This window comes from Gymnoscopelus microlampas (genome assembly GCF_963454915.1).
Source record: "Gymnoscopelus microlampas genome assembly, chromosome: 11".
Classification (NCBI taxonomy): Eukaryota; Metazoa; Chordata; class Actinopteri; order Myctophiformes; family Myctophidae; genus Gymnoscopelus; species Gymnoscopelus microlampas.
Window position 1 is genome coordinate 21,268,254 of NC_139948.1, and position 142,248 is coordinate 21,410,501.

Consider the following 142,248-nt stretch of genomic DNA (forward strand, 5'->3'; position numbering starts at 1 on the left):
CAAATACCCACCCCACGCACGCCCCAAATAACCCACCCCACGCACGCCCCAAATACCCACCCCAAGCACGCCCCAAATACCCACCCCACGCCCCAAATACCCACCCCACGCACGCCCCAAATACCCACCCCACGCACGCCCCAAATACCCACCCCACGCACGCCCCAAATACCCACCCCACGCACGCCCCAAATACCCACCCCACGCCCCAAATACCCACCCCACGCACGCCCCAAATACCCACCCCACGCACGCCCCAAATACCCACCCCACGCACGCCCCAAATACCCACCCCACGCACGCCCCAAATACCCACCCCACGCCCCAAATACCCCACCCCACGCACGCCCCAAATACCCACCCCACGCACGCCCCAAATACCCACCCCACGCACGCCCCAAATACCCACCCCACGCCCCAAATACCCACCCCACGCACGCCCCAAATACCCACCCCACGCACGCCCCAAATACCCACCCCACGCACGCCCCAAATACCCACCCCACGCACGCCCCAAATACCCACCCCACGCACGCCCCAAATACCCACCCCACGCCCCAAATACCCACCCCACGCACGCCCAAATACCCACCCCACGCACGCCCCAAATACCCACCCCACGCACGCCCCAAATACCCACCCCACGCCCCCAAATACCCACCCCACGCACGCCCCAAATACCCACCCCACGCACGCCCCAAATACCCACCCCACGCACGCCCCACATACCCACCCCACGCACGCCCCAAATACCCACCCCACGCACCCCAAATACCCACCCCACGCACGCCCCAAATACCCACCCACGCACGCCCCAAATACCCACCCCACGCACGCCCCAAATACCCACCCCACGCACGCCCCAAATACCCACCCCACGCCCCAAATACCCACCCCACGCACGCCCCAAATACCCACCCCACGCACGCCCCAAATACCCACCCCACGCCCCAAATACCCACCCCACGCACGCCCCAAATACCCACCCCACGCACGCCCCAAATACCCACCCCACGCACGCCCCAAATACCCACCCCACGCACGCCCCAAATACCCACCCCACGCCCCAAATACCCACCCCACGCACGCCCCAAATACCCACCCCACGCACGCCCCAAATACCCACCCCACGCACGCCCCAAATACCCACCCCACGCCCCAAATACCCACCCCACGCACGCCCCAAATACCCACCCCCACGCACGCCCCAAATACCCACCCCACGCACGCCCCAAATACCCACCCCACGCACGCCCCAAATACCCACCCCACGCCCCAAATACCCACCCACGCACGCCCCAAATACCCACCCCACGCACGCCCCAAATACCCACCCCACGCACGCCCCAAATACCCACCCCACGCCCCAAATACCCACCCCACGCACGCCCCAAATACCCACCCCACGCACGCCCCAAATACCCACCCCACGCACGCCCCAAATACCCACCCACGCCCCAAATACCCACCCCACGCCGCCCCAAATACCCACCCCACGCACGCCCCAAATACCCACCCCACGCACGCCCCAAATACCCACCCCACGCACGCCCCAAATACCCACCCCACGCCCCAAATACCCACCCCACGCACGCCCCAAATACCCACCCCACGCACGCCCCAAATACCCACCCCACGCACGCCCCAAATACCCACCCACGCACGCCCCAAATACCCACCCCACGCACGCCCCAAATACCCACCCCACGCACGCCCCAAATACCCACCCCACGCACGCCCCAAATACCCACCCCACGCACGCCCCAAATACCCACCCCACGCACGCCCCAAATACCCACCCCACGCACGCCCCAAATACCCACCCCACGCACGCCCCAAATACCCACCCCACGCACCGCCCCAAATACCCACCCCACGCACGCCCCAAATACCCACCCCACGCACGCCCCAAATACCCACCCCACGCACGCCCCAAATACCCACCCCACGCACGCCCCAAATACCCACCCCACGCACGCCCCAAATACCCACCCCACGCACGCCCCAAATACCCCCCACGCACGCCCCAAATACCCACCCCACGCACGCCCCAAATACCCACCCCACGCCAAATACCCACCCCACGCACGCCCCAAATACCCACCCCACGCACGCCCCAAATACCCACCCCACGCCCCAAATACCCACCCCACGCACGCCCCAAATACCCACCCCACGCACGCCCCAAATACCCACCCCACGCCCCAAATACCCACCCCACGCACGCCCCAAATACCCACCCCACGCACGCCCCAAATACCCACCCCACGCCCCAAATACCCACCCCACGCACGCCCCAAATACCCACCCCACGCACGCCCCAAATACCCACCCCAAGCCCCAAATACCCACCCCACGCACGCCCCAAATACCCACCCCACGCACGCCCCAAATACCCACCCCACGCACGCCCCAAATACCCACCCCACGCACGCCCCAAATACCCACCCCACGCACGCCCCAAATACCCACCCCACGCCCCAAATACCCACCCCACGCACGCCCCAAATACCCACCCCACGCACGCCCCAAATACCCACCCCACGCACGCCCCAAATACCCACCCCACGCACGCCCCAAATACCCACCCCACGCCCCCAAATACCCACCCCACGCACGCCCCAAATACCCACCCCACGCACGCCCCAAATACCCACCCCACGCACGCCCCAAAAACCCACCCACGCACGCCCCAAATACCCACCCCACGCACGCCCCAAATACCCACCCCACGCACGCCCCAAATACCCACCCCACGCACGCCCCAAATACCCACCCCACGCACGCCCCAAATACCCACCCCACGCCCCAAATACCCACCCCACGCACGCCCCAAATACCCACCCCACGCACGCCCCAAATACCCACCCCACGCACGCCCCAAATACCCACCCCACGCACGCCCCAAATACCCACCCCACGCACCCAAATACCCACCCCACGCACGCCCCAAATACCCACCCCACGCACGCCCCAAATACCCACCCCACGCACGCCCCAAATACCCACCCCACGCACGCCCCAAATACCCACCCCACGCACGCCCCAAATACCCACCCCACGCACGCCCCAAATACCCACCCCACGCACGCCCCAAATACCCACCCCACGCACGCCCCAAATACCCACCCCACGCCCCAAATACCCACCCCACGCACGCCCCAAATACCCACCCCACGCACGCCCCAAATACCCACCCCACGCACGCCCCAAATACCCACCCCACGCACGCCCCAAATACCCACCCCACGCGCCCAAATACCCACCCCACGCACGCCCCAAATACCCACCCCACGCACGCCCCAAATACCCACCCCACGCACGCCCCAAATACCCACCCCACGCCCCCAAATACCCACCCCACGCACGCCCCAAATACCCACCCCACGCACGCCCCAAATACCCACCCCACGCACGCCCCAAATACCCACCCCACGCACGCCCCAAATACCCACCCCACGCACGCCCCAAATACCCACCCCACGCACGCCCCAAATACCCACCCCACGCACGCCCCAAATACCCACCCCACGCCCCAAATACCCACCCCACGCACGCCCCAAATACCCACCCCACGCACGCCCCAAATACCCACCCCACGCCCCAAATACCCACCCCACGCACGCCCCAAATACCCACCCCACGCACGCCCCAAATACCCACCCCACGCACGCCCCAAATACCCACCCCACGCACGCCCCAAATACCCACCCCCACGCCCCAAATACCCACCCCACGCACGCCCCAAATACCCACCCCACGCACGCCCCAAATACCCACCCCACGCCCCAAATACCCACCCCACGCACGCCCCAAATACCCACCCCACGCACGCCCCAAATACCCACCCCACGCACGCCCCAAATACCCACCCCACGCCCCAAATACCCACCCCACGCACGCCCCAAATACCCACCCCACGCACGCCCCAAATACCCACCCCACGCACGCCCCAAATACCCACCCCACGCCCCAAATACCCACCCCACGCACGCCCCAAATACCCACCCCACGCACGCCCCAAATACCCACCCCACGCACGCCCCAAATACCCACCCCACGCCCCAAATACCCACCCCACGCACGCCCCAAATACCCACCCCACGCACGCCCCAAATACCCACCCCACGCCCCAAATACCCACCCCACGCACGCCCCAAATACCCACCCCACGCACGCCCCAAATACCCACCCCACGCACGCCCCAAATACCCACCCCACGCCCCAAATACCCACCCCACGCACGCCCCAAATACCCACCCCACGCACGCCCCAAATACCCACCCCACGCACGCCCCAAATACCCACCCCACGCCCCAAATACCCACCCCACGCACGCCCCAAATACCCACCCCACGCACGCCCCAAATACCCACCCCACGCACGCCCCAAATACCCACCCCACGCACGCCCCAAATACCCACCCCACGCACGCCCCAAATACCCACCCCACGCACGCCCCAAATACCCACCCCACGCACGCCCCAAATACCCACCCCACGCACGCCCCAAATACCCACCCCACGCACGCCCCAAATACCCACCCCACGCACGCCCCAAATACCCACCCCACGCACGCCCCAAATACCCACCCCACGCACGCCCCAAATACCCACCCCACGCACGCCCCAAATACCCACCCCACGCACGCCCCAAATACCCACCCCACGCACGCCCCAAATACCCACCCCACGCACGCCCCAAATACCCACCCCACGCCCCAAATACCCACCCCACGCACGCCCCAAATACCCACCCCACGCACGCCCCAAATACCCACCCCACGCCCCAAATACCCACCCCACGCACGCCCCAAATACCCACCCCACGCACGCCCCAAATACCCACCCCACGCACGCCCCAAATACCCACCCCACGCACGCCCCAAATACCCACCCCACGCACGCCCCAAATACCCACCCCACGCACGCCCCAAATACCCACCCCACGCACGCCCCAAATACCCACCCCACGCACGCCCCAAATACCCACCCCACGCACGCCCCAAATACCCACCCCACGCACGCCCCAAATACCCACCCCACGCACGCCCCAAATACCCACCCCACGCACGCCCCAAATACCCACCCCACGCACGCCCCAAATACCCACCCCACGCACGCCCCAAATACCCACCCCACGCACGCCCCAAATACCCACCCCACGCACGCCCCAAATACCCACCCCACGCACGCCCCAAATACCCACCCCACGCACGCCCCAAATACCCACCCCACGCACGCCCCAAATACCCACCCCACGCACGCCCCAAATACCCACCCCACGCCCCAAATACCCACCCCACGCACGCCCCAAATACCCACCCCACGCACGCCCCAAATACCCACCCCACGCACGCCCCAAATACCCACCCCACGCACGCCCCAAATACCCACCCCACGCCCCAAATACCCACCCCACGCACGCCCCAAATACCCACCCCACGCACGCCCCAAATACCCACCCCACGCACGCCCCAAATACCCACCCCACGCCCCAAATACCCACCCCACGCACGCCCCAAATACCCACCCCACGCACGCCCCAAATACCCACCCCACGCACGCCCCAAATACCCACCCCACGCACGCCCCAAATACCCACCCCACGCCCCAAATACCCACCCCACGCACGCCCCAAATACCCACCCCACGCACGCCCCAAATACCCACCCCACGCACGCCCCAAATACCCACCCCACGCCCCAAATACCCACCCCACGCACGCCCCAAATACCCACCCCACGCACGCCCCAAATACCCACCCCACGCACGCCCCAAATACCCACCCCACGCACGCCCCAAATACCCACCCCACGCACGCCCCAAATACCCACCCCACGCACGCCCCAAATACCCACCCCACGCACGCCCCAAATACCCACCCCACGCACGCCCCAAATACCCACCCCACGCACGCCCCAAATACCCACCCCACGCACGCCCCAAATACCCACCCCACGCACGCCCCAAATACCCACCCCACGCACGCCCCAAATACCCACCCCACGCACGCCCCAAATACCCACCCCACGCACGCCCCAAATACCCACCCCACGCACGCCCCAAATACCCACCCCACGCACGCCCCAAATACCCACCCCACGCACGCCCCAAATACCCACCCCACGCCCCAAATACCCACCCCACGCACGCCCCAAATACCCACCCCACGCACGCCCCAAATACCCACCCCACGCACGCCCCAAATACCCACCCCACGCCCCAAATACCCACCCCACGCACGCCCCAAATACCCACCCCACGCACGCCCCAAATACCCACCCCACGCACGCCCCAAATACCCACCCCACGCCCCAAATACCCACCCCACGCACGCCCCAAATACCCACCCCACGCACGCCCCAAATACCCACCCCACGCACGCCCCAAATACCCACCCCACGCCCCAAATACCCACCCCACGCACGCCCCAAATACCCACCCCACGCACGCCCCAAATACCCACCCCACGCACGCCCCAAATACCCACCCCACGCCCCAAATACCCACCCCACGCACGCCCCAAATACCCACCCCACGCACGCCCCAAATACCCACCCCACGCACGCCCCAAATACCCACCCCACGCCCCAAATACCCACCCCACGCACGCCCCAAATACCCACCCCACGCACGCCCCAAATACCCACCCCACGCACGCCCCAAATACCCACCCCACGCACGCCCCAAATACCCACCCCACGCCCCAAATACCCACCCCACGCACGCCCCAAATACCCACCCCCACGCACGCCCCAAATACCCACCCCACGCACGCCCCAAATACCCACCCCACGCCCCAAATACCCACCCCACGCACGCCCCAAATACCCACCCCACGCACGCCCCAAATACCCACCCCACGCACGCCCCAAATACCCACCCCACGCACGCCCCAAATACCCACCCCACGCCCCAAATACCCACCCCACGCACGCCCCAAATACCCACCCCACGCACGCCCCAAATACCCACCCCACGCACGCCCCAAATACCCACCCCACGCACGCCCCAAATACCCACCCCACGCACGCCCCAAATACCCACCCCACGCCCCAAATACCCACCCCACGCACGCCCCAAATACCCACCCCACGCACGCCCCAAATACCCACCCCACGCACGCCCCAAATACCCACCCCACGCACGCCCCAAATACCCACCCCACGCACGCCCCAAATACCCACCCCACGCACGCCCCAAATACCCACCCCACGCACGCCCCAAATACCCACCCCACGCACGCCCCAAATACCCACCCCACGCCCCAAATACCCACCCCACGCACGCCCCAAATACCCACCCCACGCACGCCCCAAATACCCACCCCACGCCCCCAAATACCCACCCCACGCACGCCCCAAATACCCACCCCACGCACGCCCCAAATACCCACCCCACGCACGCCCCAAATACCCACCCCACGCACGCCCCAAATACCCACCCCACGCACGCCCCAAATACCCACCCCACGCCCCAAATACCCACCCCACGCACGCCCCAAATACCCACCCCACGCACACCCCAAATACCCACCCCACGCACGCCCCAAATACCCACCCCACGCACGCCCCAAATACCCACCCCACGCACGCCCCAAATACCCACCCCACGCCCCAAATACCCACCCCACGCACGCCCCAAATACCCACCCCACGCACGCCCCAAATACCCACCCCACGCACGCCCCAAATACCCACCCCACGCACGCCCCAAATACCCACCCCACGCACGCCCCAAATACCCACCCCACGCCCCAAATACCCACCCCACGCACGCCCCAAATACCCACCCCACGCACGCCCCAAATACCCACCCCACGCACGCCCCAAATACCCACCCCACGCACGCCCCAAATACCCACCCCACGCACGCCCCAAATACCCACCCCACGCACGCCCCAAATACCCACCCCACGCACGCCCCAAATACCCACCCCACGCACGCCCCAAATACCCACCCCACGCACGCCCCAAATACCCACCCCACGCCCCAAATACCCACCCCACGCACGCCCCAAATACCCACCCCACGCACGCCCCAAATACCCACCCCACGCACGCCCCAAATACCCACCCCACGCACGCCCCAAATACCCACCCCACGCACGCCCCAAATACCCACCCCACGCACGCCCCAAATACCCACCCCACGCACGCCCCAAATACCCACCCCACGCACGCCCCAAATACCCACCCCACGCACGCCCCAAATACCCACCCCACGCACGCCCCAAATACCCACCCCACGCACGCCCCAAATACCCACCCCACGCACCAAATACCCACCCCACGCCCCAAATACCCACCCCACGCCCCAAATACCCACCCCACGCACGCCCCAAATACCCACCCCACGCACGCCCCAAATACCCACCCCACGCACGCCCCAAATACCCACCCCACGCACGCCCCAAATACCCACCCCACGCACGCCCCAAATACCCACCCCACGCACGCCCCAAATACCCACCCCACGCACGCCCCAAATACCCACCCCACGCACGCCCCAAATACCCACCCCACGCACGCCCCAAATACCCACCCCACGCACGCCACAAATACCCACCCCACGCACGCCACAAATACCCACCCCACGCACGCCCCAAATACCGGGGGGTGGGTATTTGGGGCGTGCATGGGGTGGGTATTTGGGGCGTGCGTGGGGTGGGTATTTGGGGCGTGCGTGGGGTGGGTATTTGGTGCGTGGGGTGGGTATTTGGGGCGTGCGTGGGGTGGGTATTTGGGGCGTGCGTGGGGTGGGTATTTGGAGCGTGCGTGGGGTGGGTATTTGGAGCGTGCGTGGGGTGGGTATTTGGAGCGTGCGTGGGGTGGGTATTTGGAGCGTGCGTGGGGTGGGTATTTGGAGCGTGCGTGGGGTGGGTATTTGGAGCGTGCGTGGGGTGGGTATTTGGAGCGTGCGTGGGGTGGGTATTTGGAGCGTGCGTGGGGTGGGTATTTGGAGCGTGCGTGGGGTGGGTATTTGGAGCGTGCGTGGGGTGGGTATTTGGAGCGTGCGTGGGTTGGGTATTTGGAGCGTGCGTAGGGTGGGTATTTGGAGCGTGCGTGGGGTGGGTATTTGGAGCGTGCGTGGGGTGGGTATTTGGAGCGTGCGTGGGGTGGGTATTTGGAGCGTGCGTGGGGTGGGTATTTGGAGCGTGCGTGGGGTGGGTATTTGGAGCGTGCGTGGGGTGGGTATTTGGAGCGTGCGTGGGGTGGGTATTTGGAGCGTGCGTGGGGTGGGTATTTGGAGCGTGCGTGGGGTGGGTATTTGGAGCGTGCGTGGGGTGGGTATTTGGAGCGTGTGTGGGGTGGGTATTTGGAGCGTGCGTGGGGTGGGTATTTGGAGCGTGCGTGGGGTGGGTATTTGGAGCGTGCGTGGGGTGGGTATTTGGAGCGTGCGTGGGGTGGGTATTTGGAGCGTGCGTGGGGTGGGTATTTGGAGCGTGTGTGGGGTGGGTATTTGGAGCGTGCGTGGGGTGTGTATTTGGAGCGTGCGTGGGGTGGGTATTTGGAGCGTGTCTTTGGAGCGTGCGTGTGGTGTGTCTTTGGAGCGTGCGTGTGGTGTGTATTTGGAGCGTGCGTGTGGTGTGTATTTGGAGCGTGCGTGTGGTGTGTCTTTGGAGCGTGCGTGTGGTGTGTATTTGGAGCGTGCGTGGGGTGGGTATTTGGAGCGTGCGTGTGGTGTGTCTTTGGAGCGTGCGTGTGGTGTGTATTTGGAGCGTGCGTGTGGTGTGTCTTTGGAGCGTGCGTGTGGTGTGTATTTGGAGCGTGCGTGTGGTGTGTCTTTGGAGCGTGCGTGTGGTGTGTCTTTGGAGCGTGCGTGTGGTGTGTCTTTGGAGCGTGCGTGTGGTGTGTATTTGGAGCGTGCGTGTGGTGTGTATTTGGAGCGTGCGTGTGGTGTGTCTTTGGAGCGTGCGTGTGGTGTGTCTTTGGAGCGTGCGTGTGGTGTGTATTTGGAGCGTGCGTGTGGTGTGTCTTTGGAGCGTGCGTGTGGTGTGTATTTGGAGCGTGCGTGTGGTGTGTCTTTGGAGCGTGCGTGTGGTGTGTATTTGGAGCGTGCGTGTGGTGTGTCTTTGGAGCGTGCGTGTGGTGTGTATTTGGAGCGTGCGTGTGGTGTGTCTTTGGAGCGTGCGTGTGGTGTGTCTTTGGAGCGTGCGTGTGGTGTGTATTTGGAGCGTGCGTGTGGTGTGTATTTGGAGCGTGCGTGTGGTGTGTCTTTGGAGCGTGCGTGTGGTGTTTATTTGGAGCTTAGGTGTGGTGTGTCTTTGGAGCGTGCGTGTGGTGTGTCTTTGGAGCGTGCGTGTGGTGTGTATTTGGAGCGTGCGTGTGGTGTGTCTTTGGAGCGTGCGTGTGGTGTGTCTTTGGAGCGTGCGTGTGATGTGTATTTGGAGCGTGCGTGTGGTGTGTCTTTGGAGCGTGCGTGTGGTGTGTATTTGGAGCGTGCGTGTGGTGTGTATTTGGAGCGTGCGTGTGGTGTGTCTTTGGAGCGTGCGTGTGGTGTGTCTTTGGAGCGTGCGTGTGGTGTGTATTTGGAGCGTGCGTGTGGTGTGTCTTTGGAGCGTGCGTGTGGTGTGTCTTTGGAGCGTGCGTGTGGTGTGTATTTGGAGCGTGCGTGTGGTGTGTCTTTGGAGCGTGCGTGTGGTGTGTATTTGGAGCGTGCGTGTGGTGTGTCTTTGGAGCGTGCGTGTGGTATGTCTTTGGAGCGTGCGTGTGGTGTGTATTTGGAGCGTGCGTGTGGTGTGTATTTGGAGCGTGCGTGTGGTGTATCTTTGGAGCGTGCGTGTGGTGTGTATTTGGAGCGTGCGTGTGGTGTGTCTTTGGAGCGTGCGTGTGGTGTGTCTTTGGAGCGTGCGTGTGGTTTTTTTGCAGATCACACACACCTTGCAGATGAGCCTTGGAATGAGCAGCAGCACCAGGATACAGTCGTGGTCTCCTCCATGGCGGAGGAAGGACTCAGGCATGAAGGCGGTGAGGAGGGACACCTGGCGGTTAGCCTGGCCCACCTCCATCTTCCTCAGTTCCATCTCGATGGCCTGGAAGACACACAGTCACGGTTGGGTATAGAAATTAGGAACCATATCCAAACTGCCAGGTACCCATGAAAAACTTAAACTTTTATTAATGTAAAACTTTTAAACTAAATGTCCATTGATGCCATTAACAAGAATTATGATCACGTAAGCCTAGTGCTCAGTTAAACTGGATACAACCTTTTCCAATCCATTTCTTTCCAGTATGGCTTGGCTTGAGTTTTGTGGTAGTGGTACCAAAGTGTCACTTTAGACATTTTATTGTCATTGGATTGATTAAAATCCCCATCAACTCCCAATCAGATTCCTATCATTCTGACATTCGTCTCAGCCGTACCTTGGCATAAGCTTTGGTCTCTGCAAACTTTATCTTGAAATCAAACATCTCTGCAGGAGGATGCAGCAGGACCTGCTCAGCTCTCTGTTGGTCTCCTGGTGCACAGGGAAAAGCACACACAGACAGCAGTGAGCAATGTGCATTTACTGACGACCTACTGATAATCATAGCAGCTCACTTCTCATTCCTGTGTGTGTGTGTGTGTGTGTGTGTGTGTGTGTGTGTGTGTGTGTGTGTGTGTGTGTGTGTGTGTGTGTGTGTGTGTGTGTGTGTGTGTGTGTGTGTGTGTATGAATATACTTGAGGGCCGCGTGTCCCCATAAGTATAGTAGAAATTGACCTTGTGAAGGCCATTTTCCTGGACACCACAAGAGAATTTGTTAACAAAGACTTTTAGAGCCAAGGTTACAATTAGGAAAAGATTCAGGTTGGGGTCAGAATTAGGATTTAGAGTTAGGTTCAGGGTTACAAACGGCAAAAAAACTCATGGGGGAAAAAATGCATTTAAAACGAAAATCCATCCTAAAATGTTGCGGTAAGTAAGCATAGTAGTACAACGTGTATGTGTGTAGTGATCTATGCACCTGCAGGCTGGCAGTGAGCTCTCTGTACTTGTTGATGGTCTGCTGGTAATCGGCCATGGTCTCCTGGGCAGCATCAACTCTCTTGTGGGCCTCGCAGACCTTTCACCCCCGCTCATGTCCAGCTGCTCTCTCAGCTCCATCTCAGTCTCCCTGCCGTTCTCCTGGAGCTCGTCGTTCATGTCATTAATGGCCTCCTGTTGGGAGGACAGAAGAGGGGACCGACCGTCATGTGTGGTAGTATATACATTGTAAGGCGTAGAACAAAGCCAAATGCAGTGGTGGAAGGAGTACTCAAATCTTTTTACTTAAGTAAAATTATCAATACTACAATGTAGGAAAACTGTTACAAGCTAAGGTCTGGTATTCAAAATTTACTTGGGTAAAACTACAAAAGTAGTGGCATCAAAATGTACTTAAGGATAGTAAGGGGTCACGCCCAAAATGACGTTTTCTATCGATTACTCACCGGCAGCGGTTCTGTATGGAGATACAAAGAATCTCCTTTGTGTCTCCATACGGAACCGCTGCCGGTCATCAAATTATTGGCTTAGGAATGCGACGGAAAGTTATTTTCGGGGTAAACTATTCCTTTAAAATACCAAAAGTAAAAGTATTCCTTATGCAGAATGTCCCATTTTAAGTTTTCAAAATGTATACCGGTACAAATCTTTTGAAAATAGCAGATCTACAAGCTCGCAACGTGTCACTTCGTGCCACGCTGCAAGCTTGTACAACAATTTGTGTACAATTCCTTGACATGAAAAGGTTTGAGAACCACTGAGAGGGCGTTTGTAAAATGGGCCTCAGGTCTTAATGGGCTATGAAACACTGATTGCATGCAAGTTGGGGTGAAGAACACAGGTGCACTGACCAGGTCAGTGACCGTCTCTCTCAGCTCCCGGACTTTCTCCTCCAGGTCCAGGTTCCTCTCCGTCAGGGTCTCCACCATCTCCTCTGACCCCAGCGCAGCATCCACCCGTGACACACACACACAATCATTACAAGAGGCACATGGTTTGAAAGTCACGTACAATTATCCATATCCATTTAAATGTCACTTCACCCAATCCCATTCACTAATATCTGCAAATTTGACAGAATGACATTCATATCTGCAAAGGAAACCTGTTTAACCCAAATGGATTGCCTCTTACAATTTTTCATCACTTTGTATTGTGTTTCTTTTGCTGTGCTTTTGTTCTTTTAAACATTCTATTTTTTTGACAATATCAGCATCAGCAAATACAATATTTAACCACTTTCATTCAACGTCCCGTCCCAATTTTGGGCATGTAAGTGAGAGTTTTAGGGCTTAAGTGGTTAAATAAAATTAAGTTCATGTGTATTGCATACTTAGCTGTTTGATTGTTCATTGTATAATTAAAGTGTGTAAAATGTATTGTTAAAGTAGTTTAGATATGGTGAAATAGTAAACTAGAACATGTTAAACGGGAAAGGATCTGTGTCATTTTAGATTTTATCTGCCATTTTTTAACATTTTTGAAAGATCTTGGAAAAACTACTGGTTTAGAAGGCATTTGCAGAATCGGCCTCAGGTCTTAATGATAAAGAGCATTAGCAGTCATCTTTTTAAAGAAAAAGATGAAATCATCTTCATTTTAAGCATGTGGTTCATATCCTATACAGGGGAAGACAGTACCCCCTCTTCAAAATGATAGTGATTCGCTCTAACTGTCCGTACCTGTTCTTTCAACTCATCGATAGTTGCCTCGGCTAGTGTCATGTCCTCTTGGAGTTTCTCCTTCTGGCTCCTCACAGTGTCCAGCTCCACGTTCTTCTTCTCCGTCTGCTTCTGCAGCTTCACGTGCTCCTGCTTCTCTGACGAGGACAGGTCACGCGTCCTGTGAACATAACAGGGGGGTTAACAACTTACAATTAGAGATGTAACCGATACCATTTTTTCCCTTACCGATCCCCATAACTTGCGCATCTCATTTAAACAAATGTAGGACAGTGGTTATCAAAGTGGGGTTCAGGGACCATCTGGGTTCCTTGAGGGGGTTCCAAGAGTATATAATTTGTACACTCTCAGGTAAATAGTACAAGTAAAAGTATAAAACAGTCGTGCAACATCAATTGAAGAAATCAAAATATGAATGAAATATCATGTAATTTATGTGGTATCGGAATGGCATCCTCGCCAATACAGATGCCAGCATTTTAGGCAGTATCGGCAGCTTTTCCGATACAAGTATCGGTACAACTCTGCTTACAATTTGACAGGGAGGCAATGCCATAACCAGACTATGTCTTGTTATTGTAAAAGTACAATGTGCGTGTGTCCGAGGCAGCAGAGGACACCTACATATCATTTAAGTCAAGTGGTTTATTTTTAAACCACTTGCTTTTGTGGATAATGGTTATTATGACTATCATGCTGTTGTCAAGTCATTCCTGATTGGAAACCATTTGGGTCAACAGCTGTTGTTTTTAAACAGATGTACACATTTTGACTGACCTGACCAAGGCCTCCTTCAGCCTGCCGTTCTGCTCCTCCAACTGTTTGACATGGTAGCTGGAGGCCGCGCCGTCTGTACCTGGAGGGACAGCGTGATGAGAGGAACCCGGTAGAGGTGGGAGAGAAAGATACACACAGGGAGATAGGGTTGATAGAGAGAGTGGCGTAGAGAGAGGAGTCAGAGAGAGAGAAAGAATGAGAGAGACAGCAAGGAACCATTGGACAGAGAGACAGGGGTGGATGGGTGAGAAAGAGAGACAGATACAAAACATTAAGAAACACGTGTACATAGATTTTTGAGCAGTGATTATCAACCTTTATCATTTTGAGGACCCCCAGTTTGTTTTGCATGAGGTCGCGGACCCCCATTTCATACGATTCTCATCTCTGGGAGCCCAATCTACATGGCAAGGCATCAGTCTGAGTGTGTAAATGGAACCAAATGGACCACTACGGGTCCATTTGGTTCCCGCTATAGACTCTGAGTTAAAGACCCATTAAGGGTCGATTTGGTTCCTAGCAATCAATCAAGCTGGGGACCCCCTGGAACCCCCCCAAGGACCCCTTCAAGTTCCTCGGTCTGGCCCTACAGGCCACTACATTTGGTGGCCAAGTATAATTAAGGAAATTGGAATGGAATTGCTTGCAGAGGGGCTCACTGAATCTCGCAATAATGTTGACATAAGTGTGATTAGCAAGAGAGGAATGTGTGTGGCAAGTGTAATGTAAAAAGCTCACATTAGATACGGAAGGATCCACACACCAACAAAGTTCTTCCTCAGACACTTTCTCTCTTTTACTTACATTGGGCGTATAGAAACAAAGATCATTTCAAAGTACAAAAATATACCTGTGTGACATTTTAGGTTAGCCAGGACTGTATGGATGAGGCTATAAGGCTCCATGTTGATAAGCAACAGAACTCACCTTCAGGATTTGGGTCTTGGGGTGAACAAATCTCCAACACACCAAGGCCTGGTTTCTTTATAAAAAACTGAAACGCCTCCTCGTCAACTTCAGTGTTCAAGTCATCATAGACTTTTAAGTCTGAGGTACTAGGAATTTCAAATTTCTTGGCAACTGAAGACAAAACAAGATTGCACAAGCTTATTGATAAATCTGTTGTGCAATTGATTTAATTTGTATTAATGTGTCATACAAATGGATTAAAATAGCCACAGAAAATTCAATCATATGAGGAAGATTGACAGCCCTACTGAAGACATTGAAACACTCTATCCTAAATAAAATGGATTGTGCCTTCCTTGTACTGTACACCCAGCATGTTGTTGCATATGACAGTGGTTCTCAATTTTTCATGTCAAGGACCCCCCAAATTGACAATTAGCCCACAGACCCCCATTTGAAAAGATATGCCAGGGACCCCCATAATAAGAAGACTTTTACGGCTCTAGCAGTGATTCTCAACCATTTTAATATCAAGGACACCCATTTAATGGCATGTCTATCTCTGGGACCCCAATTTATATTGTAAAATCAATGTTAAGACAGTGTAAAAATGGAACCAAATGGACCCCAATCATTTGTACACCATCAATGGCATAGGGCATGCTGTGGAACAATGTTTCACTCACCACACTCCAGAAATGATGTAAAAGACAGTGGTCCCTCAAAGCAGATGTATTTCTGCCGGTCAAGATGTTTCACACGTACAGCATGCATGCTTTGATGGAGAAAACATAATAATGTTACTAAGACGATATAGGGTACACAACTCAGTATGAGGAGTGTTACATTAGAAACTATTACAAAAGCACTATCTACAGGCAGGCTATCTAGCAGTGGTGTAAAGTAACAAAGTACATTTACTTAAGTACTGTACTTAAGTACAATTTTGAGGTATTTGTACTTTAGTACAAATACCTCATAGAGTAAAAGTACAACTTTAAATATTGTACTTTTACTCCACTACAATTATTTGAAAACTTTAGTTACTAGCTACTTTTAAGATATAAATTATTACATTATAAAACATACCTTAACCACTTTAGCCTTATTTTATACATAGTCTATTTGAAAATAGCCGATCTACAAGCTCACAACGCGTCGCAGCGCGACGCGTTGTGTCGTTTCTCCACAATTTAGAGACAAATGTGGGCACATAATCATAAATATGATGATCCTAATATACAATTGAGAGTGGCGCGCATGCGCGACCGACACGGTACGACCAACCGTGTACCGTCTACTGTCACTATACGGTCCTTTTCAACCCCAAAACAAGCCCCAAAAGAAGCGCGACCATCCGCTTACAATAAGCGGACATGGCAGTTGCCAGGTTCAGAGAAACAAGCAACCAGGTTAATGAAAACAACCGCAAAGCCACGGCGTCCTCTAACATTAGTCAACCCAGTACAATGCTCGGTGCAGATAAACACTTGTTGAACCAAACAGTGCGTCAAATGAATGTCTATTTACTGCTAGTAAAACAGTCAAATTACAACAGCATCTCCTTCTAGCGTTAAACTCGTGTTACTCTATACCAGTAGTTCTCAAACTTTTTCATGTCAAGGACCCCCAAATAGACGCTTATTACCCCACGGACCCCCATTTGAAAAGATAAGCCAGGGACCCCAATAAGAGAAGGTTTTTACGGCTCTCTAGCAGTGATTCTCAACCATTTTAACTTCAAAGGACCCCCAGTTTGACATCCATTAGGCTATTGACCCCCATTTAATGGCATTTATATCTCTGGGACCCCAATTTATATTGTAAAATCAATGTTAATTTAACTCTGAGAGTGTCCAAATGGAACCAAATGGACCCGTTAGGGTCCATTTGGTTCCATTTGGACACTCTCAGAGTTACAGACCCATAAGGGTCCATTTGGTTCCTATCCATCATTTAGCTGGGGACCCCCTGGAACCCCCTCAAGTACCCCTGGGGGTCCCCGGACCCCACTTTGAGAACCAATGAGTTATATCACCACTTTTAACAGCCTGCTCAGGGACTACAAATGAAAGCTAGCTTCTGGCTAACTCTGGTTCATTACACGGATGTGAAAACCAACATGTTGATTAATGTGCACTGTGTCCCTGGTAAATAAATAAACATGATAGCAATACTGTTGATAATGTAATCATTTAAAACGTCACTGCCATGCAGAAGTTGTAGGCATACTTTTATAGCCGTTAGCACTGGTTAGCCTAGGTTGTTTTTAACCCAGTTTCAGAGGCTGCTTAAAGTTAGTTTTAGCAGATCTACAAGCTCAATTTTAACAGACAAGATATAACAAATGCAATGTTGATTAAAAGCTGCATTCTGCGTTGTATAATGAATTGTTATGGACAGGTCGATTGTGACAAGTTTATGAAAACAAACCAACAGAGTCCTGGGGCCTGAAACAAACGTAACCTGGCGTTTGCACTTAATTCATTTAAGGCCCGTACATGTACATAAACGTTCAAATTTCAAATATAAAGTTCTTACCTCATGGCCACGGATGTGACAATTCTGTTCGAGCCCTCAGAAGTAACCGTATCTTCAGTATTGTTCAATAAAAAGCATTTTAATCCGATCGGTGGCCATTTTCTCAGCATGTCCGCCATGCTTTCAACTGCATTACCCATCGGTTGGTAGGTGTACTGCACTCTGATAGACTGTGCCAGCTATGAGCAAATGGCCACCGATCGGATTAAGATGCGTTTTTATTGAACAATACGGAAGATACGGCTACTTCTGAGGGCCCGTACATAATTATAACATCCGTGGCCATGGGGTAAAAACTGTGTTTGAAATCTGAACGTTCATGTAGTCCAAAAAAGGCGGGAAAAAATAAAAATAAAGTAATAAAGGCGGGAAAATAAGTAATATTACTCACCTCAGACAAAAGACGACGAAATGAAAGTAGATCAGTGATATATGAACCGAAATCAAGTAGAACAGTTTCCATAGTAATCTATCATCGACCGGAGAGACCTAGTATCGAGCGACCTAGCATCCGCAGGAAACTTTGAGAAGTGAGCCGAGCTCTGCGGGAACGGTGGATTTAAGGGGCGGGACAAAACAACAAGGGCTGTGATTGGTCTGACAAGCAGACATGCGTACATGCAAGAGGGCATCCCCGGGAATGCCCTCTCACTAATAGGGTGCGTTCGGAAATTACGCACCGGAGCACACTCGCCTATTAGTTTGTATTGGCCAGTGCGCTCAGTGCTGTATTTTCGAACGCGCCCTTAAGACTGGTGATGCGAGGTTACCCTCTCACGTGTACGCAAGCACAGCCCCCCCCCCCCCCCCCCCCGCCCACACACACACACACACACACACACACACACACACACACACACACACACATACGCTGTTACACGCACGCACATGCGCACGCACCCAAACAACTCTATGACGTGCACACACAAACACGACACAAGCCCCGCCCCCCTTCCCCCCCCCCCCCCCCCCCCCACACACACACACACACACACACACACACACACACACACACACACACACACACACACACACTATTACAAGCACGCACATGCGCACGAACCAAAAATAGATACATTTGTTTTCAATGTAAACGTATTTCACTAATTTTAAAGTTAAAGAGAAGAAGTTAGCGAAATATATAACAGCAATAATAATAATAATAATAATAATAATAATAATAATAAATGCACTACATCGAGTTGATACTTCCAGCCAGTGTTTTTCTTTTGAATAAAATGTTTAAATGAAATAAAACATTTGAAATAAAATCCAACTCGTCTTATTTTTCCATTTATGCATTTTCTTTAATTGAAGAACCGTCATGTACTCTCTGCATCAAACAACCAGTGGTGGAAAAGGTACTCTAAGTAAAATTATCAATACTGCAATATATTCAAAATGTACTTAAGGTAGGCCTACCAAAAGTAGAAAGTACTCATTATGTAGAATGTCCCATTTCACAAGTTTTCAAATCTTTTGAAAATAGCAGATCTACAAGCTCACAATGTGTCGCATTGGTACCCATTGTGAGCTTGTAGATCTGCTATTTTCAAATGGCCGAAATTTATAAGGCTGTAATGTATGTTTTGTGATGAAAATCTACAAAGTAACCAGAAACTAAAGTTTTCAAATAATTGTAGTGGAGTAAAAGTACAATATTTTCCTCGAGATGTAGTGGAGTAGAAGTAAAAGTACTGAGAATTGGAAATACTCCAGTAAAGTAAAAAAAAAAAATTGTAAACAGTAAACAATGTACTGTACATGTTCACTATACAGCAAACAATGTACTGTACATGTTCACTATACAGTAAACAATGTAGCCTACTGTACATGTTTACTATACAGTAAACATGTACATATTTACTACATGTTAACATGTTTCTAAACACATTTTGTCAAGTTTTGTCAGTAGCAGATCTACATCTCGTACATTGTCTACTTTCGCTATTTGTTGTAGGCTATAAGCTGAAAATGTCCCTTTTACAAATCGAACCCTGACAATACATATCATATAAACCTTGTAAAAGGGGGGCTTATGGGTGTGGCTCAGTGGCTCAGGAGTAGAGTGGCAAGTAAAGCGGCCGGATGGGATCTGCAAGGTTCCCAGTTCGATCCCGGGCTCCCCCAGAGTTAGTGTCGAAGTGTAATTAAGCAACACGCTGTACCCCTAATTGCTCCCGATGGGCAGCTTGGTGCCTTGCATGGTTTCCTCCGCCATCGGTCTGTGAATGTAATGCACAATCTATGTAAAGCGCTTTGGATAAAAGCACTATAGATTTACCATTTACCTTGTATGTCCTAAACCATTCTTTTTTGGTTATTATTTTAAAAACATGTTTAAACAGTGAAAATACCAGATGTACAATTTAATCTGCAATTTTCACTCCCTTTGTGTGACACTCTTTTGTGACCAAGTAGGGCACTAATCTGCGGAAAAACATACAAAGTTGAAACACGGAGACAGCAACAATATACAGTAATAAAATACAGGATGACAAAGAAGTTCCCATGAAATCGAGTTTAATAGATTGTTAAAAATAAGACTATGATGCTTCTTCTTTTCTTTTTTTTCTTTTTTAGCACACATTGAGCAGAAGGAACCACAGTTCTTGCTGTGTGACAGCCACAGATAGAGAAACCCGATGGCGCATGAGGCTGTTCTCTGGGTACTACAGATACACTGATGCATATGTACACCCCACAACCTAAATCGGTGGTTCTCAAGCATTTTAATTTCAAGGACCTCCCATAACTCTGGGAGTGTACAAATGGAACTTAATGACAACATTTGATGCCATTTGCACACTCTCAAGAGTGACAGACCTGTAAGGGTCCATTTGGAACACCCTCAAGGAACCCTGAGGGCCCTCTGGACGCCACTTTGAGAACCACTGTCCAAAATCAAATGGCCGTTTAGAAATATGTGTGTTCCTTTCAAATTCCCATACAGTATGTATACACATATTCCACATGTAGGCTCATCTCCACTATCAAATACACACACTAGACAGCTTCTCTCTCTCTCTCTCTCCCGCACGCACGCACACACGCACACACGCTCGCGCGCGCACACACACACACACACACACACACACACACACACACACACAGCACCCCACCCAAAACGGTGGCAATAAACAGATTTAGCCGACAACATAGCAGTGTTCTCTTTAGAAAAGAAAAAACAAACAAACAAAACAAAAAAAACATGCATAGCTTAGGACAATGGATGCGTGTTCATAAACCATGTTTATGCCTGGACAGATCTTATCTCATGGTTTGCCAAATATTTCCAATATAAGTTTCACATCATTCAACCTAAATGAACAATTATGTAAACCCACAGGACTATATATATATATATATATATATACATATCTCTCTCTCTCTCTATATATATATATATATATATATATATATATATATATATATATATATATATATATATATATACAAGTAAGAGGTTCCTATTACTGTATATCTTGTTCATGTATAAAGTTACATTCTGAACCAAGTCGGGCTCAATAATAATAAAGGAAATAAAATAAATACTGGAATGGCTACAACATGATATGAGGTTATTCCTTTTGAAAATGGAGAAGAAATGGGCTCTTCGCCCACTGCCAAATATAAAAACAAATCTACGCACACCAACTATTGGTATGCTGCTGTTATGTTACAGACACCAGCAGAATACAGACTACTTAATAAAAGTTCTCACTGACAAGTAGAAAAACAGCACAATGTGCAAAATGAAACTGAGCCAGTAATAACAATAATGATCATGATAACAATGGGCTTCAGGTCTCCAAACATATTTTGTAACGCAACAAAATATGAAACAAATGAAGGGAGACCTTCTAGTGCTGTCTGGACGTCCATTATAGGTACAACACAAACGTGTTGCGTAATTGAAAACATAACAACACCTTAAAAATATATATATACACATCCTTCAAATTATCATATCATATTTTAAACTTGGAAACGATGACTGATAAAAAAAAGATATTCATGAAATTGTTCAGTATTTTTCCACAATTCTTCTTTCGTCCTTTGGTAAGCAAGGTGACACGTGACTTTAAATAAAAGAATGTGTTACATTGCTCCCTCCACGCAGTTAGCATGTGTCAGTATAGTGTACATTTGCCACGAGTGTTCTTCAAAACTTCAAGCCACCAACATCTTATGTAAAGTGCCGACAAGATCTAGCATAAAGGAAGCCCCCCAAATTTGGTGGCACAGGCATATTTCCGCAAAACGAGAACAAATTGTTAGTTGAGTTTAAAGGTTAAAAATGGCGGAGCAGGCAGACAATTGGCTGGAGATACAGGACTTCCCCATGCAAGCTAACGCTGACATACACAAAACGCTCCACAGGGGCTCCTCTATACACTGGAAACCCTAAAGTGCGTGACTGAACATTGCTTAGACATTACCAACAACACAAAGGGAACGCAAAACCACTTAAAATTAACTGACCAGGATTCCCCAGGGCTCTGTACTTGTCCCCTCCTTTTTCCCCCACACCAAATGTCTTTGCTTAAAAAATAGCCAAGCTCACAAAGTTTCCCAGAGTGAGCTTGAAGATCTTCTATTTTCGCAGGATGTTCACCCCCAGATTGTGTTATGCGGGGCTGAGCATCAAACGATGGTGGAACCACTTCTAAGACATTTGTTCGATTCCTGTATTAGATTCAAATTGTCCAAAACCGTTACTTTCAGGATACAAATTCAAAAATAGCAGATCTACAAGCTCAAAACGCGTTGCATCATCTGCTATTTTTAATACTTTTGGGAGATAAGTGGTTTCTGCCCGACAGTGATGATTATGATCTGGTTTTCTATATAAAATCACACTTAATACTTGCTCATTATTTGAGCCGCCTTGGAGCAGCGAGTGTTTAACTATTGTCTTTATGAATGTCACTCTGTCCACTGTATCCGCCGAAGGGTGCTGCAGCTCAACTATACACCTCTAGGTTGACTTCTTTACCTACCAGGGTTTGTCCGAAACAATTACCGTATGCTTGTAGAAAACCAGAGATACAATTTTTTTAAATGTAACATTTTGAAGCGATTCTTTCAAATTGATCTTTACGGGGAAAAAAAACAACAAAAACTAAAGTTGACACTTAGCCCTAGAGGTGAGGTTAGGATCACAGCAGGTGTACAAATTGTGCAACAAAAAAAAAGGTGACCATGGATGCACATACAAGGAAACACGCACTTCTAATGCACACACAAATGTAGACTCGAGGCGTTCATAAAATATGCTCATTCTCACCTTTCCAGTTATTGTTCATTTTAAGTTATTTGTAATCTGCTCACGATCGTCACTGTTGGGTGGAAACCTTGTATGTTCAAAACCTTTCATTTTTATCATTATTAGTGGACATAGCGAACTTCTTTTTGTGTGACACTAACGCTAATTTACAGAAAAGCATACAAAGTTGAAATATGGAGATACAAGGTTTCTGCCCGACAGCAACGATATGCTTATGACAATGCACACACTTCTCTGAGATTGTATCACTTATATTCATGCTCCTATCCCTTTGTCAACTGCAGCATTGCTTACATCAAAGCCTTTTTAATTGACAATGTAATTACAGTACTTAATCAAGCTATGCCTATCCCTTTATTACACGTTAAAGGAATACTTCACGCCAAAATGCCCATTTTTTCTCCTTCTATCAATTTCTCACCCCGTGGAGCCTTGAATTCATTGAGTGTTCTCTTTGCTTATGGATTCAAGGCTTCGTGGGATGAGTATTTGATAGGCGGAATATTCCTTTAAGCTGGCACTTTTCCTATGTGCACGTGGGACCGAGACGGAGGAGGGGACACATCATTGGACGGATTCATTAACTCACGGTAGAACGCGTGCCAGCACCTAACCAACTCAAATGTTTGTAAAGAATAAAATATACAAAAAAACACTAAAAATAACGTTTTGTCTTTTTTTTTTACAAACAGGGTAGTTACCTTCACAGGTAATTATGAAATTAGGGGGAGGGTCATGCGAGGGGAGAGGGGGGTGGTGTTTGGCGACCCTGGTGGCGGGCGGGGCGGCAGTCTGTGATTGGCTCAGTCCTGACAGGCTGTGACCTGCCAAACGATAAGATGGCTGCGCTCGGCCTTGGTGGGGGCTGCCTGCGGCCTGCCTGTGGGCTCCGACAAGCCGTCCAACTCACTGCCCTCGTCTCCTGGAGGAACGGGGGACAAAGGTGGACGGGTTAAAGCCAGGGGTGTCACACTCGTTTTAGATCAAAGGCCGGACTGGGCAAAACCTAGTGCACGTGCACCCACAGTTTACTGCACGTTGCCTTGGCTTTTTTCAACCTGCCGTCTCAGTCTCTGCTAACCAAAAAGGTAGCAGAGAATATGAGTACCACTAAGGTACTCACATGTTTTACTTCATTAAAAGTATCAATACTGCAATGTAGAAATACTCTGTTACAAGTAAAAGTCCAGAATTCAAACTTGACTTGAGTTAAAGTACAAACGTATTGGTATCAAAATGTATTTAAAGTACCAAAAGCAGAACGTACTCGTTATGCAGAATGTCCCATTGCACAAGTTTTCAAATGTATAAAATGTATGAAAATCTTTTGAAAATAGCAGATCTAAGTTTTCAAATCATTGTAATGGAGTAAAAGTACAATAGTTGCCTCTGAGATGTAGTGGAGTAATAATAAGTAAAAGTATTGAAAATTGGAAATACCGTACTCAAGTAAAGTAAAAAATACCTCAAAATTATACTTAAGTACAGTACTTGAGTAAATGTACTTTACACCACTGCATACAATGCACTGATATTCTCGCACCTTAATGTCTAACGTACATACCTGCTGCTATGTGGACCTACTGAAGTGCCACCGCATTTGTGTTTACTGTACCAGCTGGATTATGCCATGTGTACTGTATATGTATGTAGATATCTTAGATCTTTGCCAATCCTTCACATCAATCACATGTTTTTCTTTACCGTTAGATTTTTAGCAGCAAGGGACTCCTTACCCATTCTGAAGTCAATGTAGCCCTCGCCTCCGCTCATGACCAGGAAGGACTTGGGTTCGGAGGTAGCCGTGTCAGAAGACTCGGACGGCGGGTCATCGGAGCCGGAGTCCGTGCCGCCTGGGGGAGGCATCACCTGACCTGGAGGTGGCAGGAGCTCATGTCAGACCCTGGGAACTATTAATGGTGCTAGTATAGACAACATTCAGTCCACTAGGGCTGCACAATATATCAATAATGTATCATCATCTCAATATCAACATGCGCAATATGCATATCACAAAAGACTTTTACATATCGCAATAGAGATTGTTTAACTTGTTTTCAGGTTTTTATTCATTTGAACACACCAGGTATAAATTATGTTTTTGTTTAGATTAGAAGAAATGGTTTCTTCTGTCGTGAGCCGACAGATGTAAACAAATCAATAATCTTGGACCCAACAAAATTATTAAAATTATTATTTCACAATCATTATTCTTTTTTTTTGTGTGCAGAAAGTGACACTTTTATTCCGCACCTCCTTTTTAGAAGCTCTGTGGATGCATTATTATTTTCTTATGATTCCTCATCTACATTAAAATGTTAACAATATCACCTTGGAACGATTTGTAACTATCTACCGTCGTCTCGTCCTCCTCTCTTACCCGGTACGGCGGCGAAGAACTTGACGGCGTCTCTGTGTCCGTGGAAACAGAGCTGGGCGTGGGCCATGGAGCAGAAGGGGACAAAGCTGCCGGGCGTGCCGCTCTCGGTGCCGTCATCGTTGTACACCCGCACCGCAGCGCCGGGATGTTTGGACACGATGCCTGTCGTCTTGTTGACTGCAATGACACAGGGACACGAGACAGTGGTATTTGTCATGATATCCGCCTTGTGACACTTTTGTTTATGAAGCCTAAAAGCCAAACAGAAATGTTTATTTACATGTTTCAACATTGAATGCAAAAATAACACAATTAAACGGTTAATCTTAATTATTTGTGTGACAATTCATCGTCAAGTAAAATGTCATGATCGTGACAGCCCTGTGTGTGGCCAGCCCCACAAAACCAAGTTATTAGTAGAGATCGCACACACACACACACACACACACACACACACACACACACACACACACACACACACACACACACACACACGTTTGTTTGTGGTCAGTATTTTTACATTGTCTAAAGCAGCAGAGCGTCAGTACAGGGAGATGACATGGTCGTCGTGGTTGAGGAAAAGACACTACTAGCTTGATGAGGGAGAGAACACGCCAGGAATAGATGCGATGGAGAAGTCAAGAAGGCAAATACGCAACGAGGACAAGATGCAGACGTAACGCAAGATGCTTGTTAGAGAGAGAGAGAGAGAGAGAGAGAAAGAGAAAGAGAATGCCTATGGTATCGCTGCAGTCAGACAGAAACCTCTTATCTCCATAGTTCAACTTTCTATGTTACTGTCTATTAGTGATGCGCGGGTTGACCCGTAACCCGCGGGACCCGCGGGTCAACCCGCGGCGCGGGTGGGTCAAGTCAGAATTTCGGAGAAAATGATGCGGGCTGAGGGTGAGCGGGTCACGCGCTCTCACACGCAAAAAAAATAAAAATAATAACATGCTCTTGTTTTGTCTTTATTCCTAATAAGAATAAGAATAATAACAATAAAACAGTTTGAATACAATTGGGGATTATTTTCTAACCATAATTTTACAGAATAAAAAAAAAATCGCGGGTCGCGGGGCGGGTTGAGCCATAGATTTATATATGGGTTCGCGGGGCGGGTTGAGGCGGGTTGCGTTCCGTTGCGGGGCGGGGCGGGTCATGAAAAAACCCGACCCGCGCATCACTACTGTCTATGTAACGCTACTTTCTATAAAAGTAGCGTTGTGAGCTGGTAGATCGGCTATTTTTGCTATTAATTTCTTATTCTTCTTTTCTAAGTCAGTCGTTAAGTCTGTCTGTTCGTTTTATAAACATTGAACCAATGAAAAGTACTGTATTAACACAAGCTTGTGACTAAATAATAAACTACTTTGGGTCCACTGGTACACAGGTTATTGTCCCCAACGGCTTGGGACACAGATACAAGGTTTCCACCGACAGCAACGATATCTAATGGCTCACACATTACTCATTACTCTTTGCTGAGAGAGAGAGAGAGAGAGAGAGAGAGAGAGAGAGAGATGTGTAATGGTACAGTAACTCACCCCTAAGACCTCTCAGTGAGTGTCCATGCTGAGGACCTGTGCCTTTGGTGAGAAGTGGATGGAAGTGGGAGGAAAGGAAGGATATAGGAGGACAGGACGGGAGAAGAGAATGAGGGGATGGAGGAGGAAATGAGGTTGGTGACAATAAATTGCTTCCCTCCCACAATGACAAATAACGTCTTACGGGGGTGACTCCTGCTCGTGTGACTTTTTATTTATTTCTATAAGCTCTTCAGAGTCGTACATAGAAAAAAAAACACGCTCACGGTCACTCAGTTATTTATACGTCCGAAATTAAATTACTGTAAGTTGTGTTCTAAAATGAGATGAGCCTCTTAACGGGTTGTAACGTTAAAACAAATTTTATTTGGGGGAGGGGGTGTTGAGTCATTTTATATCACAAATTGAAACCATTTACTGACAGGACCCTTGTGTTTTGATATATCTGATAATATCAGATACAAAAATATGTAGAATAGAATAAAATAAAATATATAATAAGAGACACTGCACATGATGAAGTAGCAATGTTCTCAATAATCTCCGCTGGTACCAAACAGACTATTCTCAAGTCGAGCCGCTGGTCGGTGTCAGTGGAAACTATAGAGGAGTTGATGGTCTGCTGTGTATGGTGTCATGTAGGTCTGGGCGATATGACTTCAAAACAACTATCAAATATTTAAAACACGATACAGGGTGAAGTGGTTACTCAGACAAATCGATTTAGTCGATTATAGGAAAAGTTTATTCGAATATTTTCGGGTCGATTTGTGGATATATAGGGGCTAACGGCCAAAACAAATGTCGCCCCAAAATTCTCGATTATTCGGTTATAAGTAAGCTATTTTCAGCGAAGATGTTTGACAGAGAGCGAAAACAGAAAAGTCACTAGTATAGAGCCCCCCAACCACACAATGGGGTTGAAGTGGTTCGTCGCCCGGCCCTTGTGTGATGCGAGTGTGTGGAGGGTGCGGTACCTTCGGACAGCGGGATGGAGATGATGACGCCGTTGCCCGTCCCCACCCACAGCCGGCTGCAGGACACCATCAGAGCCGTGATCCTCACAAAGGAGAAGCCCAGCTTCCCCGTGCCTGGAGCAACAAGACGTGTAGAAAAAAGGTCAATGACGTGGATTATGGTCCTTTGTTTTGTGTTTGTTCTTTGTTTATTCGGTTTTATTGGCCCTCATTTATCAACGCGGTGCAGCCCGAATAATGAGCGTACGGCGTAATCACCGCACCTTTCGGCATTCATCAATATATCCTGACGTGGGCTTCATCCTACCGTAGGCTGAAATCTCACGTCTGGTCGAGACCAGTTGTTGACGTTGGCTGCACCCGTTTATTCCATTCTAGACCTGCGGAGCATCATTGTCTGACTGTCTGACAAGCATCTGGACACATAATCCACTCCTAAATGTGTATATCTACACTAATAAATAATCGCTGTGAAAATATATCATTTTATAAAGTAATTTAAACAAACTGCTTTAACAGTCATTCAGATAAGATTGTAGATCTGTCTGTATTGAAAATAGCAGATCTACAAGCTCACAAGCCAGCATTGCATCGCGACGCGTTGTGAGCTTGTAGATCTGCTATTTTCAGCGCAGCAGCGCAGCAGTGCTTCTGCGAGAGAATTTTCAGGAGCCCCGACCATCTTTTCACTGACAGTGAGGTCTACAAACTTACAGTAGCTTGTCCTATGTTATGGAGTTATGTCATAGAGAGTTATGTAGGCTACACAACCTGGCTGGGTTAAGGATATAAACCCGACGCTCCAATATTAACGTGGCGGCACGGAATCACTGCATTCCGCCCGAGTCTCATGTACCGCTACGCTACGGACATGAAAGACAAAGTTGGGCGGGCGCGTGTGTGTGTGTGTGTGTGTGTGTGTGTGTGTGTGTGTGTGAGAGAGAGAGCGAGAGAGCGAGAGAGAGAGGCGTGTACGTGTGCGGCGAGGCCAGCGGGGGAAACTGTTTCTTATTGGCTTTTCATGTCTTTGGTCGTATTCTGGTTCGTCTTCATGTCGTAAAATCGGGGCGTTTTGAGAATATTTAAGGGCGTGTTATTTAAATGACGCTCGGTTTCAGCCGTTACATTTATCAACGCTGGGACCAAGTGTACGCTCGGATCAGCTGTGTAGGATGCGTTGATAAATGTGACTTCGACGTTGGTGTACGGCCGAATATATGGAAAAATATACGCCGGTTTATACGCTGCGTTGATAAATGAGGGCCACTGTGTCTTCTTTCTATTTATTAGTATGGTGGAGGTTTTATATTGTTTCCAGGCTTAACAACTTTAATTAATATTCACAAATGTTTCAAAAATAGTGGAAAAAAGCAGATCTACAAGCTCGCCACTAGATCTGCTATTTTCAAAACGTTTCCGTGACACTAAAAGTTGAAATATCTACATATCTGTATCCCCCCAAATAAAGAGTAAAGAAAGAAAAGCTTTTCAATATTTTTAACTAAAATCTTTGCTTCTGGGGGGTCCCTGGAATTAAATATTTTCAGATGGGGGTCCACGGCCAAATCCACATGATAAAAGTTTGAGAGCCACCACTGTTCAGTGGTCAGTAGGGGGCGTACCCAGCATCTTGCTGACGTAGGGCTCAATGTCCACGTCCTGGAGGTGCTGGTAGGTGTGGGCGTGGAACAGGCGCAGCGTGGAGTCCAGTCGGATGGACACCCAGATACCGTCTCCCACCCAGGCCAGCTGGCGCACCTGGCTCTCCTTGCGGGGGTGGGCGTCAAACGACTTCTGCTCGGGGGGTGACACGGAAAATGTTAAACAAGACATTTACAGGGTGGCTACCAATATAAAGACAATGAGTGCATCTGTGTCTGCCCTCATTGGCTGAGAGGCCAGCCAATGAGGAAAAAGAGTGGCTTTCAACCAGCCTGTAAAAAGTCATAATGGAACAGCGGTTCTCAAGCTTCTCTGGATCAGGGCCCACTTGAAAATCTTGAAACAGTCCGCAGCCCAAACCCATCTGACCACTTGACCACTTAAAACCCCCATATGGTTGAGCTGAGGTCCCTCAGGGGTCTATGCTAGTGTCTTTTCTGTTATCTGTTTTTGGGGGGAAAGCTTTCGCTGAAAATCAAAATCAAATATGATATTTTTGACCAAATTCCTCTATATCAATATTTGGCCAATAATATACAGTAGCACTGGGATAATAATATCAATTAGATGTATTTATAAAAAATAAAACAGCAGATCTACAAGCTCAGATCTGCAAAAATCCCAGATGATATCTAGTCACGTTATCGATATAATATTGCTATTTGCCCAGTCCTAGTGATTAGGCGACGAGGGATTTTACAGCTGAGCTCTGCATTTTAAGAATGAACGGGCCATTTCATACAAATGAAATGGCCATTACCTGCTCTATGTGACCCGCTACGCCACTAGATTGACATAAAAGACACGTTTGAAAAACGAGACGGCACTCAAAGCAAACGTTTCGAAACATACGGACATACGGACACACGGACATACGGACATACGGACACACGGACAAAGTCAAATGTAGGAGTGGTTGGCACCACTCAAAAAAGCTAATTTCAGTGACAGAACATGACAAGCTGTGACATAGAAGTGCCAGCGGTACCTCTATCCTCATGGCCTTGGGCTGGATGACATAGATCTTGTTCCTGTATCCACACCATACTTTGTCATGCACCACGGTCATACAGCGGATGGAGTGGTGAGGCCGCCCCAGGTCCAACAGATGATAGTTGGTCAGGTCCCACTGACCGTCTGCCATGCAAAGAGATAATAACGGTGGTGTAAAGCATATTTAGTTAAAATAATGTGCTAGGTAAATGTTTAGGTATTTGTACTTTACTTGAGTATTTCCAATTTCCAATACTTTTTCTTCTACTCCACTACATCTCAGAGGCAAATATTGTACTTTTACTCCACTGCAATTATTTGAAAACTTTAGTTACTAGTTGCTTTGTAGATTTTGATTATTATTACAAAACATACATTAACCACTTCAGCCCTATATACATTTCGGCCATTTGAAAATAGACGATTTACAAGCTCACAATGCGTCACATTGTGAGCGTGTAGCTTGTTATTTTCAAAAGATTTTTATAATGGGACATTCTGCATAATGAGTAGTAAAAAACATATAAAACACTAAAACAAGAGTTGAGTTGTCTCTGATACATGGAATTTGGATAAACTACTGTACGTCTTATTGACTAGGAACGGACAAAATATTATGAAGATTTTATATAATTATGTTTTAACCACTTTCATCAATTTAACCACCTGACATCCCTATTTTAATCATGTGTGAAAATGTTCAAAATGTTCGAATACTAATGGCGTGGCTTCGAAAGTCTGTCTGTCTGTCTGTCTGTCTGTCTGTCTTGAGTGAACCTCACAAACCACCGGACCGATCAGCATCACATTTCTTGTGCAAAGTCACCAATCATTTTTGTTCACGTGATTATGTTCTATACTTTTAGAAATTTTTGGTCACAGATGACCTTATCGGCCAGACTCTTTCAGAGCCAAGCCGTCTATTAGGAAGTGAATGAGCGGTCAAATTTGGGCTGATACCTTCTCCCAAATGTCATAGACTGGCCACATGGCGTACGAGATCCACACAAAGTCACGCCATTATTGGACCCAGTCTTTGAAAATAACAGATCTTCAAGCTGACATTATGGTCACAAAGAGGCGTGTTGTGAGCTTGTAGATCTACTAGAATCGCTGCACTATTGCTGTACAACAAAATATAAATCAAGCCCCTAAGTGGTAAAAAAAAAGACTTAACAAATTATGAGGTCTTACCAGCGCCTCTGTGGAATATTGCTAGTGTCCCGTCTGCCAGCGCCACCAGAACTCTCCCTTTCACATGTCTGTAAACAAGAGTCACAACATGGTTTTATAAGTGTAAATAAAGGGGAAACGAATGTCCTCCTGCATCATGAACAAAGGAGAATACGTCGGCCACTCACACAATGTTGAGGATGGAGTCCTTCAGCTTGATGGCGTGAAGACACTTCCTCCATCGAGCCACAGACGAGTGGACGTACAGGCTACGAGAGAACAAGGCAAAATGAGCTAAATCAAATTTGTATTCATTTATTTTCGGGCAACTGAACATGACCTTTGGGCAAGTAGAACATGACCTTTGGGCAAGTAGAACATGACCAGCACTTGCCCAGTAGGCAAGTGTCTCTGAAACTTTAATGTAAACTCTTGAGAGCATAAAATGAAACCAAATGGACCCTTATGGGTCCATTTGGTTTCATTTTACGCTCTCAAGAGTTAAATTATTGTTAAAACTGTTAAAATCTGCATTCCTTTATTAAAGAATTGCTATTTTGATCAACGTCTGCCTGTTCCATACAGCATGCACAAAATCCAACGATAACAAAATATTAGAGAGTCTAAATCTCATCAAACGGTGGTTCCGTGGCTCAAATGCCGAATAAATAATGGACCTTGATATGAAAAGGGCTGAAAACCACTGGCTTATTGTATGTGCTCCTCACCATCCGTTCTGAGCTCCCAGCCACATGGTGGGTAGGGCGCTGCTCATCCTCAAGAGCTCCCCCTCAGGCAGGTCTCTCTCTTCAGGCAGAGCCAGCTCACCATCCTGGTCCGATCCTCTGGAACACACAATACAAACACAGCACACTGCTGCTTTACCAGGGCCAGTGGCGTACAGTAACTAAGTACATTTACTCAAGTACCGCACTTAAATACACATTTTTAATTCCGGAGTTTAACTCGCAACTGAGTACTTCTGCATAGCCGTATTGATGCTTTTACCTCAGTAAAAAAGTACTTTTTACACCACTGACCAGGGCTAACCTAAATGTTTCCATGCCAATCACCCCCCGAAGACATAGCTTCAGGGGTTCTCAAACCTTTTTAATTCCAAGCACTCCCATAACTCTGAGAGTGTAGAACTGGAACCAAATGGACCCTGTGGGTTTTTGCTGGTGCATTTTTCCTTTTTCGTTTAAAATATTTTTGAAATGTTTGACGGCACCTTTATTGATACAGCAGCGACTTTGCTCGGTGGCGGTGTGTTTTGGCCATTACAATATTACTATATTACTTTAACTATTGTTTTTTTTCCTCCCCAATTTAATCGTTTGGCCTCCCCTCGCACATTTCTGTGTGTTGTCACTGCTGTCGTATCCTACTGGCTCACCTGCCAGTGAGGAGCCTACACCGGGATGATGTAGAGCCTCCGTCCTACTCCTCCCACCCAACACTCCCTGCTGACAGGAGTACTTGTAGTGAAAAATATCACCTTCCCCGCCCAGCTTCCCTCCCCCGAACAATTGTGTTTGTATAGACGCTCGACAAAGTCGGAATGCACCACGGTGGATACAAACCCCCAGATTCCGTTCCGAGGTGGGCAGGGACTTTACCACTGTGCCACCCGAGCGCCATACCATTACTATAACTTTGAACCCCTTCCCCCCCCCACCCTCACCTCTGGGTGTCTGTAGGCGAGGAGTCGGTGGGAGCGATGCCCAGGGGGTCGGTGAACACGTGCTCTGTGTAAATGCCAGGCTGGCTTTGATTCTGAACCTCCTCCTCCTCTCCCTCCTCGCCCGCGCCGGCGTTGGCCTCCTCCGTTGCCTCGGTGGCCTCCTCCGCGGCGGGGACCCCGTCCTCCTTCGGGCTGGTCTCTCTGGACAGCTCAACTGCAAGGTGGTGTGTGGGTCAGAGAGGGATGGAATTATGACGTTTGTTTCCATTAAAATGATAAACCACATCAAAGTACACACCCTTAACGCATCGCATTCCATTACATAGAACACAGGTTTTAAGACACTTCCCCACAAAAAAAGCTTAATTTTTCATAATTGCACTTGACTGCACCTGTCATGCAGTCTTTGGTTCAAATCCCACTCCTCCTGACCTGTGTCAAATGTCATAATGTCACTGGTTCAAATCCCACTCATGACCTGTGTCACAGGTCATGCCTTTGCTGTGTGATATGAAATGTACCTGAGCTGGGGACAGCACTGAGCTCAGTCGGCTGGTCGGCACCCACTGAGTTAGAGTTGACCGTCTGGGGCTCGGCAGTGGTCCCCTCGGGTGCCATGGCACCGTCGCTGCCTGTGGAGCCCATGCTGGCCACGCTGCCAGCCAGGGACACTCCGTCACCCTGCTGGCCAGCCTCCGGGTCCTGGGGAACCTCGGCGCCTGCTGGATAGTCCGACTCCATCACACCTGAGACAGAAAAGTCGAAACGGTACCGCAGTCAGCTGAACAGCACCACACAATTGCAACAGGATTGGCGTCACGTGGATCCCAACACGAAATGTGTCACTCTACCTCAGGGTTCCCCAATAGGTGGCCCGCGGGCCATTTGCGGGCTTTTGGAGAGGGCTTTTAGAGCACTGCAGAGGTGTGTGTGTGTGTGTGTGTGTGTGTGTGTGTGTGTGTGTGTGTGTGTGTGTGTGTGTGTGTGTGTGTGTGTGTGTGTGTGTGTGTGTGTGTGTGTGTGTGTGCAGCTGATGCTCGTTGACGCTCGTTAATTTCATACTGGAAGACAATTGAGGTTTGACTGGGCTGAAACTTTATCTCAGTAAATGACATGGAACTCCATATTTGGGCATGGCTGACATCATAGTGACAACATGAGCTTTGAGTCAGCTCTGCTTAAAACCAGACTGCACAGTGCGAAGGACGCACATGGAGAGAGACATCGAGGAAGACTTCAAAACAAACAAGAGGAACAATTAGCAGAGACATACACTTGACATTCAGCTGGTAATTGCCCTGTAATCAATCCTGGATCGTAAGGTCACAGATCATTAATTGCATTCTTGGACCATTACAGCCCATGCATAGCAGCAGCTTTGACGATGAACCCACTGTTCCCGACAACGAGCCAGCAGCAGGGACACTCAGAAGAAGAAAGACCTTACAGTAGTCAACAGTCTACCAAGACTTCAACGCAATCGGAAGTAAAGAGACGTCATCTGACTGATACAGGAAAGAAGACTCACATCTGTAAACAGTGTGACAAGAGTTTCAGTCAGTTAGGTCACCTGAAAAGTCACCAGCGTGTCCACACTGGAGAAAAACCTTTCCATTGTAAACAGTGTGACAAGAGTTTTGGTCAGTTATGTAACCTGAAGATACACCAGCGTGTCCACACTGGAGAAAAACCTTTCTATTGTAAACAGTGTGACAAGAGTTTCAGTCACTTAAATCACCTGAAAAGTCACCAGCGTGTCCACACTGGAGAAAAACCTTTCCATTGTAAACAGTGTGACAAGAGTTTTGGTCAGTTATGTAACCTGAAGATACACCAGCGTGTCCACACTGGAGAAAAACCTTTCTATTGTAAACAGTGTGACAAGAGTTTTGCTCATTTAACTAACCTGAAGACACACCAGCGTATTCACACTGGGGAAAAACCTTTCTATTGTAAACAGTGTGACAAGAGTTTTGGTCAGTTAGGTGACCTGAAGACACACCAGCGTATTCACACTGGAGAAAAACCTTTCTATTGTAAAAGGTGTGACAAGAGTTTCAGTGAGTTAGATAGCCTACGGAGACACCAGCGTGTCCACACTGGGGAAAAACCTTTCTATTGTAAACAGTGTGATAAGAGTTTCAGTGTGTTAGGTAGCCTACGGAGACACCAGCGTATTCACACTGGAGCAAAACCTTTCTATTGTAAAAGGTGTGACAAGAGTTTCAGTGAGTTAGATAGCCTACGGAGACACCAGCGTATTCACACTGGAGAAAAACCTTTCTATTGTAAACAGTGTGAAAAGAGTTTCAGTTTGTTAGATGTCCTGAAGAGACACCAGCGTATTCACACTGGAGAAAAACCTTTCTACTGTAAACAGTGTAACAAGAGTTTCAGTCGGTTAGATTGCCTGAAAATACACAAGTGTGTCCACACAGTGGACTTGGGTGTTTGAAGTGCATCATTGCTCCATTAATTTTACGGTTAACCATTAACCGTTAGTATTAACCGGTTACCAATTTCTTAACGATTACCGGTTAACGGTTGGCCATCACTAGCTGCTGAAGATGCATACTTTTCAAGCACACTGTAAGTTACAGGTGAAAAGTATACAGTCTGTAACAACCAAATGAATGGTTGGTTCTCAACTTATTTAGTTTCAACGTTCAAGAGTGCATTATTTCCTTGTGTGACCCTCAACACAGGATTTAAAGGTTTCATGACATGCTGGTTCTATGAAACATTAAGTCTTTATCATGGTCCTTCAAACGTGTATTAAAAGGTTTTAAATCTCCTCCAGTGAGCCATGGCAGGTTTTTTTCTCTCAGTGTTCTGAAGCCTGCAATGAAAAGAAAACCTATTTGCCTGCGGTTGTCGCTGTTGAGGGATTTTGCCTGTCAATCATCGCCTTTAGTCTGCGGGGAGGGGGCGGGATTAATGGACTTTGAAAGTCCACGGGGCCAATCACAGCACTTTTCTGAGCCTAATTATTCCGAAAACCCCAAACCACAGAAAATCCACTGAATGTTCAGTTTTTTTTGGGTGTAACTGAGGTCAGAAAACCCCCCCAAAAAAAAAACGAATCCCAGGGCTAAATTATGAGTACCAGTACCACAACCAATAATAATTACAATCATAATGGTGGTAAGAGCAGCAACAACACTAGTATCTGCACTGTCACTGGAGTAGCGGGAACACCCCCCCCCCCCCCCCCCCCCATGCCCCAATCTGTTTGCAGGTTGTGTGGCCCTCGGCTTGGTACCCTAGACATAATTTGGCCCTTGGGGAAAACTAATTGGGGAACCCTGCTCTACCTGTTGAGCAACTGCCGCCCTTATTCGAAAATAACATATTATTATTGGGCTTAACCATGCATATAAATACATTGTCCTCTAGTAAACTGAATGCATCTAAATCTGATCTGCACACTGGTTAGTCTCATTTCCAACTGCTACAGTATGACGTACACACCAAGCGTTCAATTGTTTAAGGTTTTTGTGGAGCGGACAGGATTTCAATGGAAACATTGCCACAGGCAGGAGTGATTAGAATCTCTGTGGGAGTGGGATGGATCATCTGTGGGAGTGGGTGAAAAGTGGTCTGAATATAATGTCATCAGTGGTGGATAATAAAAAAAAGTCGGGATGGAACAACGCACACACAATCAAAATGTTTCAATGTTTCATGTTTTCACAGCACGTGGCAGGAATAATCACTACCCATACCACACATACCACACGAAAAACATACACACACACACACTTTTAGGATTTAGGAGACATTTGTAGAATACATATTCAAAGATTTGCAAAAATCTTTGAATATATTGTTCACGATAAAAAAAAAATGCAGTTCTGCCATTTTTGAATAGCCAAAGGAATCTAAAGTGTGCGTTCCCGGATTGTGCGTTCCGTCACTCCTCCTCCTGTCCGTCACTCCTCCTCCCAGTGAAAAGGGTAAGAAACTCTCTGATCACTACCTCATGTCTTACTCTCTCTCTCTCTCCTCCCCCCCCCCACAGCCCCTCCCTACCCACATGATTTCCTCACGTCGCAACCTTCGCTCACTATCCTCCTCTGATCTTTCCTCCTCTGTCCTCTCTGCTCTCCCTGCCCCCGAATCCTTTGCTCTACTATCCCCCGATACTGCCACTGATCTTCTTTTCTCTACTCTATCCTCTTCCCTGGACCATCTCTGTCCCCTCACCACCAGGCCTGCACGCCAAACTCCACCTGCACCCTGGTTGTCGGACTCAGTGCGTACTGAGAGACGGAGCCTAAGAGCAGCTGAGCGTAAATGGAGAAATGGCAACCTCCCGGAGGACCTTCTTACCTTCCAATCTCTCCTTTCTACCTTTTCCTCCTCTCTATCAGCTGCTAAAGCTGCTTTCTTCTGCACTAAAATTCAGGCTTCTGCTTCTAACCCTAAAAAACTCTTTGAAACTTTCTCCTCTCTCCTGCAACCACCTCCCCCTCCTCCCTCCTCCCTCCTCGTCCCTGACGATTTCGCCAACTTCTTTGACAAGAAGGTGAACGATATCCGATCCTCATTCCCTCCTCCCCCGGCTGGTGCCCTGCGCACTACCCACACCCGTCCCTCTTCCACCCTCCCCTCTCTAGCTTCATCTACTCCTCTCTCCCCCCCCTCCACCTCTCTATCCCACTTTTCTCCCCTTTCTCCTAACGAGGTCCTTCTCCTTGTTACCTCTAGCCGCCCCACCTCATGCTCTCTGGACCCTGTCCCATCCCCTCTGCTGCAGTCCACTGCACCTGAACTTCTTCCCTTCTTAACCCACCTTATTAACACCTCTCTGACATCTGGTTACTTTCCCTCTACTTTCAAGACTGCCAGAGTCACCCCCCTCCTCAAGAAACCGACACTTGACCCCTCTGAAGTAAAGAACTACAGGCCGGTTTCCCTTCTATCCTTCCTATCTAAAACTCTCGAACGTGCTGTGTTCAAACAACTGTCCTCGTATCTCCACCAGAACAACCTCCTGGACTCCAACCAGTCTGGGTTCAAAGTGGGTCACTCGACAGAGACTGCCCTCCTGGCAGTGGCGGAGTCACTCCATGCCGCTAGAGCGAACTCTCTCTCCTCTGTCCTGATACTCCTGGACCTGTCTGCAGCGTTCGACACAGTGAACCATCAGATCCTCCTCTCCACCCTCGAGGGGATGGGTGTCTCAGGCTCTGCACTCTCCCTGTTTGCATCCTACCTGACGGGTCGCTCCTACCAGGTGAAGCTGGGAGGGTCTGTGTCAGAACCACACAGGCTCACTACTGGGGTTCCCCAAGGCTCGGTTCTGGGTCCTCTTCTCTTCTCTCTCTACACTACATCTCTTGGTGCTGTCATCCGCTCCCATGGCTTTTCCTACCACTGCTATGCCGATGACACCCAGCTGATCCTCTCATTCCCCCCCTCTGACACACACGTGGAGGCACGCATTGCTGCTTGTCTGGCTGACATCTCGGAGTGGATGTCGACGAACCACCTGAAGCTCAACCTGGACAAGACCGAGCTGATGTTCATCCCGGGGAAGGGCTGTCCTCACCGAGACATGGCCATCACCATTGAGAACGCTGTGGTGACGTCAACTCGGACTGCGAAGAATCTGGGTGTGACCCTGGACGATCAACTGTCGTTCTCGGCTAACATCGCATCAGTGACACGGTCCTGCAGATTCCTCCTCTACAACATCAGGAGAATTCGGCCCTTCCTCACGGAGAAGGCAGCCCAGGTGCTCATCCAGGCTCTTGTCATCTCCCGCCTGGACTACTGCAACTCCCTCCTGGCTGGCGCTCCGGCATCTGCCATCAGACCCCTGGAGCTTGTTCAGAAAGCTGCGGCTCGTCTGGTATTCAACCGCCCCAAGTTCTCTCACACAACTATCCTTCTCCGTTCCCTGCACTGGCTCCCCGTAGCGGCTCGCATTCAGTTTAAAACCCTGGTGCTAGCCTATAGGGCAGTGAAAGGAACAGCTCCCTCTTACCTCCGGGTATTGGTCAATGCCCACAACCCTACCCGACCACTCCGGTCTGCCACCAAGGGGCGACTGACTCCCCCGCCGCTCAATGGTCCTTCTGGTCGATCGACACGGTCACGACTTTTTTCTGTTCTGGCCCCACAGTGGTGGAATGTACTTCCCACTGATGTCAGGACAGCAGAGTCACTGCCCATCTTTCGCCGCAGGCTGAAAACCCACCTCTTCAGGAAACACTACCCTTCCTCTTTGCCTGGCCTACTTGTTGTTAACTAGTTGTACGAATGCTTGTTTTATTGTTGAATTGTTTATTGGATCTTGTTTAGTCAATACAATTATTTGTTTTTAGCTCCTGCTCATTTGACTTAGCTATTTTGTCTCATCTGTTTAAGGAAATAGGTAGCTGATATATTGCACTTTTACCTTAGCGCTAGGTATGCTCTTGGTTGCTTGTTATTGCAGAAAATGCACTTATAACCGCTGGTGATTAGTAGCTTTCGTTCCCTACCTTTGTTGATCGCACTTATTGTAAGTCGCTTTGGATAAAAGCGTCTGCTAAATGACTGTAATGTAATGTAATGTAATGTTGAATGGGTTTAACCTACCGGGTACACTAGCGATGCACAGGACGTGGGTGTTGCAGGCGTAGAAGCTTTCGAGCAGGTCCGAGGGCTGGCTGGCGTCCAGCACCATCACCTTGGTGGAGGAGTGTGTGCTGGTGCACACCCACACCCTGCTGGAGATCTCCTCCTGGTGGACCGACGACTCCCTCTCTTTCTCCTGCTCCCCTTTCTCCTGCTCCTGAGGGACACGAAGGAGGGAAGAAACAAACGCTCATACGTCAATTACGTCCTTGGCAGTGAATGAGTTAATAATATGCATTAAAGACGAGGGACGCACAGTGTTCAACGTCCCTGGGTGTCAGTATAGGGATGCGAAATAAATGTGAAAATCGGTTCTAAATCTAAGAACAACACTCAACCAGAGCATGTGAGCGGAGCGCGAGCGGAGCGGAGCGGAGCGGAGCGCGAGCGGAGCGCGAGCGGAGCGACGCGATTTTGACGTGAGCGCGGAGCTGGTTTATAAAAAGGTTGGAGCGCTACTCAGAGCGAGGACCGCCTCCCGCTCCAAGCCGCCCTCGCGGGGGCCGCGCACCGAATGTTTGAGCATGCCCGGTCGCACGGACTCAGAGACACACACATCCAGCAGTGCACAGCGCACCGAGATTTCATTAGAATTTCTACTTTCTTTTTCTTTTCTTTTTTTTTTACTGTTGAGCGACCCGGTTTGAGCGGAGCATGGAGCGAGATTTGCGCAAATCAACGTGAGCGAGGAGCGACGGGGAGCGGAGCGCGGGGGGAGTCGACGTGAGCGAATAGCGAGCGTGAAACAAGCCCCCTGGAGCGCCGAGCGGCATTTCCACCCGCTCCGCTCCGCTCACGTGCTCTGCACTCAACAGTTATAGACACCACAGCATGTGGGTAAGCTCAAACAAGGGCCCGACGTGGACTGCACTGTGACTGGATGCACTTTCAAAGTTCAGTGAATTTCGGGCAGCTATACATATTACACGCCAAAGTGGAAAATGTAGGTGGTAAGCGCCGCAAAAGGCTGTGACATTAGATTGGGGAGGACCGCTCTCCATAGGGAAAACAATGAACTGGCACCACCAGTCCGGGGCAAATCGTGTGTTTACTGCCTTACTGTGAGCCGTGCTTAAGGTTCTATATTAATCACTTCACATTTGATGAATATGGGCACCCCAACTCTATGTGCAAGTTACTGGTCCCAACTTCACAAATGTATATTTGGCCTAAATATGTATCACAGATGCAGGCCATGACAACATGGAATACACTCTATCCAGTGCAATTCCAATTCCCCTAAATGTGGGCTTATGCTCACTGAGGCCAAGGGCTGGAGGTTGATTCTTGTGCATGCAGCAGAATTCATGCGAATGAGGAGCCGACCCATCGGCGCAGGGTGTACGTTCTGTCAGAGACGTTTTTGAGGGGATCGCTGCAGACAAGTACCACGCGGGGCACACACACACAGACGCACACACGCACGCACCTTGCTGTCTTGCTCCAGTTGGTCCAGACTGCTCAGGGAGCCCTTCCTCTGCTTGAAGGTGAAAATCGGTTCTAAATCTAAGAACAACACTCAACCAGAGCATGTGAGCGGAGCGCGAGCGGAGCGGAGCGCGAGCGGAGCGACGCGATTTTGACGTGAGCGCGGAGCTGGTTTATAAAAAGGTTGGAGCGCTACTCAGAGCGAGGACCGCCTCCCGCTCCAAGCCGCCCTCGCGGGGGCCGCGCACCGAATGTTTGAGCATGCCCGGTCGCACAGACTCAGAGACACACACATCCAGCAGTGCACAGCGCACCGAGATTTCATTAGAATTTCTACTTTCTTTTTCTTTTCTTTTTTTTTTACTGTTGAGCGACCCGGTTTGAGCGGAGCATGGAGCGAGATTTGCGCAAATCAACGTGAGCGAGGAGCGACGGGGAGCGGAGCGCGGGGGGAGTCGACGTGAGCGAATAGCGAGCGTGAAACAAGCCCCCTGGAGCGCCGAGCGGCATTTCCACCCGCTCCGCTCCGCTCACGTGCTCTGCACTCAACAGTTATAGACACCACAGCATGTGGGTAAGCTCAAACAAGGGCCCGACGTGGACTGCACTGTGACTGGATGCACTTTCAAAGTTCAGTGAATTTCGGGCAGCTATACATATTACACGCCAAAGTGGAAAATGTAGGTGGTAAGCGCCGCAAAAGGCTGTGACATTAGATTGGGGAGGACCGCTCTCCATAGGGAAAACAATGAACTGGCACCACCAGTCCGGGGCAAATCGTGTGTTTACTGCCTTACTGTGAGCCGTGCTTAAGGTTCTATATTAATCACTTCACATTTGATGAATATGGGCACCCCAACTCTATGTGCAAGTTACTGGTCCCAACTTCACAAATGTATATTTGGCCTAAATATGTATCACAGATGCAGGCCATGACAACATGGAATACACTCTATCCAGTGCAATTCCAATTCCCCTAAATGTGGGCTTATGCTCACTGAGGCCAAGGGCTGGAGGTTGATTCTTGTGCATGCAGCAGAATTCATGCGAATGAGGAGCCGACCCATCGGCGCAGGGTGTACGTTCTGTCAGAGACGTTTTTGAGGGGATCGCTGCAGACAAGTACCACGCGGGGCACGCACACACAGACGCACACACGCACGCACCTTGCTGTCTTGCTCCAGTTGGTCCAGACTGCTCAGGGAGCCCTTCCTCTGCTTGAAGGTGTCAGATACCTTCCCTCCAGACAGGTTGACGCCTGCAGCACACCACAGCTGGACAACAGAATTAAGAAAAGTTATTCACAGACTGACATCCAATCATTTGGTTTTACAATGATTTTATACAAGGAAAAATAAAAGAAGAAAGAAAGAAAATAAATCAGTTCATTATCAACAAAATGTTCAATGCAACAGGCTACTGTATATTTGCATGACATTTTACACGTGTTGCCAAAGCACAATTACAATCTACCTTCATAGAAGCATCTTTCTGGTCCAGAGGTCGAAGATAAACTGGTACAGGTAAGTTCATTTTGTTCTCTGGCTGAACCCCGTTTGCCACCTGTCAGGGTGCAACCAACACAAAACCACAGAGAACATCCATTTGAATCTGAATGTGCTGGCAGATTAGCAGAGCGACTCCATGTTCTGTGCCCCTCGAGCAAGCAGGAAACATTACCCGATTGACATTACTCTGGGCATTTTCTCACACTTTCCATCCGATCTAGAGACACAAAACACCGTCCCTTTGCTTCACATGTCATAATAGGCAAATATTAACCCATTAAAACCGGGAACGCATCTGTGTAACCACTTAAACCATTATGTTATACTTTGGCTATTCAAAAATAGCAGATACACAAGTTCACGCTACAAGCTTGCAGATCTACTTTTTTTTTTTTTAATCGTTAACATTTTTGCAAATCTTTGAATATTTATATTTCTAAAGCAAACATTTTTAACTCAAATCTTTGCTTCTGGGGGTCCCTGGAACAACATATTTTCAGGTGGGGGTCCACGGCCAAATACATATCATTTTGGGGATCCTTGACAAGTTGACATGAAAAAGTTTGAGAACCACTGATATAGCAACATTTGTTTTTTTCAGAAAACTGTTTAGAAGACATTTAGTAGAATCGGAACCTCAGGACTTAATGGGTCTAAATGTGTTTTGGTCCAATTTAACAGATCTACCAGCTTTGAAAGCTTGCACCCGGCTAGTTGCACCTGGCCTCCCACCTTAGATTTACTGGGCAGGCTCCAGCCGTGCGCGGTGACCCGTCCATCCTCCTTCTGCATGTGAGCTTTGACCTGTCTGTACTGTGCCCTCTTCTGCTCTTTGCGGGAGGGTGAGCTGCATGGGTCCATTCTGGGGAAGACGGAGAAATGGGATCGGTTAGCCCAGTGATTCTCAACACGTGGGTTGTAGGAAAATAAATGCCAATAGTATTTTTTCTTTAAAACCTTGAATGAAGTTTTCATTGTGATACTGATAAACAGGAACTTAAAGTGAAAACATCGGGAAAAAACGGAATCGTGACCCCAAGAATCGGAATCGAATCGAATCGTGAGATAGCAGATGATTCACAGCCCTAAGATCTGCTATTTTCAAAATATTTTTAGACTTTTTATACATTTGAAAACTTGTGAAATGGGACATTCTGCATAATGAGTACTTTCTACTTTTGGCACTTTAAGTGATATCTTGATACCAATACTTTTGTACTTTTACTCAAGTCAATTTTGAATTCCGGACTCGTAACAGAGTACTTCTACATAGCAGTATTGATACTTTTACTTAAGTAAAAAGAGTACTTTTCCCCACCACTGAGCAGTATACTCACTCCTCATTGAGGAAGTCGAAGGTCTTGGACTTCTCGGTAGGGAACTGGGAGAAGGTGCTGCTCCTCTTCACCAGGCTGCCCGGGGCGTTGTACTTCACGTTGGACTGGGCCTCCGCCTTCTTTAGAGCAGGGGGTGTGGAGGTGGAGGAGCTAAACAGTCTGCTGAAGCTACAGGAGTCCAGGCCCGGGGAGTGACAGAGGCAGACAGCCAATAGCGGCGCAGAGAAACGGGAAAATTACAATTAACACTAGGTGTTTAGCAAACGCTCTTATGCTAGAGCGACTTACAACAAGCAAGGTAACAGTGTTGCCAGATGTACGATAATTATCGCATTTGTAGTTTGTACGATCATTTTACCCTCTGTATGATCAATAATTCCCAAAATGCCAAAATATACGATAATTTCACCGTATCACAAAAAAGTGTGTGAATTTACTAAATTCCCTGGCTGCTGTTTCGGGATCTGTTTTGGCTTTTCAAAATAAGTCAGTAAATCAGTAAATCTGATCCTAGAACCGTACTGCGGTCACGGTCAAATCTTTGAATGTATATTTATGTATATTTTTTAAAGCAAACATTTGTAAAATATGTTGTTCCAGGGACCCCCCAGAAGCAAAGATTTGAGTTACAAATGTAAAACATATATATTCAAAGATTTGCATATATATTGAAAGACTTGCTATGAGCTTGTATATCTGCTATTTTTGAATAGCCAAAGACATCTTAAAATGACACAGATGCGTTCCCGGTCTTAATGGGTTAAATAACATGCTCTCTAAATTTCATTCTTAACATTGTGGTCAAGAAAACAAATTCAAGTAATAAAAACATGAGAACGAATGACCAGGATATGACTGCATGGTAGCCACATCTTGGTCAATCGCTAGTATCAATGGAGGCAGAAGATGGCAGGAAGGCATTACAGGGAGAGTGAAGTGCTAGGGGGGGGTGAGGTGGAGTCTGAAGAAGTGCCTTTTCAGATCATGGCGGAAAATTGGGAGTGAGTCTGGACAGAGGGGGAGAGCAAGGAGGGAGTCACCCAACGGATCAGAAAACCAAGGCTCACCCCACTTCCACCACCAATCACAGTGCAATAGGGTTAGGCATGCAGGGAGACCTGGGGCAGGGGTTCTCAACTTAAAAATATATATATATTTCAAGGACCCCCAGTTTAACCCATAAAGACCTGAGGCCGATTCTAAAAATGTTTTCTAAATCTGGGACCCCCCAGAAGCAAAGATTTGAGTTACAAATGTTCGCTTAAGAATATATATATGTTCAAATATTAGATATTTAGCGTGTGTGTGTGTGTGTGTGTGTGTGTGTGTGTGTGTGTGTGTGTGTGTGTGTGTGTGTGTGTGTGTGTGTGTGTGTGTGTGTGTGTGTGTGTGTGTGTGTGTGTGTGTGTGTGTGTGTGTGTGTGTGTGTGAGTGTGCATTATCATTTTCTTCACGTTTGTGAGTGGAGTGAGAAAGTAGGACATCGTCAAAGACAACCATGCAGGCCAGGGGAGACAGGCCAGGGGAGACAGGCCAGGGGAGACAGGCCAGGGAAATCCAAGGACTCAGATCCGGACTTGGGGGTCCACTTGCCAGATGTTCTGATTAATACGAACGCTACGGATCACTGTACCGTACCCGGGTACGGTGCGGTGATCCGCGCCACCGGTGCGCTTGGAAGAAGTTGTCTAGGGAGTATGGTTCATCTGTACTCGGGTATGGTACGCATTACTGTAGGTGTGGATCCCAACAGAGAAGCTGACTGATTTATAATTATATATCATTATATCATGCTATATCATATCATGCGTATCAAAGAATGATTTGGTTTAAAGTGTACTCGGGTATACGGAAAAACATTACTAATGTGAAAGCTGACCGGTGGGGGAGAGGAGATCGCCCTCGGCCACGGTTGGAAGCAACCGTACCAAATGTGAAACCAGAGTCTGCGTTTGTTTTTTAACAGCGATTGATGCATGGAGGGAAAACATCAAGGAGAAGGACAGATCCAGGTTATCCATGATGGAGGAAGTGATGGGGGGTGTCAGGGGAAAAGACAGACTGAGTTTACCTAATGCTGCCAATTCAATAGCACATCCCCGAGAACAAACAGAAAAGGAAATGTGAGGAGTTTTTTTTTATCATAGGGAATTTAACAGCAGCTAATTTGGAATGGGTGTATAATGTATATGGTAAAATAAGCATATTTCAGAAAGAAACAAAAAGTAGAGGAAGACATCCAGTGAGACAAATACTATTGGTTCCAGCTTTTTTTATAAATTAATTTGAGGGGAGTCAGGGGACTTACAACTGCCAGATGCTGGATTTCTTCTTCTCTGTGAGAGCAGGGTTCTCCCGAGAGGCCCTGGGAAGAGAAAACAAGGTTATATCATTACATTAAATTATAATGACTGTGCATTTCAAGACATTCTCTAGTAGACTGCTTCTAGAAGTCAGGGAACAGACAGAATGCCATCTGCAGCATGCTGTCCTACATTTCAGACACAGTTTGTAAACAGTTTACATAGAGGAAAAGTACAGTATTTATACAAAATGGACAATTGTAGCCCAACAAATGCCTTCTAAACCAGTAGTTCTTTCAAGATTTTTCAAAAATGCTCAAAAATAGCAGATGTACAAGCTCGTAGCGCAGCACGAAGTGACGTGCTTTGAGCCAGTACATCTTTCAAAGCTTATAGAAAATGGCTACTGGTACCACTTCAGGAACCACAACAAAGGTTTCATTAATATAATCTCATCTAATCAATTAATCAATCAATCTGCTCCATCCATCCATCTCATCACCTGATCATCTCTGTCCATCGTACAGCCTCTTGGAGCTCCATCAGTCTCTCCTTGTACTGGTTCCTCTCCATCAGAACACGGGCCATCTCCACCCTGGTGAAACGCTTCCTCTGGGCAGTGGGCACGTCACTCTGCAGCACGCACACACACACACACACACACGCGCACACACACACACGCACGCGCACACACACAAGGGAAAAAAGCAGTCCAAGTACAGTTGAGTGATGAGTCACAAGCAGAGTACGTTGTTAAGAACAAAGGGTGTTGCTGTCATGTCAGGCTATTATTCCCTCTCTATTGCAATCATTAGCCAAATTAATATGTGTGATTATTTCCTCTGATGGCGATGCTTGTCTGTTACACTATCTGCATATTTTAAAATCAGTTGGATTGTTTTCGTCAGTCAAAGCAGTCCAACTCAATGATGATCACTGTTGTAAGTTTGGTAATGTTGGACCTACAGTATATACAGTAACAGTATACATCATTACAATTGCATACTTATATTATTTGGACTTGGAATTTGGACTTAAAATTGTTTTTATGTCCACTTACCGTGATTGATTACAGTTAACACAAAAGCAGTGTAACTAACAAGTAGTATAACTGATTATTGTGTAGTAATTATTTGTAGCATATTTATTTTAGTGACTTGCCCAGCAATGGTTACAAATTATGACAGACCTGATGCTAGCAAATGAATGGTATGATTATCAACTGCAGGTGTGTGTGTGTGTGTGTGTGTGTGTGTGTGTGTGTGTGTGTGTGTGTGTGTGTGTGTGTGTGTGTGTGTGTGTGTGTGTGTGTGTGTGTGTGTGTGTGTGTGTGTGTGTGTGTGTGTGTGTGTGTGTGTGTGCGTGCGTGCGTGCGTGCGTGCGTGCGTGCGTGCGTGCGTGCGTGTGGGAGGGGGGGTGTCAAACTCAGTTTAAATCATAAAAACACTCACATCTTCATCATCTTTAGATTTCTGCTTCACTTCCTCCATCTCCACTCGAACTCTGGAAAAGATCACGCATTTACTGTACATCCATGTTCATACTTTCAGCGCAGCGAAAAGCCACAAAGCACAGAGAATATCCATTCTATTGTTGCTGGAGATGTGTAACACTCATCAACACCCGGTCAGCTGTTTACACTAGTGGGTTAAATAACATGGCCTGCACATTTTAGATGCCAGTTATAGACAATTGGAATGGAATACAATTTGTGTGAGTTTTAGACAAAAGTTGTAGGAGAAAACACACACACACACACACACACACACACACACACACACACACACACACACACACACACACACACACACACACACACACACACACACACACACACACACACACACACACACACACACAAACACAGACGAATGGACAGGAGCAAAAACATAGTCTCCGGCCTTCGGCTGTCTGGTCTGGCAGAGACAATAATAATAATCAGTGGTGGAAAATAACTAACTAACTAACTTAACATTTACTTAAGTACAATTTTGAGGTATTTTTACTTTATTTTACTATTTACAACTTACAATACTTTTACTTCTACTCCACTACTTCTCGGATCCAAATATTGTACTTTTACATCACTACATTTATTTCGAGGCTTTAGTTACTAGTTCCTTTGTAGATTTTGATTATTATCACAAAACATACATTAACCACTTCAGCCCTATATACACTTCGGCCATTTGAAAATAACCGATCTACAAGGACATTGTGAGCTTGTAGATTGGCTATTTTCAAAAGATTTTTAAACATTTGAAAACTTGAAACGGGACATTCTGCACAATGAGTACTTTTACTTTTGGTACTTTAAGTACATTTTGATGCCAATACATTTGTACTTTTACTCAAATCAATTTTGAATTCCGGACTTTTACTTGTATTTCTACATTGCAGTATTGATACTTTTACTTAAGTAAAAAATGTGAGTACTTTTTCCACCACTGACAGTGAGTTCACAGAGGTTTGGAATGTTCAGCACAGCTGTGGTTATTGTTTACAGACTGAGAGCGTCTATACTGACTTCTTGAGTTCCTCCTCCAGCTCTCTGTTCTTGTCCTCCAGCTTGGACCTGGCCTGCAGCAAGGCCTCCATCTCTCCATGTATCACCTCCTTCTCACATGCCAGCTCGTCCACCCGCGCGATCAGGTCATTCTTCACCACGTTCAGAGCATTCCTATGGAAAGGAAGGGATAGCAAAGGTTTTGTGTCCGCTTGTGAAGACCTGAGGCCCATTCTAGAAATGTCTTCTAAATCCTAACAGTAACTGTAAAACGTTATGTTGCTATATCAGTGGTGCTCAAAGCTTTTCATGTCAAGGACACCCAAACGTATATATATATACTTGGCCGCGGACACCCACGATTAAAAAAAAATAGCAGATCTACAAGCCCATAGCGCGTCACTTTGTGTGTCCGTCTCCGTGTGTCCGTCGTGTCTTCTTCGTCACTTCGTGTCTCCTTGACATCAAAAAGTTTGAGAACCACTGACATAAATAACACAACAGGCCCAGAAGGAAGTGGTCTCAGACAACATCCTTCTGATAGTGGATGGTGGCAGGATGGTTGCTTGTTGCAATCTCTGTTGGGACGACTCTAAATTCTAAATCTTCTGTCACTGAGTACTAGAGATGGGACAATAATCCTTATTATCTTTTATCACGGTAAAAAACGCTCACTTTAATCATATCGCAGAGATTTTAATTAATCGTGAAATTGTCCTTCATACACTGGACCTGAGTTGGCACTGTACTTGAACCACTTTTTTTCCGTGTACACCAAATCTTCGCAATCGCTATTTTTAGCTAATTTCCCCGCCAGAATATGGATGCTGGGGTGCAGGTGGTTAACAAAAGTGGCATTTTAAGAGTTATAATTGCAATTATTTTGGGCACAACAATCGTGACATGAAAATTTCATATCTTCCCTTCCCTACTGAGTAGTAGTGTGCTTTGTGGGACAATTATTGTTTTACTTATTTCCTTTTTCAAGTATGAAATGAAATAGCATACACTAAATACACTGATGGGGAAGGGATTCAGAATAGTTTACCACTTACTTTGTCTCCAGCAGTTGCGTGTTTTCCTGAATTAGATTCTCAACTTCACGGCCCATACCTGAACACAAAACATTATAGTATTGGGATTGTATTGAAGGAAAAATAATCATTTATCTCACAACAATCAGCTAGAGGAGTGACTATAATACATTCATACATTGAACCAAACTAAAACTCACTATATAAAGACACAACATGGGATGTGAAATATCGTCTAGGATAGATATTTTTTTAGCGTTCACAATAAAGGAGCTATCAACTGTACAGGTACAGATACAGAACCAAACACAACACTAAAACAACACGAGGCACGTCACAAGACTGGACTGGAGAAGGATGGAGAGAGCGGGTGAGGTCTTACCAAGCAAACTAAGGTCTGAGAAAACCATGCAATCCAAGTCAAGCACGGAGAGAGAGAGAGAGAGCGAGAGAGAGAGAGAGAGATGGAGAGTGTGAGACAGAGGAATGGATAAACTGATGGAGGAGCCAGAGCTAGACGTTTAGCCGTTGACTCCATAAGCAATGAGGAAGAGATGCTGTTGGGTCTATAGATACAACAGGGTCAGTAGGAAAACAGATAAACAAACAAAACCATAGGCAAAATATTAAATCTGTCCCAAGGAAAAAAGAGTTAGGATTACTTTATGCCTCCTTGTTAAAAATCCAAATATAAAGCCGATATAAAAACTCCATTCATGCGCCTGTTTAACTTTGCCTCAACATTAGCACTACTGTGAGCTTGGAGGATGGAGCATGTGTCAAAAGAAGAAGGCAGCTGAAAAGCTTTAAGCTGTGCAGCATTTAAACCCATTAAGACCTGGAACGCATCTGTGTCACTTCTTGATTTGAGCTAAAAAAACATTATTTTACACTTTGGCTATTCAAAAATAGCAGATATACAAGCTCGTAGCGCGGCACTCGGTGCCGTGCTACGAGCTTGTAGATCTGCTATTTTTGAAAAATCGTGAAAATGTGTGCAAATCTTTGAATATATATTGTTTAAAGCAAATATTTTTAACTCTATTCTTTGCTTCTGGGGGTCCCTTGGAACAAAACATTTTGAGATGGGGGTCGGCGGCCAAATACATATAATTTTGGGGGTCCTTGACGTGAAAAAGTTTGAGAACCGCTGATATAGAAACATATGTTTTTTTCAGAAAACTGTTGGGATTTAGAAGACATTTGTAGAATCGGCTTCAGGTCTCAATGGGTTAAACTGATAGCCAACCGCTATCAAGCGGAACACAGAAAGAAGCTAGGAGCTGTAGAGATGAGAGGATAAATGCGAGAAAGAAAGAGAGGGGGGGGGGGGGGGGGGGGAGAGAGAGTAGAGGCTGAAGGGAACTTAAGGGAGAAACATTTTGTTTAAGGCGAGGTTGGAGGTCATACACACCGGAATACTCCACTGGGATTATGGACAAAAGCCACAGGATGACACACAGGAGAAAGAGAGATGGGGGTTAGCAGCAGCAATGGTAGAAGGCTAACATTCTGTATTAACATCAGAGCTAGCCAAACGTATAAGTGCTGCTGTGGCACCTAACAGCGTCTGGCAGCATTGCAGGAACTGGTGCTAGAAGCAGCAAATTCAGCTTGTTAACTGTTATTTAAAGGAGTAGTTCACCCCCAAAAAATAATTATTTTGTATTAATTACACACCCCATGAAGCACTTGAATTCATGATTTATTTATGTTTTTGTCGCATTCCTAAGCCAATAATTTGATGACCAAGCGGAGTCAGGAGTGAACTACTCTTTTTTAAGACTCACCAAAAATCCTTGGTTATTTGTTTTATTTATTTTTAAACAAGTTAAATGATTAGTTTAGATGTAAAAGCCTTTGTTTCATTCAAGCATACAAGGAATTATAAAGGTAAAAGTATAGTAATTTTGATTGTTGACCATTAAATCCTGTTGGAAAGTTGGTTAGCTATTGTTTGCCTGATGGGTATAACATAACCACAGGGGAAAAGGCCTACATTTTACATTATGAAAGTACTCAGCAGGATGGGTGATTGATCGGGTATGGTTCAACTCAAACTGCAATTCCTTTTTAACGCAAAAACCATAAAGAAAGGAGATGATGACAAAATTAATGTTATTCGTGTCAGTGTGCTTCACTGCTTGCTTCACCCAGATGTTTTTTCCGTCAAAAACTTAAACCAATCCAGTACAACAAAAGAGCAATCAGAGATACAACCAGTGATGGAAAAAGTACTAACATGTTTTACTTATGTAAAATACTGCAATATTTGCGTCTGACATGTAGTGGAGTAGAAGTAAAAGTATTGCAAATTGGAAATACTCCAGTAAAGTTAAAGTACCTCAAAATTGTACTTAAGTACAGTACTTGAGCACACATACTTAGTTACTTTCCACCACTGGATATAAGAACATGCTAAGCCTATATTCCGTTACAGTGTGGTGTGGTGTTGACAGGACCATGGTGGCTGTGTTCTGTAACTTGTGTAAACTCACCCAGCAGGTCAGCTCCTTCATCCACGTCCCCGATGAGCCCCGTGCCTGCAGATGACAGCTCCTCAAACAGGGAGTCTGTGTTGCGGTCAAATGCCATGTTCTCAATGCCTTTGGTGGGAGTGCTGGAGGAATAATAACAATTTGACATCAGTTCTCACTGCACATGGCTTTTGTTTTGACTTTAACCCATTAAGACCTGGTGTGGCGACGGTGTATGTTTCTTTTGGTCAAATGGAAATTGCATGATAGTCTCATAGATGTAAGGGGGTTGTGCAGAGACAGAGAAATGTAGAGAGAGAGAGAGAGAGAGAGAGAGAGAGAGAGAGAGAGAGAGAGGGAGAGGCGCCTGATCAATGGAGCAATCAAAACCACTATTAAAAAAAAGCATGTGAAAGATATAACTTTCACATGCTTAGTTAGCCATTAAACCTTTCACATCTGCGTGTGGCTAGGCACGGTGAATGTCTCCCCACATTCTTAATCACACCAAACCCACGTCCCAGTTCAGAATAACCAATTTAACCTGGTTTGCACTACCTGGATGCCTTGTATCCACTGAGATCCATGTCCAGCTCCGGGGTCGACTCGATGATATCCTGCACATCGGAGCTTTCCTCCTTCTCGGGCAAACCTACACACAAGAAATACCACGACAGCCATGAGATTATAGGACAAGTGACCGAGTGAACTTTTGTTGAACTATTTGATTTTCACTCTGATGATCCGACAATTACTACACAGTCTAATCCCCAGTGTTCACTTATCCATGTGAAAAACAGAGAGTGTACTAAATGCACCCATACAGGTCCACTTGTTCACTCTCAGAGTTACATTGCAATAGAGTACATTCAGCCACTAGATGTCACACTTACAACAACTCTTATGCATTATTTCCCTGATTCATATCAAGCAATCTTGCAATCTTGTAGTTTGTAACATTGTAATGCAATGACTGCCTCAATTGATCTATTTAGGGAAAGAAAGTACCTTTCCCAACAAAAACAGAAGCACACAAGGATAATGGTGGCCGCAAGCTTATGCAGGTAAACAACAGTCTGGTCCCGGTAAAATTATTAAAATGATTCTTTCACGATCATACTTTTTGGGGAAGGAAAGCAATACCATTATTCGACCCCTTTTTAAAAGCCCTGTGGTGAAAATGTATTTTCTGTTTATTAAAGAGCTGGAGAGACGCAGAGACCCCTATTACTGAGCAAACACTCTATAGCTACTGTATGATTACTATCACAATATAGAGCTTTAGCCTTTTAACAAAAAAAAATGTTTTATCCAAAAATATCACTTACCCTACCTTTAAAATATAAAAATATATTTATGAACAAAAATCTCAAAACTACTTTTCTGGCATCTGCCACTTGAATTAAGGTGACTTGATTGGTTGACATCAAGAAGGGCCTGTCGGCCTCCTTCACGGCTTCTATAGTAGACAAACCCGCAATGCTATGCTTTGTTTTCAAGACTGTTTGCAAACGTCAGTACTGTAGCATTACAAAATGATATAAAAATGTGCGAGGCAAAGTTCCCGAAAACCTACCGCTTCCATACAGAATGGGAGGAAGACTATTATTTCCACACTATTTCCCATTCAAAGTGCAATTGACGTATATGTAATGGCCCCCCGCCAGGTAAAATGTTTTGGGATAATAATTTCACACTGATTTTTTTGGTGGGTAGATCTTGTTGAGCTGGTCATTTTAAAACGACTCACAGAAATGTGTGTGGGGAGAAATCAATTGACATAACAACTAAATTAGGGGAGGGAAAAAGCAAATAAATAAATACAACTGTTATAAATATGACCTTCAACACCTCAGAGTTTTACTGTGTGGCTGTCAGACGCCAGGTGTTTGACTCACCCACAGAGATGGAGCGGGTCCCGGGCGCAGCCTGCACCTCCATGCTCTTACTGCTCCCATCCTCCCTCTCCATGTCCGAGGCCGCGGCGGACATGGGCGTGACCGATTTAGAGCCGCTGAAGTCAGACAGCTCATCCTGAAACGGCGAGGGGCTGATCAGACAGGTTTATTTTCTTTTTTTCCAAGGCTGACACTAACTTTTCCCCACAAAGGAACCACAGCCACATTTTGAACATAAAAACAAAGACATGTAAGCACGCATTGGGACACCAGGGTGCAAAAGACAAAAGGAACCACAACACAAGACAGTATTCACCTTATTCCTGCCCTCTGTGGGCCTGGCCATGCCCACTGTGGGCGTGGCCAGTTAGGGGAGTAGGGGAGCTGGGGGGCGGGGGGCTCCCTTTTTCTTTGGTGTTTCGCCTTGATTGCGTCTACTCTAAACCCTAACATTTAACCTCACAAACACTATGCCTAGCCCTTACCTTTACCTTAACCCTAACCATAACCTCACAGAAATGATGCCTAAACCTAACCTCAAAACCCTGTCCGCCTGGGCGAAACACCAAAGAAAGGCTCCCAAGCTCTTCTGGAGCCCCATATAAATGAGTTTACTGTTTACCAGTGTTAACACGTCTGCTTATAATAAGCAATTTGGAGCTTTTTTTAAAAGTGTAGTTTCTTAAATGGGCTCGCTTTCCAATGTTTTTTAAACCAGTGGTTCCCAATTTTTTTCATGTCAAGTCGCAGACCCCCATCTGAAAATCAAGGTTCAAGGTCTTTATTCATGTCCCAAGAGGGACATTAATAAAATGTGGAAAATGTGTGGTGCCAGACATTAAAATATCTTACTTTTCCCCAATATTTTTGGAAAATAGCAGATCTACAAGTTCATAACGTGTCGTGATGTGACACATAGTGAGCTTGTTGATCTGCTATTTTCAAATAGCCGATGTAAAGTGGTAAAACTGAGCCTAGTTGCTTCTTTTGTTTTCATAGACCTGGCCGCTTGTTTCTTTTGCAAAATCTGGCAACACACTGATTACCTGCATTACACCTACAGTAGCAGCACACAGAGAAAAACTCAATGGTGCCCCCTGCAGAGGCAATGGCGGTGCCCTGGCGAAAGCCGGGAATAAGGTGAATAGCCCAGAATGGGAGCTTGGCAGGCTGAACATTGGAGCTCATACAGCAAATAGGAACTAAATAACACTAAACACTCACTACAATACATACAACACAACACAACACAGTATCACTGTACAGTACACATAACAGAGGAGAGTCCAATTTCTACAACATGACTCATTGCAGAGTCACCACTAGTGGAAAAATACACCTATAGATTTTTCTTTCGGGATAAAGTTCCTAATAATTCCAGAGGAACGTATTTAAATGAAACACCAATATTTCTAGACAGCTAAGCTATGGAAAATTGTTGCTCGGAAATTGGAATTAGGAAAAGGGTAAGAATAGACACGTAGAAAAACACATAAGCACCAAACAGACTGGAAGACGGAACAACAACAAGGAATGCACAGACAGAAGTCCACAGAATCCACAGATAAACCTAGAAACATAATCCATGAATACAGTGGGGGGGCGCCATTCTATCGCTGACACGCCACAACAAACACACCACAGATCCACACAAGACTTAAAGAACAGAAATAAGAATGGAAATAGCAAAGACATGGCCTAGCGCCTCATAAAAATAACACAGAGATAAACCACTACTCTCCAAAACAACTATTGATGAAAGAAATTAAGAATGTTGAGAAATGTTAATATGATCCTGAATATAATTAGCTGTGAAGCTAAAATATAAGCGTGAGAGGCCAAACTATGACATATAAAGCATGTGAATTAGAAACTACCATGCAATTTCACCAACATGAAAACAGCCAGATGCAACCAGCCCATTTGCAACTTAATTACTAATAGTTAGCATGTATGTGCACTGCTCAAAGTGGCACAACATTCTTTCCCGTATGCCTGAATTTGGAAAGCTCTGACTTGCTCCAAATGCAGAGCGTGGTTGCATGTAGCTCTGGTGGGTGGTGAACTATAGAGGGAGACCGGATGCACAAAGGCTGAGGTGATGCTGTTGAAAAGATGAAAAGCGGCGCAACGGAGGACACTACTGCAAGCCCACAGACACACAAACACTGCGCTGCTTGTGGCCCGTGCAAGCAACGGTGCTGTCGGTATACTTCTGCCAGTCAGCATTCATCCATCTACCTTGCAGTCCTCTGCCAGTGAATTCCCCCAAGCAGTGTCCTGGGTACTCTTACCCTCCCTTTTCTTTGGAGGATTGTCCGAGTCCAACTGCTTGGGAGGGGGGAGGGGGGACAGTTACAATGAGGAACATGTCTGCGGTAGCAATTCAGCAGCGGTGCATGAAGCAGATGTGTCTCTCTGTAAATCGATATAAGATTTGTCTGCGTGCGTACAGTAGATGTTTAAGTGCTTGTGAATGAGTGCATTGCTTGCTGGCTGAAAGTCAGAACTGTTAGTCATTATTTCGTCTTTGCCAAACCGTAGCATAGACAGCACGTTACACTCAGAGGGACCCAAATGAGATTTTAACAGTCTTTGTTGTGAGATATCTATGTATGTCATCCATTTGCAAAACAATATTTGAACTAAAGGCTGTCTAGTGGAAGTGAAAGCCCATTCTTAGGCCATGTTCACACTGAGATTTGACGCATGGCAAAACAACGGACACAGGTCTGCGTTGTCGTTCTGTGTTCTGCTGTGGTTGAGCAGATGGACCTGTTGTTTTTTATTCTAATAACAATCTCACTGGCTATCACAAAACGTTGCTGGATGGCGTTGCCATATCATTGCTGTCGGGTGTGAACCTAATAATGTCCAAAACTGTTACTTTTCAGGATTCAAATTCAAAAATAGCAAAAATAGCAGATCTACAAGCTCAAAGCGTGTTGCAATCCGCCACACTTTGAGCTTGTAGATCGCATATGTTTGCGACTTTGTGTGACACTGTAGCATGACGAAGTAGACCATTCATTTACGAAAACATTTAAAAAGTTGAAATATGGAGATAAGAGGTTTCTGCCCGACAGCAACGATATAATGTGTTGAACTAGTAGTCACAGTTGCGTTGTTTCACCGTGTTGCTCTGCAGCAACCTCTTCCGCTCCGGCAATGGACAAGGCTTAGTAAGCTACGTGGAAAAAGGTTGTTTTCTGCATAGCGAGCAAGTCTCAGTGTGAACTTAGTATGAAGCTTTGAATGAAGCAATTTGCAATGATTTAGGATGAATACATCTTCCAGTGTCAAAAGCAATGAGGGAATGATTTATGCTGACATCATGACACCAGGAACATCATTAACCAGTACTTGTGCAGTTACACAGTGTGAGAGAACGCTAGCCCACCCATTAATAGGTATTTTACTGTATGTCACAGGGACGCCATTCAAAAGCCTTCAAAAGGCCACGGCTCAACAAAGAACGTCCTGTAGGGCTTATTACGTAACGGCCAATCACGTTCCAGCTGTGCTCTTTCTCCGTCAGTGACTGGCTGCGAGACATGCAGTGGCACAGCTCCCATAGTGCACTGCGGCCCGGAGCTCATGTCCCAGTTTGAAGAAAGACGCAACGGGATGAAATACCTCTAGGTCTCAATGGCTGGTAAAGCTTGTTCCTATCACTGCTTAGGACAGCACATTGCAAAACCACCTTTAGAGGTGATAACCAACACAATGGTTTTAAGTACATGCATTGAGTACAAACTTCTGTATGTATGTCTGCACTGTACGTATGAACCGTATGTATGGTGGGGGGAGTTTAAAACATAACCTCTGGTAATTCCAGCTAAATACAAATCCCCAGAGAAGCATATCATGACATACAACTGAAGTAACAGAGCTGCAGGCCTAATTAGCATTTAATGTCCCTGATTTAACATGTGTGTGAGAGAGAGAGAGAGAGAGAGAGAGAGAGAGAGAGAGAGAGAGAGAGAGAGTCGCAGGGTGTGTGAACACAGAGGTTGCCTTGTTAAATCACTACTAAAACACACATCTCTACGCTCAGTCCTTATCAAAGGCTCTTTTTTTTTTCTTGGAACCAAGGCCATCCTCCTCTGCCCGGGTCGCTCCTCAGAAGGACTCCAGCTACCCAGCTGGGGACTGGGATTACACTGCAACCATCTGTATTTATCTTGATATGTACATTCGTCTTCATTTCAGTTTCACGTGTACCTATAACACACGTGCTCTGCAAAGAGTAGTTACATTTTGCACTGTTACGCGGTAAAATCCTGAGTGTTGATTTAACCCATTAAGACCTGAAGCCGATTCTACAAATTTCTTCTAAATCCCAACAGTATTCTAAACTTTTTCATGTCAAGGACCCTCAAAATTATATTTATTTGGCCGCCGACCCCCATCTCAAAATATTTTGTTCCAGGGACCCCCAGAAGCAAAGATTGGAGTTAAAAATGTTCGCTTTAAAACAATATATATTCAAAGATTTGTACACATCTTCACGATTTCTCAAAAATAGCAGATCTACAAGTTCATAGTTCATAGTAGATCTGCTATTTTTTAATAGCCAAAGTGTAAAATAATGCTTTTTAGCTCAAATCAAGAAGTGACACAGATGCGTTCCAGGTCTTAATGGGTTAACTCTGAGTGTATTTAATTACTCAACATGTTTGTTTGTATCGTGACTGAGGAAAACCGCGTGTGACCGAAACATTGCTTCTTAATACATAACTTCATGTTGCAAGCTGGCAGTGTGCGGGTCATTATGTATTGTTTGTCCACGCACCTGCTTTTAGACTTTTGGTGTAGATGTGCGAATGCTTTTTTTTTACTAACTCTGAGAGTGTACGAATGCAACCAAATGAATGGAGCCACTACTGTATGTCCATGTTTGGACATAAGGAGCGGCGGGCACCGTCGTCCACCCACCTTGAGGCTGGCGTTGGAGCGAGGCTGCGCAGCGTCTGAGAACCTCCAGCCCTCCGCGCTCGGCGTCTCCGCCCTGGCCTGGGGGTCGGGGACTAGCACGGAGCCCCCTCCTGACGAGGGGAAGATACCAAGGGAGAGGGGGCGCTCTTTCCTGGAGAGAAAGGAAGGATGACCGGATAATGGTTATTCATGATGGTGGTGATCAAAGAAAATAAAAAGAACATTCTGAAGATTCTCTTTTCAATCACTCCTCCCTACTCTTCTAAAACGTGTCTAAGCCACACGCCATAGACAACCAAAACTACTTGTCGCTGATTGTCAAGAAAAAGGCGCTCGGGGTGGGGCAGTGGTAAACTGCCTGCCCACTGCTGCGGAGGTTGCGGGTTCCTGCCAAGGGGCAAGTCTTAGATATTTACGATGAGGCCGACACGGAAGCTTATAAATGGCCAGAGTGGCGCTGTTTTACCCTGCACCGACCTGCGATGTCAGAAAGAATTTATTTTAACGCAAGTGAATGGGTTTTTTGACAAACTTTAGACTAGATTTTCTTACCGTAATAAAAATTGTCATAAATTCTATATGCTTCCAGTCGCTAGTTTAAAGTCTCCTTTCAATCATCAGGATATGCGTTTTGCTAAATTATGGTCCTATTTATTTTTAAATTGTCGATAAAGTAGGCTATTCTCTAGGAGGGGCGGGATGATTTGATTGACAAGCTACACAACCAATAGCATTCATTACAGATCACAGATCGCGACATATTGTGAGCTTGTCTGCTATTTTCAAACATTTTAGTACTTTTGCTTTTGGTACTTTAAGTATATTTTGATCGCAATACTTTTGCACTTAACATTTTGAACACAGGTCTTTTACTTGTAACAGAGTATTTTCATATTGTGGTATTGCTACTTTTACTTAAGTAAAATATCTGAGTACCACCACTGCTGCTGATTGCTTTCAATCAGCCACACTTTCCTACACACCAATCACACCTCATTCCCTCAACAAGGCGGTGCGTTTAAATACGGCTCCCTGCTACACTGGGTCTCTGCGTCTTGCATTACTCAAACTGATCAATGTTCTATGGCTTTAATGTTAAAATGCATTCAAGTTTGCATTACTCAAGTTAATCTGATTAAATGTCTTGCTATGGGCCCGCTCTTGTATACCTGGGGGTTTTGCATAGCGTTCCCTGATTTTGCTTAGCACGCTGCTGAGCAAAATGTAGGGAACATCTTAAAGAGCGGAGTCATTAATGCCCAGTTTAACTGTATTACATTTGTTGCAATAAATAGTTAAATCTATTTGTGACGTAAGTGTTGACACAAAGGATTCGATAGTGATGTCACCGTCATGCGGAAGTGTTTCAGACTCGTGGAGCCCCCGTGCGACCAGACTCATGAAGGCTGGAATGAGAACACAAAGGATTCAACAGTGATGTCACCGCCATGCGAAAGTGTTTCAAGAATCGTGGAGGCATTAACCACTTAATCATGAAGAAGGTAGTGCACGCACATCCCAAGTCCAGGTGCTTAGACAAACAAAGTATAAATGAAAAAGAATAAAGTCTGCACACTGGTGGTTGCGAAAAGCTCCAGAGTTTTATTGCTCGTCAACGTTTCGGCCCCTCTTCTGATTATACTTGGGTTTTTACCCCTTATTACTTTTAATATTCTTAATGTTGAATACTTTGCCATTGCCTAATAGGCCTTTATAATATTAATATTTGTATGTGTATGTGGTGCAGTGACTTACTTTCTCCTTTCTCTTTTTGTGATCTTCCATAGGGAGCTGGTGACAGGATTTCCTTCCTCCTGGTGCAGCAGTATAGGACATGTTTTTTATGGACAATTACAGGGACCTTTCAGGTTTATCTTGAGCCTTGGCCTTTATTAGCAGTTCTCTTGTTCCGTTATACAATCGTTTAGCCTTTTACTTGTCTTCTGTCTATTAGTGTTTTCACACACCTTCAGAACACCTGTAATAGAATACGCTCTTAGAGCTGACGTTGTTTTGTTTATCTCCCTGAGATTATTATGATACTTTGTTGAGGGATTTAGTGGCGACCCCCCCCCCCTATTATTTAGACCCTGTTAAAACAACTATCTCATGTCCTATGCTGCAGCATGTCACTGTGTGTCCCCTTTTGTTCTTTGTTTTTTGAGTACCTATTCTATATATTTACAACCATATGTATCGATCTTGGGAAACTTTAAATGTATTTTTGTTTATTGCTATTCTTGGATCTTGGGATGGGTACACAATGTTTATCTCCAGATATTTTTTACTTTATGCATTAGCCAACCTCCTGATTGAGTTGACTGCATGTGTCCTCACTTGCCCTATCAGGGTGAGCCTATCATTGCATAGTAGTACCTATATAAACCTCTGTGTATGCCCTTTCCCACTATATATGTCCTGATGAAGGCCTGAACAGGCCGAAACGTTGACGAGCAATAAAACTCTGGAGCTTTTCGCAACCACCAGTGTGCAGACTTTATTCTTTTTCATTAACCACTTAATCCCCAGCCTCTTTTGTCTGGCGCTGAGGACCGTCAGAAAATAGACTTTTTCACATTTGAAAGTGCATTTCTGTCCCCCCACATTCAACGGATATGCGAGATTCAAATATGTCTTGCCCAGAACTAATGCCGTACATAAACAGACGTTTGCTCCTTGCTCTCGTCACTAGTGCTGTCTGCCTGTGGAGATGCACTTCCTTCTGGGGAAGTGTTTCTAAAACATGAGGTCATAGGTCGTGGTCCCACCTGATTCGACCCAGTGTCCCCGATTCTGAGCTCTCATTCAGCTGCTGTATTTTGATCCTTTCTACGTGCTCCATGTAGTTATGGATCATCTGTGGAGAACAAAACAGGACAATGTTCTCAGTGTGTCCTACTCAAAACGCTTGAAGGTAGCATATTTAAGACTAGCAATAAGATTTTTTGTCATTATACAGTGGCTTCCTTTCTTTGCCTTTTTTTGAGGCAGACTTTCCTTAATTATATGTAGGATAGGACCCACATATAATTAAGGAAAGTGCCTAAAAAAAAATATTTATTTCATTTGATAATGTGCCCATCCCCAGCTGATCTCCTGTTGACCGCAACAAACTTGCTCTCTCAAAGTTTAACTAAGCATAAAGGCTACTGAAAAAATCAACAAAGGTAATAACTTTGCAAGAAAGACAACCCACCGAATTTGAAAAAAAATAGTTTTGCACATTCCTATTAAAGCTTTGTATTGCATCTTTTCCTTTGTTTCCACCTCCCCCTCACCTCTGTGTGTCGTTGATGGAGGGAGTTGAATTCTTTCTTGAGCTCTGCCTCTCGCTCTTCCAACCTGCCAACTGAGAGACAACACAACGTTCACTCACACACACATACACAAGGGTATTCAGTTGCTTATTATCAGACATGCTATGTTTTTATTATGCTACTGATGCCTGATGTTGAGTGGCCAAAATTACCTGGAGGCTAGATATTACACATAGCATTGCCGAACCACAAGGTGTCCAATATGAAAGTGGCTGCACTGTGTGTGTGTGTGTGTGTGTGTGTGTGTGTGTGTGTGTGTGTGTGCGTGCGTGCGTGCGTGCGTGCGTGCGTGCGTGCGTGCGTGCGTGCGTAAGTGCGTGCGTGCGTGCGCGTGTGCGTGCATGTGAGTGAGTGTGTGTGTGATAATGAAAAACACCTATTAAAAATATGTACGATACATCACTAAACAGATTATTACATTATTTTCTATCTATCTTCTATCTATCTAATTGAGTGATTATTCAATTAATCGTTTAAGCCCTAATTGTGTGTGTGTGTGTGTGTGTGTGTGTGTGTGTGTGTGTGTGTGTGTGTGTGTGTGTGTGTGTGTGTGTGTGTGTGTGTGTGTGTGTGTGTGTGTGTGTGTGTGTGTGTGTGTGTGTGTGTGTGTGTCAATGCATTGCGTGTGTATGACTGCATAACTTCACTCTACAAGCAGGCGACTGGGAGCACAAAGATGGGGTAATCTCCCTCAAATAATTTTGAATGGGGGCCGATATAGGAGGTGACAACAACGCCTAATCCCGTATTAGTATGTCAGGTTTACACTAAGCCAGGCGGACAGCTGCTGCAACACACACACAACTACACAGCATGGATGTATCAATTACAGCAGCTAAGGCCTGTTCATGCTGTCTGCTGATGTCATCCCTGTCTGTGTCTGCACTTAAATACTACAGAGTCATTTTATTACACAACCATGACTCGTCACAATTCAGTTAGACATAATGGACTAAATAAAGCAGGGAAAGGCAATGAAAATGTACTTTGAAAATGAAAACTTTTCAATTTGGCTATCCTTCCTACTGTATGTCAGTGGTTCTCAAAGTGGGGTCCGGAGACCCCCAGGGGTCCTTAGTTAATAAAGCGTCACAATCATTTTAACCCCTTAGGTATCCATATTTTATACTTTGGCTTTTCAAAAATAGCAGATTTACAAGCTCATAGTGCGGCACCGCCGCACTATGAGCTTGTAAATCTGCTATTTTTGATTTTTGATTTTTCTTTTTTTAAAGCGAACATTTTTAACGCAAATCTTTGCTTCTGGGGGTCTCTGGAACAAAATATTTTGAGATGGGGGTCCGCGGCCATATACATATCATTTTGGGGGTCTTTGACATGAAACCGTTTGAGAACCACTGCTGTATGTGATCTGAGCAAAGAGCCCATTAGTGGATATTTCTCATTAGATAGATGATTGTAGCTATGTTCTGAGTACTGACATAGCAGTCATTAAAGACCATGTACAAAATGTTGCCTGGCAGGCTGCTAATTACATAATGAAGACTGCTTCAACTATGGCCATCTCCATTTCAATAGTACTACTAGCCTGCAACTGAGCTTGCATCTGCAGCATTGATCCAGGAGTAGATTAATAAATGTCAGGGCTTTAAAGGGGATGTAAGTGGTATTTTGTTCTATAGCAATGATTACTACCAGAATATAGAGCTATTTAACACAGATTTTAACAGACATATCACTTACTACACCTGTGAGTGCTCTGTATAGTAATACACTGGTAGCTCAGTGTATTCCTATACAGAGCACACCGACATAGTACACACTTAAGACTTTGATAAAATAAATCTCTACATAATACAATTAGCTAAAGCCATCTGTGGGTCTCAACCTGTGGGTCTGGACCCCCAGGGGGGTCCCCACATTATTTTGGGGGGGTCCCCAGATGACAGTAAAGTGACAATTTAAAGACGTTTAAGACCTTTTTAATACATAAGAAAATTTCAAAAATAGCATTACTTCATCAAATGTAATCAACAAACTATACTATACAAACTGGTTAAACATTGGCTAAATAGTCAAATAATATAAGAGGCAGAAATTATGAAAATATCCGATCTACAAGCTCACAAGGCCTCGCATTGCTTGGCCTTGTGAGCTTGTAGATCGGCTATTTTCACAACATTTATCCGTGGACTCGGGGGGGGGGGGTCCCCAGTTCAAATAGGATTATTTTGGGGGGTCGCGGCCTGAAAAGGTTGGGAACCACTGCTCTACAGCTATCAGCAGTGATAGTTAGGCCTGTCACAATTATTACGTAATCGTCTAATCGCAATTATTTTATATAATCGCAATTGTTTTTGCATAATCGTCATAATCAATTCCATGTTAAAAAATGTCATATATTTTCAAAAAATGTCAAAAATAGTGGAAATAGCAGATCTATAAGCTCAAAACGCGTCGCGATGCGACTATTAATGTTTATTTTGAAGTATAAAGTAATTAAATGTGTGTTATTTGTGTGTTATCTGCCCTGTGCAACTTTTGTTTCCGAAAGCTAAAAGCCAAACAGAAATGTCATTTTTATTCATAATGTTCCATGCATATTCAACGACAGAAACGCAATTAAATCGCAATTATTTGAGTGATAATTAATCGTCAACTTTAAATTTGTAATGGTGACAGCCCTAGTGATAGTTTCTCATAAGAGAAGTCACACCCTCCAGTAGCAGTGGACTCTGTCCTGGAAGGGGGAATGCCTGTGCAGTCTCTCTCTGTGGGTGCAGCGGTTTAGACCAATGAATCATTTACCATTCACTGGGAGGAGGGCCGGTGGGTCATCGTGGCTCGCCGGTGGACAAATCACGTGGATGAGGCTCAGTGACTATTCACATACGGCCATGAACGTCCAAAGATCTGCATTTTCCATATATGGGGGAATTGGCTGACAGTGTAAGAAAACATCTGACTCTCATGTCAGTGGAAGTGACTAGTCACCTAAGAGTGATTTTCCAGAATGAGGGAAACAGTACTAGTGCCTACTGTACATCTTACAAGCATGCAGTGGTGTAAATTAACTACGTACTGTACTTAAGTACAGTTTTGAGGTATTTTTACTTTACTGGAGTATTTCAAATTGTCAGTGCTTTTACTTCTACTCCACTACATCTCAGAGGCAAATATTGTACTTTTACTCCACTACAATAATTTGAAAACTTGAGTTACTAGTTACTTTGTAAATTTTGATTATTATTACAAAACATACATTAACCACTTCAGCCCTATATATATTTTGGCCATTTGAAAATAGCAGATCTACAAGCTCACAATGCGTCGCATCTTTTTTTTTTTTGAAAACTTGTGAAATGGGATATTCTGCATAATGAGTACTTTTGGTACTTTAAGTACATTTTTATGCCAATACTTCTGTACTTTTACTCAAGTAAATTTTGAATTACGGACTTTTGCTTGTAACGGAGTAATTCTACATTGCAGTATTGATACTTTTACAAAATGTGAGTACTTTTCCCACCAATGCAAGCATGCATCTGTCTACATTTCAAACAAAAGGCTAAGCGTGGAAGAAACGAATGCCGTTGACAAAGCAGAGTAAGAGGCCTGCCTTCACACTGTCCCCCAGCCCATCCCCACATGGCCAGTGTGAATGAATGCTTCACCCTATAACCAACTGTATCACTCTGCCAATAGAGAAAATGGGCCAGTCGCTGTGTGGATCCATCAGCTCCCACAAGACAGTGTGTGAGCCAATCAAGCTGCTCCGCTCACAAATCCACCAATAAGACGTGTGGTGGTAATGTGCTGCCACGTTAAGAGGATGCCGGTAACAGAAACCCTATAATCCTGTTAATGTTACCCCCACTGTGTGTGTGTGTGTGTGTGTGTGTGTGTGTGTGTGTGTGTGTGTGTGTGTGTGTGTGTGTGTGTGTGTGTGTGTGTGTGTGTGTGTGTGTGTGTGTGTGTGTGTGTGTGTGTGTGTGTGTGTGTGTGTGTGTATGTGTGTGTGTGTGTGTGTGTGAGAGAGAGAGAGAGAGAGAGAGAGAGAGAGAGAGAGAGAGAAAGAAAGAGAGAGAGAGAAAGAGAGGGAGAGAGAGAGAGATTATGTCTAACAGAAGGGAAGCCAGATGCAGAAAGAAAAACATTCACATGGCGACTACTCAGGTCCAAAGTAAAATCCTGAGTGTTAAATTAACTCGAACTCTGAATTAACTCCTGTACACTCGCAGAGTTACACATGGATACATTAACATTGACTGTGTAGGTATAGTAGGTACAGTAATAGCAGCATTAGGGATGGTGTGACTTTGACATGTTGGACGTGTTTTAACGAACGTGAAACGCTGCAGACTCCTACGCACTCTGTATGGAAGATGGAGATTATAGGGAGAGGATGTGTGACGGAGGTGTGAGCGTGTTTTTGTGGGTGCTGTGTGAGAAAGAGCACAATTCTGTGTGTGTGTGTGTGTGTGTGTGTGTGTGTGTGTGTGTGTGTGTGTGTCTGTGTGTGTCAGTGCATGCTGGAGCTTACTCTGGTCGGCATAGTTCTTGATCTTAAGTTCCAGCTGCCGAGCATGGGACTCCATTCTATCCACATGGATCTGCAGGTCCTTCTTCTCCTGTTCCTGGGTGTCCTCGAATTCAATGAACTTCTAACTCACACACACACACACACACACACACACACACACACACACACAAACACACACACACACACACACACACACACACAGTGGAGGTAACATTAAGGAGCATGGACATTTTAGTAAACACGCTGTCACCACTAAAATAGTATTACTGTTTGTCTGTTGCAACTTCTAAGAAAGACACTGATCGATAGATTTCAGTCATCTCACCATAAACCGCTAAGAAACTACTCACACCAGTGTAAGTACAGCTAAGAGTGCCAACTAAATACTCCACTGATTTGACATCACTTTAAATTTGGCATGTCGGACCATTCATTAATTGTATTCTCTGACAGAAATAGCACCAGAGAACTAAAGCGTGTCTGAAAGATAACTGAAGGCACAAGAATTTTGGCAGCCTATTGTTCCCTCTGCAGTTCCGGTTCCTGTCGCACTTCCCTCTGTTCTGCCAGGCGATGAACGTGTCCCTGGCGGAACCATGAGCAAAAGGAGAATGTGTGTGTGTGTGTGTGTGTGTGTGTGTGTGTCCTGTCCAGCTGAACCAGACAAGGCCCTGATCTGACTGCCCTCATTTTCCTCTACACTCATAACCTGTGCGTGCGTTGCATATGCTGTATAAAACATGGAAAGAATGTCGACATTTTTTAAGATAACTACTAAAAAAAGAAACTTTAGCCTGTCTCACACTGGCAGCCTAATGTCAGCTGCTCAGCCAAAACACGGCTCCTACTCAGGCATTGTCCTATTTACACAACTGTTGTTCTCCAAAAGATAACCTGTTTATTTACATTGTAGGGATGGTCTGTTGTTTTTAGAATTTACTTTAAGATACTTTTATTAACTTGAAAGGCTCAAAATGGCATTGCTCCCCTAATATATTGTTGAGCTTGCTCTACCCTTGACGATCAGACAAGCCGAATCGGTATCATCTTTTTAAGTCACTTCTAAAAATGCAACTGTGCAAGAAAGCCTGGGGTAATTGTATTTATTTTGGATTCCTCTTAAGGTGACTCTCCACCAAACAGACTACAACTGACTGTTGGCAAAAGTTGGTATATAGTTCAGCACAAACTGTCAGCCGACGTTAATGAGGACTCATTTTTACAGGAAGTGTTGCCATATTTTGTGAGAGAAATAAGCAACCAGGTCTAGGAAAACAAGCCCAAAAGAAGCAACTTAGGCTTCATTAAACCTAGTCTGGGAGGCTTCGCGTCAAAGCCTGTACAGCAGGGGCACGGCCACTGCGTTGTGATTCAAATCAACAGCCAATGAAGAAAGGGGGGCGGGATCCACATGCAGTGGGTGTTGCATTTAAATAGGAGCGACGGGAAGCAATTCTCCTTGAGAAATTGCGGCCGCCATTGTTGTGTACTGCTGTTTGCCTCTCGTCGGACTGTTCAGACGAGTTGCACAGCTCTCAGACCGGTAAGAGGCGTGTCCGCTCAGATTCTGAGCGTAAGTTACATCCCGCCCACAAATACCAGGGCTCTGGCCCAGAAGTTCCTCGCCCCTCCCGTTTGTATGCGAGAGCTGGCGAAAACTTCTGGGAACTCAGATTACATTAAACCTAATATGCATCGGCTATTTGAAAATAACAGATCTACAAGCTCGACTATTTTCAAAAAACTCTTGCAATAAAATGGGGAATATTTGATTTTTTCTTTTTTTTTTTAAACATTCTAACAACACAAATGCACAAAACATTTGCATGAAAATATTTGAGAACCACTGGTTTAAATAATAACTACATCCCTGAAGCTGTAGGCATTAACTGAATGCTATATATTTGTTTTACTTTGATTAAAGCACCCAAATGACTACTCATAGGCTAATCATACTATACTGCATTATAACAGTGATTATAATGCATTATACAATCCTTATAATGTACTGCAACTATGAGAATTATAATGCACTATGATCCTGGCGTGTGACCAGTAATTATGAAGTATTATGATACTTGACCTTATGAGTCATTATAATGTATAATGTGTTATGATAGCATTATGAATACCTATGATTGCTTAATCATACAATGTTATAAGCAGATTACACTGCATTTATACTTGACCAGACAATGTGTTATAGAATGCTTTATATTGTGTTATGATTATTGTTATAAAGCATTATGAGTAGAATTTCTTATAACTATAACTATACAGTGTTATAAGCAATGTATAAGTATTTATAATATACTTATAAGTATCCTTATACTGCATTATAGACATGGGATGCATAGCAAGTGTTACCCAAAAGGCAACCATGTTGCTAGTTGCCACTGCAACCAGTATATGAAAAAAAGAAAAGAAAATTAGAGCAGAGCCACCAGCTGATTGACCTACATTATGAAATGAGTCAGTATTGTATGTTTGGCTTTCATAGAAGCCCATCAAACTGACAAGACCTGCTACAATAAGTGAGCAGGTTTGTCCAGACCAGAGCTGCCACAGAGACCTGCTATGTAATCTATCCTGTGCCAAGTGCCCTAGTCCCACCTGTGACCTCATCGCTGTGTAGCTCGGGAGTGGGTCTGATAGCATTGCCATCCAGGATTTGGGGGTGCAGGGTCAAAACATTACATGTTTGACCTATTCTACAACATTGCATCAAAAGTGTAAATGTAAATGTTTTCTTCTTGTCATCCAGTGATGAATGCTGAGTCACCTGCTGTTTCTAATGTTAAGGAGGGCCCCACTGGCTAGATGTGTGAATGAGGACCTTTTAGAGCAACAAGCAGGGATCATACAGACTTTATTAATTATTATGTATGTTATAATTAAATTACAGCTTTTAGGGTCGTGCCTTATGCACATGGGAAAGCTATGTCCCACCCAGCATCCCTCCCTTGAACTAATGTATGGCTAATGTATCACTTTATGGCCCAGGGGGCTATCATTACCCATCTTGGTAGCTACACAGTAAAATCCTCAGTGTTAATGTATCCATTTGTAACACTGAGCAAGTCTAAATGTAACAGAATGGACCGGTAATTTGGTTACATGGTTAAATGAGCACTGAGGATTCCAACTGTGCATGTTTATATCCTGACTGAACGACATGGGAGGATGGATGGGATGGGCCGGATTCTACCTCTACTCGCCACGTGTGATGCTTTACAGGTTGCTGAGGATGCTGGGAGCAGTGGTGGAACAAGTACTCAAATGTTTTACTTAAGTAAAAGTAGCAATACTGCAATGCAGAAATACTCTGTTGCAAGTAAAAGTCCGGTATTCAAAATGTGCATGAGTAAAAGTACAAAGGTATTGGCATCAAAATGGACTTAAAGTGCCGAAAGTAAAAGTAATATTACGCAAAATGGCAACATTTTCCAAAATGTATAAAAAACTTTTTAAAATAGCAGATCTACAAGCTCACAACGCGTCGCTTTGCATCGCATTGTGAGCTTGTATAGATCTGCTATTTTCAAATAGCCAAAGTATGTAGGGATAAAGTGGTTAATGTATGTTTTGTAAAAATAATCAAAATCTACAAAGTAACTAGTAACTCAAGTTTTCAAATAATTGTAGTGGAGTAAAAAGTACAATATTTGCCTCTGAGATGTTGTGGAGTAGAAGTAAAAGTACTGAAAACTGGAAATACTCCAGTAAAGTAAAAATGGACTTAATTACTTTACACCACTGGTGATGCTTTACAGGTTGCTGAGGATGCTGGGAGGATCCACGGATGGATGGATGGCTTGATCCCAGAACAGATGATGCTGCACACCACACACCAGTGCCTTCACATCCAGTGTTGCCAGGTCTGCTTATTATCATTTCCCCCCAAGATTGCATTTGAAAATAGCAGATCTACAAGCGACGCGTTGTGAGCTTGTAGATCGGCTATTTTCAAATAGCTGATGTATGTGTTTAAAGTGCTCACGTGGCCCACGGTCGCTTCTTTTGGGCTTGTTTTCCTAGACCCGGTTGCTTGTTTCTCTCACAGAATCTGGCAACACTGTTCACATCCCTCGCTATACCTCCATCTCGGCGGGTCCTCATCTCTCCTCTCCTCTCATTCTAGCCTCCCATCCCCAAAACAACCAAACCCACCTCCTCGGCGTGCTTCCTCAGCGCCTTCTCCCTCTCGTACTGGGTCATGAGCTGCTCGTTGTCCTCCTTCAGCAGCTCCAGCTCCACCTCGTGCTCCTGATTCTCGGCGAACACCGAGTCCAGGTTCTCCAGCACGGCCACGACCAGCGGCATCAGCTCCTTCACCACGTCCTCGTCGTAGCGGCCGATGAGCCGCTCGAACTCGCGGTAGATGCTGTTGGCCAGGCCCGACACCCGCTCCGACATCATCGCCCCCGACGTCCCCGGGTCGTCCTGGTACACAACGACGACTCCCCCACCCCCGTCCTCCTCCAGCTCCATGTTTTCCTCTCCTCTCTCTCCCTCTCTCCTCCTTCCTTCCTCTCACAAACAAGGACCGAGCTCCACACACACACCAGTGTGAAATACCGTCCCACTTTATCCCTCCGGAAAGAACACGAAATAATAATTAAAAATACTACTATTACTACGTTAAATGTAACGTTTCTTCATGACAACAACCGCACGCACACTGAGATATTCCGAACGGCTCTGGGTTAGATGCTACGTGGATTTCTTTCTCTTCCCCCCCCTCCGCCTCTCTCTCTCTATTCTGTCTCTTCTGTCTCCTCCATAGAGTTATAATGTATCTAGAAGGCGAACCGCCCCGCCCCCACCTATGCATTTCAATGAAGGTTGCTCACAAGCGCACGAAGCACCCAGAAGTACGTCTACTTCCTGGATGGGCTCCAATATTGGAGTCCATGGAGCAGGCGCACTAGCGTTTCAGACGGTGGAAGCTTGCGCAGTGGCGTTTTAAAATGCAAAAATGCTGCAATCTCAGGTTTGACCACCAGGCGACGGCAGCTTCGCTGTTCCACCGCGGTTCTGGTGGCTTGGGTCTCTTCCCACAACAGCTGAGTTGTTGACCAGACGATCACGTGATGACGTCGTATCGTATGACGGACGGTGTCGCGCGCGGGGAAATAGCCCGATCTACATGCTCACAACCAGTCTCTGCGTGACAGGTTGTGAGCTTGCAGATCGGCTATTTCCCCGCACGCCACACCGCCGCACGACGGAGTATAAAACAGACGTAAAGCGAATAGGGGTTCTTTTTGGAAGCTGAACTCGGTTTCATTATGTCATGTAATTTATTTTATAGGCTAAGCATTGCACACTACCACAAAGTGTATTATCTGGGCTATTAGGGTATTCATTCTTTTTTTTTAAATTATATATATTTTTAAATAGTTATGATTATTATGTATTTGTTTTTGTCAAATAAAAATAATAATCGCATTAAAAACAAGAAGTGTGTTTGTAACATCAAAGGTTGTCAACATGGTTAACATGTGCAAGTGTTGCCTCTACCTACCACACAACACATGTCAAATTTGCAGGGGAATTGATTGATTGAATACTTTATTCAGAAGTTTGCAGAGAAAAAGCACATGGAAGTACAGTTGACAATACAAGGTCAAATAAAATGGATAGCCCAGGAAAGCCGCAATGGCTTGTTTCAAATGGGATCCTCACATATGTAATGGAACATAATTCCTTCAATATTTGACATGTAGTTATGCTTCCTTTAGGCAGACTATTCCCACTTCACAAGGCAATAGAACAAATAGAAAAGGTACACATATTATTCCACTTTAGATATTACAACATTATTTGAAAATATGTATTTGGGTTGAACTTAGATGCATGTAGGCTATGCACTAACTACCATAGGCCTATACCCTATATACCAATAGATTGGTGTGGTGGTTATCAATACATTTCTACCCAATCTATGGTATTCGGTTTCTGCTGGTGCTTTGTTGCTAGATGTTACCCCATCTATGGGGAGGGATGATTTCCTAGAAAGACCAATTTCACTTCAAAATGAATGGAGACCACATCAGAATGTGTCTCAGAAAATATAAGGGCATTCAAAATGAAAGTAGTTGTTCATGTTCTATTAACATTGTATTATTTCCTATAGCTATACCTGTGAACTTCAGTATAACCAATCTGCCATTGATCACAGCAGAGTAAATTACACTAAAAGGTGGAACAGTAATAGGTGAGTGATGGTAAAGTCCCTTTACCACACTCTCCATTATCATCTTACATAATCAGTGGGATGGCACTGACGTATTTACTTGAGAACTGTGCTTTCTACAGTACATATTTGACTATCTGTACTTTACGTAAATAGGTGTATTTGATTTTTTTTCACATTGTGATGTGACCATAGTGAACTTGCAGATTGTCTGTTTTCCCCATTATTTTATTTCTGAATATTTCTGGAAAATCTTTGATTTTGTCATTTGCATCATGGTCAGATTTTGTGTTGTGCTTTATAATTTGTACGTTTGAATACTTACGTAATTTAAAAAGCATGTAGCCTACTTCTGAATACTAAAGTATTATTTTTTAAAGCAAGTACACCAATACAAATTTGACTAAGCAACTTTAACTTCCAGTTGAGTAATATTTGACCAGGAATATCTACACTTTGACTCAAGTGCTGAGGTTCAGTACTTTGTCCACCACTACTTAAATGACATTCTTGTTAAAATGAGCAATGCAAAAGTGGAATTTATGGAAAGCAGCCTGTAGGAACTACCCTGCTATTTAGAGGCGAGTGACAGCACACAGCTGATGAGGTGAAGGGTTAAGGGTGAACCCCAGAGCTGATGTCAGATCCAATTCATCCTCTGTTACCCCAGGTGGAGGAGTGAAACGAAAGTGCTGGAGGAGAGAGGTGAAGAAGAGGAAGAGCTCCATCCTGGCCAGACTCTCTCCCGGACACGCCCTACGACCTGGGAGAGACAGCACAGAGCCACAGTTTCAGTAGATGCAATAACTGATTCATATGGATTCAGACTACAGCATACACATGACATCTACTAATTGCAATGTCAGCTCCATACCAGCAGAGAAGGGCATAAATGCATCTTTCTTCACAAATTTGCCATGCTCATCTAAGAAGTGTGCTGGGTTGAATGTGTATGGATTCTTCCATTCATTCTCATCATTTAGAACAGACATCAGAAGGGGGATCACAGTTGTTCCCTGTTATGAAAAACAGAAGAGTTGATAAAGGACAAAGACTAATTTCATGAATTTAACTGAAAACATTAACTGTATCATCTAATTATTTCCAACCTTCTTGATGAAATAGCCCTGAAATGTGACATCTCGGTTGGTGACATGAGGAATGGACAACGGGACAATGTTTGCAAGTCTCTGGGTCTCATGAATGACTGCATCAGTGTAGGGCAGGTTCTTCCGGTCCTCTACAAGCACCTGACGACTTCCAATCACCCTGCTCAACTCTTCTTGAACTTGATCTGGGAAAACAAAAGAAGTCAATAACTGACTTTCTCCCACATGGGCATCATTTTGGGTTCCAGGGCATGGCAATTGCCACCCCCTAGCTTTCTAGGGGGGGGGGGCTCACTATGGTACAACAAAACAGGAACCCCCAGGAAGAAGAGTCACTGCTGAGGGAGTGACTAAATAAACAATAAAACAGCAGTGGCAAACTACAGAAGGGTGTAGGGAGGATTAATTGGCATAATTACTAAAAGGGGTAAAAAAAAAGGACATGCATTTGTGAGTTGAACATTTTAATTAATCCAGCACAAGCAATTAGAAAATAACCAACACATCACTGTATATAGGCATTATATGAACAATAAAATTGTGTAATGTTAATGATCTGCAAATGCTTTAATATTCCAAGCCTTATCTTTGATTATCTTTTTGCGTTATGTCACCAGTTCCTGTGTGCGTGCGTGCGTGTGTGCACTTTTTACTTCAGTGCTTACCCTGTATTTGTGGATATTTGGCCATGAACAACAAGCCCCATTCCAATGTAGTTCCAGAGGTATCAGTCCCTGCACCAAACAGGCTGCCCACTGACAATATCAGGTTCTCGTCATGATAGTAAGAGTCCATCTCACCAGAGTCCTACAAGGAAACAGACACGACGCGCACACATTGCAGAACAAATATGTAACAGTGTAGCTACTGCAGCCGTTTCTTCTTTGGAAGAATGATAATGAGCAAAACTGTCGGGCAGAAACCTTGTACAGAACTTTTATTGCATCATTTTTGATTTATTCTAACTTAAAGTGGTTAGGTCTGTTGGTTGTATAAATATGTAACCAATAAAACATATTAACAAGTGCTTGTGACTAAATAATAACTACACTGAATCCATTGGACTACAGGTTATTGTTTTCCCCATTTCTTCCTGAATATGAACTGTTCTGGACAGTTAATATCCCACCCAACAGCAACAATTTCCTATTGACATTTCCATACCTCATCTTTCTGCTTACGCTTCAGAAAAGAATCCACAAACCCCCTGCACATCTGAGGGTTCAGAGTCTTTTCCAGTTGTTTTACCAAGTCTTTTATGGCGCTTAATTGCTTTTGAGTTTTAGCCATGAGCAGCTTACGGGTCCTTATCCACTTTAACAGCCAAGGAAACGTGTTGTACAGCTGTCAGATAAAGTAAAGGTAAATTGATTGTTAAGGCAATGTCAACTTGATGTTTATTCATGAAAGATGACTTAAAGTGGCAATAGATTGAGCACCCCTGACATTGTTCCACAGCAACTGACAGTTGCCTAGGGGCTGCTGTCTTTGTTACAAGAATCCGGACTTTTAAAAGTACAAAAGTATTGGTATCAAAATGTACTTAAAATACCAAAAGTAAAAATACTAAAATGTTTGAAAATAGCAGATCTACAAGCTCACAACTCGTCGCAATGTGATGCGTTGTGAGCTTGTAGATCGGCTAGTTTCAAATAGTGTAAAAATAGGGCTAAAGTGGTTAATGTAAGTCTTATAATGTAATAATTTATGTCTGCAAAGGCTGGAATGTGAGAAATTAGATGGATCGGACGGATCCATCTTGATCACTTAACTAAAGAGATACTATGTACCAATTTCCGTGATGTTTGGGCAACATTTGTAGATGTACTGTATATTTTCTTTGCAAAAATTGGCCTCCTGGTGGCGCTATAATCGGGCAATGTTGAAAGGCTGGCATTTGTTCCTCAATGTAGTGCGAATGTGCGTGCAAAGTTTCACCGCAATCGGGCGCTGCGTTCATGATTTGCTGCATTTTGTTCAAAACGGACCACTCCTGCAAACTTTAGATCAGGCAAATCAGGATGGAATATGAAAAATGAAACAGATCAGTCTTGATCACATGACTATAGAGATCATATGTACCGATTTGCCTGAAATTTGGATAAAATCTGAAGGAGTAATATCCAAAAATGTGTTTTACATAGGTCGGCCTCCTGGTGGCGCTATAAAAGGCAGATGTAAACTAGAAAAAGTGCTCCTCGGAGCACAGGTCTCCGCCAGGTCAGGTACGTTATTCTGGCCTCCTGGTGGCGCTATAATAGGCCAATGTGAAAAGGGTGCCATTTATTCTTAGGTCTTTCACGGCAATCAGACACTGCATTCATGATTTGAGGCATTTTGTTCCAAAAATGTGTTTTGCTAAATTAGACTTGCTGGTGGCGCTATAACAGGCCAATGTGAAAAGGGTGCCATTTCTTCCTCGGCCTAGTGGGAATGTGCGTGTGAAATTTCACGGAAATCGCAAGCTGCGTGCATAGTTTGAGGCTTTTTGTTCAAAACGGACCAATCCTGCAAACTTTGGAAGCCAACCATAGGCAATGAGGATGGAATATGGGAAATCTGACAGATCCGTGTTGATCACATGACTATAGAGATAATGTGTTCCGATTTGCATGACGTTTGGATAAAATCTGTAGGAGTAATGTAAAAAAATAGGTTTTGCACAAATCGGCCTCCTGGTGGCGCTATAACAGGCCCATATGAAAAAATTGGGGCAGAGGTTCTGAATTGGCATCCAGGGAGTGTTTGTTCACAGTTTCAGAGTGACCGGGCCAACGGTGCCAGAGATTAGCTGCTCACAGACAGAAGGACACACACACACGGACGGACGGACGGACGGACGGACGGACGGAGGGTAAAACATACTCTCTCTCCATGCCTTCGGCCTGGCGGAGACAAAAATGTGCACATACAAAGTGTTAGCACTTATGATGCAGTTATGGGTAAAAACACGAATCGGCATGTTATGGCGCCACCATGAGGCTGATTTGAACATTATCAAGTGGCATTTCTTCCTCGGCCTACTGGGAATGTATGTGCAAAATTTCACGGAAATTGCACGCTGTGTTCATGATTTGAGGCATTTTGTTCAAAACTGAGCACTCCTGCAAACTTTGGAAGCCATTCTTAGCCAATCAGGATGGAATATGAAACACACACGCACAAGGACGGACGGACGGACGGACGACAGGGTGCAAAACATACTCTCTCGCCATGCCTTTCGGCCTGGCGGAGACAATATTATACTTACCTGTATTGATGCAGAGCCGGTAAGGCGTATGTTGTCATTGGTCCTATTCACCATGTCTTTGAATTGTGGGTCAGTGTATTCAAATCTGTTTCCATACACAATTGATGAGATAATATTGGATGCAGCATAATGCAATGGATGTGTTGTATCAAATGCGTTACCTGTCAAAAGTGACAAACAAAAAAGAGAGCATAATATTGCAGTATATTTTGTTGGTGGCTTAGAAGTAGCAAAAACAATCAACAAAAAAAAAAAAAAAACACTCCCCACCACTTTGGCCTGGCTTTGTTTCCCAGCAGTGGTGCTTCTGGCTTGGCCAGGCACTCCAAAGAAAACAATTGGCAATGTGTGTGGTCTACACCTTACTCAGGCCAAAGGTGGATACAATTTTCAGTCAAATAAATTAAATCATATGTACTTCACCTTCTTGAGCACCTCTAGAAACCTAGATCATGTAGTTCACAAATGATATATGTAATTGAAAATCAATCCATAATTGGTACTGCATACTAGAATATAATAGAATAGAATAGTCCCCACTCCTTTGGGGTGTTATTCTGTCACAGTATGTGTATATATGTGTATATATATATGCACATAGCGTGAAATTCGTCCTCTGCTTTTAACCCATCCTATAACAACTAGGAGCAGTGGGCAGCCTTCTCCCTCCATTGGCGCCCGGGGAGCAATTAGGGGTGAAGAGACTTGCTCAAGGAAACACACATCGACACATTGCTGTCATGGCCCTGCATTATGGTTTTGGATTAATTGAAACATGGGGTGGCTCATCTTACCCAATGTCTCAACTTACCCTTTATTTCCTAAACATCGGCATTGGCAATGACTATAATGGGAAATACTGTAAAGTTGTTTCAATAACGCATACTGTGTAAAATGTGTACTGCACCTTCATATTTTTCAAACAATTTGATTAGCTGCTGACTCTCCTCCATAATTTTCTCCTCTGCTGCTTTCTTCCCCATCCCAAAGTCTCTCAGGTTAGCCAGGCCAAAACGCCTCATCTCTCTCCACGACTCTCCATTTGCAAAGATGATACCTGTTAAACATCAAATCATGCAACAAAGGGCCACATATTGTCAGGCAGAGATTATGGTTAAACACATTCTGTAGGATATGAACCAATAAGACTATATCTATAATGATGACAAACAGAACTTATTTTGCAACAACTCCAATTTCTTTGTGCTTTCCTCCATTTTCTCTCTAATGTATGTTGTCAATTATTGTGAGCTTGTGAATCGTCTGTCGTGTGGAAACCTCATATGTCCAAAACTGTTAGTTTTCAGGATTCAAATTCAAAAGTATCAAAAGTAGCAGATCTACAAGCCGAAAACGAGTTGCTTCATGTCGCGTTTTGAGCTTGTGGATCTGCTACTTTTGATACTTTTTGTTTGACGCTGTAGGATGACCAAGTAGGGCATTCAATTACGAAAAAACACAAAAAGTATAAGTCCATACCGTGTCCACCGTAAACATCTTTTAAAATAGGAGTGATCTCTCTGTCCCCAAACTCTTCTGCATGGTTGACCAGGGCCTCCTTCACCGTCTTATATCCTGACAGGACCACCACTTTCTTGAGGCCAAAATACACAGTAAATACAGACCCATATTTCTTTGAAAGCTGAAAGAGAATAAGAAAACTGTCAAACGTCATAGAAATAAAAGAAAAGTGATTGGTCACATAATAACAATGTAGCAATACTGTGCAGTACACAGATTTTTTTAGGTTTCAAATTACGTTTCAAAAAATAAATTATCATTATGGAAAATTGGAAAAGTGGAATTTAAACTATAGCTACCGTATAGGTGCAGTAATAGTTGTTTGTTGTTGTTGCTGTTGTTGCTGTTGTTAAAATAGTTTTTGTTCAGTATCAGGGGTCTCCCTGCTCTCAGGTAAAGAGCAAATCATTTTTCAGTTCGGGATACCAATTGTATCCAATCAGGAGAGAGAACTCATACAGGATATGGGATAAACAAGTGAAATTGAAAGTGATGACACAAAGAAGTGAGCAGACAAAAGGAACTGAAACACTATAAAATGTAAGCTGATGAATGGGTACTCCCTCCTGAAATTGGCCCACTTGTATATTTTCAGTTTTCTAAGGAGCTGGAGAGACAGAGACCCCTGTAATTGAACAAACACTCTATAGCAACTATCTGACTATTGAGCTTTAACCTTATAACGAAACCCTGTTTTTAACCAAAAAATATAATTTACTTACTCATACCTTTAAGGTATATAGAAGCTACAGATGTTCATTATTATTAGACAAGGTACAGTATTTTGCCTCTAGCTTTATAACTTGAAATAGTATTTAATAATCCCATAAGGGATGGGTCACAAAATGTAGGCACGAAATAAAATTACACATTCATTCCTTTTTTAATGATATGTTGGGGCATTTATTTACCCTTTATTGATATTGACAGTGACAATGGAGAGAGATAGGGAATGTGGAGAGAGTAAGTGCTGACATTCAGCTCTTACCATTCGGCTTTCGAGTCGCCCCATGTTTTTATTTGTATTTAGTTTATTTGAGTTTTTGTTGTTCCATGTCAATTATTGGTATCACGATGCAATCCAATATTTATTTTGATGAATAAAATGTTATTTTAATCAATCAGTATGGTAGAATAGTATGTTATTATACAATATAACAATGTGGTGGTTGGAGCTGGTCTACTCTCCCACTGGTGTCAGGACAAGGTGGCAAGTAGCCCCTGCAAGACATTTAAGCATATAAGCAGGGATTCCCTCTTGTTTGAGCGGTGGATGTTTGGTGTCCCATCTGGGTATGCAATTACCTCTCTCTGTCAGCAGAGGTCATAAAATACACATTGCAGCTTTAATCTTAAAGAAACTTTCACTTATAGTTGAGTGATATTTGACCAGGAGTAACTTTGACCCAAGTACTGGGGTTCAGTAGAGTGGTCTGCTGCCACTCTTATTTCTTTTAAAACACAACTAAAGACCTTTCTGTTTGCCGCTGCCCTTGATTGAGTTACTTTTCTTATTATTTTTCTCTTCTGCACTGTAATTGTATGTTATTTTTCAACCTTGTTGAAATGTGCTATACAAATAAAACTGCCTTGCCTTACTTTGTCCACCACTGAGTGAGTATACTGTATATCACTTCCTCAAAGTATTTTAAATACTAGAAAATGTGCTCCTCGGATCACAGGTCTCCGCCAGGCGAGGTGGTAAAACTGTCTTACCTATTTATATTACATATTGTGATGTCACGTGAAGCTTGACCAATGTTAGGTGTTCACAGGACAGACACACACACACACGGACGGACAAAGTGAAAACATACTCTCCACCATGCCTTCGGCCTGGCGGAGACTTCGGCCTTGGGTCCACTTTCTGACATCTTCTTTAAGAATGCGGCACCAGCTTCATCAACTTGAACGTCTTCTAGTTCTTTAAGTGATCTGTAGCGTCTCCTCTTACTGGTGTAATGTGCTCGTTGATGTTGTCTTTGATCTATTGAATACTGTGACCAGTGCCTTCTTTTCCTTTCGATGTTCTTTACAGACTCTTGTACTTTTTCTTCCAGAGAATGTAGCAATCTTTGCTGTGTCATGTTGTCAGCATTTGTGGCTTGTCTTCGTTTTTTGTCGTTGTCTCCGCCAGAGGTGGAGAGTATGTTTTCACTTTGTCCGTCTTTGCTTCATGAAGAAGCAAAGGCGTTGCGCCTTTGCTTCTTCATGAGGTTTCAGATGATGATTTCCTGCTTCTTCAGTTTGCGTAATGAGAGTTAGTTGCATTGTGTGATCTCAGCTGTGATCTCTGTTTGTACTGGAAAGTACTGTTCCTGAATGATCCTGTCTAAGCTATTGATTACCTCACTTCCAAAGACGTAAGTAGTCTTTGGAAGTAACACACCTATTTATAGGATTTTATTTCGTCATGCGTCCCTCTAGCCAATCAAAAGCATTGGTGACAACATATTGTCACGTGTCACGTGAAGCTTGACCAATGTTAGCTTGGCTAGGGGGGGGGACACACAGCGGGACGGGAACGAAAACATACTTTCCACCATGCCTTCGGCCTGGCGGAGACAACAATTCAAAGAACCCAGGCACATTCCACGTTTAACCACTTGAACCCCAGCATACCTATCCTGGGAGTGGTTATTTTTTGTCAAAGATGGTGTAGGTGGTGTAGTACACGTAAAAAGAGGTCCAAGTACAGGTCTGTTTCACTAAGACTGGATGGTTTCAGAGGTTAAACTCACCTCACAAAGGGTGATATGGGGTCTGTGAAGATCCAGCTGCAGCAGGTTACCCAGCAGAGGCAATGGCCTTGGTCCCGGAGGTTCCTTCACCTGTTTGTGGTTACTGGAGCTGTAGGAAAAGTAGATGATAACCAGAAGAACCACAACAGTCCCCAGCAAGGTCGTGGAACTAGTGGACTGGAGGAAGATGAAATTGTCAGACAGAGACATCGTTTTCTTTTTTTTTACTTTTAGTTCTCTCAGCTGTAGCAGCAAACACTGTTTGTGCTCACTTATATAATGTCCCAAAAGCATGTTACCATAGTGCTGATAATACATGAACCGCCCTTCATACTTAAGGGAGGAACAAGTTGACAAAAAACAGCTTGGACCAGCTGGTTTCACAAGTCACGAAGTGTTCCATTATAGTCACAAAGTCACAAAGTGTTCCATTATAAAATAAGTCAATAACTGACTTTCTCCCACATGGGCATCATTTTGGGTTCCAGGGCATGGCAACCCCCTAGCTTTCTAGGGGGGGGGGGGGGGGTCACTATGGTACAACTAAACAGGAACCCCCAGGAAGAAGAGTCACTGCTGAGGGAGTGACTAAATAAACAATAAAACAGCAGTGGCAAACTACAGAAGGGTGTAGGGAGGATTAATTGGCATAATTACGGTAATAAAAGGGGTAAAAAAGGACATGTATTTGTGAGTTGAACATTTTAATTAATCCAGCACGAGCAATTATAAAATAACCAACACATCACTGTATATAGGCATTATATGAACAATAAAATTGTGTAATGTTAATGATCTGCAAATGCTTTAATATTCCAAGCCTTATCTTTGATTATCTTTTTGCGTTATGTCACCAGTTCCTGTGTGCGTGCGTGTGTGTGCGTTTGTGCACTTTTTACTTCAGTGCTTACCCTGTATTTGTGGATATTTGGCCATGAACAACAAGCCCCATTCCAATGTTTTTCCAGAGGTATCAGTCCCTGCAGCAAACAGGTTGCCCACTGACAATATCAGGTTCTCGTCATGATAGTAAGAGTCCATCTCACCTGAGTCCTACAAGGAAACAGACACGACGCGCACACATTGCAGAACAAATATGTAACAGTGTAGCTACTGCAGCCGTTTCTTCTTTGGGACAATGATAATGAGCAAAACTGTCGGGCAGAAACCTTGTACAGAATGTTTATTGCATCATTTTGATTTATTCTAACTTAAAGTGGTTAGGTCTGTTGGTTGTATAAATATGTAACCAATAAAACATATTAACAAGTGCTTGTGACTAAATAATAACTACATTGAATCCATTGGACTACAGGTTATTGTTTTCCCCATTTCTTCCTGAATATTAACTGTTCTGGACAGTTGATATCCCACCCAACAGCAACAATTTCCTATTGACATTTCCATACCTCATCTTTCTGCTTACGCTTCAGAAAAGAATCCACAAACCCCCTGCACATCTGAGGGTTCAGAGTCTTTTTCAGTTGTTTTACCAAGTCTTTTATGGCGCTTAATTGCTTTTGAGTTTTAGCCATGAGCAGCTTACGGGTCCTTATCCACTTTAACAGCCAAGGAAACGTGTTGTACAGCTGTCAGATAAAGTAAAGGTAAATTGATTGTTAAGGCATGCAATGTCAACTTGATGTTTATTCATGAAAGATGACTTAAAGTGGCAATAGATTGAGCACCCCTGACATTGTTCCACAGCAACTGACAGTTGCCTAGGGGCTGCTGTCTTTGTTACAAGATTCCGGACTTTTAAAAGTACAAAAGTATTGGTATCAAAATGTACTTAAAGTACCAAAAGTAAAAATACTAAAATGTTTGAAAATTGCAGATCTACAAGCTCACAACTCGTCGCAATGTGATGCGTTGTGAGCTTGTAGATCGGCTAGTTTCAAATAGTGTAAAAAATAGGGCTAAAGTGGTTAATGTAAGTTTTATAATGTAATAATTTATGTCTGCAAAGGCTGGAATGTGAGAAATTAGATGGATCGGACGGATCCATCTTGATCACTTAACTAAAGAGATAATATGTACCAATTTCCGTGATGTTTGGGCAACATTTGTAGATGTACTGTATATTTTCTTTGCGAAAATTGGCCTCCTGGTGGCGCTATAATCGGGCAATGTTGAAAGGCTGGCATTTGTTCCTCAATGTAGTGCGAATGTGCGTGCAAAGTTTCACCACAATCGGGCGCTGCGTTCATGATTTGCTGCATTTTGTTCAAAACGGACCAGTCCTGCAAACTTTAGATCAGGCAAATCAGGATGGAATATGAAAAATGAAACAGATCAGTCTTGATCACATGAGCATGTGTACCGATTTGCCTGAAATTTGGATAAAATCTGAAGGAGTAATATCCAAAAATGTGTTTTACATAGGTCGGCCTCCTGGCGGCGCTATAAAAGGCAGATGTAAGTATGACTGCATAGCCAGACATGTCTCCAACATCATGATAAAGTACGCGGACGACACGACAGTGATAGGCCGAATCGTCAACAACGACGAGTCTGACTACAGAGATGAGATCAACTCACTGGCGCTCTGGTGCCAGGAGAACAACCTCGCTCTCAACGTCGACAAGACCAAAGAACTGATCGTGGACTTCAGGAGGCCACGGAGAGACCATGCGCCCATCCTCATCGACGGTGCTGCAGTGGAAAGGGTCAGCGAGTTCAAGTTCCTCGGAGTACACATCGAGGAGGACCTTAAATGGGAGATGCACACCACACACGTGAAGAAAAAGGCTCAGCAGCGACTGTACTGGCTCCGCCGCCTGAATAAGATCGGAGTAGGACAGCGCATCCTCAAGCTGTACTACAACAGTTCGGTTGAAGGCGTTCTAACAGGCTGCATCACGGCCTGGTATGGGAACTGCACTGCCCGAGAGAAGATCAACCTACAGCGAGTAGTGCGATCGGCAGAGCGAATAATGGGAAGCGAGCTCCCAGCGCTCCAGGACTTGTACAAGAAGCGGTGCGTGGTCAAAGCCAAGCGCATCATCAAGGACAAGTACCACCTAAGTCACAAACTGTTCGGAACCCTACAACGACCGCGACCGGGCAAGGGGACCTACCGCAGTATCAAGAGTTCCACTGCCAGGTTTTGGAAAAGTTTTAACCCGGCTGCTGTCAGAATGCTGAATGAAGCATGAGCTCCTTTCAGCAGCCTGACAACAGGCGGTACTGCCCAGCTGGTTGCAGACTTTTCTGGCTCTTCCTGAACACACCTGTGGATTATACCAGGAAAATGACTCGGACTTAGCTCCCCCTCAGTAATATGAAAAACACTTGAGGAATCACACCAAAAACCCTTTAGGTGTACAGTTTTTGTGACAAAAGCTTTTGGATTTTTTTAAGAAAGGATTTAATTGTACTTTTTGTGGCAAAAGCTTTAGTCAAAATGCTAATTTGAAGAAACACTTGAAGATTAAACATTAAGAGGATTATACCAGGGTCAGTCCACCCTTAGGCTTCTGCACCCTAATCCCATGTATAACGCACAAACCTTTTTTTGTTGGTCTTTTTTATTTTTATTTTTATTTTTTTTATTAAAAGGAGCTTTTTTTTTCTCTAAGCACCTTAACGTCTATAAGTATATCATGCACAGTATACATACATTGCTGCTATGCTCAGGCACCTCAGTCTGTCTCTTATCTCAGGTACTTTGTAAATATTTGGCTTCTATTGTTCTCTTGTTTGATCTCCTTCCCACTTGCCCCCCTACCCCTCTTCTTCTCTCTCTCCCCACTCTTCTTTCTACGGATTTAACGTTGCGATGGGAATGATGTACAAAAACAAATTTCACCCACTTTTTTACCTTGTAAACCTGTGATGTGACAATAAACCTGATTCTGATTCTGATGTAAACTAGAAAAAGTGCTCCTCGGAGCACAGGTCTCCGCCAGGTCAGGTACATTATTCTGGCCTCCTGGTGGCGCTATAATAGGCCAATGTGAAAAGGGTGCCATTTATTCTTAGGTCTTTCACGGCAATCAGACACTGCATTCATGATTTGAGGCATTTTGTTCCAAAAATGTGTTTAGCTAAATTAGACCTGCTGGTGGCGCTATAACAGGCCAATGTGAAAAGGGTGCCATTTCTTCCTCGGCCTAGTGGGAATGTGCGTGTGAAATTTCACGGAAATCGCAAGCTGCGTGCATAGTTTGAGGCTTTTTGTTCAAAACGGACCAATCCTGCAAACTTTGGAAGCCTCCCCTCCCCTTCATGAAGAAGCAAAGGCGTTGCGCCTTTGCTTCTTCATGAGGTTTCAGACGATGATTTCCTGCTTCTTCAGTTTGCGTAATGAGAGTTAGTTGCATTGTGTGATCTCAGCTGTGATCTCTGTTTGTACTGGAAAGTACTGTTCCTGAATGATCCTGTCTAAGCTATTGATTACCTCACTTCCAAAGACATAAATAGTCTTTGGAAGTGACACACCTATTTATAGGATTTTATTTCATCATGCGTCCCTCTAGCCAATCAAAAGCATTGGTGACAACATATTGTCACGTGTCACGTGAAGCTTAGACTGAGAGAACGAGCCCCATCCATGGTCTCGAAGGGCGGATCCAAACCCAGGCGCCCGGAGCAGTGCGGCGCCCCCTATTGCTTCACCAATCTATGTCCCCGCCTCCCCCCCCTCCCCCCCCAAAAGGCTGGGTTTCCGAGGCTTCGTGAAGCTTGACCAATGTTAGCTTGGCTAGGGGGGGGGGGACACACAGCGGGACGGGAACGAAAACATACTCTCCAGCATGCCTTTGGCCTGGCGGAGACAACAAGAACCCAGGCACAGCCCACGTTTAACCACTTGAACCCCAGCATACCTATCCTGGGAGTGGTTATTTTTTGTCAAAGATGGTGTAGGTGGTGTAGTACACGTAAAAAGAGGTCCAAGTACAGGTCTGTTTCACTAAGACTGGATGGTTTCAGAGGTTAAACTCACCTCACAAAGGGTGATATGGGGTCTATGAAGATCCAGCTGCAGCAGGTTACCCAGCAGAGGCAATGGCCTTGGTCCCGGAGGTTCCTTCACCTGTTTGTGGTTACTGGAGCTGTAGGAAAAGTAGATGATAACCAGAAGAACCACAACAGTCCCCAGCAAGGTCGTGGAACTAGTGGACTGGAGGAAGATGAAATTGTCAGACAGAGACATCGTTTTCTTTTTTTTTACTTTTAGTTCTCTCAGCTGTAGCAGCAAACACTGTTTGTGCTCACTTATATAATGTCCCAAAAACATGTTACCATAGTGCTGATAATACATGAACCGCCCTTCATACTTAAGGGAGGAACAAGTTGACACCCCTGCTGAAAAAAACAGCTTGGACCAGCTGGTTTCACAAGTCACAAAGTGTTCCATTATAGTCACAAAGTGTTACAAAGTGTTCCATTATAGCAATGAATGAACATTTCTGCCAATAATGACATCCCCAACAAAAAAAAAAGCAGAGATTGTGTAATGAACACTGAACATTGTATTGTCATACAGTAGTAACAAGGCAGAGAGCTGAACTTTCACTCTGCATGCAATACACACACACACACACACACACACACACACACACACACACACACACACACACACACACACACACACACACACACACACACACACACACACACACACACACACACACACACACACTTCTCCATTAGCTTGAAAGGAAGTGACGCACCATGTGCCTCTAGCATCATACATGCAGATTGCAGGTGACCCACTGTTCTCTGTCTGCAGAGGATGTGATGCAGTCGTGAACACTGATGACCTCAGAGAGTCCTGTAGCAGGCAGGCAGTGTTTTTGGTAATGACAAAGCAGCGCTGGCAGAATTTTAGAACAAGGCTGCAATCCCAGCATGAAGCTTGCCCAGCAGCCTGCCAAAGAATGCTTCTCACTAATTAGACAGCATATATGATTAGAAACAAAAGTACAGTTTTCGTGGCTGAGGTGGATCTCTAGTGACACATGTTAATTGTTTACCCCACGTTATGTTAGTGATGCTGGGTAATAAAAAATGCCAACATGTTTTCTGTCCTATTCTTTCCATTACCTCCAGTATTTTATCATTATTGTATATTTTTCATTGTATATTTGTATTATAAATAAAACTATACCGCTCATCGGTTTGTATTTGGGACCTCGTCGGGCGGGCCTCAGATTCCCAGACTGAATTAAGGGCCCAGCACGTCCCTGGTGTCGAGAGTCATTTACTGGAAATGGCCGGATCTGCTGTAAATCAGAGGTTGTGTAATGTACACTGAACATCATATTGTTCTGTACGTTTTGTCATACAGTAGTAACAAGGCAGAGAGCTGCAAACTTTCACTTCCACTTGTGTTTAGATAGTCATTTGGAAATCTGGAAATCACGTGATCGCATTGGGACATTATATATAAGTGAGCACAAACAGTGTTTGCTGCTACAGCTGAGAGAGCTATAAGTATTTGATCTTCCTCCAGTCCACTAGTTCCACAATCTTGCTAGGGACTGTTGTGGTTCTTTTGGTTCTCTACCTCTTTTCCTACAGCTCCAGTAACCACAAACAGGTGATGGAACCTCCGGGACCAAGACCAAGAACCACTGCAGTAGGGGGCTAGCACAACTTGTTCGTGATGGTTTTTGAAAACCTTATGACCATACCTAACACCATGCCAACAATTAAAAACTTGTCACTAAGTGCAGTCTTTATTAATTCCCTCCCAACTACTGAGCAACACACCCCTAACTTCTCCCCCCTGTACTCCTCTGTGAGCAGCAATTAGCTGGGTGAAGCTGAAAACTGAAATTCCCCTGTGGGAGCAAATAGGTACCAATTACTTTTTGTTTTCCATATTGTCCAGCTGTAATGAACTGAAACTGATCAATATGCCTGGTGCATACAACAAAGTTCCTCATGTTGATATGTCGGATTGAAGGTTTTTGTCACTTCACACCTTTATGGAATACCATTGGCTACCTAATTGTACTGGAATTGTTAAAAAATAAAACATTTCCTAAAGCTTGCTTTGCCATTTGGATTGACTGTTTTCTGTGCTTTTGACAAAACATACAATAGAAAGCTTCAGATGACACTATTTGTTGTTGTCAGCGCACAAATATGTTTGAAATGTAATCCACACAGATAAAGACAACAACGTACAGTATACGTTTCCATTTTTTTCATTACAATCTGCAGACTGTCAACACACTACCAGTGTTGTGTGAGGATCCACAGATTGGCCACCTGCTACCTGCCTGTTCAGAAAGGCCTTAAATACCTGTGTCACGTATGACATCACTCTATCTCTGCCTCCCTTCAGGGGCTACATGTGTTACAAGTAAAAGTCTATCTATTCTCATTACTTTGCTTGAGTAAAATAATAATAACTAGAAAATGTGCTCCTCGGAGCACAAGTCTCCGCCAGCAGACTTGTGTTGGGAATGTTGGGAATGTTCTAATTCTTATGTTCTAATTCTTACAAAAAATAGAACATGTTACTGTGTCATAGTAACATGACACACTGTCTGTATAAGTGTCCTATCCGTCCTGTCTGTATAAGTCCTATCCGTCCTGTCTGTGTAAGTGTCCTATCCGTCCTGTCTGTGTAAGTGTCCTATCCGTCCTGTCTGTGTAAGTGTCCTATCCGTCCTGTCTGTGTAAGTGTCCTATCCGTCCTGTCTGTGTAAGTGTCCTATCCGTCCTGTCTGTGTAAGTGTCCTATCCGTCCTGTCTGTGTAAGTGTCCTATCCGTCCTGTCTGTGTAAGTGTCCTATCCGTCCTGTCTGTGTAAGTGTCCTATCCGTCTGTCGGAAAGGCGACATGTAACCACTAAATGTTAGCTTGGCTGATGGCACTGATGTCACTTCGGAACGCGCAGCGCAGCGCTCCGAAGTGACACATCTATTTATAGGCCGCTATACGTCATGCGTCTCACTAGCCAATCAGAGCACACTCTTTCAACGTATTGTCACGTGTCACGTGAGGCTTGACCAATGTTAGCTTGGCCGAGGGGGACGGGGGACGGAAAGTGAAAACATAGTCTCCTGGCGGAGACAATAATAAATGGGTATGGACACAGCAATGATAGGCTATTTGATTCTTCTTATAGCAATCTGATAATCAAATGTACCAAACCTTTCTCAGTTCATACTCTAGTGCAGGGGTCTTCAGCAGGGGGTCTGGGACTCCTAGGGGTCCTCAGAGTTAGGGGGGCCACCAAATCTTTGTGTGATAGGATATTTTTATTTACAATAAGCACATGAACCCTAGCATCCCTATACTGGGGGGAGGGGGTGGGGGCATTCACCAGCTCACAACGCAGCATCACAGGTAGATCTGCTATATACGGCAAAGAGGTTCGGTATAGAGTGAAAAAAGAGCGCAGCAAGTACAAATAAAGTATTGAGGGTGGTTAAATGTCTGAATATATCCGAATATGCACGTGAAAAAATACATTAACATGAATCCAACATATTAAAGGTAGAGTAAGTGATTTTCTCTGGTTAAAATAAGTGTTGAATCGCTCTATATTCTACTCATTGCTATAGAGTGTTTGTTCAGTAACAGGAGTCTCCATGTCTCTCCAGCTCTTTATTAAACAGAACATGCATTTTCAGGTTGGGATACCAATTTTTAACCAATCAGGATAGAGAACTCAGTCAGGATACAGATTAAACAAATGAAACTGGATGTGATGACACAAAGAAATGATCATACGAAATTGTAACTTTTGCCATGATAACCATACATACTGTATGTCTTGAACAATAGCACCACCGTGTGTTCGTTTTAAGAACGTGTGGAGACAAGAGACATATCAAGGCTTACTGTAATAACTGTTGTATCTGTGTCGTTGTGTAATGTGAAATGAACATGAATTAAATGTGTAGAAATGTTAAGTGGATCCTGATTTGAACACAAACAAACTCTAAATGCAAACAAGGCAGGCCCTGTCTTCACCACAAAGGTATAATAAGTGATGTGATGTGAGAGTGCGGTCTAGTCAACACCAGCTCGGCACTCCTGAATGGCTGCCCTCCACACTCTCCTATCTAACATCGGGGTCTTGAACTCTACCGTGTTGTTAGCTAAATGGTCACGCTGCAGTGCATGTACGTAGATGGTGCGCTTCTAGCCTTTCCTAGATTCCTAGATAATACAAGAGTAGCCTACTGCTGTAAGTGCAGTAGGCCTACTAAGGACAGTGCAAGTGTAGAAATCTAACCTGTGCAAAAATAAGTAGGCTACTATCTATATACAGACAATTTGGAATTTGGAAGGTTGAGTTAGGTTACTCAGACAGATGCAACATAGTTGTATATCATATCATTGAACATAGAATGGGAGAATACAGTATCCCAGTTTTCCCCAAATCCTCAAAAGTAAAACGCAATTTAAAATAGGGGGCAATTATTTTGTCAACATCAACCCTGGATTCACCTTTCCAAGATGTTTGGCATCAAAACCATACTGGTCTCTGTTTTGAAAAATGCTGGAGCAATATTTAAGCTTGATTAGCTGAAAGGTAGAAGATCACCATATCCCATTCTAAAAGATTGCAATCTATTGAACTGTAGTTATTGATCATTAACCACTTAAGTCCTATTTTATAATTCAAACATTCGAAAATAGCCAGATGAATGAACAATGAGGATTTGACTGTTTACTTGATATCTGTGATGCATTGCAAAAACATTAATGAATGAAGGAATGTTATGAAAATAAAGAGTACAGTACTTGCAGCCGGAATTGAAAGAATACAAGTATCACAACTTCTGATGTCGGGGTGCTGAGGGCTCCTGGAGGTTTCTTGAGCGGAAGCCAGTGAAGGTTGGAGGACTGTGTTGTGGTCTTTGCAGTGGGTGCAGGTGTAATGCGAGCAGATGAGTGCTGAACATGTTGGAGTTGCAGTAGTCAAGCCAGGCTTTTGTGATCGGACTCTTCTCCTCCTTAGTCCATGATCTGGAAACAGACAAAAAGGACAAAGAGCATGTATTTATTCATTTAATTTAATCTAGACCATTTGTCCAAAAATATTTTTGACAAAAATGGTGAGACCATGAAAGCTGCGATTTAAAGGTTATACGGAGTGAACTGATTGAATATTTGTGTCTACAAACACAAACAGTCATGAATGTTTGAACATGAATGAACATTGTCAGGAGTATCACAGAATTATGACGGTCTCTGCGTCTATGCCTTTCACCATGCCTACACTTCCCACAATTCTGGTGTGTGTGTGGGTGTGTGTGTGTGTGTGTGTGTGTGTGTGTGTGTGTGTGTGTGTGTGTGTGTGTGTGTGTGTGTGTGTGTGTGTGTGTGTGTGTGCGTGTGCGTGTGCGTGTGCGTGTGCGTGTGCGTGTGTGTGTGTGTGTAGTATGCGTGGGGAGGTTGGAATGGAATGTACACATTGAATGAAATTGCAAAGCGTTACCTTACCTCCCACCATCCGCTCGCCTCCAAACATTCACTCCTTCTCACTGTACTGATCAAGGTCAACCGGGTCTGAGGACGAGACATAAGGGAGACAGTACACAAATTACAGCCTTCACTGACTGTGTACCTGATCATTAAACCATAAACAGACAAACAGCACTATATTGGTGGAAGTCAGATTAATACAGACAGAGTACATTAAAGACAGAAATCGCATCCAAATGGACCCTTATCAGGTCTTTAACTCTGAGAGCGTGAAATGGACCCTCCCATTTGTACGCTCCCAGAGTAATGGGGGTCCTTGAAATTAAAAGGTTTGAGAACCACTGGTCCAGGACTGTATTACTCCAAACCCACCTTCAACAGCAGCTGGCAGACCGGGGCGGGTAGAGCTGCTCTCAGCGTCTGGCACTCTGGGACTCAAACCGGATGAAGCACAGGCCAGTTTTGGCGATGGACGCGATCCACATCTCGCACCGGTCCACTCTGGCGTAGACACCGGGCAGCCTGGGACGAGCACAGCCATAACCCCAGCTCACAACTCCAGACTGGACCCAGTCAGAGCCGTATTTGCTGACCATTGGACCTCCAGAATCACCCTGATAACACAGAAATTAACATTATTTTACTCTTCAGTTCTACTCAGTTACGGCTAAGATTTAAATGGGATCTGAATGACACAACTGACATGAGTCTTTGCCTCCTTCTTCCAGCAAACCAGCACAGATCATGTCCTCTGTGATACGTCCTTGATAGCGATCGTTGCAGACTTCGTTGTCGACAACTGGAACCTGGACTTGCTGCAGAACCTCAGGGGGCGGCAGAGGGACTGTAGATAGAGACAATAGACAGTAGAACAATCTTATCAGTCTTCAGCCTCTCACTGTAGTGGCTGCCATAGACAGTTAGGTATAGTATTAATCACATTCAACCATGTGCCCATATTTTGGGCATGTAGTATTAAAACTCGGCAGTCTGTCAAAACATGATTCAATGGAATTCTACTGTACTTTGCCAAATTTGATGTACTTTGACATGTGATGTCATGCTCACCTCCCTCGCCGATGTTCCCCCAGCCAAGGACCCAGCTGGGAGTGCCGTTGCTGAACACACTGTCAGTGGCTGCCAGACACACAGCTCTGATCTTGTCATTGAACGGGACAGGTGAAGCCAGCCGGAGCAGAGCCGTGTCGTTGGCAAGCCCGCCATATCCTGGATGAAGCACAATTTCAGCAACATCTCTGGACACTCCATTTGGACCAGCCAGGTCTCGCTTCCCCAAGACAACGCGCAGATCTTTTGGCCTGGAAAAGAGAAATATAAACGTCCCAGTGAAATGTTATATTGCTTGTCTTTCTGTGTCAATGTTTTTAGTTTCTTTGTTTGATTCAAAAACGTTGGAGCAGTGAGTACATCTTCCACACAGATTCTGCACTTAGCCAATTGGAACTGGTACTGGGCGATTTATACATTGAAGTAACAACAGAGTGCCTTCTGTTTTCTTCCTGATCTGAGTTGAGTACAGAAGCGAGATGCAAAAAAAATCATTATCATTAGCTTTCCAGATCGGTCCTCTGCAATCTCCAGGAAGCAAGCGAGCTGCCTATGGTCCCAGGAAGGCGATTCTGAGGACCGTGGAAGATGAAGCAAAAGGTCTTTCGTAAGAAACACTGGCCCTTACAGGTATGTATTGTATTCGTTCTGGGACTATAGTTTCTGTTTACCTGTGTCTGATAGGACGCCCCGTGGCTGAACAGCCTCTTAGAGGGCCGGGCCATGCCAGCTCTCCCTCCAGCACTGAAGCAACTGAACCAGCGTTTCAACCAACCCAGCATGACCCCGTGGTTAGTGCTGAGGAAGAAGTTATATGGCTGCTTATATCTAACCTTATATCTAACCTTTATATTATACCATCACTTACATTATGATATTTGACAGCTTGTAAGAGCCTAAATGATGTCTCCACTAGGCCTAATAGCTATTGTTTTGGTACAGCCTATCTTGTTATGGTTCAGTTGTCCTTGAAGCAGCTAACTTCTGACCATGATATCATGTAACATAAAGCATAATCACCACCACCTAGAATATTGTCTTGACTCCTATGCCTCATTAATCCTGATTGATCCAGAATTCCACGACAGTGCCCATTGTCTGGGATATCATACGACATTTGACCCTGTAACGTTAGACGCCATCTATGAACCCCTCGACATCACCGTAGCTGTTACGGCCCTATATGGCCTCATAGTGTGTTTTAACACTCTCTGAGTGTTTTCAGTGCCCCATGGTAAATGGAGGGTGGAGTGGAGATTGGAGGAGTGGCGTGGTGTTGGAGGCACACCTGGGTCTCATTCCTAAATCAGCAAGCAGCCAGGATAAGAGCCTGGGAGAAGTTCAGCTTCAGTCCTTTTGCCATCCGTCACCATGTGCTGAACCCTTTCTGTTATCTAGTGTTTACTACTGTAGAGGCTGTGTGCCATACCTTTACTGCTGTGTGTAAAGGTAACTTTAATACTGAGTGTTTAAAGTATAGACCACTCTGAGCTATTCTTAGATAGGGAGCATTAACTATATTTCCAAACCAATTCTTGAGTGTATTGATCCCCCTTTTGACCCTGTTTTGTTCAGTTAGGGAGTCTAGATTGTATGTTTTGGTGTAGTTTAGTTAATTTTCAGGTAGGGTGGAGTATTTTGTCTTTGGCCACCCTGACGATTTTGTACTTTCCCTAAACTGTTTAAGTTTTATCCTAATAATAAATGTACACTTTTTACTCTGGTTTGTGATACTTTTTAGATATGTTACTCCATAGGCTCTAGACCATATGAGGTTGTAACATATTTGAGGGCTCGTTCGGGATCAGCAACCAGTGTTTTTTTTTTGTTGGCGTTCGGATGGTAAATTGACACTTTTTTGATTAGAGGGCATTTGTGGGTTTGCACTTCATTGCTGAACACTTATCAGGTATTTGGTCCTCTTGTTAAAGCTGAGCTAAAAGCCAATGTGTTGGCAGGGCTGGTTAAGGGTGTCATTGTGTTGCCACCTTAACATGAACATGCTTAGCCTAAACCTGACCGTGAAGGCCTATATGGCCTCATAGTGTGTTTTAACCCTCTGAGTGTTTTCAGTGCCCCATGGTAACTGGAGGGTGGAGTGGAGATTGGAGGAGTGGCGCAGTGTTGGAGATACCTGGGTCTCATTCCTAAAGCCAGGATAAAAGCCTGGGAGAAGCTCATCTTCAGTCCTTTTGCCATCCGTCACCATGTGCTGAACCTTTTCTGTTAGCTAGTGTTTACTACGGTAACTTTAATAATTTAAAGTTTAAAGTGTTTAAAGTATAGACTATAGAATATAAGCTATTCTTAGATAGGAAGCATTAACTCTATTTCCAAACCAATTCTTGAGTGTGCAGAAGAGATGAACGCTGGAGCAGCACGGACAATTTAAGCCTTTTATTACCTGTGCCTTAGGTGTAACTGCAGCTCCACCATAGACTGAATCTAAATCTACAGAGCTTACTAACCGCTTCATAGAAAGAGGTTATAACCAAGCGGACCTAGACGCAGCGTAGAATAGAGCTCTACATACAGACAGAACGTCCCTATAAAAAAGCCCAAACAGACACCCACTCGGCTCTGTTTCTCAACGCAATATTCTCCAACGGCAGGGTTAATTAATGCTTTCCTAAAACATTGGCACGTCCTAAAAAGTGATGTGTGATCATGTGTACTGATCCTCCTCTCCTCTTTCAGACGCTCCAGAAGCCTCAGAGACCGTCTTGTCCACTCGGACATGAATACACCCCCCCCCCCCCCCATCCTGGCTCCCTAATCCCCCACAGGTTTTTTAATAAATGTGGCAACTGTGCTCAATGCTCTAATTCATCTAATACTACATTTTTACCCACCAAAAAAATACAATTTATAAATTGTAACTCAACCCATGTGGTCTATATGCTCAAATGTCCCTGTGGACTGGCATATATTGGTCAAAGAGACCACTTAAACTCCGTATAGGTGAGCACAAAACTGCTATTCGCACTAAAAACCCAGAATATGCCATGGCCAGGCACTATAAATCAGCAAATCATGGCTCCCCAGCATCCCTGAAATTCTGGGGAATAGAAAAAAAATCAGCCTCATCACGGGGTGATGACATAATTGACAAACTGCTTTGCAGAGAAGCACTGTGGATCCACAACCTTGACACTTTAGAAACCAATGGTCTAAATGAAGAACTGAGTCTTTCATGCTTTCTATAGACGGTCCCTGAGGCTTCCTGACATGTTTATGTGTGCTTTTTACTCTTGAGAGTGTTTCCCCGTTTTTTGTGTCTTAACAATTTAAAAATTATCAAAAATGTATCTGAAGTGTTTTTGCATTGGCCTATTAATGTTTGGCCCTTATATATATGTACTCTGTTTTAAACTTACCTTATCATGGCATTATATGGTTACACTCTTTTGTATATCCTGTAATATGTTAAATGGTCCATATGCCCAGAGCTAACCCTAATCATCACTGATTGTCGCAACCTTGAGACTGTGACGTGTAGTACAAGGTAATTACCACTAAACAGAGGCCCATCCACCATTGGTTTATTGAGAGCACAGCCCATGCTCACCTCTGTGCATATATGTTTACCTAGATGCTGCCACCCATGACTCTGAGGAAGGTCAAAAGACCGAAACTTCAGTCAATCGTTTTACTTGCACTGTAACAATAAAAGGCTTAAATTGTCCGTGTTGCTCCAGCGTTCATCTCTTCTGCATCTATTGTCCCTACCCTTGTGACGCACCGGACTGGCCGGTTAAGGCCGTTTAAGGCTGAGGCGCAACAGTAGAATCCCTTTGTTCTCAATTCTTGAGTGTATTAGAGAAGGGAAGCTTGGTAGGGGTGTGCCGCCATTTCTTTTGTTCCCCCTTTTGACCCAGTTTTTGTTTAGCTATAAGGAGTCTAGATTGTAATGTTTGTTTTGGTGTAGTTTAGTTTAGTTCCTTTTCAGGTAGGGTGGAATTGGCTTTGGCCACCCATGACGTTTTTGTGCTTTCCCTAAACTGTTCATTTATCCGTTGTAAATTTAAGTTTGATCCTAATAATGAATGTAAGATGGTCGCCGGGCGAGAGCTGTTTGTCAGGTCAGTGCCGGTGTGAGTACACCGGGGTCGAAACGCTGGCAGGAGATTTCAGCAGGCAGGATGAAAATTATCCAATATATGTTCACATGTAAGTAAGTACAATTGATTTGTATAGCACTTTTCACAGAGAGAACATCTCCATTTATGTACATCCCCATGTTATTCTAAATTATTATTTCAAAATTTGGCAGGGTTTATACTGTGTATAAAGCTTATATAGACTACACCACTGGTCATAAAACCAGTGACCTGGTCTGAGAGCTCAGCACAGGTCTGGTGTCATTTCACACAGAGACAATAAACGTGGATAGATAGCTGACATGCTGAAAAGTTTATTGAACATAATTGAACAGCCATATAAACTTAATTCATGTAGGTCAAATACTGTTCCACTTGTGTGATAGCTAACCAGTCTTAACTCGAGGAACCCTGACACATCTTACCCTTTAACATAGTCACTGAAAACCCAGAGGGTTGGCTCTAGGAAAATTGTTTCTAAATGTATGATAATACATTATAGTACACAGATTGAAAAGTTTAAAGTAGAAGTATTGTCATTTCATTCAGTCACTGTATAGTATGTTCACATAAGATTAAATATATATATATTGTAGTATGGTATGCTAATTTTGAATACCGTAGGTAGGCTACCATAAGGTGAGGTTTTATGGTTGAACATCAAACCATGATGGCAATTACTGAGATCTAAAGAGATAACAAGGCATGCGATTGTTTACAGGTGACGATCGCTTGTCACATGTAAACAATTGCTCGCCTTGTAGTGCCTATATGCTTAAGGTCAACTTTGGAATTCACCACTGTGACGTCCCTCCCCTTGGGTTGTCCATTAATCTAAAGCAGTATTTATAATGGGTGTACCTGAGAACCCGCTTTTATCATTTTTCCAGAACACCGGTAGTGCAACAAAAAGCCATGAGTCTGATTGACCTCCTTCTCCAGTCCTATCTCTCAGTCACACTACTGGGAGCTGTTCTCTTCCTGTTGCTCCTCTACTCATTCTCCCGCAGCTCCCAAGAACTGGGAAAGGAGCCACCAGGGCCCAGACCCCTGCCGCTGCTCGGTAACTTATTGCTGCTGGATCTAAAGAGGCCCTACCACACACTCTGGGAGGTAAGACTCAGCTCAACACTTCATTCACGTGCGTGTGTGTGTGTATCATTAAAATAAACATGCTCTGGAAATGCACACTCGCATCGCATCATCAAATGAGATCATGCATTACCCACAGCACATAAAGTAACTAAAATCAGTGATGAACACATGAATGCATCATCAATTCCATTCAGCATAATGAGTACTTTTTACTTTAGTGCTGTAAATATATTTGATGCCAATAGTGTTGTACTTTTACTAAAAAACTTAGCTATTTTATTCCCTGTAATATCTATCTGGCAGATCATTTATTTATTGTAATATGTTCATGCTTACAGGGAATGAATGAATTGAGAGAAAGAGCCTTGATGCCAAAATATGCTTACAGATATTTTTATTCATGCTAAATAAAAATATTTATTTCAATCCAAGAGTTGTCTGACTGAACTGCACCTATAGGTATTTTCCTGGAGTGCAGTTACAGTAGGATGGATTTAGCTGCTCTAAATACTCCAGGCATGACATTCTTACATAAATACACAACGATTCACCTGATATCCTGTCTGATAATTGCCTGTGTTACCATAACAGCATTACTGTGTGTCTCTGGTCTCAGCTTTCCAAGAAATATGGGTCGGTGTTCACAGTCTATCTTGGACCCAAGAAGGTGGTGGTTCTGGCAGGCTACAAGACCGTCAAACAGGCTCTGGTTGGTCATGCAGAGGAGTTTGGAGACAGAGAGATGATTCCAATAGTAAAAGATGTTCATGAAGGGCATGGTGGCGGACTTGGTAAGGAAGGACAAAAGATACATTTGATTGCCTACAGTATGTCACATTCAGTTAAGCACTTGAACCCCATATATATATATACTTACCGGTTGTTGACCAGGGTCCCCCGGGGCGCTAAACTGCCGTCCGCTTCTTTTCCCCCGCTACACAGTGGTGGAAAGTAACTAAGGACTCAAGTACTGTACTTAAGTACAATTTTGAGGTAATTTGACTTTACTGGAGTATTTCCAATTTGCAATACTTTTCTACTCCACTACATCTCACAGGCAAATGTTGTACTTTTACTCCAGATTGCAGATTTGGATTATTATTACAAAACCACTTCAGCCCTATTTAAACTTTGGCAATTTGAAAATAGCCGATCTACAAGTTCACAACGTGCTGCAAAGCGTTGTGATACCAATACTTATGTACTTTTACTCGCCGAAGTATACATTTTGAATTCCGGACTTTTACTTGTAACAGTGTATTTCTAAATTGCAGTATTGGTAGCCTACTTTTACTTAAGTAAAACATGTTAGTACTTTTTCATTGCATGCATTGTGAGGTTGTAGATCCGCCGAAGGTTCACCCCAGAATAGGGGCGCTATGCGTTCATGTGGTTAAACTGTGACACTGACAATTCTGCAGTGTACGAGGACATGAGTGATTTAATGAGTTGCTCTGAAAGAATACCTTTTGTTGAAATACTTTAGGAATCTTATTTGCAAATGGCGACTCATGGAAAGAGATGAGACGTTTCGCCCTGACTAACCTCAGAGACTTTGGGATGGGGAAGAAGGCGAGTGAAGAGAAAATCATAGAGGAAGGCTGCAACCTAATTGAAGTGTTTGAAAAACACAAAGGTAATTAAGACCCGAAGCCGACGTATGTTTCTATATCAGTGATGCTCATTGCTCAATCTTTTTCATGTCAAGGACCCCCAAACTTATATGTATTTGGCCGCGGACCCCCATCTCAAAATATTTTGTTCCAGGGGGTCCCAGAAGCAAAGATTTGAGTACAAAAAAAAATCGCTTTAAAAATATATTTATCCAAAGATTTGCACACATTTTCACGATTTTTCAAAAATAGCCAAAAGTGTAAAATAATGTTGTTGTTTTTTAGCTCAAATCAAAAAGTATTTTATCTTTGTTTTCATTTCTTTCAGGTAAACCCTTTGACACTGCACAACCTGTCAACTATGCTGTCTCTAACATCATATGTGCCATAGTCTATGGCACTAGGTTTGAATACAATGACCCAATGTTCACGACTATGGTGGATCGATCAAACGAAAGCATCCGACTTATCGGTACCCCGTCCATGCAGGTGCCACTTCATATTTTGATAACACTAATTCAGACTTAGGCCTACAATACGTCGCTGTTGGGTGGAAGCCTATAGGGCATCGCAGTTCCCGCCCACTTCCTGGTGCCACTGCAATATACTCAATGCATTTTTCCCATTGACTTTTCCAAAGATATTTATATAAATTCATTTAAGCCTAGAATCAAGCCATCCAGGCTCCTGGTGAATCATGACCATAAAACGTTTGATTCTGTGAGAATTTTTTTTTTTGAAAACGGCAAAACAAAGGGTATTTATTAAATATAGTATATCATATAATTAAATATAAAATAAAAATAAATCACAGAAAAGAATGTTTAATGGTCATGATTCACCAGGAGCCTGGATGGCTTGATTCTAGGCTTAAATTAATTGATATAAATATTTTTGGAAAAGTCAATGGGAAAAATGCATTGAGAATTTTGCAGTGGAACCCGGAAGTGGCCGCAACTGCGATGCCCTATGGCCTATGCCCCCAAAACCATTACTTTTCAGGAGGTGAAAAAAGAGACTGTGTTACAATGTATCCAATGTAGTTGTTGTTTTGTCACAAGCTCTTGTTAATACCTTTTATTGGTTAAATATAGCCCACAAACAGACTTAAAGGACGACTTCCCTCACTTTCAACCTATCTCATTATAATATGGTTCCATTTTTGTCTGCCCCATCTGTGTCTCAGAGGAGGGCTGTGGACAGTTCATAAACCCGCCTACCAGTGTGACATCATCAATGGAAACCCAAGCTAATAGACACGGCAGGCTTTCTATTCCTGGAATCTTGTAAATCAACCTGCCTAATGGTGATGTCACTGGCAGGCGGGTTTCTGGAGCGTCCACGGCTCCTGTTTTTTTTTTTTTTTTACCATTTTATCATGAGCATTAGTGAGGACCAATGTCATGAAGATAAGTTGAAAATAGGTGAAGTCTGCCTTTAATTTCTTTTCAAAAATATCACGATCGGCGATCGGCTATTTGTGCTACTTTTGACACCCATATATGACTAAGTACGGAAATTTACAAAAACAAAGAAGCATACACATTTGAAATATGGAGATATGAGGCTTCTGCCCAACAGCAACAAACAGATTGTATAATGTTGGCTGCAGTATATAGCAGAATATAAAATGCATTTTTAACCTAACCATTAAACACATTTTATTTTGCTGTTTAACAGATATACAACATGTTCCCATTGTTGGGCAAATGGTTCCATAACAGGAAGCTAGCCCTGATGAACGCTATTGCCAACAGGAAGCAGATGTCAGAGATCATCAGGAATTTACAGGAGAGCCTGAACCCACAAATGACCAGAGGATTTGTGGACTCATTTCTGGTCCGCAAACAGAATCTGGAGGTACGAAACCAGATGAAAGGATAAGATTCAAATGCTTAATTTTAAAGAGGCAATTCCCAGTCATTTCAGTGTTCTCCCATGACATGGCTTATGTTTTTTTTAGATAGATAAAGTAGATAAACTTTATTATTAAAACAATTGGTAGCACAATAATGATGTACTTTTTTAGTTCTGCCTATAGGGAATCAAACTTCTAGGTCTATAATGTCATAACCCTAAGCCTAACACTACCATGTTTAGTCCTACAATAGACCTGAAACGCATCTGTGTCACTTTAGATTTCTTTTGCTATTCAAAAATAGCCGATATACAAGCTCATAGCGCGGCACCGAGTGCCGCGCTATGAGCTTGTAGATCTGCTATTTTTGAAAAATCTTGAAAAAAAAAAAAGTTTAGATCTTTTTTTTTAAACTGTTAGGATTTCGAAAACATTTTTAAGAATCGCCTCAGGTCTTAATGGGTTAAACAGGACATTTCTACACAGTCAAATTGCCATTGTCCATTTATCCATTTGTTACTCAGATAGATACATTAACACTGAGGTTATACTGATATGCTGTTTTGTTTGTGTATAGGAATCTGGGAATATGAATACTCATTTCCACAAGGAAAACCTTTTGACAACTGTCGGAAATCTGTTTAATGCTGGTACTGACACCACAGCGACCACACTGAGGTGGGGCTTGTTGCTCATGGCCAGGTACCCTAAGGTACAAGGTAAGGACCAGAAAACATAATGCACGCACAACACAAGCTTTTACATCCTGTACACACTAAAACCCTCAGGGTTAAAGGACGATTTCACCCATTTTCATACAATTGTAACACTAATGCTCATTATAATATGGTACAACAAAAATCTCCTTGGTCTGTGTCTCAGAGGAGGGCCGTGGACAGTTCAGAAACTCGCGTACCAGTGACTTCATCGATGGGGAATCTAAGCTAATAGAAACTGCAGGCTTTCTATTCCTGGAAATTTAGCATGTTATTGTTCACAGCCCTCATATGAGACACAGACTGAGTAGGGAAAAAATGATACCAATTTATCATGAGCATTAGTGAGGACCAATTATGTGAAGATAGGTTGAAAATGGATGAAGTCGTCCTTTAAATTAACTCTGATCGTGTGCGAATGTAATGGTCCATTTGGTTACATTTGTATAGACGGGTTTCCGAGCGACGTCATCACAGAGCAGAATGCGCAATCTGCGCATGCCTGGGGGTGGAAGGCGCGTTCGAAAATACAGCCCTGAGCGGCAGTGAGCGCACTGGCCAATACAAACTAATAGGCGAGTGTGCTCCGGTGCGTAATTTCCAAACGCACCCATAGGCTTCCCCCCGCAGCTGCGCGGTCATATTCCTCTCAATGTTTACTAACAGGAAACCTGTCTATACTATCAGAGTTACAAAGAGACAAATTAACACTGAGGATTTTACCGTGTAGATGCACTAGTAAGAAACTTCAAGTAACACGAAACACCCTCCCCACCAAGGAAGGAGAAAAGGAATTGCATTGACTGTCTAGACAGAGAGACCGAGCGAAGAAGGATGTTGCAACAGGTCAAGGTGATAAGAGATAGCAGATAGTATGCTGATTAGCGAAGAGAGTGTGATGTGAAAATGGAATGAGTATTTGAGGGGCTGATGAATGAAAAGAATGAGAGAGAGAGAGAGATCGAGGCTGTAGGATATGGGGATAGTGAACAAGAAAGTGAGGAGGGTTGTGAAGGAGAAAGTGAGGGCAGTTATGAAGAGGATGAAAGGTGGGAAGGCGGTTGATCCGCGACATTACAAAGTCTAAACCAGTTGTGCTATAAACACGCCCCCTTCTGTGGCCAACGCGGAAGTGCCTTTTTCAAACAACCGCAGACTATTTTTTTTCGCCGATAAAGTATAGTTTTGGACCATGACGGAGGCGCGCCGACTCAGCAGACCTTGAGGCCGAGGAGACGCGCCCGAGCGCCTTCAGGCGCGAGTGCCCGCGTCGACCGGCCGATGGTCTGCTAGTCGACTCAGCGCCGTTCGAGTTATGTACCGATAGGGACAGAATAGTAAATAATGTTTTGGTGAGAGCGTTTGCCCCAACTGTCACTCAAAGTGGCTACTGGCCAATCACAGCGCGTCCTTGCACAAGCGTATTGGCCAATCATGCACTGGTTTAGACTATGGAGTCACGCGGTTGATCCAGGTTATCTCTGGAGGTGTGACAATGTTTAAGAGAGAAGGCAATGAAGTTCCTCACTAGAAGGATCAACACAATATTGGAAAGCGAGAATGCCCAAGCGGTGGAGAATAAGTATACTGGTACCGACTTTCAATTAACAAGGGCAATGTATAGAGCTGTAGGTATAAAGCTGATAAGCCACAGCATGAAGTTACTGGAAAGAGTAATGGAAGCTAGACTAAAGGCAAGTACACACTGCAGGACCTTAAAGTTGTCGGGGGGTCATCTGATCGTTAAGCATAACACACTGCAGGAGTTTATTTCTTGAAATCGGCTGTCATAATATCGTTGTGGTCTTCCCAACACGATTGATCCCCGACAAGGGCTGACACACTGTAGGATAGTTCACTAGGATGCTATCTCCAGAGTCAGACCCGATACATACATTTGTGTTTATTCCAATTCATTTTAATCGACGAATCCCGTGATATGCCTCTCTCCCTCTCCCCCCGGCCCTCTCTCTCTCCCCCCTCTCTCGCTCTCTCACTCGTTAAGAGCGCAGAAGCGGTCAGTGCCATGTCTGCTTATTATAAGCGACTTTGGGATTGTATTTCTGTAAAGTTGCTTGAAAGTGTAGTTGGTTTTTTTGGCCTTGTTTCCTAATGTTGTTTGAACCAGTTGTTCTCAAACATTTTCATGGCAAGGACCCCCAAATTAATAATAATAATTAATTGTCCACAGAGGCGCAGACATCCCCCTCCTGAAAACATGTTGTGCCATAGACCCCCATTCAAGATCTGTGTGGATTTTGTAAATATTCCACCCCCCCCCCCCCCGCCCCAAAAAAAATGTCTTCTTTAAAAATAGCCTATCTACAACGTGAGCTTGTAGATCGTCTATTTTCAAGTATCCAATGTATTTGTATATAGGCTTAAAGTGCTCATAGTCGCTTTTGTTGGGCTTGTTTTCACAAACCTAGTTGCTTATTTCTCTCGCAAAATCTGGCAACACAGACAACGACACACACACACACACACACACACACACACACACGCTCACACACAGAGAGAGAGAGCTCTCGCTCTCGCTCTCTGTCTCTCTCTGTGTACAATTCCTCTAAAATAAACAGCCCACCAGGCTCGCTCACTTTCTCATTTCGTTTTATAATGTTAACTTATTACAGGACTGGACGGTAATATTGCGGTAGGGACTGTTTGTTGTGGTCAGGTCGACGCTCCCCTATAGCCACGGTGGCTGTAATGTGTTCTCATTGGCTGTAGCGTGCATCTCCTCGCAAGGTTCCTCGCAGCCCCGTTCATAGTGTATGATATTGTCTGTTGTCCTGTCCCAGACAGAGATGAATATCTAACAATTTAGATATCTGAAAAGCCGTCGCAGAGCTGAGAATCGCGGCCACATCGGGTCGCAGAGCCTTTCACACACACAGAGCATTATGTCGCCGATCAAAGGCAGATCTGCGTCAGGTCGGGAGGTTTTGTCGGCGAGCGCCAAAAAATGTCGGCGACAGCAATATCGGACCTAATGTCTTGCAATGTGTACCTGCCCTAAGAGGAGAGGTAACAGGTAGCGAGCAGCAGTATGGGTTTATGCCAAGAAAGAGCACTACAGATGTGCTGCTCGCCCTGAGAATGTTAATGGATAGAGAAGGTCAGAAAGAGTTACGCTGTGTCTTTGTGGACCTAGAGAAAGCATAATGATAGTGTCCCTAAGACAGAACATGTGTGCATGAACATAGATCTGTGCATAGATGTGGTGAAGGGGAGGGAGTATAAATACTTGAGGTCAACTATCTAAAGTAATGGGCATTGCAGAATAGAGGTGAAGGACAGAGTGCAGGCAGGGTGAAACGGATGGAGAAAAATGATTTGTGACAGGAGGGTTCCAGCAAGAGTGAAAGGGACGGTGTTTAAGACGGCAGTTGAGACCTGCGGATTGAAAACGGTGGCACTGACGAAAAGACAGGAGGCCGAGCTGAAGCTGGCAGAATTGAACATATCACGATTCTCATTAGCAGTGAGAAGGAAGGAATGACCACAGTAGAGGGACAGCCCAGGTTGTAAATTGTTGTTGTCATTCATGCATTGATACAATAATTCATGCATTGATACAACAGTCAATCCAATCCAATGACACGTGGTCTTGTTCATTTTGAACAAGAATGCAAAAATACAGTGAGTTAATAATTACAGTTGACATGGACAGTAAACAGTAAGATATTCCTTTAATGTACACATCTCATAACTTACCCTGTGACATGGAAATGCGTAGATAATATACAAACTACAGTACTAGACTTTGACCGTGCTCGTTGTTTCATTTCCCAGAGAAGCTCCAGGATGAGCTGGACAGAGTGATTGGGAGTCGTCAGGTGCTTGTAGAAGACAGGAAGAACCTGTCCTACACTGACGCTGTCATCCATGAAATACAGAGAGTGGCCAACATTGTTCCCATGTCACTTCCTCACACCACCAGTCAAGATGTCACCTTCCAGGGTTACTTCATTAAAAAGGTCAGACTGAATAAAACACTTTTTTGTTCAACGATGCTATTTCTATAAACAAAACTACAGCAATAACAAAAAACACCAACAATAGGCTAGGTCATAAAGTGCTGCAAGTAATATTTGTTGGTTAAATCTAAATGTTTTTCATTCTTATTATTATGCATTTTTTGTAGCGCTATATCCTGATAGTAATTGCTATAGAGTGTGTGTAATGTGGGGGAGAAGATGGAATGAGTAGGGTAGCCCCATCTCTCCAGCTCTTTAGGAAACACAAAATACGTTCCAGTTCCAATTTTGTCTGCAAATGTTTTGTCTTTGTTTCATCACTTCCAATTTCTCTTGTTTATCCCGGGATAAACAAGTGTTGTTTATTTTGGGAGGAGCGGCGCTACCCACACGTTTAGCTGTGTTACTCCTTCCGCGATTGCACAATCCTTACACATTATACCTTGTTGTAAAGGTGACTAATCAACGATAAAAATGATATAAGATACAATACTAATTGGTATTGAAGGGGAGAAATAATCGACCAAAGTTACGTTTCTGAACTTTTTGTGAGGAGTTTATATACTGTATTATATCCCGAAAGCTTATAATATCTTTTGAAACACTACCGCAGATAGCTTTGAAAACATAGACTTTGATGACTATTCTCTACAGGGGACTACTGTGTATCCCCTCTTGACGTCCGTCCTTTGGGATGAAAGTGAATGGGAGACCCCGCACACATTTAACCCTGCCCACTTCCTGGATAAGGATGGCAAATTCGTCAAGAAAGACGCCTTCATGCCTTTCTCTGCAGGTAAACCAGCTCAATCTGCAACTCTTTACACTTCTTGTTGGTGTCAATTTAACCCATCAAGACCGGGAAAGTATCTGTGTCTTTTAGATATCTCGTTGGCTATTCAAAAATAGCAGATATACAAGCTTGTATATCTGCAAAAAAAAAAAAATAGTGAAAATGTGTGCAAATCTTTGAATATATATATATATATATATATATATATATATATATATATATATATATATATATATATATATATGTATGTGTGTGTGTGTGTGTGTTATTTTAAACACGAACATTTTTAACTCAAATCTTTACTTCTGGGGGGTCCCTGGAACAACACATTTTGAGATGGGGGTCCGCGGCCAAATACATATCATTGTGGGGGTCCTTGACATGAAAAAGGTTTGAGAACCACTGATATTATAACAACATACGTTTTTTCAAAAAACTGTTAGGATTTAGAAGACATTTGTAGAATCCCCCAGAAGCAAAGATTTTAGTTAAACATTTTCGCTTTCAAAAAAATATATATATATTCAAAGATTTGCACAAATGTTCACGATTTTATAAAAATAGCAGATCTACAAGCTCATAGCGAGGCACTCGGTGCCGCACTAAGAGCGTGTAGGCCTATATCTGCTATTTATGAATAACCTGTTGCGTGAATATCATCAGAGTCGGACAAACTTCTTAGTATGCAATTAAAATCATTTTATTTCCTATACGGTTTAACAATACTAAAATCAGGGGAAAGGGGAGGTGGAACAATGGGTTGGTAAGTCATTCTCCAAACAATTCAAATCAGATTCATGAAGGCAGGTGTTTCTGTCTGCCTAATAAGCACAGATAGCCTGGTCTCTGGCGCAGATGGGCTCAATCCCACTAATTAGGGATGACACTGGGATGACAATGGTCACTGTCCTATTGTCTTTAAGTGTCCTTTAAAGTGCTTTAAACATTACATTTCATTTTCCACTTCTATCTTCAACATAGCCAAATAAACCTTAAAATGACACAGGTGCGTTCCCGGTCTTAATAATGGGTTAAGAAGCCTCATGGCTGGCTGACCGCATGGTAATGATGATGCTTGCCCTCTCTCAGGTCGCAGGGTGTGTGTGGGGGAGAGTCTGGCCAGGATGGAGCTCTTCCTCTTCTTCATCTCTCTCCTCCAGCGCTTTCGTTTCACTCCTCCACCTGGGGTGACAGAGGAGGAACTGGATCTGACACCAGTCGTGGGTCTCACCCTCAGCCCTACACCTCATCAGCTGTGTGCCGTCTGTCGCCTCCACTAAGTAGAAACCTTTCTCAGAAGCTGTCCTCTGTACTGTACAGTGGTGGAAAGTAACTAAGTACATTTACTTAAGTGCTGTACTTATTATGTACAATTTTGAGGTATTTCCAATTTCCATTACTTCTACTCCACTACATCTCGGATCCAAATATTGTACTTTTACTCCACTACATTTATTTGAGTTCAGTTACTTTAGTGACTAGTTACTTTGATTATTATTACAAAACATACATTACATACATACATACATACATGAAAACTTGAAATGGGACATTCTGCATAATGGGTACTTTCTACTTTAGGTAATTTAAAGGGGCTACACCATGAATTTCATTTTTTTTTAGGTTTTTAGTATTTTTTGGGCTCCCCAGTGTCTCTTGTACCCAAAAAAATATATTTTTTTAACATTCAGTCATTCATGCTCATTTCATGGATTTCCTGAATGGGCGTGTCTGAACAGGCCATTTCAGAATGGCAGGGCAAGTGATGTCACTTGCCCTGATTTTGCATTGAGGATGGCCAGACAGAATTGCTCAGTAGCTCCCCTCTGCCCAATAGGACGTTTTGGTATTGCAGCTGAAAAAGCTTGGAATGACAGACAGTCAGATTGTGAGAAAAAATATCTGGATGTTTTTTAGGCTTACAACCTGTTTAAAACGTATTAGGGGGCAATATTTATATATAATATATTTTTTTTTAATTCATGGTGTAGCCCCTTTAAGTACATTTTGATACCAATACTTTTGCATTGTATGTGTTGTCTTTATTTGAAAAATATATTACAAAACAATATTCACCACTTTTGATGTTGTGCACTGATATCAATCAAATAGTTAAATAATCCATCATAAATAATCTGTGAAATATCACATGCAATTATTGAAATCTGTAGTAACACAGGCCGGCAATTATAGGCTTCATTCAGGCTCATACCAAACCGGAGTTCACAGTTTCTCAGATGTGTTTATTACAACAACAAAAAAATAGTGACCAAAGAAATATAGAAGCCTCCTTGTGTACAAACACCTTTTTTTGGATTTATAATTTGATTATGGATTACTTCTTTCATCAGCACCCTAGAAGAGATATTATAGTGGTGCCTTCAATTAACTTTACCTCTTAACAACGTAAGCACCATACTGTCATACAACCAACAGCAAAAATAGCCGATCTAAAAGCTCACAGCCCATTGCACCCCCTATAATGACCCAACATAGGTATGCCGGCAGGGTTAAAGTGGTTAATTTAAATGACCACAATGAATGACCTTGCTCCTCCTCGTAGAATTTCTATTGCCCTGAGCTCCTCAAATGTTGGTAGATGGTTAGCTGGTAATATACCATGGTAATGATGTTAGTGTGACCACAGACAGGGTTATTGCTGGCTGATAGAGCTCAGTTAGAAGTATAGGCTGCATTTGGGAAACAATGGCCCAATGTGAAGACATTCTTTCTCAGTTCCCTGACGATAACAGCAGAACCAACCCTTATATCCATTAAGCCTAAGGCTACTTTCATTCGTCCTTATCAATCCTTAATTCTTCTGTAGCTTAAGAACAAACTTTATAAAAGCTGCCTGTCTCCAAAGCTCAAAACGTGTGGCAAATGCAATGCGTTGTGAGCTTGTACGGTCGGCTATTTTCGGCGCATAAACACCGCGTGAGGTGGAGCAAAAGTAGGCCTCAGTCATGAAGAGGTTATATAAAAAGAAAACAGAATTGCTTCTGGCTCAGTTAGAGATGCGCGTTTCGACACAGGATAGAGACTACAGGCCAATGTACAGAAATGAGTTACCTGGTCTAACTCTGTTAAGATATTTGTTAACAGGAACCTCCGGTCTATTAACCCCAGGCAGATTTGTAAACCATCTTCATCCATCATTTTTTGAAAATTACAAAAGGTATTTGTTAATCATATATGAGAATTTATTGTATTTGAATCCATTCTCTATTAGTTATCAATGTGTTATTTCACTATATAGCCTATTTCTGCACCTTAGTTGTTAGTCGGTTAGTCATCAGATCACCCTCTGCTGTTTACGTTCAAAACTCAACACTTGAATCTAATGAACATTACATTACTCTTTTAACATGTATTGGAAAACTTGTCAAGGTTTAAAAATACCTGTTGTTTTATTCTAGCAAAACATTTTTGCTTAGTACAGCAGAGTATATGGTTTTCATATCGAACCTGATGCACTAACTGCCTTGTTTGGTTGCTCCGAAGCTTCTCTTGCTCTGCCATACTCTGTCCAGCAGACTCTTATGCTTGGTACACTGGTAGCAAATTATTTTAACAGAGTGGAAGACTTCCACCGCTCCTTGTTTTACCAGATGGCTTAATGAGTTTGTATCACTGATACACCTGGAGAGGCTGCGTTGCAACAAACAGGACAGTCTGGCAACATTTGAATACATATGGGGTCCTATCACGGGTCATCTCGACTCTCTGACTGCTCTGTTTTGTACAAGCTAAATTTTGAATGTGTCCAACTTTGTATTCTGTTTGCCTATGCAGTACCTCGTTATGATAATTACTCATGTTCAACATACATTATAGTCTGGTGTTTGTTTGTCTTGTTATGTCTTGTTGATGTCATGTCTTATAAAAAATCAATAAAAATTAATATACAAACACTGAAAAGAAGAAAAAAAAGGTTTAAAAATACCTGTACCTCCGAGTTAGTTTCCAGATATTGGTACTGAACCCAATCAACCACATGAACCCTAGTGTCCAACATTCTGCGAAAATAGCTGATCTACAAATCACAACACATCGTGTTGCAACACATTGTGAGCTTAGATTAGTTATTTTAGGGGGAAGAGATTTGGTGTAAACAAGAGGGAAGTACTAGAAGACCTACTGTGGCACCTTAGGGACCCCAGGGTCAGCTACGTTATAGGGTTTAAGTGGTTAAACCCTATACTCCGTTGTACAGCAATCTGCAAAAATAGCCAGAATTTAGAATCTTGTGTGCTGCAACACGTTGTGAGCTTATAGATCACTATTTTTGATGACATTTTCACCTAATGTAAATACGGAAGCCAGGACTTACACAGTACTTGTTTTACACAGAATGTTTAAAGCTAGAATATCCCGTCAGCTACAGTAGGTGGCAGCACAGATGACTAGCATTAGTGCCGGGGGGAAAAACCATTGCCTTCCCCAGGCCTGAGATTTGTGGACTTCTTACATAAAACACCTCTTTAACAGTTTCTGTTGAATTCCAATGAGACATTTTAAATATAATGTCATGATTTAGAGGAGTAAAACCAGGGATGTCAAGTGTTTGAAAAAGCAATGAAGATACTCCATGGTCACTCCAAATAGCAAGATTACTTGTGATACTCATTCCATTTGGGTTTTTTTTCGTTTTGCTTTTTTTTTTTACTTGTTTTTGTTGTTTAAATTAAAGTGTGTGGGGCGGAAAGCCAATACTTTTTCTTAAAGTTTGAGATATTTGAGACATATAAAGAAGGGGTAGGACCTGATAAGTTTTCACAAAACGTCTTCCTACTCCTTTTTCGAACATGGACTATAATTCAAGGATGTTAAAATAATTTTGCCGCTGTTTTAAAAAATATAATAATTCTTTCTTCTTTTTTTCTCCTTTGTCTTTTTCTCATTTATATATTTTTTATATGTTCGAAATAAATAAATAAATGGGGGGAAAAAATGATGGTCTTACTTTGTGGCACAGAAAATGAATTGTTTGCAGTTCTGTTGACCGTAGCTAATTTCAATAAAGACTTTCAAGTCTAAGATCTGAATCACTCTCTTAAAGGACCACTGCAGTTTTCAATCGATCTTCATATAATTGGTCCTTACTAATGCCCCTAGCAAGTTAGCATGATCTAATAGAAGCCTAATTCTTCTCCCAACTAAGTTTGGCAACAGAGTTTTTTTTTACTTATTAGAATGAAATAGAATGAATAGTTCCTGTGATTCAATTAATTGTGTTTGATGCCTATGCCTAGATCCCCACAGAGTTTTGAATAATTGACAGTTGAGTCATGGAAACACCAGTGACATACAATAATAAATAAGTTAACACATACTGTGTTTTAAACATTATGGGATAAATAAAAAACTTCAGATATTAAACTACAAATAATAAAAAAGAAGGCATATTCTGAACATTACGGATTTACTCTTTTCCCCATTGTTTCGTTTTTCATCCCCAAATTCCTTATATTGCCATTTGTGTTATATTAAAACATGCTACTTTTAAACATAAATTGTATGTTTCAAATGTGTTTCAAAAACAAAATTATTTCTGAGACATTTCTTCTCAATCACACTATTATTTTACAAATTAAAATAATACATATAAAATCACAGCAGAGCCCTTTTGTCCTTCCTCAACAGCTTGCACATCAAATGGAATTTGAAACAATCTAAGGTCATTCCACTTTAATAATATTGAGCTGGTGGTCCTGCGGAGAGTGGTTAGAGTTCAACACTGGCTGGGTCGAGACACTGCAGTCCTGTTGGCCGCCGGCTGGGCAGCTGCTGGAGTAATCCGATGTTTTATTCTCCAAACTCATGAATGGCTGAGAGTGTGACTGGGTGTATGTAGAGGCATAGGACTGTGTGTAGGACGGCATGAGGGTTTGACTGTGCTGCTGTGTGTACGCCGTTGTGTAAGGCTGTGTTTGTGTGGGAGCATGAGAGAGTGGGAGACTCACAGGGTTATTACACGACTGGAACCCATTCATGCTAGTAGAGCTTAGTCCAGGCACTTTGAAGCTCCCCACCGTCTCCAAACTGTCTATAGGATTGTAGCTTGGCTGAGCTTGGCTGCACTGAGTGTACGTGCCTTGGCCGTAGTTGTAAGTGTCTTGAGCGAGGGAGGTGGACATGGAGGAGTGTGACCGCGATGGAGGTGACTGAGTTTTGTTATGCTGCTGTCCGTGACAACAAGGGCCCAGTTTGGACGCCAGGCTCTGCAGGGTGCCAAGTATCTGCTTCTGAACTTGTGTCTGCTGTGCTTGCTCTCGCTCGACACGGCACTGCTGCTCCACCAACATCTTCAGCGCCAAGCCCAGGCTACGCACCTCTGAGCCCAGGGCCTGGATCTGATCTTGGAGTCCATGAACGATAGCTCCGCTCACAGCTCTGCCTCCCGTCTCCTGCGCTGCCTGCTGAGGGCTGGGGTTCCCGTCTCTGCGGGCAGGGCACTGAGCTCCGGAAGGCGCCTGGAGGCGAATCATGACAGGACTCCCGGGTCCCTGGGAGGTTTGAGGCACCGATGTCCGGTTTGGAAGCCGAATGCCAATCCGAGGGGGAGGAAGAGGGGAACGAACAGGCGGACCTGGTCTCTGTGTGAGGAAACGTCTAGGGCCACCAGACGCTCCTGGCTGTTCTTCTATAGGTGTCTGTACGTCGGAGAATACAAAGTAATAAACTGGTAGAACAGTATGAATAACGGTGCATAGGAGGTGTTAAGTTACACATTTAAATGTTTGGTCTGCTAGGTTAAGTTAGCCTCTTTTCTCACCTTTTCAGTGGTGAGATCATAGGTTTCGGGTTGTCGTGGAATTGCATTTCTCAAATCAGTTCCAGGGACATTGGACTGATCTCGCCTCAGCAAAGAAGCCACCTGTTGGAATGACTGCCGAAAAACAACATAATGCAGTCTTCATTTTTAAGATTGGGCCTCGTCACAAACTAAAAACTCTTAAAATCTTCTTACTTGTATCGTTGAGACAATAGCCTATGAAAAACCAACGTGGGTTTAATCATTCATCAGTGTGATGGCTACGGTGCGTACCCTGCAGTCTACGATGAAATATTTCGTTTGGCATTACAGGCATTGATTTTACCACAGAAAATCTGTAAATTTAAGGGCTGAATGAGGCCCAATATCATGTTTGAGGCAAATTAAATGTAAAATCTATATATTTTTCCTATTCTAAGAAACCACAATTACAAACATGAGTTGAGGCTATGTCTCAAGAGAAAATAATAACTATGCCATACGGATGCACAATGTTGAAACCTTTGCTCATTTAGATTACCAATCATTTCCACGGTCATTTCAGTCTATAATATCAATATTGTTCTTGTTTGTTTCTTTGCAATACCACCATGTGTCTTATAGCTATACTATAACTGTGATTCTGGGAGCAGTAAATCTCTAAAAACACAATTTTATGTGCTCTCCATAAATGCCTGCTGTTGGTACATATATCCATGCAAAATAAAGAGCATTATTTTGAAACAGCTTTTGATACCGATACACATTTTTTAAGCAATAATTGGCCGATATACGTATTATGCATCCCTACTAGGCGGCTACCTTTGTCCTATGTGACAGGGCTTTATCCAACAGCCTCTTGCGGGCGGCCAAGATGGGATTTGTAGCCGGAGATGGCGTCACCCGTCTCCTCATTAAGGCTGCCGATGCCGTCACCGCTGTCGACCCGGGTTCTGTCCCTATAGCAGTGGACTGAAGAGCCCTCTGTTGACTGTTTTGAGCTAGAGAGGTGACACTAACGATCTGGATGTCATTCTCGTCCTTATTGGCCTCGTTTTGCTGCTGCGGCCTGCTAGTTCCACTGCTCTCCCCCGACCCAGGTGGCTTTGCAACAGTTTCTGGCGTAGTGGTGGCAGTCTGCTTGGTAAATTCCGCTGCCGCGGCAAGGCCAGCATGGTGAGAGGCCTCACGCAGTAGGTTCTGAAGTTGAATGTTGCTCCAGCCCTCTCTTATCCCTGTGTGGTTTCCCCCGGCTCTAGCCAGCACCTGTGTCTTGTGGTGGAAAAAAGTACACAAATGTTTTACTTAAGTAAAAGTATCAATACTGCAATGTAGAAATACTCTGTTACTGTTAAGTAAAAGTCCAGAATCCACTGACCTGTGTTGGGGTTGTGCTGGTCCCAGCCTCCTCGGGCCTGACCCTTCCCGGCAGTCTACCCTGAAACTCCCTTAGGAACAGGTAGATGGCTTGGGCAGACACTTTGATGTTTTCCAGCTCTAGAACAGCCTTGATTTTGCGGAAGCTTAGACCAGCCTTCCGCAGCTCCACTACTTTTCGCTTGGCGGCCTCATCCAGCCGGCCCATGGTCTCTTACTCAAGACCGGGGTGGAGGGAATTCCTTCTGAATATTTGTTCCACCACCACCTGTTAAGAAAGGGCAGTTAATGATAGCTCACTGTGATTGTGTCCATATACAATGTAAGTTCAGGTGTGTCGTTGTTTGTGTTACTGATAGAGGCACACTCTTTGAAAGTATCTATGAAAACATATAGCCATCACCCTTGTAGAAGTAAAAAAAACATTCAGACTTTTATGTTTTCCTGTTATTTGTAATTGCATTATTATACCACGGGTGGAGCCATGTGGACAGAAGTTGCGGTATACACCATCTTCCAATAGAGTATTGTTTATGGAAGTTTGACTTCAAAGGAATACCAGTGCATTACCATTAAGGCTTCCATGCTCATATTCACTAACTGTCAACTCGTGTTAATGTAATGGGTTTTTCCAAAATAATTTGAAAATAATTGAGTTTGTATTATTTTAGGGAACATAAAAAGAGAGTGGCATGAACATGAACATTTAAATGAATCTGGATTTTCCGAGGATGAAAATCATAGGGAGCTATATTAAAGTCTGAGCTCATTATATATCAAGTTCATTGAACGATATTAAGCACACGAGTGAACTTGTAGATCTGCTGTTTTTGAAAATAATTTGAAAAGAAGGGGGAAAAAGAGACACTGTCATACTCATAATACACATTATTGTGACAATATCGATGTCAACGTATTTGTCCAAAACCTTTATGTGAAAATATTTGAGAATTGTGAACAGACATCGTCCTCTTAAAAGAAACTAGTAAACGACAATTATAACTACTAGTTCAGTGGTTCTCAAATTTTTCATGTCAAGGACCCCCAAATTGACACTTATTAGCCCACGGACCCCCATTTCAAAAGATATGCCAGGGACCCCCATAAGCGAAGATTTTTATGGCTCTAGCAGTGATGCTCAACCATTTTAATTTCAGGGACCCCCAGTTTGACATGCATTATAGGCTATAGGACCCCCATTTAATGGCATTTGTATCACTTGGACCGCAATTTATATTGTAAAATCTATGTCAATGTAACTCTGAGAGTGTACAAATGGTTCCATTTGTACACTCTCAGAGTTACAGATCAATAAGGGTCCATTTGGTGCCTAATCTATCATTTAGCTGGGGACCCCCTGGAACTCCCTCAAGGACCCCTGGGGGTCCCCGGGCCCTCACCAATGTACTAGTTAACTTCTACTAGAACTACAAGCATCAGCTGACAATAAACAGCGAGTTTAACCACTTAAACGCCAGCATCTGTATTGTGGGGAAAGATTTCGCAAAAAATAGCCGATCGACAAGCTATTTTCTGCGAAAGCTTTCACCACAATAATCCAAAACAGAGATGATCCATAGTATTGAGCCCTGAGGGACTCCGGGTTACCCATATGGGGTTTAAGTGGTAATAATCGCTTAATTATTACCTGCCGAATGGTTCCCTCTGAAGGAAGGCGAATCACTGGCGTTCGATCAACGTGTAACCTTAGTTTAAATCATTCTGGAGTACATCAGACATACATAATAACGTGTCTTATTTGCATGACTCGTATAGCTTGCAGAGCAACGTTAGAGGCGTTTTTCACCCACATTTTACAACGTAAACAAATGGTAGTTGGTTTGTGTGTAGTGTTGCCAGGTTTCGTGAGAGAAATAAGCAAACCTGGTCTAGGAAGACAATTAATACCAAAAGAAGCAACTTTAGGCCACATGAGCCTATTTAAACCTACATTATGCATCGGCTATTTGAAAATAGTCAAAAATAGCCTGTATAAAATAGCCAATAAAATCTGCTATTTTCTAAAACTCTTCCAATAAAATGTGTAATATTTGTGATATTCTTTGAAACATTTTAAACAACACAAATGCTCCCTGGACACAATGCATTTATGAAATATTTGAGAACCACTGGTTTAAATAATAATCAAAACATTTTGGAAGCAAGTCTACATAAGCAACTACACTTTAGAAACAAGCCCCAAAAAACCGCACCCCGCAACTACCAATTTTTCATTTTGTTTCCATTTTTCTTTTTTTTACAGAAAAAGAAGGCCAACGTCGCTTATAACAAGCCGACATGGCAACGCTGCTAGATTTAGGCTCCGTCGCACGACGGTGTCGCGCGCCAAATAAAAAAAAAGCAGACCTACAAGCTTGCGACGCGTCACCTCCGCGACGACACGCGAGCTTGTAGATCTGCGTATTTTCGACGCGCGACACCGTCGTGCGACGAAGTATAAACACGCACCCTTTTCCGCTGTCGCTTAGCTTGAATCGCAACTTCCGTTCCGCTCTTTCGTCGTGACGTCATCGCTTAGCGACACACAACACACACACACGGCCGAGTGTTTGCATTGGAATAGAAGAAATGTGAGTATATATATTTAAACAAAAATACATTCTCCATGTTGTGTGAGCAGAAAATGCACTGGCGCGTGTAACTCAGGCCCTGAGTTGACCTGCTGGTCACGATGGTTCAACAATAATCGACGCGAAAGTCGTGTTGTTGTCTTAGGGTCTGTGAGCTCAATGGCGGCGGAAGGAAGCCTGCTGCTCTGCTGCAACAGCTGCGATACAGAATGCAGCATCAGTTCAACTCTCTCTAGTGCAGTGGTTCTCAAACGTTTCCATGTCAAGGACCCCCAAAATGATATGTAATTGTACGCGGACCCCCCCCCCCATCTAAAATACATTTTGTGCCAGATTTGTCCAAAATAGCAGATCTACAAGCTCATAGCGTGAGCTTGTAGGTCTATTTTTGAATGGCCAAAGTATAAAATATGGTTAGTGGTTAAAATGACTGTGACGCTGTATTAACTCATTTTGCTGGGGACCCCCTGGTACAAAACCCCCTGGTACAAAACAGGTTTGGAGATTGAGAACCGCTGCTGACCATAAAAATATTGTGCTCACACATTATGTTCTTATTAAGTCAAGGTGTCTCTTCCGTTGATACTACTTATAGTTGATGAAATTTGGAAATGTCTTGATTATTAAGAAATTTCTTAATAATCTGACAAAAAGTAGGCTACTTTTTGTCAGATTTCACGAAGACGTAGATTTTTTAAATTTCATTTTATTTTCCCCATATGACTTAAAATGTTGTCCAAAGCGCTTTTTCAGAACAGATTAGGCAGCCCAGTGATAGAGTGATGTACCGTATTTGATCTCATGATGACAATCTATCTTCCACTTTTAGGGCACCATCACCGACCAAAAGAAAGGAAGAGGAAAAGTCCAAAGACAGAGGCAAAGAGAAGACGGGTACCAAGGAAGCCGCAGACAAGGACAGGGGAAGGGAGAAGGGAAGGAAGCGTCGCAGTGCTTCTAGTGGCAGCACCAGCAGGTCACTGGATTTGATCACTCGCTTGACTCTGATGATCATCACTTCATTGTTTGAGCCTGATTTGTACTTTATGATTTATACCACAGCGTCAGTCGCCGAACATTTCTAATCTAGATTAGGCCTGAAATACGTGATGTCACATCGCTTGTGCTTGTATATCTTCTATTTTCACTACATTTGAAATGGGGCTAATGTGGTTAATTCAAAATTTACTTTTTAGTTTCCGAGAAATGTAGTGTTGTCAAAAGGTACACTATTTGTCTTTGAAATGCAGTGGAGTGAAAGTATCCAAAAATACAAGTACTCAACTCAAGTACATATACTGTAAAACATACATAAGTAGTACAGTAATCAAGTAAATGTACTTTGTTACCGTCCGCCACTGACCATGATTATGTGCTCCTCCTGATCCAGATCCAGCTCTTCCTCAAGCAGCAGCTCTGGATCCAGCTCTGGTTCCTCGAGTGGATCCAGTTCTTCTGGCTCCAGCCGCTCCAGCCGTTCCGGTTCTTCCAGCTCGTCCTCCAGCTCCTCGGGGTCTCCGAGCCCGAGTCGCAGACGCGGCGGCCACGACAACCGCCGACGCTCCCGCTCCACGTCAGTAACTGCCGTTGTATTTCCATGAGGGCTGGGCAATATGACTCCAAAATCAATATCACCATTATTTCAAACTTTTGCCTCGATTACGATTTAAATGAACGATTATTTAGAAGAATAGTGGAAATGGCAGATCTACAAGCTGACAACGCATCACGCGTTGTGAGCTTGTAGAGCTGCTATTTTCCCTATTTTTGCATGCCATGTTGTACAACGAAGTACTGTATAATACAGGGCTAAGTGGTTAATCAAAATCTATTTGGATTTCTTCTTTATTTTAATATATATATATATATATTTCTTTTTTTGATTGAAGCAAAATGATATGGCCGTGTGCACATTGCGCTGCTGCTTGCTGTAGGCACGCAGTGTTTATTGTTTTAATTAACCTTAGGCCTAAATACAAAAGATGTACACCACATGGCTAAATACAGAAAACCTTGTGCCCATGCCCTAAGCACCCTGCAGTGCAGTAGTTATCTTTATAATGACTTTGTCAAATGATTTTAAGCATGTTCGTGTGTTTGTTGTTGAAAAAAACATCAAGCCATAGGCTATTTTAGATCCATAGTAGCTGTCTGTCGGTGTCGGCTCTCGGGTGCATTCAGCAAAAAAAAAATCACACCTTGCAACCGACTGCCAGTCTGTAGTAATCTGAAGTAGTCTGTTTGGTGGAGAGCTACCTTAAGAAATCGGGGGCAAAATAAAGTCGGTTAGAGGTTCCTAAATTTCGGTTTCAAATTTTTATGATTGGCCATCCCTCATTTTTATTTTAATGCACAGAACAATTATAATATCAGAACTATTTCCAGTTTTCAGCTTCTCAAGTGAGCGCAGGGGGGAAGCAGTTGGGGGTAGTAAGTGTCTTGCTCAGGGACACTCGACACATTGCCGGGGCCGTGAATGGAACCTGGGACCTTCTGCTTCCAGGGTGTTCTCTCTACCCATTCAAATACGGGGGGAGGGAATGTAAAACTAAAAACGTTCTAATTTTGTTTTGTATAGCCGAAATATAAAATGGGGCTCATTCTGCTGGGGAGACCCCTCAAGGTCCCCGGACTCCACTTTGAGAACCACTGCACTACAATACGTAGGCCTACTCAGCAAATGTTTAAGCATAAGTCTGTGCTTAAACCCCTCTGTATGAACCTTTTATGCAAAATTCCACACTCCGGACAAATTCACAACGGCCTTGGACCACACGCATGCAAAAAAGAGGGGGAAAGGGTTTACACCACTGGTTGCCCTTCATTTCAGTTGAGATAATGATGGCAATCTAAGATTTTGTCTTTTTTTGTGAAAAACACACAGCTCCAAAACACAGAAGAGGGGAGATGATAAGGAACGGAGGAAACGGAGCCCAAGCCCCAAACCCACGAAAGTTCATTTAGGAAAACTGACCAGAAACGTCACCAAGGTGAGTCCAGGACTGGTTCAGACTGGAATGCAGTACACAATTCACCCTGCCTAGCCACTGCTGCGTTTCACACCCAGCCTGCTCTTTTACTCCAGATATTTTTCCTCCTCAACTGCTTCTCTTCTAAGTTGGTAGGCTGTTTTAGATGTTTGTAGAATATTCTAACCAAGGCAACCCAAGGGGTGAGCGTAGCTGAGGGTCTTGTTGCTCATCACACTTGTCTGTTAGTGTGCTTGCAACAACTTTGCAATTATTTGGATGACAATTAATCGTTAAGTAAAATGTCATGACCTTGACAGCCCTATACAATTGCTGAACAGGAACGTTTGTGTGCGTGGTTGTTAACAACTTGCTTGCGTTCCCAGGATCACATCCAGGAGATCTTCGCCACTTATGGGAAGATAAAAATGGTTGACCTGCCAATGGACAGGGTACAGCCACAGCTGTCCAGAGGTTATGCCTATGTGGAGTTTGAAACTCCAGAAGAGACCCAGAAGGCCCTCAAACACATGGATGGAGGTAAAGGGCACATATACTTACCAGTTATGGCTATAACAATCCATTATTCTATTATTCTAGATTAATCAAGCAGTTTTCTTGAGTTGACAGAAACCCCATTTTATAATTAGATATTTCAAAAACAGCTAAAATAGCTCACAACTCATTGTGGTGCGATGTTTGTAGATTGTCTGTTTCCGGTACTTGTGAAAATTGCTGAAAAGTAAAACACTCAAAGTTACCCCCCAAAATCTTTTATTTTATTAAAAATATTTTTTTAAAATTTTAATTAAACTATTTAATCTATTAGTTTGCATAACTGATGCACCACTAATACCAGTGACACTATTTTAGAGTTAAGGTAGCTGGCTGCATACAACACCAGAACACCCGAAGTTGCATTTTTGGGCTTGACTTTGCAGGAGAACATTTTATTCTGATTATGTAGGTTTTTGCTTATTTCCTTTCAGGTCAGATTGATGGACAGGAAATCACTGCCTCTGCTGTACTGACCCAAAGGATCCGTCCTCCACCTCGTAGACCCTCCCCCCCTCGCAGAATGCCACCACCTCCCCCTATGTGGCGTCGCACCCCACCCCGCATGAGGAGAAGGTACATGTTGCTTCATGATATGTTCTACATAGCCCACAAACATTTCTGCATAGTATTCAATTGATCAACCCACTCAATGCAGATCAGACAGAATGACTGAGGTTTCTTACATTTATATTCGGAAGTAGGACATGATTTTGTGTGTGTGTGTGTGTGTGTGTGTGTGTGTGTGTGTGTGTAGGCCAATTTATGCTTGGTGTGTGTTTGTGGCTCTTGCTAGACTGTACATACAGCATATTTTCATTTATACTATATATGAAAGATGTATATATTCATTGTTAGACAATTAATTGGCAATAGATATATATTTAATATATTCACTGTTGATAGACTGTACCTTTTTTATGTTTACTGATAGACACATACGGTATGTCTACTGCCAGAATCTAAGCTCAATCTTAAATCAAAGATTGTCTTAAATCTTGATGTGGTTCTAAAAAAGCTTTAATTCATGACTTATAGTGTGCTATTGCGGCTTTAATTCATGGCCTATAGTGTGGTATTGTGGCTTCAATTCATGGCATATATTGCAGTTATTGTATATGTTCATGAGGTATTGGTTTATCCCCCCAAATCATGAAGGCTGATTCTACCTTTGAGACAAATAAATAAGTCAGTGTGTCCAAAAAGGTAGCTGCTGCACTTTGGCTTCAGCCTCTCCAGTGTTTCACACTTAACCCATTGAGACCGGGAACGCATCTGTGTGTCATTTTTAGATTTCTTTGGCTATTCAAAAATAGCAGATCTACAAGCTCATAGCGCGGCACGAGCTTGTAGATCTGCTATTTTTTGAAAAACCATAAATGTTTGCAAATCTTTGAAGATAGATAGACAGACAGATAGATAGATAGCTTGCTTGCTTGCTTCTGGGGATTCTACAAATTTCTAATAAATCCTAACAAGTTTTTTTTTTTAAACGTATGTTGCTATATATATCAGTGGTTCCCAAACCTTTTAAGTCAAGGACCCCCAAAATGATATGTATTTGGCCGCGAACTCCCATCTCAAAATATGTTGTTCCAGGGAATCCCCAGAAGCAAAGATTTTTGTTAAAAATGTTCACTTTTAAAAACATATATTCAAAGATTTGCAAAAATGTTAACGATTTTTCAAAAATAGCCAAAGTATAAAAGGTTAAAAGTATTGTGATGCTATATTAACACATTTTTCTGGACCCCACTTTGAGAACCAATGCATTAAAGGCAAGGTATCTTTTCTTAAGGTCTCGGTCGCCGGCGCCGCGGAGGCGTTCCCCCGTGCGACGTCGCTCTCGCTCCAGATCTGCGGGCCGCAGACGCCACCGCTCTCGTTCCAGTTCCAACTCCTCTCGCTAGACCCTGCAGCCAACCGTGTGCCTAATTCATGCTCCGTCGCAGGCCGAATCTAGCAGACCTGCAAGCCCACAATGCGCCACGGGTGCGACTGTGAGCTTATACAGTAGGTCTGCTAAATTCAATGCGTGACACAGCCGTGCGGCAAAGTTTGAATTGGGCTTTACTGGAAGGACCCCACCCCTCCCCAGTCTTTTTCAGATCTTTAGAGATGTGTCAGACAAGCCCACAAATTAAATTGTTTTGTGGCAGAACATAAATTGGATTGTTCATTTACTTTTGCTTTGTTAAAAAAAAAAAACTTTTTTAATCCTGTGTTTTTCTTAAAGGTGATCGGATTGGTTAGTAAGCTATTTGTTGTTGTCATAAACTTAACCCTGTTGAGCCTCCATTTTTATTTTAGTATTTTTTTTGTTTTTGTTTATTCAAACATCCTTTTACATGTACTCCCAATTTTTACATTTTTGAACATTAAAGATCAACAAACAAACAAAAAAAGATGAGTTGTACATTTGATATGTTCTGATTATGAATGGTTATTTGAGTTTTTGCGGTTCTTTTGTGTTCATCTCACGGTGGCTCACATTGACTTAAACACTGTACTGTGTATACACTGTACATAAAGAATTGTTTAAAAAATGAGAACATTTTGTAAGCGTGCCCTGGGAATGAGCATTCTTGATACGGTTTGTGGATGTGATAAAAAAAAAAGGTAGGCTATATACAATTTCAGAAAGGTGGTAAGTAGCAATATAAAAACATGATTGATAACGTTAACAGCAGATCTAATTATTTCTATTACCAATACCAGGAGGGGGAAGTAATGTGATGTCAGTCAGTTTGGTGAGAAGAGTTATTTATTCAGGTGTTAAAACGATCTTTTTTTTTGTAGATGGAACAGCCTCAAAGATTATAATCTTGCATCATGCAAGGTCGAGGCATTTCCTGTCAATCCTGTGAGTCAGTAGGCTAAACATTGGGTGTGTAGATAAGCAGTGGTGGAAAGTACATGTACTCAAGTACTGTACTTAAGTACAATTTTGAGGTATGTATTTGTACTTTACTTGAGAATTTCCAATACTTTTACTTCTACTCCACTACATCTCAGACACTCGGAGGCAAATATTGTTTTTTTTTTACTCCACTTCAATTATTTGAAAACTTTAGTTACTTTGAACATTTTGATTATTATTACAAAACATCCATTAACCTTTCAGCTCTATTTAAACTGTGGCTATTTGAGAGCGAGAGCTCCGCCTCTTTGTGTGAGGAATTAAAACAATAGACTAGTCTAGGGAGGCTATGATTTCAAAAAGTCAGTACTTTACTGCAGTCCAAGAATAATGTAGCCTACGGTTGATTCTTGGTTCTTTTAAGCCGCCACTATCGCGACAATCTTTCGATGCACTGATAATTAATGATTGTATTGCCTTCTACTCTAATAAAATATGTTCAACAGACGGAAATTATTTGATTTGCTCCACTGCGCCCTCTACAGATCTGGTCAATATCAATGACCATTGACCAGATCTGTAGAGGGCGCAGTGGAGCAAATCAAATAATATCCGTCTGGTGGACATATTTTATTTTAAGCCCAAAAAATGTATTATACAGAGGAGGTGGGGTACCGAGAGGCTTCCCGCCGTGGAGAATAGACTTTCAACAATACAAAACAGCCTTTGTTTCAGTTAGTAGCTAAGTAGTTTTGTTTATTTATTTTTTACTAAAGACGGAGACCTCGCACGGCAGTGGAATGTTCGGTCTATGAGCAGAGCAGCGCGCCTGGCAGGGCGTTAGAGAGAACTCACTGACGCTCTGGACCAGGGCTATGGAGGTATTCTGTTCTGTCACTGATGATGAGTGAGCAGTTTTACAACATGTGCAAATAACATGGCCAAGGACGAAGAAAAGAGGAAACGTCTCAAAGAGCTCCTGGACAGACCTGGAAATGGCAGTTGCGCCGACTGCGGAGCCGCAGGTAATGGTATGACCGTTTGAAGTCTCGTGTCGAAAATAGCAGACCTGCAAGCTCACAAGGCGTCGCGGGCGCGACGCCTTGTGAGCTTGCAGGTCTGCTATTTTCGGCGCGCGACACCGCCGTGATGCCTGCAGTGTAGAAATACTCCGTGACAAGTAAAAGTCCGTAATTCCATTTTACTAAAAGTACAAAAGTATTGGTACCAAAATGTACTTAAAGTGCCAAAAGTAAAAGTACCCATTATGCAGAATGTCCCGTTTAAAGTTTTCAAATGTATACAATGTATATACATCTTTTGAAAATAGCAGATCTACAAGCTCACAACAGGTGCTTAGATCGGCTATTTTCAAATAGCCAAAGTTTAAATAGGGCTGAAGCATAGACTGTGGGCTGAAGTGGTAAATGTAGTAACTAGTAACTAAAGTTGAAAATTACAATATTTGCCTCTGAGATGTAGTGGAGTAGAAGTAAAAGTATAAACAAATTGAAATACTGCAGTAAAGTATAAATACCTCAAATGTGTACTTAAGTAGGCCTACTGTACTTGAGTACATGTAGGCTGCTTAGTTACTTCCCACCACTGGGTTTTAGGAGTTTGTGTGCAGCTCCTCAGGTGTTGGAACAGTGAAGTTGACATGACACTGTGAAAATATAAAATGCTGTGTTCACAAACTCTTGAGGGTTAAACAGTTAAAACAGTTAAAAATATGGGGGGTCCCCACTTCAAATATGATTATTTTGGGGGGTCACGGCCTGAAAAGGTTGAGAATCACAGGTCTAAAAATGGAAGAGAAGAGAGCTTCTCTTGTGAGGAGGCTACTGTGATTCTTTCTTTTCTTTTTTTGCAGTATGCATACTATAGGCTTACGAGTAGGATCATTTGGTTGTTTATAAAGCAAATAAAAGATAATCTTACACTAATGGCACCCACAAAATGTTACATTCATCCATCTATTCTACATCTAGGCTGTAGTGTGTTTGTTTTTGCACCTCCTTATGTTTGGGGAAACAGATTTGAATTCAGTTGAAACGGCATGCTGCTGACTTAGTGCATACAGGCTACTATAGCCTATATGTGATCACACTCACACTGACAGCATGACCTTTTCACACACACACACACACACACACACACACACACACACACACACACACACACACCCCATGTTTATGGCACACACACACACACACACACACACACACACACACACACACACACACACACACACACACACACACACACACACACACACACACACACACACACACACACACACACACACACTATGTGGACTGTTTATGTTTATTATTATCCTATTATATATTAAGGAAACCCCTGTCTGTGTCAGTCAGTGGGTCTGTTCTGCATTTCTTCTCCTCAGTGGGTTGAGCAATTGATCTGAACTTGCACACAGGCATTGACCATTAGCTTATGCAGACGGTGAGGAAGCCATTTTCTCACTTTCCCAAAATGTAAGCTGTTTATTTGTGTCTTTGTATAAACACCAAAGATTAGTTCAGGCTATGGGATCTGTTGTCATGGTGACACCCCCGCCCCGGGATCTCTAGCCGCTGTCTAGACGTGGCTTTTACACACACACACCTGCAAACTTTCACCTGCAAAAAAAATCTAGGTTGGCGTGTGGCACACGCCAACAGGATTACATTATTCTTCAATTACTCTTCAAAACGTGAACTATGCACGAGCACATAATCCAAAAGTCTGCATAAAGTTTGGCTGCGCACATGTGGATTAGTGTGGGGGTGTGGATTAGTTATCATTATCTTTGAGGTTCGGCCATGTTCACGTTTTCATATTGAAAATCATTTGTGTTTGCTCTATTTTAGGTCTATGATAGGGTATGTTGCTTCTGCAAATAATTTCCCCACTCACTCTACTCTATGACCTAAATACGATACAACTTTATTGTCAGCTTTCACTGAAATTTGCTTTGTGTCCATGACGTCACCGCTCAAGATACAGGCAGACATACACAATACGTTACACAAAGTACATTACAGGACATACATCACAGAAGCAGACAGAAACAAGAACAGTAGAACAAATCCTCTTGGTTTACCGATTTTGGTTTAAAAGCAGAACAGACTGATGTACAAAAGTTCTTTAGCCTGTTTTTCTTATATTTAGGGACTCTAAACCGCCTCCTGGAGGGCATCAGTTGATATTCATCATTTAAAACATGTAAGGGGTCAGAGGAGATGCTCTTTGCCAGTCTAAGCATGCTATTGATCTGGGCTTCTTTAAAGGAACGTAACACATCCTCAACTGGCCTACCAACTATTTTAGCGCAGATCTTAATTTGGCTATACAGTTTGTTCTTATATACCATTGATAGGCTGTTAAACCAGGCCGTGCTACAGTACAACATCACAGTTTGAACAACAGACGTATAGAAAAGAGACAAGAAAATAAATGAGTTACCTCAGAGTAACTCATTTGTTATGATGGTTAACTTGGTTTGTTGCTGCATCTGCATGACACAGATAGAACCGGGTGCTGAGCTGTAGACAAGCGTCTTGTCACTTCATGGCATGGGTGTGACATTGTGATTGCACACAAGGAAGTTGAGTTTTGCTGCAATGCTATATATATATTTGTCATGATAGAAGTAACACAGTCAAAGCTCAGTGATAGTGTATCCCAATGGTTTTCCAACAGTGTGCCATGAGACAAGTCCAGGTGTGCCGTGGGATTCTGTGGCATCCACACATGATTATCGCAATAAAACTATGTAAAATATTTTGAAGAATATTTTCATTTACTATAGTGTTTATGCACACTAATTTCCCCAACACAGAGGCAAATTCTATCCTAAAAGAGAAAGTGAAACTAGGCAATCTGCAGCACGCAATGCAATTTGAGAGCTTAAACTTACCGATGTGCCTTGAAACGTTGACTTGCCCATTGGTGGTCACACAAAATATATGTTTTGATGCTAATTGGTGATGTTACCGATGTGTAATGTATTGTATGTATTGTAGGTCTCGTTGATCAATTGAGTACAATGGACCACAATGGAAACAAGCCCCCCAGGGCTTTTTCCGTATAATTTTAGCAGAGCTTTTTTTTGACTGTACTGCCGTACTGTTAACAGACATGTTAATAAAGTGTTCATTCAATCAATCAATCAATTGCCTCTCAGTACATAAGTGTCAAGTGTCAATAATTTAGCATCATCTTCATAATCGATTCCATGTTGAAAGATGTTCATACATTTTATTTTTTCCCCCCCAAAATAGCGTAAACAGCAGCCTATAGTGACAGCCCAAGGTGTGTGTGCTGTGTTGCAGGTCCAGAGTGGGCTTCCTGCACGCTGGGTGTGTTTGTGTGTCAGAGCTGCTCAGGTCTCCACAGGAACATCCCTCTGATCAGCAGAGTCAAGTCTGTCCTACACGACTCCTGGAGCACCTCAGAGGTGGAGGTAAGAGCATTACACGTGTGTGTGTGTGTGTGTGTGTGTGTGTGTGTGTGTGTGTGTGTGTGTGTGTGTGTGTGTGTGTGTGTGTGTGTGTGTGTGTGTGTGTGTGTGTGTGTGTGTGTGTGTGTGTGTGCGTGCGTGCGTGTACCCTACGGGGTGCCGACAACGTGTGCCGACACAAAATACACACACACAACAAACACATATGTAACACTTTCTCTCCATTGTTCTGCAGCACATGGTGTCCATGGGTAACGGCGCTGCCAGGGCCAAGTATGAACAGAAGGTGCCGGCGTTCTATTACCAACCTACACACACAGACTGCACGTAAGTGATGATGCAATTAAGCAGACGCTCTTATCCAGCGACTAACAATAAGCAAGGTAATCACATACAGTACATAGAATGCAGAGAGACAGTGTAGTGCCTTGAGAAACTAGAATCCCAGGTAAACCAAGAACCTCGCATCAGTTTAAACAATATAGGCTACTATCAAAATAGTAATCTGTACATGGACACTATAGGATACCAGGTAAACAATGGACCTAGCATCTGTTTAAAATGTAAACAGATGCTTCGGGAAACGGTGTTGTTGCTCATGGGGATGCATTTTAGATGTGCAGCTGACCTTTCAAATTATTGAAAGAAATTATGCAAAATGTTTTGGCGACCCAACCGTGGGTCGTGACCCAGTCTTTAGGAAACAAAGTAACCTGCTATCTAAATTACATTCTTAACATTGTGGTCAAGACAAACAAGCCTAAGCAACAAAAACACGAGAACGAATGACCAAGGTATGTCTGCATGGTAGTCATATCTTGTCAGTCAGTCGTTAGCATCAATTGTGGCATTGTGCATTTATGGTAAATGGTGTGCATTTAGCCGTTACCACCTTTATCTGAAGCGCTTCACATTCACCCACACACACAACAGTGTGTTCAGTGTCTTGCTAAAGGACATTCGACATGGTGCCAGTAGGAACGGGAATGTTAGTAGTAGGAACCTTCAGAAAAAAACAAAACAACTGTTGCCGCCTCTGTTTTTTTAATTTCCTAGGCCTTATGGAACAGAGGGACACAATTTATATGAATGGCTCACATCAAGCCTGATTTACATCGTTGTACGATGGTATTGCGCATCGAAAATAGCTGATCTACAAGCTCACAATGCGTCGCATCATGACATGTTGTGACTCTGAGCTTGTCGATCATTAGTCGTATGTATTGGATGGGTCTGGGTTGAGTGAACAACAGTGGTTCTAAAATAGTGATTGCAGGAAGATGAGGCAAACAGTGTTTGACTGGCTTTTCAGTGTTTACTCACTGAATGTTGCCTGGAGGCTTGACATCCATGTAAGTTAATGAGACATTCCGAATGAATTAAACTCCAGCATGAAGTAAACAAACAGCCAATAGTTTAACGGCGAATTCTTCTGCAGACTCCTCCGGGAACAGTGGATCCGAGCCAGATATGAAAGGAACGAGTTCATATATGTGGAGAGGCAGGAGCCCTATTCAGCTGGTAAGAATCAAGCATGTGCACGTACGCACTCACGCACGCACGCACGCACGCACGCACGCACGCACGCACGCAGGCTATGAATTTCCTTTGTAATTTCGTATTTCGTATGTAAGCTGAATACCTAGTATACAAGGTCTGCACTTGTCCACCTGTAGTAGTGCACACAACAGGCAATGTAACAGTGGTTTCGGCGAAGAGAATCCGCTTTGGGAATCACACCTCTCGTAGCAGCAGGCCAGTGATGTTATTTGGCTGAGTGGGCCTGTAATGAGCCTTGTGACAGCTGGGGAACGGCAGGACAGTGTCACAGTGGTGTGGTAGGTATACTGTAGGTCATAGCCCAGTAGGCACCACTGCCCAGTGCTCATTTACCGTATATAGCCCAGCCCAATTAGAGTGCTACTGTAACTGAGCCCTTCCTTTGGCATGTATACAGCAGTGAAACTGTTAGGACTAGAACTGCCCTTTGAGGCTCATTTATACTTAATCAAGCTGGCATTGGGACATCGAACAGTCATTATTTATTTCCCCCGATGATACACTTCTGCTCTTTGTACTGCTCTGCTCTGCCTAGTTGTCAGAGAAAAAAATGTTGGCATTGTACATTTTTGCAAAGCACAGATACAATGAATGCTGATGTTTCTAAACCAAAAATATATTTCATGTCAACATTTCTTGTTGACTCAACATAGTGTCATTTACTTTCATTGCCAAGTATTACATGTGCAATAAATACATTATAACTGATGACTACAATATTTTATGCAACTCGGATGGCACTGAGTTGACAGCGTAGCAATTGCCCTCGCTTGTCTCTAGCGTCGCTCGGGCGCACCTCATGGGGCTCAAGCCCGCTTCTGCCTTGTTTTCTATGCCAACATTTTCAATGTGTCGATATAGTCCACATTGTTAAAAGAAGAGTGCAATACCACATTCTGCTACACCAATGCCCATCTGAGTGTAACAAATGTTTTTTTAACCATTCAATGAACCCATAGCATCCCTAATTTAGACATTTGGTATAGAGGGAAATACCTAGTATAGAGCCCTAGGGGACCCTGGGCTCTGGAGTCCTGTTACTGCACAGCAACATCTGAGTAGTTACTCAAACTGCTTCAAGGTTAGGGTAAGGTTAAGGGTTAGGAATAGGGTTAGTTAGTTATAAGTGCCAGTCGGACCAACGGGAGGTCACAATAGTGGGCCGTCGGAATAATGCCATCAGAAGTCCAGGTGCCTTCCTGACAGCCTGTTGATGCAGGGTGCCCTTGACCAGTGTTTTCATTTTACATACCTTTCGGCAAGCTGTGTCACCTGTGTGTCTGAGTCTGGGGCGTTATGGTCATCATACATTCCGACTGCACAGGTTACCCTGACCTCAGTTTGACTATGATATGTATCCTTTACATGGCCTGTGTTGTCAAACTAAAACGCGCACACACACACACACACGCACGCACACACACACACACACACACACACACACACACACACACACACACACACACACACACACACACACACACACACACACACACACACACACACACACACACACACACACACACACACACACACACACACACACACACACACACACAGTCACACAGTGCCTCATGACGGTCCAACCCTCAATCCTACCCTGTCTGCCTCTCTCTCCCTCTCTTTCTCTCTCTCTCTCTCACACTCACTCACTCACTCACTCACTCACTCACTCACTCACTCACTCACTCACTCACTCACTCACTCAATGGTGTGTTGTTTTGTGCAGTGTAGGGGTTCAAGAGCATGTGGCTGTGTCTCTGCCTCTGGAGAAGAATGCCTCCTTTTGTATTCCCTGTAAAACCGCTCCAGGATTCTAGTGCAACTAGCCCTGGGAAACCAGCAATTGAAAAAAATGTCATTCATATACTGTATAAACCCCAAAAATGCTGCGTGTAGGACTTTTATTTTATATTATACATAAACAGCCTCCCTACATGATGAATATAACATTCATAACAGTATGCCTTCTTTGTCTTGTGGAGACGCACATACATACATACATACACACTGAGTATAATTAATGCTTACATACATGCACGCAAGCCTGTGTGTGTGTGTGTGTGTGTGTGTGTGTGTGTGTGTGTGTGTGTGTGTGTGTGTGTGTGTGTGTGTGTGTGTGTGTGTGTGTGTGTGTGTGTGTGTGTGTGTGTGTGTGTGTGTGTGTTTACACTCATGATTTGCATGTTGTATCTCACTAGAAGTTCGGGCCGCTACGCGGCCCGAACGTCTAGCGTGACGCGTCGTTCACTTTGCAGTGCCACCTTACAGGCACCTCACAGTGTGAGAGAGAGTTTTGTGCTCTCCTAAATCCACGGCAGGCTTTGAAAGTACCCACTTCAGAAAGAGGTGACGTGCATCACCTCTCCAATGACCAAAACCCACTTTGTGATTACTCAGACCTGGTATGGCAGACCTGTGGGGAGTGTGCAGTGGTGTACAATGTGAAAAGATAGTTGAAATCGCAGGAGATGAAGTTAGCAGTTTATTTGTGTAAAGGGTGGATAAGAATGAAATGGTGTGAAAGACAGTGGCGACAGGTTGTCAGGTCCACAGGTTGTCATGGCAGAGCCTGCAGAATGGGAGAAAAGGAGAAGGCAGGAGTCAAGCAGACAATGTGAGACGTCCACCATGGATCATGTGATAGTGAAGGCAGTGATTTTTGTGTGAAGTTGTAGGCATTGTTGGTTATGTTGAGCAATGAGAAATGACACATGGAAGAATGCAACAGCCTTACTTACCTCAGTGGGGAAGAAGCACTTTTGTGAAAACCACGTTTTCCGTGACGTTTTCAGTGTGGTTTTCCTGCTGGTGTATGGCATACTTTAGGCGTGCTGGGTCACCCGTTCTTGAGCTGGCAACATATAGTTGTCCGTGAGTGAAGACAGGGGATCGAAGCCAGACCCCAACTGTTGTAAGTGTCTGGCCTTGTGATTTGTTGATGGTGGTGGCGAAAGCAGTGCGGACTGGAAACTGTCGCCTGGCCCAGTCAAAAGTGAAAAGTCCAGCATCTGGGATGATGACTTGAATGATGCAGATTTATGCAGGCTGCATATTCTGCTTAAAGAAGAAACAAACAAAAAGCGACAGAGATATATGCCATATATGGGCATAAAAGGACACATACAAACAGATACATAGATCCCCATATATGGGCATGAAAGGGAAACAGACAGACAGATCCAGAGATCTCCATAATAAAGTCAAAACGGGTCCAATGTGATGTCATGCTGTCGTGAGATTACGTCACACTGGCGTTGTGTCCATATTCGGGACGACCGTCTCATCGTCATCGTCGTCTTGGTAACAGGTTGGTTTGTTGTGATGATGTAGTGTAAAGTTTCAGACAGACAGTAAGAGTGATGCAGTGTTGCATCACTCTTGCCAGATTGCAACGTACATACATACATACATACAACGGACAACCGACGTGGCGCAGGATTCAAATTGTAAGGTAATATTTGCGTCACAAAGAGAATAATAGGCCACAATTTGTTTAGTCTCTCCTGTCTAGACGTGAACCATTTAGACATTTGATAACACAAGTAAAGACAACGTAAACTGAAGTCTGACGTGAAATAAGGCTTCTTTTTGTGTGTGTGTGTCTTCTCTCTCCGTCCATCCGCTCTGTCTGTGGATTGGGACCCCCTGTGCCTCCTTTTCCTGGCAGGCTACAGAGAGGGGTTCCTGTGGAAGCGAGGCAGAGACAACGGACAGTACCTCAGCCGAAGGTTTGTACTGTCCGAGCGGGAGGGCGTCCTGAAGTACTTCAACAAGCATGACGTGAGCATATCCTCTCTCTCTCTGCCTTCCCCAATCTGTTCCCGTTCTCCTCCTCTTTCTCTGTCCATGATGTCTTTCTCTCTACCCAAAATACTCAGTGTACAACAGTGTTTCCCAAACACTGGGTTCGAGACCCATTTGTGGGTCGCGGACACATTCTATGAGTCGCAAGTAAATATTTTTGTTTCTTTTACGGAATTCCTTAAAAAAATTGTTGATAACAAAGACAACAAAAAAAATCGATCTGGGGGTCCCCAGCAAATATAGCATCAGTCATTTTAACCACTTTGACCATATTTTATACTTTGGCTATTCACGCGGTATGAGCTTGTAGATCTGCTATTTTTGAAAAATCGTGAACATCTTTGCAAATCTTTATATATATATTTCAAATATATATCGGCCAAATATATATCAATTTGGGGGTCCTTGGCACAAAAAAGCGAAAGCGGGGAGCAAAGCATAACTATAGGCCTATACATAGATAAGGGGGGGAGAGCTTGTAGGACCAAGCTGTATTCAAAACAATAATTTCCAGGCCTGGCTGTGCCATGGAGTCTTGACTCTATGAGATTCAGATGGTCAGAATAATAACAGAATAACATATCGTCTCTGTCGGGTGGAAACCTCATACTCTATGTCCCAAACTGTTACTTTTCAGGATTCAAATTCAAAAGTAGCGAAAGTAGCAGATCTACAAGCTCAAATGAGCCGCTTGGCGCCGCGTTTCGAGCTTGTAGATCTGCTACTTTTTATGCTTTCGTGTGACGCTGGAGTATGATCAAGTAGGGTATTAATTTACGGGGGAAAAAAATATTTGCCCTGTAACATAGACACGTAGCATTAGAGAGTTAAACTACCTGTGGAACTTTCTTTCTTTCTTTCTTTCTTTCTTTCACTCTCACTTCCCTCTCTTCCTCTCAAGGCCAGAGAGCCCAAAGCAGTGATGCAAATCCATACCCTGAATGCCACCTTCCAGCCAACTAAAATCGGCAATGCCCACGGCCTCCAGATCACCCATCTGAAGGGCAACAGCACGAGGAACATCTTTGTTTACCATGAGGATGGCAAGGTGAGTCAAGCAGCTCTGTGGAAGAGAAGTATAAGAAAGGATGAGTTTAAGAGGATCTGTGGACGCAAGAAGTGGAGCAGGTCTCCCTCTGCTGGTAGAAGTGTGTTAATGCAATCCCCATGGTGGCGTGAATGAACACAGGGCAGCAAAGAGGACTCTTGCCTTTAGGATGGCCAAATGCGCATTCTGCAAATACAAATGCATATCCAATGCTTTGTGTTTCAGTGTTTCAGAGGACAAATAATTGTAATTGTTACTAAGGGAAGGGGGGTATTTTTGTCACAGTTTATTAGCACATAGTTACATGAAATTTGTACTCTGTCTGCATTTAACCCATCCTAACTATTACGTGGACAGTGGGAACCCAGGAGGAGCAGTGAGAGGTTAACTAGCGAACCGGGGAACTTCGGATTCCCAGACGGCCTCTGCCATGGCATGGGGCTGGCTAGGTTTCCAGGCTTGGAAAGTTGGCCTTCCAAGCCTGGTATGGGGCAGTGCCCCATAGGCTACCATGGCACACGCTCTCTACATTTCCTCAATGTAGAGAGCGTGTGCCATTTTGGCAGAGATACATTCTGACTGGGTCACGGGTCAGGATATATCTCTGAACTGCTCATACATAATGAGCATAAGTGACAGGCATGAGCACTGATTTGGCTCTGACCTGGGTTTTTCGTATTTGTCCCACATAAAAATAAATAAATACATTGAATATGTTGTAGTGTCTAAAACTGCTTTTTTTTAAAAATATTGTGTCTCGTGTCTGTATACTTTCCCACTCGGTGCCACTTGTAGATCTGCTATTTTTGAAAAATCCCTAGCACCACATATTTTTGAGATGGGGGTCCGCAGCCAAATACCTATCATTTTGGGGGTCCTTGACATGAAAACGTTTGAGAACCACTGATGTACAGTGCTGTATGTCAGTCAACCTGCTGTCTCCTGTTGTTTCCTGAAGGAAATGGTGGACTGGTTCAACGCCATCCGAGCCGCCCGGTTTCACTACCTGCAGGTGGCTTTCCCTGGTGCCCAGGACGCTGATGTAGGTCAATGCATGTGATGATCATGCACAACCACAGGCATGCGTGCATGTGTGTGTGCGCACACGCACTCACACACACATACTGTCAGTCAGAAACCTTGCATCTCCATTTTTCAACTTTCTAACGCTTTTTTCCCCTCATTATTAATGCCCTACTTCATTGTATCACTGTGTTGCTCAAAAGTAGCCAATCTACAAGCTCACAATGTGTCACATTGCGTCACATTGGGGGCTTGTAGATCACCTATTTCCACTATTTTTTTTAAATCTTTGAAAGTGGAAGTGGTTAAAGGAGTAGTTCAGCCAAAGAAATACTTATTTTCTATCAATTACACACCCCATGAAGCCTTGAATTCATGGAGATTTTTTTGTTTTTGTTTCATTCCTGTGCCAATAATTTGATGACGAGGAGACTCAAAGAGTCTCCATTGAGTCTCCTACTGAGCGGTTGGTCGACAAAAACAAAAACATTTCCATGAATTCAAGGCTTCATGGGGTGTTTAATTGATAGAAAATAAGTAATCTTTTGAGTGAACTACGCCTACGACTAAACTATTTAACTAATGATAAGGATTAACAAGACTTTTGCCCCTGTGTTTGTCTAGTTGGTGCCAAAACTAACCAAGAATTTCATGAAAGAGGGTTACATGGAGAAGACCGGTCCAAAGGTGAGGCGCCTCCCTGTTCTTATGCAACTAAACTCCGCTGTAGGGCTGCAACTGTCCATTATTTTCTTACCAATTATTTTTCAGATTAATCGAATAATTGAGAGTAACTGGAATTAAGATAATGTAACTAAGCTGTCTCAAATTCACCTCTGTTTCTCTCCAACAGCAAACCGAGGGCTTTAAGAAGAGATGGTTCAGCATGGATGACAGGAGACTCATGTACTTCAAAGATCCACTGGTAGGATTTTAAACTGCCTGTCCCAATGTCCGAAATGATTAAAACTTCTCGGACATCTGATAAAAAAACAATGATACTAACACAGAGGTTCCATACCAAGAGACAGGCAAGCATGACACGGATCTGAAATCACAAACCCCCTGAGCAGAGCATGAAATACAGTTATTACATGAAAATAACAATGAACCTTTGATGCATAATTAAACTACCACATATCATAGCGCAATCCGTAGAACCACAGTAGAATCCACAAATCATCCTAATAACAATGAGAACTAAATGCCACAGGGAGGAGGCCGGGGAGGTGGAGGAATTTTGACAATGACAGCTGACAACCGGCATTGACAGCCTAGCACGTAGAATGAACAGTGAACAGAGGGCTGCTTAAATGAAGCGCCAGAGATGCACTGTGGGAATGAGGGCGTGAGTGAGTTGGCTTGTAGCGAATGATAATGACGTGAGGTTAAACGTACTGACTTGTGGGAGTATGTATGAATTATGGAATGAATGGGGGGGGGGGGGGTCCGGGGAGAGTGAGCTAGCATGTAAACCGCCTGCCTTCCGCGCCTACAGGAACTATCACTACGCTGAATACACCATGTTAACTGAGGCTTTTTTCCCTGGCTGAAAAGTATTCGCCTAAAAACGCCCGAGTTGAAGACATTTCAGCCCCCTGCCCTCCCGCCTTCAAAAAACTAACAAGTTTCCACAAACAAATAACCAAATGTAGCTAAATTAGAAGTAAACAGTCTTTTGTGTCCGTTTAGCTCAGTTGGTATAGAGCACTCACCTTTCGACCACAAGGTCATGGGTTCGATCCCGGGCTCCGCCAACTCAGCTAATGAGTGGCACGGCACGGCTTAGGTGTGGCAAGTCATTCAGTAAGTACTGGGAGGTGATGGTAGGTGTTGTGCTCCACCTCAACATTCCTTCTCCCATGGGTCTACTCTAGCGCATTGTGAAACGGGGATAGACTCCCGCCGGTCTGACTGATACCGACAATAAACCTCTCCGACCTACTTACTTAAGAGGCAAACAAAACATAACTCCACTACAAAAACAAGGCTGAACTAAACTAACAGACCTAACTGAATGAGACATGAGAGAGACATATCTGGAGTCTTTTGTCATAGACAACTAACTACACCACATGACCTCATAAGTCCAGATCGGAGCCACGCCGTTCCCATGTTGGGGCAGCGGTCCACATAATTCCATTTTTACTCTGTGAAGGAGCCACGCCTAAGAGTCTTTAGGGTTGGGCCTTTGTATTTGTGTGTCTGGAGCTATTCTCACAAACCGCTGGACCGATCGGCGGCAAATAGTGTAAGTACTTCTGTGGCCTACAGGCTGCGTGTATGCAAAGTTTGGCACTGATGGGTCCAGTGGGTTGCGAGATTAGCTCTGGACAGACACACACAAGCTCACGTACGAACACACTCACACTCACACACGCACGCACACACGCACACACGCACGCACACGCACGCACGCACGCACGCACGCACGCACGCACGCACGCACGCACGCACGCACACACACACACACACACACACACACACACACACACACACACACACACACACACACACACACACACACACTCACACTCACACACAGACCCTCTCATAGATGGCTGGCCTCTTGCAGAGCCAATGCTGTACCGGGTTTTGTGATGTTATATATTTGCATAATCAGCTTTGCTTGCGTTTGTTTGCGTTCTAAAACAGTGACTTTGAGAACTGTTACCATGCAGTATGAATCAATTATACTGCATTTTGGCTTTATCAGGATATTACATTATGGCAAGGTAACTACACAACACAAAACCTCTACCAAAGTGTAATTTTGCTTTAAATACTTCATGTTCTTTTAAATGACACTACCTGCACTTTCTGGGATCCCTGTTGTCCAGGATGCCTTCGCACGAGGCGAGGTTTTCATCGGCAGCAAGGAGAACAACTACACCGTCCACCCCGGCCTCCCCTCGGCCACGCAGAGCTACCACTGGCAGTTTGGAATCACCATGGTAACGCCAGACAGGAAGTTTGTCCTTGCCTGTGAGACGGAGGCAGAGCAGGTGGGCTGGATGGCTGCGTTCCAGAGTGTGATCGACCGACCAATGCTGCCGCAGGAGTATGCAGGTATAGATACATCCCTTGTCCCCGTGCCAAGCTGGGAGTCCTGACAAATATCTCTAAAAGACTAGAATGTCCCGGTTTTAAACATTCACTACCAAATTGTCCCAGTTTTTGCCACAATTAAAATAATAACACTTGTTTTGAGTGCTTACATACAGTATAGATTTATCCTATTCTGTTTGGTTGAAAGGTGCAGTCACTAGGTGTGCTAATTGCTAATATAATTGCCCCCCATCCTGATCTGGGATAGGTGGGACAAAAAATGCCAAAGAAATAGTCAAAAGTTGTGGGGGGGAAGAAAACAGATCTACAAGCTCACAACACGACTTTTGAAAACGGATTTAAGTGATTAAGAGTTCGCTTTTTAAAATATATTTTTTTATGATCACCCAATGGTAGTTTGATCGTGCTCACCCAAAGCAGACGGACAACACATCTGCTTTGTTTTTCCTCTGTGCTGCTTTCATTTCTCGACCTCTCTGTTTCTACAGTGGAGGCCCATTTTAAGCACAAACCTTGAGGTCCAGTCTTTGTGCTGGAGAAACACAGGAGGGCAAGCAGACAGGACAGTGACGGAGGTGCAGGAGGCAGACAGTGGAGAGTCCCTTAACAGCGGTGTAGCCATACAAATGGAACATGAATTAAGGGTGGATACAGAGAAGCAGCTACAATCAAATCAAATCAACTCAAAGTGTATTTATATAGCACTCTTAACATGACCAGGTCAACCAAAGCGCTGTCCAGGTAATAACAACAAAAAAAAGAGCAAACAATGCAATGTAAGCAGACAATAGCATACAATAAATAAGCACAAACAAACAAGCATTATCAAATGGAAAGACAGGGCTTACATCAGCTATCACTGAAGGCCAGGGAGAATAAATAAGTCTTTAATAAGGATTTAAAATTAGCTATCGACTGGGCAGCTTTGATGCGTATGGGCAGGTTATTCCAGAGCCTCGAAGGCCCGGCCACCCCTGTTTTTTTCCGTGGGACGGCACCTCCAGCAGCAGCTAGTCGGCCGACCTCAAGGATCTGGGTGGGGAGTGGTCGGAAACGAGATCTGCAAGGGACGGGGGTGCCAACCCATTTCACATTTTTTAAACAAACATTGAACCCTCAAAATCAATTCGGAAGCGGACAGGGAGCCAATGGAGCGAGGCCAGGACTGGAGTGATATGGTCTCGCTTTTTTTGTCCCAGTGAGAAGACGGGCAGCGGCGTTCTGGATCAGCTGCAAGCGCATTACTAACGTCTCATCAGCTCCGCTCCACTCCCATCATGTCCAGCCGCCGTGTCAGCTACTATACGTACGTGCCAATCTCGTCCTTCTGGAGTCCACCGGCTCTTCATTCCATGTTTTGGGACTTTTATGAATGTTGGCGTCACTAATCTATCTGCCTCTTGATGTGACTTACTTGAAAACACGGTTGAATTGTCCTGACCAGAATGTGTTTGAATTAGGGACACTTTGTGTAGGACTGAGGATCTGCTGCTGCTGCTGTTTGATGTGGGGAAAAGTGCTTTGTATATTTATTTTGTATTTGTTTTGAATGTAAAAGTATTGATGAAGCCACAATGTAATTTGTTAATGCAGTTAGTCAACATACTACTTGAAATCCAAACAGCTACTTCACACCTACCTACAATTAACTTATTTTACTGGGTATACCCAAATTAATGACTCCACTCTCCTCCCCAGGGAAGCCAAAATAGCATATTACAATTATAAATATCAAAACTAAGTGGATGTATTATTTTCTTCACATGTATCAGTATATATACATACAGTATGTATACGTATCAGTGTGTTTATTTATTAATAATGGTTAACAATTACATGTAGCTTAACAGAGAGTGTTGCAGAAAGTTGTGTTATTTTTGTGTTTTATAAAAGGGTTGAACGTAAAAAGCAGATGTGAAATTTAAATGACATTATTTCTGCCAGTATTTCTCAGTATTGAAAGACTCCAGCCCATACTTGATGACTTTATTTATTAGTTCACTTAAATCGACAAGAAACTCCATCACACTGAAATGTAATAAAACCCAAATAGATAACAATATAATACCTCAACATCAAGTTTGGAGAAGTGTAACAGCATGTAAACATTGAGAGTCTTGAGAGTCGCATGTGATTTCTACAGGAGAAATATAGGTATAAAATGTGTCCCACCTAGGGTTGCCAACTACCTGATAATCGAATAAGAGAAGATCGGCCGGGCGTCCATTATTTCCAATAGAAATTAGGGACGACCAGA

At 44.2% G+C, this 142,248-nt stretch overlaps 7 protein-coding genes across 16 annotated transcripts; 3 read left to right on the top strand and 4 right to left on the bottom strand.

Annotated features, from left to right (window-relative positions):
- Positions 1-21,370: 21,370 nt before the first annotated feature.
- Positions 21,371-71,979, bottom strand: spag9a (sperm associated antigen 9a). 5 transcript variants are annotated; one of them, XM_084072853.1, is made up of 32 exons: positions 71,637-71,979; positions 67,467-67,587; positions 62,924-62,994; positions 62,414-62,502; positions 59,646-59,796; positions 56,949-57,035; positions 54,708-54,843; positions 53,368-53,461; positions 52,831-52,952; positions 51,747-51,758; positions 50,354-50,411; positions 49,320-49,472; positions 48,244-48,295; positions 47,295-47,425; positions 46,798-46,854; positions 44,490-44,657; positions 43,885-44,014; positions 43,118-43,207; positions 42,811-42,918; positions 40,178-40,373; positions 34,111-34,335; positions 33,590-33,803; positions 32,634-32,750; positions 32,094-32,174; positions 31,927-31,994; positions 30,728-30,876; positions 29,700-29,871; positions 28,078-28,191; positions 27,101-27,142; positions 25,554-25,730; positions 24,910-25,047; positions 21,371-24,095 (listed from the first exon to the last, which is right to left on the bottom strand). In XM_084072853.1, the coding sequence occupies exons 1-32, from the start codon at positions 71,955-71,957 to the stop codon at positions 23,977-23,979; spliced, it is 3,963 nt and encodes a 1,320-aa protein (XP_083928979.1). In that variant the 5' UTR covers positions 71,958-71,979; the 3' UTR covers positions 21,371-23,976. The 5 variants fall into 5 exon arrangements, with proteins under 5 accessions (XP_083928979.1, XP_083928980.1, XP_083928981.1 ...); XM_084072854.1 differs by lacking the exon at positions 51,747-51,758; XM_084072855.1 differs by lacking the exon at positions 27,101-27,142.
- Positions 71,980-74,062: 2,083 nt separating this feature from the next.
- LOC311054657 (cytochrome P450 2K1-like) lies at positions 74,063-87,444 on the bottom strand (the record flags this gene model as incomplete). Its single annotated transcript, XM_084070661.1, has 11 exons — positions 74,063-74,428; positions 74,540-74,681; positions 74,775-74,959; positions 75,440-75,581; positions 75,939-76,088; positions 77,965-78,185; positions 78,932-79,081; positions 79,504-79,666; positions 82,287-82,463; positions 83,289-83,339; positions 87,235-87,444. 11 exons carry the CDS (start codon positions 87,442-87,444, stop codon positions 74,241-74,243), a joined length of 1,779 nt encoding a protein of 592 aa, XP_083926787.1. The 3' UTR covers positions 74,063-74,240.
- Positions 87,445-93,100: 5,656 nt separating this feature from the next.
- LOC311054658 (serine protease 27-like) lies at positions 93,101-95,954 on the bottom strand (the record flags this gene model as incomplete). The annotated part of the gene is made up of 4 exons (XM_084070662.1): positions 93,101-93,288; positions 93,391-93,531; positions 93,756-94,006; positions 95,890-95,954. The coding sequence occupies 4 exons, from the start codon at positions 95,952-95,954 to the stop codon at positions 93,101-93,103; spliced, it is 645 nt and encodes a 214-aa protein (XP_083926788.1).
- Positions 95,955-97,684: 1,730 nt separating this feature from the next.
- LOC311056406 (cytochrome P450 2K1-like) lies at positions 97,685-112,773 on the top strand. Of its 6 annotated transcripts, XR_014601876.1 has the most exons (11): positions 97,685-97,925; positions 98,746-98,968; positions 99,567-99,741; positions 100,437-100,586; positions 100,892-101,052; positions 102,244-102,423; positions 102,999-103,140; positions 106,933-107,117; positions 107,772-107,913; positions 109,000-109,491; positions 109,902-112,770. XR_014601876.1 is itself a non-coding variant. In XM_084072987.1 (10 exons), exons 1-10 carry the CDS (start codon positions 97,798-97,800, stop codon positions 109,188-109,190), a joined length of 1,557 nt encoding a protein of 518 aa, XP_083929113.1. In that variant the 5' UTR covers positions 97,685-97,797; the 3' UTR covers positions 109,191-112,773. The 6 variants fall into 6 exon arrangements, 5 of the variants coding, with proteins under 5 accessions (XP_083929113.1, XP_083929110.1, XP_083929112.1 ...); XM_084072987.1 differs by having other exon boundaries at positions 98,866-98,968; positions 109,000-112,773; XM_084072984.1 differs by having other exon boundaries at positions 109,000-112,772.
- A 260-nt stretch (positions 112,774-113,033) lies between these two features.
- On the bottom strand, positions 113,034-117,872 carry LOC311055502 (uncharacterized protein). Its single transcript, XM_084071701.1, has 5 exons — positions 117,693-117,872; positions 116,046-116,312; positions 115,490-115,939; positions 114,689-114,802; positions 113,034-114,566 (listed from the first exon to the last, which is right to left on the bottom strand). Exons 2-5 carry the CDS (start codon positions 116,250-116,252, stop codon positions 113,592-113,594), a joined length of 1,746 nt encoding a protein of 581 aa, XP_083927827.1. The 5' UTR covers positions 116,253-116,312; positions 117,693-117,872; the 3' UTR covers positions 113,034-113,591.
- A 704-nt stretch (positions 117,873-118,576) lies between these two features.
- On the top strand, positions 118,577-124,558 carry LOC311055444 (uncharacterized protein). Its single transcript, XM_084071635.1, has 7 exons — positions 118,577-118,635; positions 119,465-119,611; positions 120,026-120,208; positions 121,520-121,625; positions 121,991-122,144; positions 122,594-122,735; positions 123,958-124,558. Coding segments are annotated over exons 1-7 (846 nt in total). The 5' UTR covers positions 118,577-118,633; the 3' UTR covers positions 124,070-124,558.
- Positions 124,559-125,816: 1,258 nt separating this feature from the next.
- Positions 125,817-141,880, top strand: LOC311056155 (arf-GAP with dual PH domain-containing protein 1-like). The gene is made up of 11 exons (XM_084072577.1): positions 125,817-126,044; positions 129,357-129,487; positions 129,720-129,811; positions 130,923-131,005; positions 134,715-134,827; positions 135,753-135,899; positions 136,858-136,941; positions 137,547-137,609; positions 137,776-137,847; positions 139,763-139,991; positions 140,480-141,880. The coding sequence occupies exons 1-11, from the start codon at positions 125,957-125,959 to the stop codon at positions 140,506-140,508; spliced, it is 1,131 nt and encodes a 376-aa protein (XP_083928703.1). The 5' UTR covers positions 125,817-125,956; the 3' UTR covers positions 140,509-141,880.
- Positions 141,881-142,248: the final 368 nt, after the last annotated feature.

What these genes read in the sequence shown, in the direction of transcription:
- spag9a (XM_084072853.1), bottom strand. Translation starts at nt 71,957, where the DNA reads ATGGAGCTGGAGGAGGACGGGGGTGGGGGAGTCGTCGTTGTGTACCAG. An exon ending in AAATCCAGCATCTGGCAGTT is followed by an intron (nt 44,658 to 46,797) that starts GTAAGTCCCCTG and finishes GGACTCCTGTAG; the next exon opens with CTTCAGCAGACTGTTTAGCT. An exon ending in AATATTCCACAGAGGCGCTG is followed by an intron (nt 30,877 to 31,926) that starts GTAAGACCTCAT and finishes TTTGCATGGCAG; the next exon opens with ACGGTCAGTGGGACCTGACC.
- LOC311056406 (XM_084072984.1), top strand. Translation starts at nt 97,798, where the DNA reads ATGAATGTAAGATGGTCGCCGGGCGAGAGCTGTTTGTCAGGTCAGTGC. An exon ending in AGTGTTTGAAAAACACAAAG is followed by an intron (nt 100,587 to 100,891) that starts GTAATTAAGACC and finishes CATTTCTTTCAG; the next exon opens with GTAAACCCTTTGACACTGCA. An exon ending in AGGGTTACTTCATTAAAAAG is followed by an intron (nt 107,118 to 107,771) that starts GTCAGACTGAAT and finishes TATTCTCTACAG; the next exon opens with GGGACTACTGTGTATCCCCT.
- LOC311055502 (XM_084071701.1), bottom strand. Translation starts at nt 116,252, where the DNA reads ATGGGCCGGCTGGATGAGGCCGCCAAGCGAAAAGTAGTGGAGCTGCGG. An exon ending in CCAGCACAACCCCAACACAG is followed by an intron (nt 115,940 to 116,045) that starts GTCAGTGGATTC and finishes TTCCACCACAAG; the next exon opens with ACACAGGTGCTGGCTAGAGC. An exon ending in CCCTGTCACATAGGACAAAG is followed by an intron (nt 114,803 to 115,489) that starts GTAGCCGCCTAG and finishes GTTTTTCGGCAG; the next exon opens with TCATTCCAACAGGTGGCTTC.
- LOC311055444 (XM_084071635.1), top strand. An exon ending in TCTAGTGGCAGCACCAGCAG is followed by an intron (nt 119,612 to 120,025) that starts GTCACTGGATTT and finishes CTCCTGATCCAG; the next exon opens with ATCCAGCTCTTCCTCAAGCA. An exon ending in TGACCAGAAACGTCACCAAG is followed by an intron (nt 121,626 to 121,990) that starts GTGAGTCCAGGA and finishes TTGCGTTCCCAG; the next exon opens with GATCACATCCAGGAGATCTT.
- LOC311056155 (XM_084072577.1), top strand. Translation starts at nt 125,957, where the DNA reads ATGGCCAAGGACGAAGAAAAGAGGAAACGTCTCAAAGAGCTCCTGGAC. An exon ending in GCAGGAGCCCTATTCAGCTG is followed by an intron (nt 131,006 to 134,714) that starts GTAAGAATCAAG and finishes TTTTCCTGGCAG; the next exon opens with GCTACAGAGAGGGGTTCCTG. An exon ending in AGTACTTCAACAAGCATGAC is followed by an intron (nt 134,828 to 135,752) that starts GTGAGCATATCC and finishes CTTCCTCTCAAG; the next exon opens with GCCAGAGAGCCCAAAGCAGT.